We start from the raw sequence: 144,179 nt of genomic DNA, 5'->3' as shown, positions 1-144,179 counted from the left end.
CCCAGTCATTCGACCGACGTTAAGGAGGAATATTTGCATAGGAGAAACCATATGGTACCGTGGTGACTGTAGTTAAAGAAAATAAAACATCAGACCTGATTAAAAAAACCAGGGCGGGCCGTGGACCGGACACACCGTTGGAGAAAGTAATTTATCAGGTAAACATAAATTCTGTTTTCTCCAACATAGGTGTGTCCGGTCCACGGCGTCATCCTTACTTGTGGGAACCAATACCAAAGCTTTAGGACACGGATGAAGGGAGGGAGCAAATCAGGTCACCTAAATGGAAGGCACCACGGCTTGCAAAACCTTTCTCCCAAAAATAGCCTCAGAAGAAGCAAAAGTATCAAACTTGTAAAATTTGGTAAAAGTGTGCAGTGAAGACCAAGTCGCTGCCCTACATATCTGATCAACAGAAGCCTCGTTCTTGAAGGCCCATGTGGAAGCCACAGCCCTAGTGGAATGAGCTGTGATTCTTTCGGGAGGCTGCCGTCCGGCAGTCTCGTAAGCCAATCTGATGATGCTTTTAATCCAAAAAGAGAGAGAGGTAGAAGTTGCTTTTTGACCTCTCCTTTTACCGGAATAAACAACAAACAAGGAAGATGTTTGTCTAAAATCCTTTGTAGCATCTAAATAGAATTTTAGAGCGCGAACAACATCCAAATTGTGCAACAAACGTTCCTTCTTTGAAACTGGTTTCGGACACAGAGAAGCTACGATAATCTCCTGGTTAATGTTTTTGTTAGAAACAACTTTTGGAAGAAAACCAGGTTTAGTACGTAAAACCACCTTATCTGCATGGAACACCAGATAAGGAGGAGAACACTGCAGAGCAGATAATTCTGAAACTCTTCTAGCAGAAGAAATTGCAACTAAAAACAAAACTTTCCAAGATAATAACTTAATATCAACGGAATGTAAGGGTTCAAACGGAACCCCCTGAAGAACTGAAAGAACTAAATTGAGACTCCAAGGAGGAGTCAAAGGTTTGTAAACAGGCTTAATTCTAACCAGAGCCTGAACAAAGGCTTGAACCTCTGGCACAGCTGCCAGCTTTTTGTGAAGTAACACAGACAAGGCAGAAATCTGTCCCTTCAGGGAACTTGCAGATAATCCTTTTTCCAATCCTTCTTGAAGGAAGGATAAAATCTTAGGAATCTTAACCTTGTCCCAAGGGAATCCTTTAGATTCACACCAACAGATATATTTTTTCCAAATTTTGTGGTAAATCTTTCTAGTTACAGGCTTCCTGGCCTGAACAAGAGTATCGATAACAGAATCTGAGAACCCTCGCTTCGATAAGATCAAGCGTTCAATCTCCAAGCAGTCAGCTGGAGTGAAACCAGATTCGGATGTTCGAACGGACCCTGAACAAGAAGGTCTCGTCTCAAAGGTAGCTTCCAAGGTGGAGCCGATGACATATTCACCAGATCTGCATACCAAGTCCTGCGTGGCCACGCAGGAGCTATCAAGATCACCGACGCCCTCTCCTGATTGATCCTGGCTACCAGCCTGGGGATGAGAGGAAACGGCGGGAACACATAAGCTAGTTTGAAGGTCCAAGGTGCTACTAGTGCATCCACTAGAGCCGCCTTGGGATCCCTGGATCTGGACCCGTAGCAAGGAACTTTGAAGTTCTGACGAGAGGCCATCAGATCCATGTCTGGAATGCCCCACAGCTGAGTGACTTGGGCAAAGATTTCCGGATGGAGTTCCCACTCCCCCGGATGCAATGTCTGACGACTCAGAAAATCCGCTTCCCAATTTTCCACTCCTGGGATGTGGATAGCAGACAGGTGGCAGGAGTGAGACTCCGCCCATAGAATGATTTTGGTCACTTCTTCCATCGCTAGGGAACTCCTTGTTCCCCCCTGATGGTTGATGTACGCAACAGTTGTCATGTTGTCTGATTGAAACCGTATGAACTTGGCCCTCGCTAGCTGAGGCCAAGCCTTGAGAGCATTGAATATCGCTCTCAGTTCCAGAATATTTATCGGTAGAAGAGATTCTTCCCGAGACCAAAGACCCTGAGCTTTCAGGGATCCCCAGACCGCGCCCCAGCCCATCAGACTGGCGTCGGTCGTGACAATGACCCACTCTGGTCTGCGGAATGTCATCCCTTGTGACAGGTTGTCCAGGGACAGCCACCAACGGAGTGAGTCTCTGGTCCTCTGATTTACTTGTATCTTCGGAGACAAGTCTGTATAGTCCCCATTCCACTGACTGAGCATGCACAGTTGTAATGGTCTTAGATGAATGCGCGCAAAAGGAACTATGTCCATTGCCGCTACCATCAACCCGATCACTTCCATGCACTGAGCTATGGAAGGAAGAGGAACGGAATGAAGTATCCGACAAGAGTCTAGAAGTTTTGTTTTTCTGGCCTCTGTCAGAAAAATCCTCATTTCTAAGGAGTCTATTATTGTTCCCAAGAAGGGAACCCTTGTTGACGGAGATAGAGAACTCTTTTCCACGTTCACTTTCCATCCGTGAGATCTGAGAAAGGCCAGGACAATGTCCGTGTGAGCCTTTGCTTGAGGAAGGGACGACGCTTGAATCAGAATGTCGTCCAAGTAAGGTACTACAGAAATGCCCCTTGGTCTTAGCACAGCTAGAAGGGACCCTAGTACCTTTGTGAAAATCCTTGGAGCAGTGGCTAATCCGAAAGGAAGCGCCACGAACTGGTAATGCTTGTCCAGGAATGCGAACCTTAGGAACCGATGATGTTCCTTGTGGATAGGAATATGTAGATACGCATCCTTTAAATCCACCGTGGTCATGAATTGACCTTCCTGGATGGAAGGAAGAATAGTTCGAATGGTTTCCATCTTGAACGATGGAATCTTGAGAAACTTGTTTAAGATCTTTAGATCTAAGATTGGTCTGAACGTTCCCTCTTTTTTGGGAACTATGAACAGATTGGAGTAGAACCCCATCCCTTGTTCTCTTAATGGAACAGGATGAATCACTCCCATTTTTAACAGGTCTTCTACACAATGTAAGAATGCCTGTCTTTTTATGTGGTCTGAAGACAACTGAGACCTGTGGAACCTCCCCCTTGGGGGAAGTCCCTTGAATTCCAGAAGATAACCTTGGGAGACTATTTCTAGCGCCCAAGGATCCAGAACATCTCTTGCCCAAGCCTGAGCGAAGAGAGAGAGTCTGCCCCCCACCAGATCCGGTCCCGGATCGGGGGCCAACATTTCATGCTGTCTTGGTAGCAGTGGCAGGTTTCTTGGCCTGCTTTCCCTTGTTCCAGCCTTGCATTGGTCTCCAAGCTGGCTTGGCTTGAGAAGTATTACCCTCTTGCTTAGAGGACGTAGCACTTTGGGCTGGTCCGTTTCTACGAAAGGGACGAAAATTAGGTTTATTTTTTGCCTTGAAAGGCCGATCCTGAGGAAGGGCGTGGCCCTTACCCCCAGTGATATCAGAGATAATCTCTTTCAAGTCAGGGCCAAACAGCGTTTTCCCCTTGAAAGGAATGTTAAGTAGCTTGTTCTTGGAAGACGCATCAGCCGACCAAGATTTCAACCAAAGCGCTCTGCGCGCCACAATAGCAAACCCAGAATTCTTAGCCGCTAACCTAGCCAATTGCAAAGTGGCATCTAGGGTGAAAGAATTAGCCAATTTGAGAGCATTGATTCTGTCCATAATCTCCTCATAAGGAGGAGAATCACTATCGACCGCCTTTATCAGCTCATCGAACCAGAAACATGCGGCTGTAGCGACAGGGACAATGCATGAAATTGGTTGTAGAAGGTAACCCTGCTGAACAAACATCTTTTTAAGCAAACCTTCTAATTTTTTATCCATAGGATCTTTGAAAGCACAACTATCCTCTATGGGTATAGTGGTGCGTTTGTTTAAAGTAGAAACCGCTCCCTCGACCTTGGGGACTGTCTGCCATAAGTCCTTTCTGGGGTCGACCATAGGAAACAATTTTTTAAATATGGGGGGAGGGACGAAAGGAATACCGGGCCTTTCCCATTCTTTATTAACAATGTCCGCCACCCGCTTGGGTATAGGAAAAGCTTCTGGGAGCCCCGGCACCTCTAGGAACTTGTCCATTTTACATAGTTTCTCTGGGATGACCAACTTGTCACAATCATCCAGAGTGGATAATACCTCCTTAAGCAGAATGCGGAGATGTTCCAATTTAAATTTAAATGTAATCACATCAGGTTCAGCTTGTTGAGAAATGTTCCCTGAATCAGTAATTTCTCCCTCAGACAAAACCTCCCTGGCCCCATCAGACTGGGTTAGGGGCCCTTCAGAAATATTATTATCAGCGTCGTCATGCTCTTCAGTATCTAAAACAGAGCAGTCGCGCTTACGCTGATAAGTGTTCATTTTGGCTAAAATGTTTTTGACAGAATTATCCATTACAGCCGTTAATTGTTGCATAGTAAGGAGTATTGGCGCACTAGATGTACTAGGGGCCTCCTGAGTGGGCAAGACTCGTGTAGACGAAGGAGGGAATGATGCAGTACCATGCTTACTCCCCTCACTTGAGGAATCATCTTGGGCATCATTGTCATTGTCACATAAATCACATTTATTTAAATGAATAGGAATTCTGGCTTCCCCACATTCAGAACACAGTCTATCTGGTAGTTCAGACATGTTAAACAGGCATAAACTTGATAACAAAGTACAAAAAACGTTTTAAAATAAAACCGTTACTGTCACTTTAAATTTTAAACTGAACACACTTTATTACTGCAATTGCGAAAAAACATGAAGGAATTGTTCAAAATTCACCAAATTTTCACCACAGTGTCTTAAAGCCTTAAAAGTATTGCACACCAAATTTGGAAGCTTTAACCCTTAAAATAACGGAACCGGAGCCGTTTTGAACTTTAACCCCTTTACAGTCCCTGGTATCTGCTTTGCTGAGACCCAACCAAGCCCAGGGGGAATACGATACCAAATGACGCCTTCAGAAAGTCCTTTCTAAGTATCAGAGCTCCTCTCACATGCGACTGCATGCCATGCCTCTCAAAAACAAGTGCGCAACACCGGCGCGAAAATGAGGCTCTGCCTATGCTTTGGGAAAGCCCCTAAAGAATAAGGTGTCTAAAACAGTGCCTGCCGATATTATAATATCAAAATACCCAGATAAAATGATTCCTCAAGGCTAAATATGTGTTAATAATGAATCGATTTAGCCCAGAAAAAGTCTACAGTCTTAATAAGCCCTTGTGAAGCCCTTATTTACGATCGTAATAAACATGGCTTACCGGATCCCATAGGGAAAATGACAGCTTCCAGCATTACATCGTCTTGTTAGAATGTGTCATACCTCAAGCAGCAAGAGACTGCTCACTGTTCCCCCAACTGAAGTTAATTGCTCTCAACAGTCCTGTGTGGAACAGCCATGGATTTTAGTGACGGTTGCTAAAATCATTTTCCTCATACAAACAGAAATCTTCATCACTTTTCTGTTTCTGAGTAAATAGTACATACCAGCACTATTTGAAAATAACAAACTCTTGATTGAATAATAAAAACTACAGTTAAACACTAAAAAACTCTAAGCCATCTCCGTGGAGATGTTGCCTGTACAACGGCAAAGAGAATGACTGGGGTAGGCGGAGCCTAGGAGGGATCATGTGACCAGCTTTGCTGGGCTCTTTGCCATTTCCTGTTGGGGAAGAGAATATCCCACAAGTAAGGATGACGCCGTGGACCGGACACACCTATGTTGGAGAAATAGACGTTTTTTACCAGTCACAACAAACTGCCACAGCTCTGCTGTGGCCCTACCTTGCCATACAAACGACTTTGGAAAGCCTAAAAAACCCTTCAGAGAGGTCCTATAGCATTCAGGGGACTCCTTCAGGGAAGCTGGATGTCTCAGTCTGCAAAAGTTAATGCGCACTTAGGCGCGAAATTAGGCCCCTCCCACTCATGTCTACACAGTGAGAGGCCTAACAAAACTGTTTCTAGGCAAATTTAAGCCAGCCATGTAGAAAAACTGGGCCCCAATAAAGTTTTATCACCAAAAAAAGCATATAAAAACCATTTAAGCACTCCCAGCAAACGTTTTATATGTCAGGATTTGAAAAATAATAAGAGTATTACCTCTAATAGTAAGCATGATACAAGTCGCTATTAAATCACTGTAATCAGGCTTACCTTAAATAAATCTTGTATCAACAGCATTTTCTAGCATTTACTTCCCTCTAGAATTTTTTTTACTGCACATACCTCATAGCAGGATAACCTGCACGCCATTCCCCAGCTGAAGTTACCTCTCTCTTCAGTTATGTGTGAGAACAGCAATGGATCTTAGTTACAACCTGCTAAGATCATTAGAGAGCACAGGCAGATTCTTCTTCTATTTTCTGCCTGGGACTGAAATAGTACAACTCCGGTACCATTTAAAAATAACACACTCTTGATTTGAAGAAAAAACAACTACATTTCACCACATCTCTCTCACTGCTTCCATGCTTGTCGAGAGTTGCAAGAGAATCACTGGAGGTGGCAGTTAGGGGAGGAGCTATATAGACAGCTCTGCTGTGGGTGATCCTCTTGCAACTTCCTGTTGGGAAGGAGAATATCCCACAAGTAATGGATGATCCGTGAACTGGATACACCTTACAAGAGAAAAGCAAACTTGAAAACAGAAGTAAATTGGAACTGTTTTCTTTTAAAAACCTTTTGATCCAACCTCCCAAACCAACTACCGCCCTTTTTCCCTACTCCCTCTCGCCTCAAAGCTTCTTGAAAAGCTAGTATATGCACATCTATCCCATTTCCTTACATTAAACTCCCTCCTTGACCCACTGCAATGTGGATTCCCCCCTACACTCCACAGAGACAGCAATTGTTAAGGTTACCAACCCAAAACCCAAAGGCCACTTCTCTCTGCTTATCCTCCTTGATCTTTCTGCAGCCTTTGATACTGTTGACCACCCTCTTTTGCTCCAAACCCTCCAATTCCTTCGGCATCTGTGACACAGCTCTCTCATGGTTCTCTTCCTATCTGTCTAACCATACCTTTAGTGTAGCCTTATCTGGGGCATCATATGCCCCATTGCCTCTTTCTGTTGGGGTTACAGGGTACCGCAAGGTTCTGTCCTCAGGCCCCTTCTCTTCTCAATCTAAACGTCATCATAAGGTTCCTTAACCCCTTAATGACCACAGCATTTTTCCATTTGCTCTCCGTTTGGGACCAAGGCTATTTTTACATTTCTGCAGTGTTTGTGTTTAGCTGTATTTTTTATCTTACTCATTTACTGTACCCACACATATTATATACCGTTTTTCTCACCATTAAAATGGACTTTCTAAAGATACCATTATATTCATCATATCTTATAATTTACTATAAATAAATTATAAAATGATGAAAAAATGGAAAAAAAACCCCACACTTTTTCTAATTTTGACCCCCAAAATCTATTACACATCTACAACCACCAAAAACAACCATGCTAAATAGTTTCTAAATTTTGTCCTGATTTTAGAAATACCCACGGCTAAATTTAGAGTTTTGTCGGTAAGGACCCGCGTAGCTAACGCTGGCTTTTTTCTGGCCGCACCATAAAAATAACTCTGGTATTGAGAGTCCACATAAAGGCTGCGTTAGGCTCCAAAAAAGGAGCGTAGAGCATATTTAACGCAGCTTCAACTCTCGATACCAGAGTTGCTCACGGACGCGGCCAGCCTCAAAAACGTGCTCGTGCACGATTCCCCCATAGGAAACAATGGGGCTGTTTGAGCTGAAAAAAACCCCTGCAAAAAAGCCGCGTTCAGCTCCTAACGCAGCCCCATTGTTTGCTATGGGGAAACACTTCCTACGTCTGCACCTAACACCCTAACATGTACCCCGAGTCTAAACTCCCCTAGCCTTACACTTATTAACCCCTAATCTGCCGCCCCCGCTATTGCTGACCCCTGCATATTATTTTTAACCCCTAATCTGCCGCTCCGTAAACCGCCGCTACTTACATTATCCTTATGTACCCCTAATCTGCTGCCCCTAACACCGCCGACCCCTATATTATATTTATTAACCCCTAATCTGCCCCCCACAACGTCGCCTCCACCTGCCTACACTTATTAACCCCTATCCTGCCGTGCGGACGGCACCGCTATCATAATAAAGTTATTAACCCCTAATCCGCCTCACTAACCCTATAATAAATAGTATTAACCCCTAATCTGCCCTCCCTAACATCGCCGACACCTAACTTCAATTATTAGCCCCTAATCTGCCGACCGGAGCTCACCGCTATTCTAATAAATGTATTAACCCCTAAAGCTAAGTCTAACCCTAACACTAACACCCCCCTAACTTAAATATAATTTAAATCTAACGAAATTAATTAACTCTTATTAAATAAATTATTCCTATTTAAAGCTAAATACTTACCTGTAAAATAAATCCTAATATAGCTATAATATAAATTATATTATAGCTATTTTAGGATTAATATTTATTTTACAGGTAACTTTGTATTTATTTTAACCAGGTACAATAGCTATTAAATAGTTAAGAACTATTTAATAGCTAAAATAGTTAAAATAATTACAAAATTACCTGTAAAATAAATCCTAACCTAAGTTACAATTAAACCTAACACTATACTATCATTAAATTAATTAAATAAAATACCTACAATTACCTACAATTAAACCTAACACTACACTATCAATACATTAATTAAATACAATACCTACAAATAACTACAATGAAATAAACTAACTAAAGTACAAAAAATAAAAAAGAACTAAGTTATAAAAAATAAAAAAATATTTACAAACATAAGAAAAATATTACAACAATTTTAAACTAATTACACCTACTCTAAGCCCCCTAATAAAATAACAAAGACCCCAAAAATAAAAAATGCCCTACCCTATTCTAAATTACTAAAGTTCAAAGCTCTTTTACCTTACCAGCCCTGAACAGGGCCCTTTGCGGGGCATGCCCCAAGAAATACAGCTCTTTTGCCTGTAAAGAAAAACATACAATACCCCCCCTCCCAACATTACAACCCACCACCCACATACCCCTAATCTAACCCAAGCCCCCCTTAAATAAACCTAACACTAAGCCCCTGAAGATCATCCTACCTTGTCTTCACCTCACCGGGTATCACCGATCGGTCCTGGCTCCAAAATCTTCATCCAACCCAAGCGGGGGCTGGCGATCCATCATCCGGTGGCTGAAGAGGTCCAGAAGAGGCTCCAAAGTCTTCATCCTATCCGGGAAGAAGAGTAGATCCGGACCGGCAACCATCATCTTCCAAGCGGCATCTTCTATCTTCATCCGATGAGGACCGGCTCCATCCTGAAGACCTCCACCGCGGACCCATCTTCATCCGGCAACGTCCAACTGAAGAATGACGGTTCCTTTAAGGGACGTCATCCAAGATGGCGTCCCTCGAATTCCGATTGGCTGATAGGATTCTATCAGCCAATCGGAATTAAGGTAGGAATATTCTGATTAGCTGATGGAATCAGCCAATCAGAATCAAGATCAATCCGATTGGCTGATCCAATCAGCCAATCAGATTGAGCTTGCATTCTATTGGCTGATCGGAACAGCCAATAGAATGCGAGCTCAATCTGATTGAATATTAAGCAGCTTAGACTTTGAAGTAACGTCAGCTGACCATGATTTAAGCCATAGCGCCCTACGTGCCTGAATAGCAAAACATTTTCTCAAGGTAACCCTCTAACTTTTTATCCATTGGATCTAAAAAAGCACAACTGTCCTCGACAGGGACAGTAGTATGCTTAGCTAGGGTAGAAACTGCTCCCTCCACCTTAGGGACCGTTTGCCATAAGTCCCGTGTGGCGGCATCTATTGGAAACATTTTCTTAAAAATAGGAGGGGGAGAGAACGGCACACCTGGTCTATCCCATTACTTAGTAATAATTTCTGTAAACTTTTTAGGTATTGGAAAAACATCAGTGTAAACAGGCACTGCATAGTATTTATCCAATCTGCACAATTTCTCTGGCACTGCAATTGTATCACAGTCATTCAGAGCAGCTAAAACCTCCCTGAGCAACACGCGGAGGTGTTCAAGCTTAAATTTAAATGTTGCCATATCAGAATCAGGTTGAATCCTCTTAGCTGAGTCAGAAACATCACCCACAGAAAGAAGCTCTCCTTCCTCAGCTTCTGCATATTGTGAGGGTGTATCAGACATAGCTACTAAAGCGTCAGTGTGCTCTGTATTTCTTCTAACTCCAGAGCTGTCTTGCTTTCCTCGTAACCCAGGTAGTCTGGATAATACCGCTGACAGTGTATTATCCATGACTGCCGCCATGTCTTGCAAAGTAAACTCCATGGGCGCACTAGTTGTACTTGGCGCCTCTTGAGCGTGAGTCATTTGAGCGGGATTCAAAGGTTCTGACATGTGGGGCGAGTTAGTCGGCATAACTTCCCCCTCGTCAGATTCCTCTGGTGATAAATTTTTTAAAGACAGAATATGGTCTTTATTACTTAAAGTGAAATCAGTACATTTGGTACACATTCTAAGAGGGGGTTCCACCATGGCTTCTAAACATAATGAACAAGGAGTTTCCTCTATGTCAGACATGTTTAAACAGACTAGCAATGAGACCAGCAAGCTTGGAAAACACTTTAAAGCAAGTTAACAAGCAAAATATAAAAACGGTACTGTGCCTTTAAGAAAAATAAAAAGGTCAGAATTTGAAAAACAGTGAAAAAAAGCAGTTATTCAAACGAAATTTTTACAGTGTGTATAATAAGCTAACATAGTATTGCACCCACTTGCAAATGGATGATTAACCCCTTAGTTTAAAAACGGATCAAAAAAACGAAATAGACGTTTTTTACCAGTCACAACAAACTGCCACAGCTCTGCTGTGGCCCTACCTTGCCATACAAACGACTTTGGAAAGCCTAAAAAACCCTTCAGAGAGGTCCTATAGCATTCAGGGGACTCCTTCAGGGAAGCTGGATGTCTCAGTCTGCAAAAGTTAATGCGCACTTAGGCGCGAAATTAGGCCCCTCCCACTCATGTCTACACAGTGAGAGGCCTAACAAAACTGTTTCTAGGCAAATTTAAGCCAGCCATGTGGAAAAACTGGGCCCCAATAAAGTTTTATCACCAAAAAAGCATATAAAAACCATTTAAGCACTCCCAGCAAATGTTTTATATGTCAGGATTTGAAAAATAATAAGAGTATTACCTCTAATAGTAAGCATGATACAAGTCGCTATTAAATCACTGTAATCAGGCTTACCTTAAATAAATCTTGTATCAACAGCATTTTCTAGCATTTACTTCCCTCTAGAAAATTTTTTACTGCACATACCTCATAGCAGGATAACCTGCACGCCATTCCCCAGCTGAAGTTACCTCTCTCTTCAGTTATGTGTGAGAACAGCAATGGATCTTAGTTACAACCTGCTAAGATCATTAGAGAGCACAGGCAGATTCTTCTTCTATTTTCTGCCTGGGACTGAAATAGTACAACTCCGGTACCATTTAAAAATAACACACTCTTGATTTGAAGAAAAAACAACTACATTTCACCACATCTCTCTCACTGCTTCCATGCTTGTCGAGAGTTGCAAGAGAATCACTGGAGGTGGCAGTTAGGGGAGGAGCTATATAGACAGCTCTGCTGTGGGTGATCCTCTTGCAACTTCCTGTTGGGAAGGAGAATATCCCACAAGTAATGGATGATCCGTGAACTGGATACACCTTACAAGAGAAAAGCAAACTTGAAAACAGAAGTAAATTGGAACCGTTTTCTTTTAAAAACCTTTTGATCCAACCTCCCAAACCAACTACCGCCCTTTTTCCCTACTCCCTCTCGCCTCAAAGCTTCTTGAAAAGCTAGTATATGCACATCTATCCCATTTCCTTACATTAAACTCCCCCCTTGACCCACTGCAATGTGGATTCCCCCCTACACTCCACAGAGACAGCGATTGTTAAGGTTACCAACCCAAAACCCAAAGGCCACTTCTCTCTGCTTATCCTCCTTGATCTTTCTGCAGCCTATGATACTGTTGACCACCCTCTTTTGCTCCAAACCCTCCAATTCCTTCGGCATCTGTGACACAGCTCTCTCATGGTTCTCTTCCTATCTGTCTAACCATACCTTTAGTGTAGCCTTATCTGGGGCATCATATGCCCCATTGCCTCTTTCTGTTGGGGTTACAGGGTACCGCAAGGTTCTGTCCTCAGGCCCCTTCTCTTCTCAATCTAAACGTCATCATAAGGTTCCTTAACCCCTTAATGACCACAGCACTTTTCCATTTGCTCTCCGTTTGGGACCAAGGCTATTTTTACATTTCTGCAGTGTTTGTGTTTAGCTGTATTTTTTATCTTACTCATTTACTGTACCCACACATATTATATACCGTTTTTCTCACCATTAAAATGGACTTTCTAAAGATACCATTATATTCATCATATCTTATAATTTACTATAAATAAATTATAAAATGATGAAATAATGGAAAAAAAAAAAACACACTTTTTCTAATTTTGACCCCCAAAATCTATTACACATCTACAAACACCAAAAACAACCATGCTAAATAGTTTCTAAATTTTGTCCTGATTTTAGAAATACCCACGGCTAGATTTAGAGTTTTGTCGGTAAGGACCCGCGTAGCTAACGCTGGCTTTTTTCTGGCCGCACCATAAAAATAACTCTGGTATTGAGAGTCCACATAAAGGCTGCGTTAGGCTCCAAAAAAGGAGCGTAGAGCATATTTAACGCAGCTTCAACTCTCGATACCAGAGTTGCTTACGGACACGGCCAGCCTCAAAAACGTGCTCGTGCACGATTCCCCCATAGGAAACAATGGGGCTGTTTGAGCTGAAAAAAACCCCTGCAAAAAAGCCGCGTTCAGCTCCTAACGCAGCCCCATTGTTTGCTATGGGGAAACACTTCCTACGTCTGCACCTAACACCCTAACATGTACCCCGAGTCTAAACTCCCCTAGCCTTACACTTATTAACCCCTAATCTGCCGCCCCCGCTATCGCTGACCCCTGCATATTATTTTTAACCCCTAATTTGCCGCTCCGTAAACCGCCGCTACTTACATTATCCTTATGTACCCCTAATCTGCTGCCCCTAACACCGCCGACCCCTATATTATATTTATTAACCCCTAATCTGCCCCCCACAACGTCGCCTCCACCTGCCTACACTTATTAACCCCTATCCTGCCGAGCGGACCGCACCGCTATCATAATAAAGTTATTAACCCCTAATCCGCCTCACTAACCCTATAATAAATAGTATTAACCCCTAATCTGCCCTCCCTAACATCGCCGACACCTAACTTCAATTATTAACCCCTAATCTGCCGACCGGAGCTCACCGCTATTCTAATAAATGTATTAACCCCTAAAGCTAAGTCTAACCCTAACACTAACACCCCCCTAACTTAAATATAATTTAAATCTAACGAAATTAATTAACTCTTATTAAATAAATTATTCCTATTTAAAGCTAAATACTTACCTGTAAAATAAATCCTAATATAGCTATAATATAAATTATATTATAGCTATTTTAGGATTAATATTTATTTTACAGGTAACTTTGTATTTATTTTAACCAGGTACAATAGCTATTAAATAGTTAAGAACTATTTAATAGCTAAAATCGTTAAAATAATTACAAAATTACCTGTAAAATAAATCCTAACCTAAGTTACAATTAAACCTAACACTATACTATCATTAAATTAATTAAATAAAATACCTACAATTACCTACAATTAAACCTAACACTACACTATCAATACATTAATTAAATACAATACCTACAAATAACTACAATGAAATAAACTAACTAAAGTACAAAAAATAAAAAAGAACTAAGTTATAAAAAAATAAAAAAATATTTACAAACATAAGAAAAATATTACAACAATTTTAAACTAATTACACCTACTCTAAGCCCCCTAATAAAATAACAAAGACCCCAAAAATAAAAAATGCCCTACCCTATTCTAAATTACTAAAGTTCAAAGCTCTTGAACTCTGACGAGGCCCATAGAAGGCCGAAACGATCGTCTGGGGTTGTTGCTTCCCTTGTTCAGAGAAGAATTGCCTGGTATTTCGGCGCTGGACTGTCATTGGGCAGGGTCAGACTGATATGCTTCAGGATATTTTTTCTCTGTGAAGGGGCGTAGTGTGCAAAAAGAACTGGCACCCTGAGGAATTCAATAAAAATGAACATGCATGGAAGTTATTCCAGCTTCTGTTCTATCTCATGGAGTGCCAATAGATCGGAACAGCCAATAGAATGCAAGCTCAATCTGATTGGCTGATTGGATCAGCCAATCGGATTGAACTTGATTCTGATTGGCTGATTCCATCAGCCAATCAGAATATTCCTACCTTAATTCCGATTAGCTGATAGAATCCTATCAGCCAATCGGAATTCGAGGGACGCCATCTTGGATGACGTCCCTTAAAGGAACCGTCATTCTTCAGTTGGACGTCGCCAGATGAAGATGGGTCCGCGGTGGAGGTCTTCAGGATGGAGCCGGTCCTCATCGGATGAAGATAGAAGATGCCGCTTGGAAGATGATGGTTGCCGGCCGGGATCTACTCTTCTTCCCGGATAGGATGAAGACTTTGGAGCCTCTTCTGGACCTCTTCAGCCACCGGATGATGGATCGCCAGCCCCCGCTTGGGTTGGATTAAGATTTTGGAGCCAGGACCGATCGGTGATACCCGGTGAGGTGAAGACAAGATAGGATGATCTTCAGGGGCTTAGTGTTAGGTTTATTTAAGGGGGTTTTGGGTTAGATTAGGGGTATGTGGGTGGTGGGTTGTAATGTTGGGGGGGTATTGTATGTTTTTTTTTACAGGCAAAAGAGCTGAACTTCTTGGGGCATGCCCCGCAAAGGGCCCTGTTTAGGGCTGGTAAGGTAAAAGAGCTTTGAACTTTAGTAATTTAGAATAGGGTAGGGCATTTTTTATTTTGGGGGTCTTTGTTATTTTATTAGGTGGCTTAGAGTAGGTGTAATTAATTTAAAATTGTTGTAATATTTTTCTTATGTTTGTAAATATTTTTTTATTTTTGTAACTTAGTTCTTTTTTATTTTTTGTACTTTAGTTAGTTTATTTCATTGTAGTTATTTGTAGGTATTGTATTTAATTAATGTATTGATAGTGTAGTGTTAGATTTAATTGTAGGTAATTGTAGGTATTTTATTTAATTAATTTAATGATAGTATAGTGTTAGGTTTAATTGTAACTTAGGTTAGGATTTATTTTACAGGTAATTTTGTAATTATTTTAACTATTTAATAGCTATTGTACCTGATTAAAATAAATACAAAGTTACCTGAAAAATAAATATTAATCCTAAAATAGCTATAATATAATTATAATTTATATTGTAGCTATATTAGGATTTATTTTACAGGTAAGTATTTAGCTTTAAATAGGAATAATTTATTTAATAAGAGTTAATTCATTTCGTTAGATTTAAATTATATTTAAGTTAGGGGGGTGTTAGTGTTAGGGTTAGACTTAGCTTTAGGGGTTAATACATTTATTAGAATAGCAGTGAGCTCCGGTCGGCAGATTAGGGGTTAATAATTGAAGTTAGGTGTCGGCGATGTTAGGGAGGGCAGATTAGGGGTTAATACTATTTATTATAGGGTTAGTGAGGCGGATTAGGGCTTAATAAGTGTAGGCAGGTGGAGGCGACGTTGAGGGGGGCAGATTAGGGGTTAATAAATATAATATAGGGGTCGGCGGTGTTAGGGGCAGCAGATTTGGGGTACATAAGGATAACGTAGGTGGCGGTCGGCAGATTAGGGGTTAAAAAAATTTAATTGAGTGGTGGCGATGTGGGGGGCCTCGGTTTAGGGGTACATAGGTAGTTTATGGGTGTTAGTGTACTTTAGAGTACAGTAGTTAAGAGGTTTATGAACCGGCGTTAGCCCAGAAAGCTCTTAACTACTGACTTTTTTCTGCGGCTGGAGTTTTGTCGTTAGATTTCTAACGCTCACTTCAGACACGACTCTAAATACCGGAGTTACAAAAATCCCATTGAAAAGATAGGATACGCAATTGACGTAAGGGGATCTGCGGTATGGAAAAGTCGCGGCTGAAAAGTGAGCGTTAGACCCTTTTTTGAGTGACTCCAAATACCGGAGGTAGCCTAAAACCAGCGTTAGGAGCCTCTAACGCTGGTTTTCACGGCTACCGCCAAACTCCAAATCTAGGCCCTAGTGTTTACATGTTCTTTGCTTTTTTTGCAAGTTATAGGGCAATAAATACAAGTAGCACTTTGCTATTTCCAAACCACTTTTTTTCAAAATTAGCGCTAGTTACATTGGAACACTGATATCTTTCAGGAGTCCCTGAATATCCCTTGACATGTATATATTTTTTTAGAAGACATCCCAAAGTATTGATCTAGGCCCATTTTGGTATATTTCATGTCACCATTTCACCGCCAAATGCGATTTAAAAAAAAAAAAATCTTTCACTTTTTCAGAAATTTTGTTTCTCACTAAAATTATTTACAAACAGATTGTGCAATTACAGCCCAAATGGTGGAAAATGCTTCTCTGTGATCCCCTTTGTTAAAAAATAGCAGACGTATATGGCTTTGGCGTTGCTTTTTGGTAATTAGAAGGCCGCTAAATGCCGCTGCGCACCACACGGGTATTATGCCCAGCAGTGAAGGGGTTAATTAGGGAGCTTGTAGGGTTAATTTTAGCTTTAGTGTAGTGTAGTAGACAACCCAAAGTATTTATCTAGGCCCATTTTGGTATATTTCATGCCACCATTTCACGCCAAATGCGATCAAATAAAAATAAAAAAAGTTCACTTTTTCACAAATTTTAGATTTCTCACTGAAATTATTGGTTGTATAAGCTTCTCTGGGATCCCCTTTGTTCAGAAATAACAGACTTATATGGCTTTGTCATTGCTTTTAGGTAATTAGAAGGCTGCTAAATGCCGCTGCGCACCACACGTGTATTATGTCCAGCAGTGAAGGGGTTAATTAGGTAGCTTGAAGGAAACTTGCAGGGTTAATTTTAGCTTTAGTGTAGAGATCAGCCTGCCACCTGAGACATCCCACCCCCTGATCCCTCCCAAACAGCTCTCTTCCTTCCCAAGCTCAGGTGAATGCGCACACCCACTTTATACTGTTGGGTAAACAGTAGCTTTCACAGGATATTTGAATAAAAGGATTTATTAAAACACAAATATAAAAAGCGTCACAAGAACTGCATATACACCATATATAATAGGATCAGGCAATACAATCTCAGTTATTGCTCTAGTGAGCTAAACACAGTGCTGAAAGTCAGTGGATAGGAGTGCAGAAACTTAACCACAGAACCTTCCACTTAATGACCAGCATAGGTTGCTCTCCCTTTAGGCGTGCAGATATTGGATATATTACTTCTTCTCTGCGTCTGCTCAAGTATCTGCATGCCTAAAGGGAGAGCAACCTATGCTGGTCATTAAGTGGAAGGTTCTGTGGTTAAGTTTCTGCACTCCTATCCACTGACTTTCAGCACTGTGTTTAGCTCACTAGAGCAATAACTGAGATTGTATTGCCTGATCCTATTATATATGGTGTATATGCAGTTCTTGTGACGCTTTTTATATTTGTGTTTTAATAAATCCTTTTATTCAAATATCCTGTGAAAGCAACTGTTTACCCAACAGTATAAAGTGGGTGTGCGCATTCACCTGAGCTTGGTTATACTCCAACCCATGTAAGTAACCATTTGTATACAAGTATTTTGCATTCTTTTGGACACTGTTACAGAGTTACGCTATGTGGCACAATTTTGTTTCCTTTCTATGAGAATGAAACAAGAAAGATCAGAAGATTGAAGATTCTAAGGAAGAACCTACATATCCTTAAGTGAACTTTATACACATTCCTTTTTTTATTTTATTATCACATTTATTTGTTTTGTGATACCTTGGTATTTGTTATTATTAGCTCTCTTCCTTCCCCCACCGCACAATTGTCCCCGCTATCTTAAGTACTGTCAGAAAGTCTGCCAGTACTAAAAGCTCTCTAACTCTCCACTTCTACCTTATTGTGCACCATCTTGGGTACTGGCAGCTGTCTGCCAGTACCCAGTTTACAATAAAATATTTTTTTCTTCCATATTTTTCTGTAGTGTAGCTTCCCCCCCCCCACCCCCTTCCAGATCCCTTAGATCAAAAGTCCTCTCTCCCACTCTATGTTGGAAAAAGGTCTCGTCTTGTAGTGTTCCCACCTGCACCCGTGCCGGGTGACCCCGCCCACAATCCCACCCCCCTCTTACTCCTTCCTAACATCAATGGCCGGCCGCCGCCGCCCACCCACCAACGATCACGGCCATCGATGTCTGATGCAGAGAGGGCCACAGAGTGGCTCTCTCTGCTTTGAATGGCTAAAAACTGTTATTGCAGGATGCCTCAATATCGAGGCATCACTGCAATAACAGGAAAGCGTCTGGAAGCGATCAGGATCGCTTTCACCGCTTAAAGGAACCAACAACGGTACAGGGTACATCCTTGATCGTTAAGGACATTTTTTTTGTAGGACGTACCCTGTACGTCGTTGTTGTTCCTTAAAGGGGTTAATAAAGTCCCACTGGTTTCATTATCATTTGTATGCCAACGACACCCAAATCTACCTCTCTGCTCCGGAACTATCTCCTTCCTTGCTAACCCGTGTCACCAACTGTCTCTCTCATATCTCATCTTGGATGTCCTCTCACTACCTCAAGCTAAATCTCTCCAAAACTGAGCTCCTTATCCCCCCCCCCTTCTTCCAAAATCTCCACCCCCCATTTCTCTATAGCTGTTGATAACTCCATCATTACCCCAACCCTACATGCCCGATGTCTTCTGGTCACACTTGACTTAGATCTCTCACTCCTCACATTCAGTCCTTAACTAAAGTCTGCCGGTTCCACCTTAAAAACATCTCTAAAATTAGACATTTCCTTACACACGACACAACTAAGATTTTAATCCACTCTCTCATCCTTTTCCGCCTCGACTACTGCAACTCCATCCTCTCTGGTCTCCCTAGCTGCCGCCTAGCTCCCTTAAATCCATAATGAATGCCTCTGCCAGACTCATCTTCCTTACACCTCGCTCTTCATCTGCTGCACCTCTCTGCCAATTCCTTCACTGGCTTCCTCTTGCCTCCAGGATTAAACACAAAATTCTCACTCTAACACACAAAGCCCTTAACTGCACTGCTCTCCCCCTACATCTCAGACCTTGTCTCCAGATACTCTCCCTCCCGTCCCCTTCGCTCATAATCTCCTACTCTCGTTACCTCCTCAAATTCCTGTTTACAAGATTTTTTCAGACTGGCTCCCATCTTATGGAACTCTCTGCCTCGCTCCACAAGACTCTCCCCTAGTTTTGAAAGCTTCAAGCGCTACCTGAAGACGCTATTCAGGGATGCATTCAACCTACACTAACCTTCCTATCTACACTACTATCTCCTCAAACCCCATAGGATGTAAGCCTATGAGCCCAGCTGTTTGTAGTTCACATTCATAAGAGCTGACTACAAAAGTGCAGCTCTTGGCAGGGCCCTGCACCCACTTGACCCCTTAAATTTTATTTTGTATACCACCTATGTTCATAGCGCTGCAGAATCTGTTGGCGCTCTACAAATACCTGATAATAAAATGGTTTATCTCATGTCTGAATCACAAAAGAAAAGTTTTGGGTTTGATATGCCTTTAAATAGACAGCCTGCAAAAATAATAGACATGTTGCAACCCGATGCACAGCATACCGCCCTTATTTACGAAGTTTAGTTTTGGCAATAGTGAGACATTTGATATTGCCAGGACGACTCTCTGCGGTTAGCATATATGTAATGCTTGATCTTGCTCAAATCAGAAGTGATCTACCTGTGTGGACATGGCTCTACAACTGTTTGTAAAGAACTAGAGCACATCCTTGTAGTGTAGATCAGTGTATAGTGCATTGTACACTAATCTTGTTTTATTTGGGATTTAAGTTTTGAAATTAATAATAATAATAGATCACCCATCTACACGATTCAGCTATGGCTGAGCCATTATCAAGATCCAGAGCTGAAACATGAAGATGGTTGGTTTATTTAAAATTCAAAACTCTAAATCAACAGGGATCGATCTGTAACAGGAAATTTGAGCGTTCTATAACCTGCTGTAGTTTGTTTTTATTAAAAGGGACATGAAACACAAACAATTTCTTTCCAGATTCAGATAGAGAATATAATTTTAACCCATTAATGACCATGTACGTCGCCGGACGTTAAGGGTTTTCTTGTTACTAATAGTGTGGGTCTTGCTGCAAGCAACGAGACAGCGCTTTTATAACCAGCCTACTCCCTTCTGATCACCAGAAATAGCGTGGCCTCGCCGGCTATTAATTACACCAATTACGTACAGGGTACGTCGCTGGTCCTTAATGGATTAAACAACATTCCAAGTTACCTCTATTACCTAATTTGCTTAATTCTCTTGGTATCCTTTGTTGAAGAAGCAGCAATGAACAGCTGGGAGCTAGTTAAATGCATTGGGCAAGCTAATAACATGAATAATATAAATGTCCTTTTAAGTGATAAAGTTTATGTGGGATCATCAAAGACTGATACAAGTGTAGTCAAAACAGAACTAGCCCCATAGTATACTTCTCGCTGAGATAGAACTGATTGGCCGCAGGTGACACGTGACATTAGAAGTCAGACCGAAGGCAGGAGAACCTTGTCTACCTTAGTGGTAGTATACAGAGCTTGGAGCTGCATTGCTCAGTGGAGAATGATCCATTGTCAGTTTATCTTAAGCAGAAAAACTATGAGAGGTGCAGAAGTGTTTGACAAGCACACAGTATATATATATATATATATATATATATATATATATATATCCCCCAACTTTAATTTGATATCAAATGTGGCCTTCACCTTTTTCTGTCTTTATGGAGAATAAAATTTAATCCCATATTAGAAGTGACTGCAATGTAAAGAACTTGCTGTTCATGGAAGCACAAATTTTAACTCTTAGACGACTACAACATTATTTGATCCAAAGAGGTCAATAACAAATTATGCTTAGTTGATAATTTCCTTTTCTTCCGTTGGAAAGAGTCCACAGCTGCATTCATTACTTTTGGGAAATAAGAACCTGGCCACCAGGAGGAGGCAAATACTTAAATACCACTTCCCTCATCCCCCAGTCATTCTGCAGAGGAACAAGGAACAGTAGATGAAATACCAGGGTGAAAAGGTTCCAGAAGAATAAAAAAATATATGCCCCATGTAGCAAAAGGGTGGGGAGCTGTGGACTCTTTCCAACGGACGAAAAGGAAATTATCAGGTAAGCATAATTTATGTTTTTCTTCCTAATTGGAAAGAGTCCACAGCTGCAGTCATTACTTTTGGGAAACAATACTCAAGCTAAAGAGGACACTGAATGCCAAAACGGTAGGGTACAATAGGCAGCCCATTCTGAGGACACCAAGTCAGAAACCACTACCCAACAAAAAATGCTGCTTCGTCCGAAGCCGAGAAAACTTTGAAAAGGAAAGGCCCCAAGGGCACTGACCCACAGATAGTCCAGAAGCCTAGCGAGAGAACGCAAAATCGGACTCAACTGAGCCAACATTCCTTCAGGAGACACCGTCGCCCAACAGGCAGTTCTCACCAAGGGATAAGGCAAGAAGAACCGAAAGGTCTCCACAAAATCCATAAAAGGAAAACCCCCAATAGCGAGCCCAGCTAACAAAGACCCAAATGGGTCCTGACAGACAAGGGAAGGCTACACCCAGACCAAACAGAAACCAGAGGTTTAGAACCTGGCCTCGAAACAGAGAAACCTCTTTCTCAACATCGTGCAAAAGCACCGAAAGACAACTGAAGACGGAGTACTCACATCGTCAGCACTAAGAATACTATAGTATTCAGACAAAAAAAAAAGAATGTGTAACAGACCCAGACAAAATATCCTGAGTGAAGAACACGCAGCCATCATTAGGATGAAACAGAAGAATACTTGCTGAGAAGTAGAAAGCGTCCTGCAAGAGAACAGATTGCAAAAGGAGAACTCCCAGACAAAGGTCACACTTCCAGGCAATCATAGCCGCTAGACCTACACACCGGCTCCAAAAGGGGAAGCACATAACCTCAACATGATCCACTGCACCCCCACGAAAGAGGTTACACCCAGAACCCGAAGGTGAATAGTAATCCGGAACCCTCAGCTTGTAAACCCAGGGGGCTAGCTACAATGCCAACCTAGATCCTGAAGATGAACTTCTCATCTCAGAAACCACTCCTGATCAGGCCAGCCCAAGCATTGGTAGGTCTTGAAAACAGAACAGAAGAACCCCAACAACAGCTCAAAAACTAGCTGAATGGCCACAGCCATCCAAACAGAGCACGGGTACCAACCCGACTGCTTAGAAACAGACGACAAGGCCGTAGACCCAAAGGAATCTAACAAAAGGCCCACCATAGTCTCGACACAGAACCATCAAAACTCCAGATGGAACGTAACATCCCAGAGAACACCACCCCTCTCTGAAAGGTTAACTCTCAGTTCCAACCTCCTGAATCCAAGAGAATCCCTAGAAAAAGGACCACACCTCCATAAGAAGGAGAATAGGCCCCCCACCCTAAGAAAAGGGATGGGGCCAAAAAGGCAGAGCACCTGCCCACAAGACACAAAGCCACAGGAGAGATCAATTACCAACGCAGATAAACGTGGAAGGAATCTTCCTAAGGAATTAGCTTGCAAACACACATCCAATGTGCAGTAGCTGCAGCAGAGACACTGCAAACCCATTTGCCTGCACAGCAGTGAATCCATAACGTTACCACAGCAAGCTGACCAAAGGAACCCAACCATAAAGGCGTAAGTCCAGCCCAATGAGCATAAGCACTCAGACAACCTGGACAACCGTGACCAGGTAAATTAGTCCAAGTAAAAAGGACATAGCCCAAGTTCCCAGGAACTCAGGAACTCCGAACCAGCCCTAGAGCCAAAAAGTCCGGCAACAACTCCACAAAGGAAAACACTGAGCAAAGCCTCAGCAACCGGAAGCACCAGGGAGAAAACAAATAGAGTCCCCAATTGTTTAAACAAACAATATTCGAGAACTTAACACCCCATCTGATATAAAAAAAAAAACAGACTACAGGGAGATATCAATGCAATATCCAGATCAACCGAGATAACTCACAAGTCCTGACCCAAGGAAGAGACCACCCCTTGCCAAAGTCCAATGCTCCAAAGGAGCTAGGCGTTAAGTCGTACGACAACACTAGAGACCATAGACTCTCAAACAGCCGCAGGACAACAAGCAAGGAGATACCCTGAGGCCAAAATCACTCGAGCAAAGACTGGTCTCTGCATCACCTCCATACAATCAGAGGATCATAGAGAGAAAAGGACGCACAGCATCCCCAGCCCGAGCAGAGCCCAAGGAGACCACATCCAGTGCCCCTAACAGGGAATGGCCATATCCCGGAGGGGAACCTAGATCCCTAAAAGGAGACCCAACTCACATGGAGAAAACAGAGGAAAATCAAAAGGTATCATAAAAAACAGCTAGACAGTACACAGACAATGTGCAATAGCTGCAGCTGGTCACATTCTGCAACCCATCCGCTGCAAGGCAGCTAAACTACTCAATAAACGACTAGCTGCTGAGAACTAAGTACAGAAGGACAATTCCCAGGGCCTCAAAAGAAAAAAGGCCAAACTGCCCAACTCGGCGGCAAGAAGGCGCAAGCTCACCAACCCTCCACTACATGGGAAGGAGCTCTAGGGTCTGACAACCCCAGACACAAGAGAGAGATGCAGCGGAACTCCACTGACCCAGTCATCCAAATTGAAGGCTATAAGGACTGAGACAATCCTTCCTGCCTCTCGGACCCACAGGTCCTCTAGAATGCCTAGTTGAACACAGAGGATAACATGAGCATTCGGCACCTACCCAGGACCAGCCCAGCAGAGCGGCGCCATGTGTCCGAACAGCTACCAAACAGAACTGAACCCAACCAGGACCAGCGTGCAATCCGGGTCCTAACCATCAAGCCGCATAAATCCTCCTTCAGAGGGGAAGAAGGAAAACAGACAGGACACCCTATCAGATGAAATAAAATGCAAGGCAACCCGTAGGTTAACACCCAAAAAGAAACAGGCCTACCGCAGGACCAGCCAAAAGGAGCCCCGATCTTCCAAAAAAACTGGAAACGATCTCAATACATGGACAATCAGGAGATTACATGTTTCCCACATGTCTAATTAGGTGTGCCATTCGAAGAGCAGACTGAGTATTCCCGTATCAGATAAGGATAGGGTCGTTCAATAACTGAAAAAAAATAATTTATGCTTACCTGATGAATTTCTTTCTTTTGCGATGTACCGAGTCCACGGATTCATCCTAACTTGTGGGATATTGTCCTTCCTGAAAGGAAGTAGCAAAGAGAGCACCACAGCAGAGCTGTCTATATAGCTCCGACCCTTAACTCCACCCCCCAGTCATTCGACCGAAGGCCAAGGAAGAAAAGGAGAAACTATAAGGTGCAGAGGTGACTAAAGTTTACATAAAAAAAATACTATGTGTCTTCAATAGACAGGGCGGGCCGTGGACTCGGTACATCGCAAAAGAAAGAAATTTATCAGGTAAGCATAAATTTTGTATTCTTTTGCATGATGTACCGAGTCCACGGATTCATCCTAACTTGTGGGATACCAATACCAAAGCTTTAGGACATGGATGAAGGGAGGGACAAGTCAGGAACCTAAACGGGAGGCACCACTGCTTTGAAAAACCTCTCTCCCAAAAATAGCCTCCGAAGAAGCAAAAGTATCAAATTTATAAAATTTTGAAAAGGTATGAAGCGACGACCAAGTCGCAGCCTTACAAATCTGTTCAACAGAAGCATTTTTAAAAGCCCACGTGGAAGCTACCACTCTAGAAGAATGAGCTGTAATCCTTTCAGGAGGCTGCTGTACAACAGTCTCATAAGCCAAAAGGATGATGCTTTCAGCCAAAAAGGAAAGAGAAGTCGCCGTAGCCTTTTGACCCCTACGCTTTCCAGAATAGACAAAAAACAAAGAAGATGTTTGACGAAAACCTTTGGTTGCCTGCAAATAAAATTTCAAAGCACGAACCACGTCCAAGTTGTGCAACAGACGTTCCTTCTTACAAGAAGGATTAGGACACAGAGAAGGAACAACAATTTCTTGATTGATATTCCTGTTAGTAACAACCTTAGGTAGAAGCCCAGGCTTGGTACGCAAAACCACCTTATCAGCATGGAACACAAGATAAAGAGAGTCACGTTGTAATGCAGATAGTTCAGAAACTCTTCGAGCTGAAGAGATAGCAACTAGGAACAAAACTTTCCAAGATAAAAGCTTAATATCTATGGAATGCATGGGTTCAAACGGAACCCACTGAAGAACTCTAAGAACTAAATTTAGACTCCATGGCGGAGCAATAGGTTTAAACACAGGCTTAATTCTAACTAAAGTCTGACAAAAAGCCCAAACGTCTGGAACATCTGCCAGACGCTTGTGCAACAAATAGACAGAGCAGATATCTGTCCCTTTAGGGAACTAGCTGATAATCCTTTCTCCAATCCCTCTTGGACCAAAATCCTAGAATCCTAATTTTTCTCCAGGAGAAGCCTTTGGATTCGCACCAAAAAAGATATTTATGCCATATCTTATGATAAATTTTCCTGGTAACAGGCTTTCGAGCCTGAATTAAGGTATTTATGACTGACTCAGAGAAACCCCGCTTTGATAGAATCAAGCGTTCAATCTCCAAGCAGTCAGCTGCAGAGAAATTAGATTTGGATGCTTGAATGGACCTTGAATCAGAAGGTCCTGTCTCAATGGCAGAGACCATGGTGGAAGGGATGATATGTCCACCAGGTCTGCATACCAAGTCCTACGTGGCCACTCAGGCGCTATCAAAATCACCGATGCTCTCTCCTGTTTGATTCTGGCAATCAGACGTGGAAGGAGAGGGAAAGGTGGAAAAACATAAGCCAGGTTGAACGACCAGGGTACTGCTAGAGCATCTATCAGTACAGCCTGAGGATCCCTTGACCTGGAGCCGTAACGAGGAAGTTTGGCGTTCTGACGAGACGCCATCAGATCCAACTCTGGTGTGTCCCATAGCCGAATCAGCTCAGCAAACAGCTCCGGATGGAGTTCCCACTCCCCCGGATGAAAAGTCTGACGACTTAGAAAATCTGCCTCCCAGTTCTCTACACCTGGGATATAGATCGCTGACAGATGGCAAGAGTGAGACTCTGCCCATTGGATTATCCTTGAGACCTCTTTCATCGCTAAGGAACTCTTTGTTACACCCTGATGATTGATATAAGCCACAGTCGTGATGTTGTCCGACTTAAACCTGATGAATCTGGCCGAAGCCAGCTGAGGCCATGCCTGGAGAGCATTGAATATCGCTCTTAATTCCAGAATATTTATCGGTAGGAGAGCCTCCTCCCGAGTCCACAAACCCTGGGCTTTCAGGCAATTCCAGACTGCACCCCAGCCCAGAAGACTGGCGTCTGTCGTCACTATAACCCATTCTGGCCTGCGGAAACACATTCCCTGGGACAGATGATCCTGTGACAACCACCAAAGAAGAGAGTCTCTAGTCTCTTGATCCGGATTTATCTAAGGAGATAAATCCACATAATCCCCATTCCACTGATTGAGCATGCATAGTTGCAGTGGTCTGAGATGCAAGCGAGCAAACGGAACTAATGTCCATTGCCGCTACCTTTAGTCTGATTACCTCCATACACTGAGCCACTGACGGCCGAGGAATGGAATGAAGAACTCGACAGGTGGACAAAATCTTTGATTTCCTGACCTCCGTCAGAAATATTTTCATGTCCACCGAGTCTATCAGAGTCCCTAGAAATGAAACTCTTGTGAGGGGGGAAAGAGAACTCTTTTTTACGTTCACTTTCCACCCGTGAGATCTTAGAAACGCCAACACTAAGTCCGTGTGAGACTTGGCTAGCTGGAAGGTCGACGCTTGAATTAGAATGTCGTCTAGATAAAGCGCCACTGCTATGCCCCGTGGCCTTAGAACCGCCAGAAGGGACCTTCGTGAAGATTTGCGGCGCCGTGGCCAACCCGAAAGGAACAGCCACAAACTGATAATGCTTTAAGTCCACGGTGGTCATATATTGACCCTCCTGGATCAATGGTAAGATAGTCCGAATGGTCTCCATCTTGAAAGATGGAACTCTTAGGAATTGGTTTAGGATCTTGAGATCCAGAATTGGTCTGAAGGTTCCCTCCTTTTTTGGGAACTATAAACAGATTGGAGTAGAACCCCTGCCCCTGTTCTGCTTTTGGAACTGGGCAGATCACTCCCATGGTAAAAAGGTCTTCTACACAGCATAAGAACACCTCTCTTTTTGTAGGGTTTACAGACAATTGGAGGGGAATCCTTGGAGGGCAAGACCTTGGAGGGGAATCCTTGAAATCTAGAAGGTATCCCTGGGTTACAATTTTTACTGCCCATGAATCCTGAACGTCTCTTGCCCAGGCCTGAGCAAAGAGAGAGAGTCTGCCCCCTAATAGATCCGGTCCCGGATCGGGGGCTACCCCTTCATGCTGACTTAGTGGCAGCAGCATGCTTTTTGGCCTGTTTACCCTTGTTCCAAGCCTGATTAGGTCTCCAGGTTGGCTTGGATTGAGCAAAGTTCTCCTCTTGCTTTGCAGCAGGGGGAAGAGGTAGAGGGACCACTCTTGAAGTTTCGAAAGGAACGAAAATTATTTTGTTTGGTCCTTGTCTTATTTGACTTATCCTGAGGGAGGGTATGACCCTTCCCTCCAGTAATGTCTGAAATGATCTCTTTCAATGCAGGCCCGAATAGGGTCTTACCTTTGAAAGGGATGGACAAAAGCTTAGATTTAGATGACACATCAGCTGACCAGGACTTAAGCCATAACGCTCTACGTGCTAAAATGGCAAAACCTGAATTCTTAGCCGCTAATTTAGCAAGATGAAAAGCACCGTCTGTAATAAAAGAATTAGCCAACTTAAGAGCCTTAATTCTGTCCAAAATATCATCTAGTGGGGTCTCCATCTGAAGAGCCTCTTCTAGAGCCTCAAACCAAAAGGCAGCTGCAGTGGTTACAGGAACAATGCATGCTATAGGTTGAAGAAGAAAACCTTGATGAACAAAAATTTTCTTTAGGAGACCCTCTAATTTTTATCCATAGGATCAATGAAAGCACAACTGTTTTCAATAGGTATAGTTGTACGCTTAGTAAAAGGGGGGGTAAGGGAGGGCGCTCACAGGTAAAGATATCACCACTAAAAGTTATAATTTAAAATATTTATTTAGAATATCTATACAAGTTATCAATCTAATAGGGACGTCTCCCTGTACACGGTAATAGGTTAATAAACTGTTGTGCAATACAAATTAACCAAATGATGACGATCTGAAAGTTAACTGATTCACTATAAATAAGAAAGCTCAAGTCACAAAGCGTATGTTATTCTATAAGAAGTTACAATGTAGCTAATCGCTGTAAAAAATGCTTAAAACATATATATTAAAAAAGAGAAACAATGTCTCTAATTATGAAAGAGAACTGTATCAATATGTTGCTCCGTAAAAAAGGAGATTAAAAGTTCCTGTGGATAATATTGTCATGCAGTATCTAGAGCTCAAATCGTAAAAGTGCAGTCACATATATCCAAAATCAGTATTGAAAATGCCCATATGCATATAATACTGGCGTTTTTCTAGGGTGTCACATAGGTGCAGTATATTTTGCTCTTTTCCTCTTGTTAGAGATTATATGCTCCTTAAGGTTATACAGCACATTACCCTTATCTTCTGTCAACGAGGTACATTCACTCATAGCTCGGTATTTTCCTCGAGCAAGTCGGGTTGGAAAATCTTCCGGCGTCTGACGTCACCAAAAGACGTTCCGGTTAGGCAGAGAGCCGATCCATCCGCTGCTCACAGCCGTATGATAGAAATCCTCACAATGTGTTCTCACGATGAGCCCTGCACTTAGTACTGCCTACAGCAACAACATGCATAACTAAAATGACTGGACGCCAGTATATGTATATGTGCATTTTCAATACTGATTTTGGATATATACTGCACTTTTACGATTTGAGCTCTAGATACTGCATGACAATATTATCCACAGGAACTTTTAATCTCCTTTTTTACGGAGCAACATATTGATACAGTTCTCTTTCATAATTAGAGACATTGTTTCTCTTTTTTAATATATATGTTTTAAGCATTTTTTACAGTGATTAGCTACATTGTAACTTCTTATAGAATAACATACGCTTTGTGACTTGAGCTTTCTTATTTATAGTGAATCAGTTAACTTTCAGATCGTCATCATTTGGTTGATTTGTATTGCATAACAGTTTATTAACCTATTACCGTGTACAGGGAGAGGTCCCTATTAGATTGATAACTTGTATAGATATTCTAAATAAATATTTTAAATTATAACTTTTAGTGGTGATATCTTTAGCTGTGAGCACCCTCCCTTACCCCCCCCCCTTTTCTATTCTATTACTGTGCACTTTAGACAATAGTAGGGATATTGTCTATCAAGGGAGGTGTTTGATATACTCTGACTTAGCACACCTTACACTTACCATTTTTTAATAGTTGTACGCTTAGCCAGGGTAGAAATAGCTCCCTCCACCTTAGGGACCGTCTGCCATGAGTCCTTTATGGTGTCAGAAATGGGAAACATTTTCTTAAAAACAGGAGGGGGAGAAAATGGAATACCTGGTTTATCCCACTCCTTAGTAACAATGTCCAAAATCCTCTTAGGGACAGGAAACACAGTGTAAACAGGAACCTCTAAATATTTGTCCATTTTACACAATTTCTCTGGAACTACAATAGGGTCACAATCATCCAGAGTAGCTAAAACCTCCCTGAGCAATAAGCGGAGGTGCTCTAGCTTAAATTTAAATGCCGTCATATCTGAATCTGTCTGAGAGAACATCTTTCCTGAATCAGAAATCTCTCCCTCAGACAGCAAATCCCTCATCCCTACTTCAGAACATTGTGAGGGAATATCGGATACGGCTACTAAAGCGTCAGAAGGCTCAGCATTTGTTCTTAACCCAGAGCTACTGCACTTCCCTTGCAACCCAGGCAGCTTAGATAAAACCTCTGTGAGGGTAGTATTCATAACTGAAGCCATATCTTGCAAGGTGAAAGAATTAGACGCACTAGAAGTACTTGGCGTTGCTTGTGCGGGCGTTACTGGTTGTGACACTTGGGGAGAACTAGATGGCAAAACCTGATTTCCTTCTGTCTAAGAATCATCTAATGCCAAACTTTTATAAGTCAAAATATGCTGATTGCAATTTATAGAAATATCAGTACAAGTGGGACACAGGGGTTCCACAATGGCTTCTAAATAAATTGAACAATGAGTTTCCTCAGTGTCAGACATGTTTAACAGACTAGTAATAAAGCAAGCTAGCTTGGAAAACACTTTATTTAATGAAAAAAAAAACACAATTTGCAAAAACGGTACTGTGCTTTTAAGAGAAAAAAAAGGCATACACAAACTGCAAAACAGGTTAAAATTGCTTCAATTTTTCTGAAATTTTAACAGTGTACCCACTAAGCTTTAGAAGGATTGCACCACAAGATAATAAGCAATAAACCCCCAAATGAAAAAAACGGATTGAAATTTGTCTAAAAACCAGTTAAAACCCCTATTAGCACCTTGCCACAGCTCTGCTGTGGCCCTACCTGCCCTTAGGAAGCGATAATATGGGGTTTAAAGCTTAAATTAGACCCTCAGAAGACTATCAGGACCTCAGGAGAAGTTGCTTGCTGCTTGTAAATGCAGGCCCCGCCCACCTCACTCGATGTTGCTGGGGCCTACATAAAAGTAACAAACCCTGCCTGAAAGCCATGTGGGTTATAAACAACCCCAAAGAACCCTCAAGCAAATGTCCCATAAAACAGAAAACGTTACTCCCAGACACAAAAACGTTTGTCCCAAATTCACATAACAAACTGAGTGCCCACAAAAAAATCAACCCTTTATGCAAGCTAGTAAAAACCTCTGATAACACTAGGATTACAGCTTCCCCTTCCCCTAATGGGGACACTGTCAGCCTCTCTGAGTTAACACAGTCTCTGCAGAAAATATGACTGAACATACCTCATTGCTGTATAGCAAGAAACCGTTCCTCACACTGAAGTTTTCCTGTACTCCTCAGCTTCTGTGGGAACAGCAGTGGACCTTAGTTACAAATGCTAAGATCATCAACCTCCAGGCAGAAATCTTCATCTATGTCCTGCCTGAGAGTAAATAGTACAACACTGGTACCATTTAAAAATAACAAACACTTGATTGAAGATAAAATAAAACTAACAGTTTAACACCTCTTTTCTCTTTACTCTTCCTGCTTAGAGCCAGCAAAGAGAATGACTGGGGGGTGGAGTTAAGGGGGGAGCTATATAGACAGCTCTGCTGTGGTGCTCTCTTTGCTACTTCCTGTCAGGAAGGACAATATCCCACAAGTTAGGATGAATCTGTGGACTCTGTACATCATGCAAAAGAAAACTGAGTAACACACGAAGGCGCGCAATTCTGTAACGAAAGGCACAACACTCAGGGACAGTCACACCCTCAGGGAACTGTACAGTCCAAGGTGGCATACCCGGGACAACAGGAGCAGAGAAGGGAAGGCACCACCCTGTCCTCAAACTCTATTCAATTTAGGAAATAAAGGTTCATCAGGAAATATGACCTCTGGAACCCCTGAATTTGCCAAAAACTTTCTTTAGCACCTCACTGTACAACTCCTCAGAGGTGAATGGCTCCGTGGTATCAAACATGTTTGATATTATCACATTATCAAGGCATATGGAACATAATTGAGAGGGGGAACTAGGGCCTCCTCACCATATAAACAGGAATTACTCTTTAGGAATAGAGGGAGTGCCCTCTAAAGTAACAAAATCCTCCATCGCTAGTGCAATAACCGGATTACTAGAGAAATAAAAAACAGCACCCTTATACCCCAATGGCTGGGGCGCTCATCACCTCCTATGACTCAGACAGTACAGAGATTTATGACTCCTCTCTGATAGACACCCGGTCAGGAAAGAGGGAATGAATCACATGGTGCACAATGCAGGACTGACCCTGCTGAGAGAAAGCGTGCCAAGCTTGTGAACTGCATGGCTCTCAAAGCGAAAGTGAAACCTGTATATTCCATAACAGCCTATGAGCCCATAACATCACACATAAAGCAGCATAAAATCAAATAAACATATAAGATTATTCCCCCCTGTTCAATAATCCCCCTAAAGAGATATTAACCCTTGATTCTATAAAGATAAAGGCGCCACACTGTGACCCTGTCTTCTGTGTTAACATTAATAAAAAATTAAACTATCTTATCAGAATCTACGCTGTGGAACAGGAACACGGCCCTTCAAGTGTGACAGGTTAGTAGCATCGCTCCTGACATGGACTTGAGAAAAGAAGCAGTCTGCGAAACTCGGCAACGCTGATTGCTGTAGGAGCTGTTAATATGAGTCGGGATGGTGTCGCAAAGAGAAGCTCCCTCTGCATCTCCGGACTCTAACGTTCACCCAGGTCCTCAAGTTGAAAAGCTTATAGGGCTACTTAAAACTCCTGTCCCATTTGCGAAGAGTAGTACCCTCCATAAGAGACAAAACAAATGCTGACACTTCCCTGCCCACCTCCTGGGATGAAATGCAAAGAATGACTGAAGTGGGAGGAGTATTTAAGCCTTTGGCTGGGGTGTCTTTGCCTCCTCCTGGTGGCCAGGTTCTTATTTCCCAAAAGTAATGAATGCAGCTGTGGACTCTTTCTAATTAGAAAGAAAATATGTTATAAATCTTTTTACTGGTGGTATATTTAATATAACCTTTGGGGTGTATTGGTATTCTTTAAGTTGGTTGTATCAATCTGCTTTTTTAGCGCACTTTAACTTCATAATTAGTTGTTTAATAAGTTATTCTAATTTTGAGATTTCAGAGACAATCTGTTGCTAGACTGATACTACAACGTAATAGAATTGTTTATTTTTGCAACCGCCCATCTCCTGAGCCTTTCAACAAAGGATACCATGAGAACTAAGCAAATTAGATAACAGGAGTAAATTGGAAAATAGCTTAAAATTGTATGTTATACTGAATTCTAAAATAAAAAGGATGGGTTTCACGTCCCTCTATCAGGAAGAAGTAGAGTACCAGTAATCAGCTGTACACAGTAATGCATTTCTTGCTTCACCTGTGTTTTTTTTTCATCTTACACAGAAAAGGTAAAACACACATTATTAATTGCTGCCCTTTTCTATACATAAAATATTCATGTCCCTTTAAGTAAATGTTTGTTATTACGCATAAGATGACTTCATCATTAAAAAACATACCTAATCTCACAGCTTTATCCTTTATATAAAAGGTGGTTGGGAACTGGATGGTATATTTTATGAACATTATCTATATATGGGTTTCAGCGTGGTCATACCATAACCAAATAAGGCACTTGACCTGCAGACACGCAGTGAACAAGAAGATGGAGAGTGCCTGAGCTTCTGGTGACGACTAATGCCCCAAAGCATCATTTAACTCTACGGGTGGATTTACAATCTTTTGGTTTTGGGTGATACAGTAATTCAGCGCCCTCTTGTGGTTTTGTCATTTACCACATTTCAAACAACTAGAACATCTGACAAGAAAGAGCAGATCACAAACATCTATCATTTTTTTTTACCTTTGATTTTTTTTTATTTTTTTTTTGCATCATAAAGTGTCCGGTTCCCTGACAGTTATATGATAGATTAGTACTGCAGCTCATTACTATATATTAGATCCTGAGTTTGGGAATTACTTTGGATAAATTAATATACTTTTTATCTCTGTGATTACCCTGTATCTAAGCCTCTGCAGACTGCTCCTTATCTCAGTTATATTAATATACTTTTTACCTCTGTGATTACAGTATATCTAAGCCTCTGCAAACTGCCCCTTATCTGTTATATTAATATACTTTTTACCTCTGTGATTACAGTATATCTAAGCCTCTGCAAACTGCCCCTTATCTGTTATATTAATATACTTCTTACCTCTGCGATTACCTTGTATCTAAGTCTCTGCAGACTTCTCCTTATCTCAGTTATATTAATACACTTTTTACCTCTGTGATTACCCTTTATCTAAGCCTCTACAGACTGCTCCTTATCTCAGTTATATTAATACACTTTTTACCTCAGTGATTACCTTGTATCTAAGCCTCTGTAGACAGCCCCCTTGATCACACGACTTTTTCGTTATTATCTATTGACTTGCATTTTAGCCAATTAGTGCTGTGATGTGCTAACTCTTAAATAACTCCCCGGGCATGAACACGTTATCTGTATGGCTCACAAGAACTAGCTGTATGAAAGTAGAAAACAGGCGCAGCCAGACTCAAATGCAGATTATTTATTGCAGAGTAAGTAATATCACAAAATACATACTCGCAAGCATACATTTTACACTCTTGAAAAAGTCTGAGCGTACTCAGACTAAACGTATGTAGAGTTTTTTATTATAATACTGGCAGTGTCTTAATAGTCTCCGGCACTCTTCATCCAGACTTGGTATATTCCGACCGAGATGGTTGTTTTGGCTTAGGACATAAGAATAACACCAGAAGGATCGTTTTCCATTGAACTTGCTTTATGTATTTTTAAACGCTTGTGAGTATGTATTTTGTGATATTACTTACTCTGCAATAAATAATCTGCATTTGAATCTGGCTGCGCCTGTTTTCTACTTTCATACAGCCATCTTCTTCGATTGGTTGTAATTTGGAAGTACACAACCACCACTACGGGCAGCAGACCATCCTGTTGACATCACAGAGGACCCGGAACTACTTTCTGGATTTAATCATCAAACACTAAAAGTAAATGGGAAAGTTGTTTAAAAACATAATTTATGTAAGAACTTACCTGATAAATTCATTTCTTTCATATTAACAAGAGTCCATGAGCTAGGGACGTATGGGATATACATTCCTACCAGGAGGGGCAAAGTTTCCCAAACCTCAAAATGCCTATAAATACACCCCTCACCACACCCACAAATCAGTTTAACGAATAGCCAAGAAGTGGGGTGATAAGAAAAAAAGTGCGAAGCATATAAAATAAGGAATTGGAATAATTGTGCTTTATACAAAAAAATCATAACCACCACAAAAAAGGGTGGGCCTCATGGACTCTTGTTAATATGAAAGAAATGAATTTATCAGGTAAGTTCTTACATAAATTATGTTTTCTTTCATGTAATTAACAAGAGTCCATGAGCTAGTGACGTATGGGATAATGACTACCCAAGATGTGGATCTTTCCACACAAGAGTCACTAGAGAGGGAGGGATAAAATAAAGACAGCCAATTCCTGCTGAAAATAATCCACACCCAAAATAAAGTTTAACAAAAAACATAAGCAGAAGATTCAAACTGAAACCGCTGCCTGAAGAACTTTTCTACCAAAAACTGCTTCAGAAGAAGAAAATACATCAAAATGGTAGAATTTAGTAAAAGTATGCAAAGAGGACCAAGTTGCTGCTTTGCAGATCTGGTCAACCGAAGCTTCATTCCTAAACACCCAGGAAGTAGATACTGACCTAGTAGAATGAGCTGTAATTCTCTGAGGCGGAATTTTACCCGACTCAACATAGGCAAGATGAATTAAAGATTTCAACCAAGATGCAAAAGAAATGGCAGAAGCTTTCTGGCCTTTCCTAGAACCGGAAAAGATAACAAATAGACTAGAAGTCTTACAGAAAGATTTCGTAGCTTCAACATAATATTTCAAAGCTCTAACAACATCCAAAGAATGCAACGATTTCTCCTTAGAATTCTTAGGATTAGGACATAATGAAGGAACCACAATTTCTCTACCAATGTTGTTGGAATTCACAACTTTAGGTAAAAATTCAAAAGAAGTTCGCAACACCGCCTTATCCTGATGAAGAATCAGAAAAGGAGACTCACAAGAAAGAGCAGATAATTCAGAAACTCTTCTGGCAGAAGAGATGGCCAAAAGGAACAAAACTTTCCAAGAAAGTAATTTAATATCCAATGAATGCATAGGTTCAAATGGAGGAGCTTGAAGAGCCCCCAGAACCAAATTCAAACTCCAAGGAGGAGAAATTGACTTAATGACAGGCTTTATACGAACCAAAGCTTGTACAAAACAATGAATATCAGGAAGAATAGCAATCTTTCTGTGAAAAAGAACAGAAAGAGCAGAGATTTGACCTTTCAAGGAACTTGCGGACAAACCCTTATCTAAACCATCCTGAAGAAATTGTAATATTCTCGGTATTCTAAAAGAATGCCAAGAAAAATGATGAGAAAGACACCAAGAAATATAAGTCTTCCAGACTCTATAATATATCTCTCTGGATACAGATTTACGAGCCTGTAACATAGTATTAATCACAGAGTCAGAGAAACCTCTTTGACCAAGAATCAAGCGTTCAATCTCCATACCTTTAAATTTAAGGATTTCAGATCCTGATGGAAAAAAGGACCTTGAGACAAAAGGTCTGGTCTTAACGGAAGAGTCCACGGTTGGCAAGAGGCCATCCGGACAGGATCCGCATACCAAAACCTGTGAGGCCATGCCGGAGCTACCAGCAGAACAAACGAGCATTCCTTCAGAATCTTGGAGATTACTCTTGGAAGAAGAACTAGAGGCGGAAAGATATAGGCAGGATGATACTTCCAAGGAAGTGAAAATGCATCCACTGCCTCCGCCTGAGGATCCCGGGATCTGGACAGATACCTGGGAAGTTTCTTGTTTAGATGAGAAGCCATCAGATTTATTTCTGGAAGTTCCCACATTTGAACAATCTGAAGAAATACCTCTGGGTGAAGAGACCATTCGCCCGGATGCAACGTTTGGCGACTGAGATAATCCGCTTTCCAATAGTCCATACCTGGGATAAAAACCGCAGAGATTAGACAGGAGCTGGATTCCGCCCAAACCAAAATTCGAGATACTTCTTTCATAGCCAGAGGACTGTGAGTCCCTCCTTGATGATTGATGTATGCCACAGTTGTGACATTGTCTTATCTGAAAACAATGAACAACTCTCTCTTCGGAAGAGGCCAAGACTGAAGAGCTCTGAAAATTGCACGGAGTTCCAAAATATTGATCGGAAATCTCACCTCCTGAGATTCCCAAACCCCTTGTGCCGTCAGATACCCCCACACAGCTCCCCAACCTGTAAGACTTGTATCTGTTGAGATTATAGTCCAGGTCGGAAGAACAAAGAAGCCCCCTGAACTAAACGATGGTGATCTGTCCACCATGTCAGAGAGTGTCGTAAAATCGGTTTAAAGATATTAATTGAGATATCTTTGAGTAATCCCTGCACGATTGGTTCAGCATACAGAGCTGAAGAGGTCGCATGTGAAAACGAGCAAAGGAGATCGCATCTGATGCGGCAGTCCTAAGACCCAACATTTCCATGCATAAGGCTACCAAAGGGAATGATTGTGACTGAAGGTTTTGACAAGCTAATATCAATGTTAAACTTCTCTTGTCTGACAAGGACAGAGTCATAGACACTGAATTTATCTAGAAACCTAAAAAGGTTACCCTTGTCTGAGGAATCAATGAACTGATTGGTAAATTGATCCTCCAACCATGAACTTGAAGAAACAACACAAGTCGATTCGTATGAGATTCTTCGAAAATGAGAAGACTGAGCAAGTACCAAGATATCGTCCAAATAAGGAAATACCAAAACCCTATTCTCTGATTACAGAAAGAAGGGCACCGAGAACCTTTGAAAAAAATTCTTGGAACTGAGGCTAGGCCAAACAGTAGAGCCACAAAACTGGTAATGCTTGTCTAAAAAGAGAATCTCAGACACTAAAAGTGATCTGGATGAATCGGAATATGCAGATACACATCCTGTAAATCTATTGTAGACATATAATGCCCTTGCTAAACAAAAGGCAGGATAGTCCTACAGTAACCATCTTGAATGTTGGTATCCTAACATAACGATTCAATAATGATAGATCCAGAACTGGTCTGAAGGAATTGACCTTCTTAGGTACAATGAAGAGATAAAATAAAACCCCAGCCCCTGTTCCAGAACTGGAACTGGCATAAATACTCCAGCCAACTCTAGATCTGAAACACATTTCAGAAATGCTGAGCCTTGCCGTGTCAACTGGGACACGGGAAAGAAAAGAATCTCTTAGCAGGAGGCCTTAACTTGAAGCCAATTCTGTACCTTTCTGAAACAATGTTTCTGAAACCAGAGATTAAGAACGGAATTGATCCAAATTTCTTTGAAGAAAACGTAATCTGCCCCATACCAGCTGAGCTGGAATAAGGGCCGCACCTTCATAGATACTTAGGAGCTGGCTATAGGTTTCTATAAGGCTTGGATATATTCCAAACTGGAAATAGTTTCCAAACTGATACCGCTCCTGAGGATGAAGGATCAGGCTTTTGTTCCTTGTTGTGAGGAAAGGAACGAAATGATTATTTACCCTGGAAAGAAAGGGAAAGCAAAGTTGACTTAGAAGACATGTCAGCATTCCAAGTTTAATCCATAAAGCTTTTCTAGCTAAAATAGCTAGAGACATATACCTGACATCAACTCTAATGATATCAAAAGATGGTATCACCAATAAAATTATTAGCATGTTATAGAATAATAATAATGCTATAAAATTATGATCTGTTACTTGTTGCGCTAAAGCTTCTAACCAAAAAGTTGAAGCTGCAGCAACATCCGCTAAAAATATAGCAGGTCTAAGAAGATTACCTGAACATAAGTAAGCTTTTCTTAGAAAAGATTCAATTTTCCTATCTAAAGGATCCTTAAATGAAGTACTATCTGCCATAGGAATAGTAGTACATTAGCAGGAGTAGAGACAGCCCCATAACCTTAGGGATTTTTGTCCCAAAAAACTCTAATCTGTCAGATGGCACAGGATATAATTTGCTTAAACGTCTAGAAGGAGTAAATAAATTACCCAAATTATTCCATTCCCTGGAAATTACTTCAGAAATAGCATCAGGGAGATAAAACACTTCTGGAATAACTACAGGAGATTTAAAAACCTTATTTAAACGTTTACATTTAGTATCAAGAGGACCAGAATCCTCTATTTCTAATGCAAATAACACTTCTTTAAGTAAAGAACGAATAAATTCCATCTTGAACAAATACAAAGATTTATCAGCATCAACCTCTGAGACAGAAACCTCTGAACCAGAAGAACCATTATCAGTATCAGAATGATGATGTTCATTTAAAAATTCATCTGAAAAAAAGAGAAGTTTTAAAAGACTTTTATGTATACTAGAAGGAGAAATAACAGACATAGCCTTCTTAATGGATTTAAAAAATAAAATCTCTTATGTTATCAGGAACACTCTGAAAATTAGATGTTGACGGACAGCAACAGGTAATGTAACAGTACTAAAGGAAATTTTATCTGCATTAATAAGTTTGACATGACATGCAATACAAATAACAGCTGGAGAAAACAGATACCAAAAGTTTATAGCAGACTTAGCTTGGTAGCTCCAGCACTGTGCAGTGATTTTCCTGTAGTATCTTCTGACTCAGTTGCAACGTGGAACATCTTGCAATATGTAAAAGAAAAAAACAACATATAAAGCAAAATTGATCAAATTCCTTAAATGACAGTTTCAGGAATGGGAAAAAAATGCCAGTGAACAAGCTTCTAGCAACCAGAAGCAATAAATAATGAGACTTAAATAATGTGGAGACAAAAATGACGCCCATATTTTTTAGCGCCAAAAAAGACGCCCACATTATTTGGCACCTAAATGCTTTTGGCGCCAAAAATGACGCCACATCCGGAACGCCGACATCTTTGACGCAAAATAACGTCAAAAAATGACGCAACTTCCGGTGACACGTATGACGCCGGAAACGGAAAAGAATTTTTGCGCCAAAAAAGTCCGCGCCAAGAATGACGCAATAAAATGAAGCATTTTCAGCCCCCGCGAGCCTAACAGCCCACAGGGAAAAAAGTCAAATTTTTGAGGTAAGAAAAAATATGATAATTCAATGCATAATCCCAAATATGAAACTGACTGTCTGGAAATAAGGAAAGTTGAACATTCTGAGTCAAGGCAAATAAATGTTTGAATACATATATTTAGAACTTTATAAATAAAGTGCCCAACCATAGCTTAGAGTGTCACAGAAAATAAGACTTACTTACCCCAGGACACTCATCTACATGTTTGTAGAAAGCCAAACCAGTACTGAAACGAGAATCAGTAGAGGAAATGGTAAATATAAGAGTATATCGTCGATCTGAAAAGGGAGGTAAGAGATGAATCTCTACGACCGATAACAGAGAACCTTATGAAATAGACCCCGTAGAAGGAGATCACTGCATTCAATAGGCAATACTCTCTTCACATCCCTCTGACATTCACTGCACGCTGAGAGGAAAACCGGGCTCCAACTTGCTGCGGAGCGCATATCAACGTAGAATCTAGCACAAACTTACTTCACCACCTCCCTTGGAGGCAAAGTTTGTAAAACTGATTTGTGGGTGTGGTGAGGGGTGTATTTATAGGCATTTTGAGGTTTGGGAAACTTTGCCCCTCCTGGTAGGAATGTATATCCCATACGTCACTAGCTCATGGACTCTTGTTAATTACATGAAAGAAATGACATGCCCTATCTGAGACATGACATTTTAATTTTGACTAGAATGTCCCTTTAAAGGTATGAAAGTTACCTGTACCTTTTAAACAGGGCCGCAGCCTGACCGCACATTGTCTGGGTTTTCAGCACGACTGACATTTTTCATCATCCAATCACGGTGCAGCAATTGGAATATGTAAAATGAGATCATGTGTGTGCCTGCTCACAGAGCCCCTTTGCCTTTTGTTGCTATAAGTTACAGTAAACAAGAAAACGACGCAGCTATATCGCCAGACAATGCAGCTGTTCCCATTTGAGTAATGTGCTCAATGCTAGCAACATAAGAAATTGTATAGTTTATAACTAAATTCCAGTGTCTTTATTGATATCTGCAACATTTATAAACCCATCCCCTATATTTATATAATGCAGTGTATGAATGCACTTATTAGAGGAGGTCAGCAGTAGTATTTAATTTACTGACTGTCAATAATAAAATAATCTAATAGAAAACAAACAAACTAAGGAGCCCATTACGGTTTCATTGCACCAATTACTGCACATACAAATTGGTATAGCTTTATACTGCTGACACAGTTCACATCTCTTTGCTGCTTTTGACTACTTGCCAACTAATGCTGAGCACGATCTTCCTTCTATTTGTGCAGTATCTCCAGACTGGAAAAGGGGTTAAACAGACTGTAGAAAGACCCTTGTAGTATACATAAAAACTTAAAGGGACAGTTTACAAGCACCTTGTTTGGGACCGTTGTGCTGCGGGCACCCCACTCCATTCTGTGCCACCTCATGAAGGGCAAAAGAAAAAAAGTATTTTAAAAAATACCTTTGCAAATTTGGCCGTAATACGATGGCCTCCTCCCAGATAATCCGGTGGGCGTGTCTATTGTGAAGCAGCATCCAATAATCAGGCTCTTACTTGTAAAATTCATGATGCGCGCTGTAGTTTTGCGCATGCGCAATGTGTCTGCCCTAGTGTCTTAATGTTATTCAGTCCATTCACGCACACTGCTGGGTGCAATTTCAAACAAACACAAGAAGGAGGAAGGAGGAGTTTGGCGGCCATATTAGGGCTGCAGAATAAAGAAATTTTCCCAACAATACTGTAATTACTTTTGCCCTGCATGAGGTGGCACAGGAAAGAGTGGGGTGACCGCAGCACAACAATCCCCAAAAAAGTGCTTGCAATAGGAGTTAAAAAGAGATTACATGAAAAAAGGCAACATTAGCAGACCTCTACGGAAAACAACACTACAGGTAGCATCCTAAAAAAATAGAGGGAGAGAGAGGTGGGTAGAAGAAACATTTAATTCATGATTTGGATAGAACATATAAGGTTAAACAACTTTTAAATTGACTTGTATTATCAAATATGCTTCATTCTCTTGTTATCCTTTGCTGAAGAAATACTGGCAGCTAGCTGAACACATCTAGTTAGCCAATCACAAGAGAAAAAGTGTGCAGGCACCAATCAGCAGCTAGCTCCCACTAGTGTAGGATATGTGCATATTCTTTTTCAACAATAGACACCAAAAGAACAAAGTACATTTGAAAATAGACTGATTTTAAAAAGGGTCTTAAATTACATGCTCTAAATCTAAAGTTTAATTTTGACTTTCCAATGCAAGCAACACATATTTTCATATTTTAATTTCTAAAATTAATTAACACCCCTTTTACCTTAGGGAAGACGCAACCCTTTAACTGTCTAGACTAATCGTCTTCATGTGCTACCGTAATGATTGCAAAAAGGAATCTCTCTGTAAGGTCAACCAACAGATTGGCAAATTTAGACTTAGAAAGGTAATTTCAGATAATTGATTCCATTTTCATTAGTTTGGATATAAAATTGTGTAAAACAATACTGTACCTTAAGTATTGGTTCTGTCTTTTATTGAAAGTGATTGTGTATGTACAGTATGTGTGTATGTATGCTTATATGTATGTTTATATGTGTTTGTGTGCTTATAGGTTTGTGTATATATGATATATATGAGAGAGAGTGAGAGAGCACAAACACACAGACATGTAATTTAGTTGGAAATAACTGAAGAGCCATATTCAATGAAACTATTTTATTTAATATAAAGAGTGTGAAACAACGATAAAAAATACAGACTGTGTCAGAATTCCCATTATTTCTCTTTTCAAGCAGATTTAAGAACCTGTTCCATCCCTAGAATAAGCATTGTCAGTAAAACCAACTGCTGTTGCAAGTACAAAACCCTAGGAAAGGCAGCGGGTTGTATAGTTACCTCCTGCTGGGCAAAATGCCTGCCCTAAAACTATGCAACCTACTACCTCTTCCTACAGGTCTATTTGTATTCTTCTCTGGCACCTCTGTGCTGAAAGAAAAAAAAATTATGTTCAATATTTGATCACAACTTACCTAAATATTTAATGGAACTAAATATTAAAAAGGTACATGAAGACCAACATTTTTCTTTTGTGATTTGGATAGAACATATTTCATGTCCATTTAAGATTATGAGATCTATAATATCCATCTATATTTTCAGAACTACAGAGCAAAATAAGTTCTTTAATGGACCAGTAGAGGGAGCAAGTCCACAACAAAATGTCTCCTGAAACGGCAAAAGAAATCAGTTTACAACACATTCCTAGAAACAGTGGCAAATATATTATTGGTCTGTCGGTGTGGAAAGTTCACTGTGCAAGGAAGGTAACAGATTGTATAGTTATCTCCATAACAAGGTAAAAATCACTACCTTACAACTATACAATCTACTACCTCACCCTGACAAAGCAATTTGGAAGGAGAAATGAAATATCCGGTTGCCATAAACGATGACTTATTATAGGATTCAAGGTCACCATGACAACAGCAGAATATACTTTCTAGTAAAGGAATTTTTCAACCCTTTAATAATCCGTAAAGTATTTTAGCAGAGTGTTAAAATCTTTTTTCATAGGCCATATATCTACTTAGGTACAACATCGCAAGGCTTAACACTTCCAGGCGGCCACCTTTCAATTTATTTATTTTTAATTTTGCTTCTGGTGCAGTTTTCATGTACAGTATTTAGTGCATCTGCATTGATTTGCAAACTTGCAAAGACTGTTACTATACTTACATTTTCACAACCACTTAGAAGATATTAAATTATTAAAACAGTAGAAATGCAAAATCAACAAATGCATAATAAAAAGAAAGACAATTCAATGACACAGAATTTCAAATAAGTAGATTAATAGTCATCACAGTGTGCATTACCCAAGTGGATATATATATATATATATATATATATATATATATATACACACATACATACATACACACACACACACACATACAGGTAGTCCTCAGGTTACGCCGGGGTTAGTTTCCAGAAGGAATGGTTGTAAATCGAAACCGTTGTAAATTGAAACCCAGTTTATAATGTAAGTCAATGGGAAGTGAGGGCGTTAGGTTCCAGGCCCCTCTCAAAATTGTCATAAGTAACACCTAATACATTATTTTTAAAGCTTTGAAATGAACACTTTAAATGCTAAATAGCATTATAAACCTAATAAAATAATCACACAACACAGACTTCACTTGCATTTTTCTGCAAACAGTTCTTTCTATGCATTCCAATCTGGACTGATTAATAGACAGGAAGATCTTGTTCCTTTGCAAGCTGCTTGATAGCTCAGGTCTAGTTAAACTGATTAATTTCAGCTTGCTTGGCTTGCATATCTTTGCTGCAACACAAGCAGACAGCTCCACCTACTGGCTATTTTAATCAATGCACTGCTTCTCAATGCTTTTCAATAGCAGTCACATGACAAAACAAAAAAAAAGGTTGTTATTCTGAAATGGTGCAAATTGAACTGTTGTAAACCGAGGGCCACCTGTATACACAACATATAAAAACATAATTTATGCTTACCTGATAAATTCCTTTCTTCTGTAGTGTGATCAGTCCACGGGTCATCATTACTTCTGGGATATTAACTGCTCCCCTACAGGAAGTGCAAGAGGATTCACCCAGCAGAGCTGCATATAGCTCCTCCCCTCTACGTCACTCCCAGTCATTCGACCAAGGACCAACGAGAAAGGAAAAGCCAAGGGTGAAGTGGTGACTGGAGTATAAATTAAAAAATATTTACCTGCCTTAAAAAACAGGGCGGGCCGTGGACTGATCACACTACAGAAGAAAGGAATTTATCAGGTAAGCATAAATTATGTTTTCTTCTGTTAAGTGTGATCAGTCCACGGGTCATCATTACTTCTGGGATACCAATACCAAAGCAAAAGTACACGGATGACGGGAGGGATAGGCAGACTCTTTATACAGAAGGAACCACTGCCTGAAGAACCTTTCTCCCAAAAATAGCCTCCGATGAAGCAAAGGTGTCAAATTTGTAAAATTTGGAAAAAGTATGAAGCGAAGACCAAGTTGCAGCCTTGCAAATCTGTTCAACAGAGGCCTCATTCTTGAAGGCCCAAGTGGAAGCCACAGCTCTAGTAGAATGAGCTGTAATTCTTTCAGGGGGCTGCTGTCCAGCAGTCTCATAAGCTAAACGAATTATGCTACGAAGCCAAAAAGAAAGAGGTAGCGGAAGCTTTTTGACCTCTCCTCTGCCCAGAGTAAATGACAAACAGAGAAGACGTTTGTCGGAATTCCTTAGTTGCCTGCAAGTAAAATTTTAGAGCCCGGACTACATCCAGGTTGTGCAGTAGACGTTCCTTCTTTGAAGAAGGATTTGGGCATAAAGAAGGAACAACAATCTCTTGATTGATATTCCTGTTAGTAACTACCTTAGGTAAGAACCCAGGTTTAGTACGCAGGACTACCTTATCCGAATGAAAAATCAAATAAGGAGAATCACAATGTAAGGCTGATAATTCAGAGACTCTTCGAGCCGAGGAAATAGCCATTAAAAATAGAACTTTCCAAGATAACAACTTTATATCAATGGAATGAAGGGGTTCAAACGGAACGCCCTGTAAAACATTAAGAACAAGGTTTAAACTCCATGGTGGAGCAACAGTTTTAAACACAGGCTTAATCCTGGCCAAAGCCTGACAAAAAGCCTGGACGTCAGGAACTTCTGACAGACGTTTGTGTAACAGAATGGACAGAGCTGAGATCTGTCCCTTTAATGAACTAGCAGAAAAACCCTTTTCTAAACCTTCTTGTAGAAAAGACAATATCCTAGGAATCCTAACCTTACTCCAAGAGTAACCTTTGGATTCACACCAATGTAGGTATTTACGCCATATCTTATGGTAAATCTTTCTGGTAACAGGTTTCCTAGTCTGTATTAAGGTACTAATAACTGACTCAGAAAACCCACGTCTTGATAAAATTAAGCGTTCAATTTCCAAGCAGTCAGCTTCAGAGAAGTTAGATTTTGATGTTTGAAGGGACCCTGTATCAGAAGGTCCTGTTTCAGAGGTAGAGACCAAGGCGGACAGGATGACATGTCCACCAGGTCTGCATACCAAGTCCTGCGTGGCCACGCAGGTGCTATTAGAATCACTGATGCTCTCTCTTGTTTGATTCTGGCTATCAATCGAGGAAGCAACGGGAAGGGTGGAAACACGTAAGCCATCCTGAAGTCCCAAGGTGCTGTCAGAGCATCTATCAGGACTGCTCCTGGATCCCTGGATCTGGACCCGTAACGAGGAAGCTTGGCGTTCTGTCGAGACGCCATGAGATCTATCTCTGGTTTGCCCCAACGTCGAAGTATTTGGGCAAAGACCTCCGGATGAAGTTCCCACTCCCCCGGATGAAAAGTTTGACGACTTAAGAAATCCGCCTCCCAGTTCTCCACTCCCGGGATGTGGATTGCTGACAGGTGGCAAGAGTGAGACTCTGCCCAGCGAATTATCTTTGATACTTCCATCATAGCTAGGGAGCTTCTTGTCCCTCCCTGATGGTTGATGTAAGCTACAGTCGTGATGTTGTCCGACTGAAACCTGATGAACCCCCGAGTTGTCAACTGGGGCCAAGCCAGGAGGGCATTGAGAACTGCTCTCAATTCCAGAATGTTTATTGGCAGGAGACTCTCCTCCTGACTCCATAGTCCCTGAGCCTTCAGGGAATTCCAGACGGCACCCCAACCTAGAAGGCTGGCGTCTGTTGTTACAATTGTCCAGTCTGGTCTGCTGAATGGCATCCCCCTGGACAGGTGTGGCCGAGAAAGCCACCATAGAAGAGAATTTCTGGTCTCTTGATCCAGATTCAGAGAAGGGGATAAGTCTGAGTAATCCCCATTCCACTGACCTAGCATGCACAGTTGCAGTGGTCTGAGGTGTAAGCGTGCAAAGGGTACTATGTCCATTGCCGCTACCATTAAGCCGATTACCTCCATACATTGAGCCACTGACGGGTGTTGAATGGAATGAAGAGTGCGGCAAGCACTTTGAAGTCTTGATAGCCTGTCCTCTGTCAGGTAAATCTTCATTTCTACAGAATCTATAAGAGTCCCCAGGAAGGGAACTCTTGTGAGTGGAACGAGTGAACTTTTCTTTTCGTTCACCTTCCATCCATGTGACCTTAGAAATGCCAGCACTAACTCTGTATGAGATTTGGCAGTTTGAAAGCTTGAAGCTTGTATCAGAATGTCGTCTAGGTATGGAGCTACCGAGATTCCCCGCGGTCTCAGTACCGCCAGAAGAGCACCCAGAACCTTTGTGAAGATTCTTGGCGCTGTAGCCAATCCGAATGGAAGAGCCACAAACTGGTAATGCCTGTCTAGGAAGGCAAACCTTAGGTACCGGTAATGATCTTTGTGAATCGGTATGTGCAGGTAAGCATCTTTTAAATCTACAGTGGTCATGTACTGACCCTCTTGGATCATAGGTAAAATTGTCCGAATAGTCTCCATCTTGAACGATGGAACTCTTAGGAATTTGTTTAGGATCTTTAAGTCCAGGATTGGTCTGAAAGTTCCCTCTTTTTTGGGAACCACAAACAGATTTGAGTAAAACCCCTGTCCCTGTTCCGATCGTGGAACTGGATGGATTACTCCCATTAACAAGAGCTCTTGTACGCAGCGTAGAAAAGCCTCTTTCTTTGTCTGGATTGTTGACAATCTTGACAGATGAAATCTCTCTCTTGGAGGAGAGTATTTGAAGTCCAGAAGGTATCCCTGAGATATTATCTCTAGCGCCCAGGGATCCTGAACATCTCTTGCCCAAGCCTGGGCGAAGAGAGAAAGTCTGCCCCCCACTAGATCCGATCCCGGATCGGGGGCCCTCAATTCATGCTGTTTTGGGGGCAGCAGCAGGTTTCCTAGTCTGCTTGCCCTTGTTCCAGGACTGGTTAGGTTTCCAGCCTTGTCTGTAGCGAGCAACAGCTCCTTCCTGTTTTGGTGCAGAGGAAGTTGATGCTGCTCCTGCTTTGAAATTACGAAAGGAACGAAAACTAGACTGTCTAGTCTTGGCTTTGTCCTGAGGCAGGGCATGGCCTTTACCTCCTGTAATGTCAGCGATAATCTCTTTCAACCCGGGCCCGAATAAGGTCTGCCCTTTGAAAGGTATATTAAGCAATTTAGACTTAGAAGTAACATCAGCTGACCAGGATTTTAGCCACAGCGCCCTGCGTGCCTGAATGGCGAATCCTGAATTCTTCGCCGTAAGTTTAGTAAGATGTACTACGGCCTCCGAAATGAATGAATTAGCTAGTTTAAGGACTCTAAGCCTGTCCGTAATGTCGTCCAGAGTAGCTGAACCAATGTTCTCTTCCAGAGACTCAATCCAGAATGCCGCTGCAGCCGTGATCGGCACAATGCATGCAAGGGGTTGCAATATAAAACCTTGTTGAACAAACATTTTCTTAAGGTAACCCTCTAACTTTTTATCCATTGGATCTGAAAAAGCACAGCTATCCTCCACCGGGATAGTGGTACGCTTAGCTAAAGTAGAAACTGCTCCCTCCACCTTAGGGACCGTTTGCCATAAGTCCCTTGTGGTGGCGTCTATTGGAAACATTTTTCTAAATATCGGAGGGGGTGAGAACGGCACACCGGGTCTATCCCACTCCTTAGTAACAATTTCAGTAACTCTTAGGTATAGGAAAAACCTCAGTACTCGTCGGTACCGCAAAATATTTATCCAACCTACACATTTTCTCTGGTATTGCAACTGTGTTACAATCATTCAGAGCCGCTAACACCTCCCCTAGTAATACACGGAGGTTTTCCAGTTTAAATTTAAAATTTGAAATATCTGAATCCAGTCTGTTTGGATCAGAACCGTCACCCACAGAATGAAGTTCTCCGTCCTCATGTTCTGCCACCTGTGACGCAGTGTCTGACATGGCCCTAATATTATCAGCGCACTCTGTTCTCACCCCAGAGTGATCACGCTTACCTTTTAGTTCTGGTAATTTAGCCAAAACTTCAGTCATAACAGTAGCCATATCCTGTAATGTGATTTGTAATGGCCGCCCAGCTGTACTCGGCGCTACAATATCACGCACCTCCCTCTGAGCGGGAGATGTAGGTACTGACACGTGAGGCGAGTTAGTCGGCATAACTCTCCCCTCGTTGTTTGGTGAAATTTGTTCAATTTGTACAGATTGATTTTTATTTAAAGTAGCATCAATACAGTTAGTACATAAATTTCTATTGGGCTCCACTTTGGCATTGCAACAAATGACACAGGTATCATCTTCTGAATCAGACATGTTTAACACACTAGCAAATAAACTTGCAACTTGGAAATACAATTCAAATAGAATAATATTAAAACGTACTGTGCCTTTAAGAAGCACAGAAGATCTATGACAGTTAAAAATTAATAAATTGAAACAGTTATAGCCTCAATCCTTGTAAACAACACAACTTTAGCAAAGGTTTAATCCCATTAGCAAAGATAACAATTTCTGAAAGCAGGAAACAAATTACAGAATAAAAGTTTTTATTTCAGTCAAACTATAATTCTCACAGCTCTGCTGAGAGAAATTACCTCCCTCAAAATAAGTTTTGAAGACCCCTGAGCTCTGTAGAGATGAACCAGATCATGCAGGGAATACAATGAGTTGCTGACTGAAATATTTGATGCATAGTAAAAGCGCCCCTCCCCCACACACACAGCAGTGAGGGAGAACAGAAACTGACAGAAAAAACAGATTTAAGCAACTGCCAAGTGGAAAAATGGTGCCCAAACATTTATTCACTCAGTACCTCAGCAAATGAAAACGATTTTACATTCCAGCAAAAACGTTAAACATAATCTCTAGTTATTAAACAGCTTTATGTCCTTCTTACAGTGTAATTCTAGTGAAGTACCATTCTCCCAGAATACTGAAGTGTAAAGTATACATACATGACATTATATCGGTATGGCAGGATTTTCTCATCAATTCCATTGTCAGAAAATAAAAACTGCTACATACCTCTATGCAGATTCATCTGCCCGCTGTCCCCTGATCTGAAGTTTACCTCACTCCTCAGATGGCCGAGAACAGCAATATGATCTTAACTACTCCGGCTAAAATCATAGCAAAACTCTGGTAGATTCTTCCTCAAACTCTGCCAGAGAGGTAATAACACACTCCGGTGCTATTTTAAAATAACAAACTTTTGATTGAAGATATAAAACTAAGTATAATCACCATAGTCCTCTCACACGACCTATCTAGTTGCTGGGTGCAAGAGAATGACTGGGAGTGACGTAGAGGGGAGGAGCTATATGCAGCTCTGCTGGGTGAATCCTCTTGCACTTCCTGTAGGGGAGCAGTTAATATCCCAGAAGTAATGATGACCCGTGGACTGATCACACTTAACAGAAGAAATAATACCCTTCAAAATCAGAACAAAACCCTTTATTAAACTGATAAAAAAAATAGATTTCAGAATAGTTTGGATTTTGGAATAATTGCATCTGTAAAATGAGACAGCTTGGAGAGGGTATGGGACATAATATGATACAGCTCATACAGGTAGTTTTATATAATTTGTATTACTCAGATAGTGCAGTACTGTAATCAGAAAGGTAATCAGAAAGGTAAACATAGGTTAGCATTTTAGATAAAAACCAAACCAAAGACGCAGATGCAAGACAGGGACCTGGTGGGGACAAATTTTTACGTTTTTTCGAAATTTTACTTTTAAAATATTAAAGTCTGGATTTTGGAAAAATTCTGAATGCAGGGATTCTATCGGTATTATATTTAATAGGACACAAGTCACTATGATAAACAAATGGACAGTGGAATCCACCTATGTCTTGGCATTTTCAAACACTGAGGGCCGTAAGTGATTCTGAATTCAGAAGCTTTGACAGTTCTCAGAAGTGGAAAACCCACAATTTTTAAAGTTAAAAAGGGACATAAAACTCCTTTTTTATTAACATACCGCTAGATTTGGAGTTTTGTCGGTAACGACCCGAAAAACTAACGCCGGCTTTTTTCTGGCCGCACCATAAAAATAACTCTGGTATTGAGAGTCCACAGAATGGCTGCGTTAGGCTCCAAAAAAGGAGCGTAGAGCATTTTTATCGCAGCTTCAACTCTCGATACCAGAGTTGCTTACGCAAGCGGCCAGCCTCAAAAACGTGCTCGTGCACGATTCCCCCATAGGAAACAATGGGGCTGTTTGAGCTGAAAAAAACCTAACACCTGCAAAAAACATAATTTATGCTTACCTGATAAATTCCTTTCTCCTTTAGTGTAGTCAGTCCACGGGTCATCCATTACTTATGGAATATATATCTTCCTAACAGGAAACTGCAAGAGAATTACCCAGCAGAGCTGCTATATAGCTCCTCCCCTCACATATCATACTCAGTCATTCGACCAAAGCAGACGAGAAAGGAGGAACCATAGGGTACAGTGGTGACTGGAGTTTAATTAAAATTTAGACCTGCCGTAAAAACAGGGCGGGCCGTGGACTGACTACACTACAGGAGAAAGGAATTTATCAGGTAAGCATAAATTATGTTTTCTCCTGTTAAGTGTAGTCAGTCCACGGGTCATCCATTACTTATGGAATACCAATACCAAAGCTAAAGTACACGGATGAAGGGAGGGACAAGGCAGGAACATTAAACAGAAGGAACCACTGCCTGAAGTACCTTTCTCCCAAAAATAGCCTCCGACGAAGCACAAGTGTCAAATTTGTAAAATTTTGAAAAAGTGAGAAGCGAAGACCAAGTCGCAGCCTTGCAAATCTGTTCAACAGAGGCCTCATTTTTAAAGGCCCAGGTGGAAGCCACAGCTCTAGTAGAATGAGCTGTAATCCTTTCAGGAGGCTGCTGTCCAGCAGTCTCATAGGCTAAGCGTATTATGCTACGAAGCCAAAAAGAGAGAGAGGTAGCAGAAGCCTTTTGACCTCTCCTCTGTCCAGAGTAAACGACAAACAGGGAAGAAGTTTGACGAAAATCCTTAGTTGCCTGCAAATCAGAATTTCAGGGCTCGGACTACGTCCAGATTATGCAAAAGTCGTTCCTTCTTTGAAGAAGGGTTAGGACACAGAGATGGAACAACAATCTCTTGATTGATATTCCTGTTAGTAACTACCTTAGGTAAGAACCCAGGTTTAGTACGCAGGACTACCTTGTCTGAATGAAAAATCAGATAAGGAGAATCACAATGTAAGGCAGATAACTCAGAGGACTCTTCGAGCCGAGGAAATAGCCATCAAAAACAGAACTTTCCAAGATAACAGCTTGATATCAAATGGAATGAAGGGGTTCAAATGGAACGCCTTGAAGAACATTAAGAAACTAAGTTTAAGCTCCACGGCGGAGGCAACAGACTTAAACACAGGCTTAATCCTAGTTAAAGCCTGACAGAAAGCCTGAACGTCTGGAACTTCAGCCAGACGTTTGTGTAGAAGAATAGACAGAGCAGAAATCTGTCCCCTTTAACGAACTAGTAGAAAGCCCTTTTCTAAACCCCTCTTGTAGAAAGGACAATATCCTAGGAATCCTAACCTTACTCCATGAGTAACTCTTGGATTCGCACCAATGTAAATATTTACGCCATATCTTATGGTAAATTTTTCTAGGTAACAGGTCTTCCTAGCCTGTATTAAGGTATCAATAACCGACTCCGAGAAGCCACGCTTTGATAGAATCAAGCGTTCAATCTCCATGCAGTCAGCCTCAGAGAAATTAGATTTGGATGTTTGAAAGGACCCTGAATTAGAAGGTCCTGTCTCAGAGGCAGAGACCACGGTGGACAGGTACGACATGTCCACTAGGTCTGCATACCAGGTCCTGCGTGGCCACGCAGGCGCTATCAGAATCACCAAAGCTCTCTCCTGTTTGATCTTGGCAATCAAACGAGAGAAGCATCGGGAATGGTGGAAACACATAAGCCATGTTGAAGACCCAAGGGGCTGTCAGAGCATCTATCAGCACCGCTCCCCGGGTCCCTGGACCTGGATCCGTAACAAGGAAGCTTGGCGTTCTGACGAGACGCCATGAGATCCAGATCTGGTTTGCCCCAACGACGAATCAGTTGAGCAAAGACCTCCGGATGAAGCTCCCAACTCCCCCGGATGAAAAGTCTGGCGACTTAGAAAATCCGCCTCCCAGTTCTCCACACCTGGGATGTAGATCGCTGACAGGTGGCAAGAGTGAGACTCTGCCCAGCGAATTATCTTTGAGACTTCCAACATCGCTAGGGAACTTCTGGTTCCCCCTTGATGGTTGATGTAAGCCAGGTCGTGATGTTGTCCGACTGAATCTGATGAACCTCAGAGTTGCTAACTGAGGCACAAGCTAGGAGAGCATTGAATATTGCCTCTTAACCTCCAGAATATTTATTGGGAGGAGTTTCTCCTCCTGAGTCCATAATCCCTGAGCTTTCAGAAATTCCAGACTGCACCCCAACCTACAGGCTGGCATCTGTTGTTACAATCGTCCAATCTGGCCTGCAAAAGGACATAACCCCTTGGACAGATGGACCCGAGATAGCCATCAGAGAAGAGAATCTCTGTCTCTTGATCCTGATTTAGTAGAGGGGACAAATCTGAGTAATCCCCATTCCACTGACTTAGCATGCATAATTGCAGCGGTCTGAGATGCAGGCCGCGCAAATGGTACTATGTCCATTGCCGCTAACCATTAAGCCGATTACTTCCATGCACTGAGCTACTGACGGGTGTGGAATGGAGTGAAGGACACGGCAAGCATTAGAAGTTTTAATAACCTGGCCTCTGTCAGGTAAATTTTCATCTCTACAGAATCTATAAGAGTCCCTAGAAAGGGAACTCTTGTAAGTGGTAATAGAGAACTCTTTTCCACGTTCACCTTCCACCCATGCAACCTCAGAAATGCCTGAACTATCTCTGTATGAGACTTGGCAGTTTGAAAAACTTGACGCTTGTATCAGAATGTCGTCTAGGTACGGAGTCACCGCTATGCCTCGCGGTCTTAGTACCGCCAGAAGTGATCCTAGAATTTTTGTAAAGATTCTTGGAGCCGTAGCTAATCCGAAGGGAAGAGCTACAAACTGGTAATGCCTGTCTAGGAAGGCAAATCTCAGATACCGGTAATGGTCCCTTGTGAATCGGTATTTGAAGGTAGCATCCTTTAGGTCCACATGTGGTCATGTACTGACCCTCTTGGATCAGGGGAAGGATGGTTCGAATAGTTTCCATTTTGAATGATGGAACTCTTAGAAATTTGTTTAGGATTTTTAAGTCCAAGATTGGCCTGAAGGTTCCCTCTTTCTTGGGAACCACAAATAGGTTTGAATAGAATCCCTGCCCGTGTTCCGTCCGCGGAACTGGGTGGATTACCACCAATTAGTAAGAGGTCTTGTACACAGCGTAGAAACGCCTCCTTTCTTTATTTGGTTTGCTGATAACCTTGAAAGATGAAATCTCCCCCGTGGAGGAGAAGTTTTGAAGTCCAGGAGATATCTCCTGAGATATGATCTCCAACGCCCAGGATCCTGGACATCTCTTGCCCAAGCCTGGGCGAAGAGAGAAAGTCTGCCCCCCACTAGATCCGTTTCCGATAGGGGGCCCTCTCTTCATGCTGTTTTGGGGGCAGCAGCAGGTTTCTTGGCCTGCTTGCCCCTGTTCCAGGACTGGTTAACTTTCCAGCCCTGTCTGTAACGAGCAACAGCTCCTTCCTGTTTTGGAGCGGAGGAAGTTGATGCTGCTCCTGCCTTGAAGTTACGAAAGGCACGAAAATTAGACTGTTTGGCCTTTGATTTGGCCCTGTCCTGAGGTAGAGCATGGCCCTTACCTCCCGTAATGTCAGCAATAATTTCTTACAAGCCGGGCCCGAATAAGGTCTGCCCTTTGAAAGGAATATTAAGCAATTTAGATTTAGAAGTCACGTCAGCTGACCATGATTTAAGCCATAGCGCTCTGCGCGCTTGGATGGCGAATCCGGATTTCTTAGCCGTAAGTTTGGTTAAATGCACAACGGCATCAGAAACAAATGCGTTAGCTAGCTTAAGTGTCTTAAGCTTGTTGATTATTTCATCCAATGGAGCTGAGCGAATGGCCTCTTCCAGAGGACTCAAACCAGAATTGCTGCCGCAGCAGTGACAGGGCGCAATGCATGCGAGGGGCTGTAAAATAAAACCTTGTTGAACAAACATTTTCTTAAGGTAACCCTCTAATTTTTTTATCCATTGGATCTGAAAAGGCACAACTATCCTCCACCGGGATAGTGGTACGCTTAGCTAAAGTAGAAACTGCTCCCTCCACCTTAGGGACCGTCTGCCATAGTCTCGTGTGGTGCGTCAATAGGAAACATTTTCCTAAATATGGGAGGAGGGGTAAAAGGCACACCCGGTCTATCCCACTCCTTGCTAATAATCTCTGTAAGCCTTTTTGGGTATAGGAAATACGTCAGTACACAACTGGTACCGCATAGTATCTATCCAACCTACATAATTTCTCTGGAATTGCAACCGTGTTACAATCATTCAGAGCAGCGCTAATACCTCCCCTAGCAATGTGCGGAGGTTCTCTAGCTTAAATTTAAAATTGGAAATCTCTGAATCCAGTCTCCCTGGATCAGATCCGTCACCCACAGAATGAAGCTCTCCGTCCTCACGTTCTGCAAACTGTGACGCAGTATCTGACATGGCTCTCATCTCATCCGCGCGCTCTATCCTTAACCCAGAGCTATCGCGCTTGCCTCTTAATTCTGGCAACTTAGATAATACTTCTGTCATAACAGTAGCCATGTCTTGCAAAGTGATTTGTAAGGGCCTCCCTGATGTACTTGGCGCCACAAAATCACGCACCTCCTGAGCGGGAGGCGAAGGTACTGACACGTGAGGAGAGTTAGTCGGCATAACTTCCCCCTCGTCGTCTGGTGATAATTTCTTTACATGTAAAGATTGACTTTTATTTAAAGTAGCATCAATGCAATTAGTACACAAATTTCTATTGGGCTCCACATTGGCCTTTAAACATAGTGAGCAAAGAGATTCATCTGAGTCAGACATGTTTAAACAAACTAGCAATGAGACTAGCAAAACTTGGAAATACTTTTCAAATTAATTTACAAGCAATATAAAAAACGTTACTGTGCCTTTAAGAAGCACAGAAAAACTGACACAGTTGAAATAACAATGACCAAATAGTTATAGCAACCAAATTTTCACAGTAAATGTATTAAGTTAGCAAAGGATTGCACCCACCAGCAAATGGATGATTAACCCCTTAGTACCCAAAAACGGATAACAATTATATAATTAACGTTTTTCTCACAGTCAAATACACTGTCACAGGACTGCTGTGCCTGAATTACCTCCCTCAAACATGGATTTTGAAGACCCCTGAGCTCTCTAGAGACGATCTGGATCATGGAGGATGAAGTAGACAGATTGTGACTGAATTTTTACTGCGCAAAAAAGCGCTAAAAATAGGCCCCTCCCACTCATATTACAACAGTGGGGGAAGCTCAGAAACTGTTTCTATGCAAGAAAACAAAAATGGCCATGTGGGTAAAAATCATGCCCTAATAAGTTTTATCACCAAGTACCTCACAAAAACGATTAAACAAGCCAGTAAACGTTTTAAACATACATTTGAAAGTTATGTATTATTATTAATAAGCCTGCTACCAGTCGTTTTTACTGCAGTTAAGGCTCATACATTATTTTCAGTATTAACAGTATTTTCAGAGTCAATTCCATTCCCTAGAGAAATACATTTCAGTGTACACACAACACACACACACACATCAGCCTGATACCAGTCGCTATCCACTGCATTTAAGGCTGAACTTACTTTACAATGGTATCAGCAGTATTTTCTCAGTCAATTCCATTCCTCAGAAAATAAATTACTGCACATACCTCATTTGTTGCAGGGGAGCCCTGCATGCTATTCCCCTTCTCTGAAGTTACCTCACTCCTCAGATGAGAAACAGCCAGTGGATCTTAGTTACGTCTGCTAAGACCATAGAAAAAAAACCCAGGCAGATTCTTCTTCTAATGCTGCCTGAGAATAAACAGCACACTCCGGTGCCATTTAAAATAACAAACTTTTGATTGTAGAAATAAACTAAGTTAAAAAAACACCACAGATCTCTCACAGCTTTCTTTTTAGTTAGGCTGCAAGAGGAATGACTGAGTATGATATGTGAGGGTGAGGAGCTATATACAGCTCTGCTGGGTAATTCTCTTGCAGTTTCCTGTTAGGAAGAGATATATTCCATAAGTAATGGATGACCCCGTGGACTGACTACACTTAACAGGAGAAAAGCTGGCGTTCAGCTCCTAACGCACCCCATTGTTTGCTAAGCGGTAACCCTTCCTACGTCTGCACTTAACACTCTAACATGTACCCCCGAGTCTAAACAACCCCTAACCTTACACATTATTAATCCCTAATCTGCCGCCCCCCTCGCTATCGCTGACCCCTGCATATTATTATTAACCCCTAATCTGCCCGCTCCGTAAACCGCCGCTACTTTACATTATCCCTATAGTACCCCTATCTGCTTACCCTAACAACCGCCCGACCCCTGTATTATATTTATTAACCCCTAATCTGACCCCCTCAACGTCGCCTCCATCTGCCTACACTTATTAACCCCCTAATCTGCCGACCGCAAAGCACCCGCCACCTAACGTTATCCTTATGTACCCCTAATCTGCTGCCCCCCTAACACCGCCGACCCCTATATTAATATTTAATTAACACCCTAATTTCTGCCCCCCTCAACGTCGCCTCCATCTGCCTACACTTATTAACCCCTAATCTGCCGAGCGGACCTGAGCGCTACTATAATAAAGTATATTTATTAACCCCCTAATCCGCCTCACTAACCTATAATAAATAGTAATTAACCCCTAATCTGCCCCTCCTAACATCGCCGACACCTAACTACTATTAACCCCTAATCTGCCGACCGGAGGCTCACCGCTATTCTAATAAATGGATTAACCCCTAAAGCTAAGTCTAAAACCCTAACAACCCCCCTAACTTAAATATAATTTTAAGTCTAACGAAATCAATTAACTCTTATTAAATAAATTATTCCTATTTAAATCTAAATAATTACCTGTAAAATAAAACCCTAAATATAGCTACAATATAAATTATAATTACATTGTAGCTATTTTAGGATTAATATTTATTTTACAGGCAACTTTGTAATTATTTAACCAGGTACAAAAGCTATTAAATAGTTATGAACTATTTAATAGTTTACCCTAGTTAAAATAATTACAAACTTACCTGTAAAATAAATCTAACCTAAGTTACAATTAAACCTAACAACTATACTATCATTAAATTAATTAAATAAAATACCTACAATTAAAACCTAACATTACACTATCAATACATTAATTAAATACAATATCTACAAATAACTACAATGAAATAAACTAACTAAAGTACAAAAAAATAAAAAAGAACTAAGTTACAAAAAAATAAAAAAATATCTACAACATAAGAAAAATATTACAAACAATTTTAAACTAATTACACCTACTCTAAGCCCCCTAATAAAACAACAAAGCCCCCCAAAATAAAAAAATGCCCTACCCTATTCTAAATTACTAAAGTTAAAAGCTCTTTTACCTTACCAGCCCTGAACAGGGCCCTTTGCGGGGCATGCCCCAAGAGTTCAGCTCTTTTGCCTGTAAAAAAAAACATACAATACCCCCCCCCCCAACATTACAACCCACCACCCACATACCCCTAATCTAACCCAAACCCCGCTTAAATAAACCTAACACTAAGCCCCTGAAGATCACCCTACCTTGTCTTCACCTCACCAGGTATCACCGATCCGTCCTGGCTCCAAAATCTTCATCCAACCCAAGCGGGGGTTGGCGATCCATCATCCGGGTGGCTGAAGAGGTCCAGAAGAGGCTCCAAAGTCTTCATCCTATCCGGGAAGAAGAGGCGATCCGGACCGGCAACCATCTTGATCCAAGCGGCATCTTCTATCTTCATCCGATGACAACCGGCTCCATCCTGAAGACCTCCACCGCGGACCCATCCGGTCGTCATCGGATGAAGATAGAAGATGCCGCTTGGATCAAGATGGTTGCCGGTCCGGATCGCCTCTTCTTCCCGGATAGGATGAAGGACTTTGGAGCCTCTTCTGGGACCTCTTCAGCCACCGGATGATGGATCGCCAACCCCCACTTGGGTTGGATGAAGATTTTGGAGCCAGGACGGATCGGTGATACCTGGTGAGGTGAAGACAAGGTAGGATGATCTTCAGGGGCTTAGTGTTAGGTTTATTTAAGGGGGGTTTGGGTTAGATTAGGGGTATGTGGGTGGGTGGGTTGTAATGTTGGGGGGGGGGTTATTGTATGTTTTTTTTTTACAGGCAAAAGAGCTGAACTTCTTGGGGCATGCCCCGCAAAGGCCCTGTTCAGGGCTGGTAAGGTAAAAGAGCTTTTAACTTTAGTAATTTAGAATAGGGGTAGGGCATTTTTTATTTTGGGGGGCTTTGTTGTTTTATTAGGGGGCTTAGAGTAGGTGTAATTAGTTTAAAATTGTTGTAATATTTTTCTTATGTTTGTAGATATTTTTTTATTTTTGTAACTTAGTTCTTTTTTATTTTTTGTACTTTAGTTAGTTTATTTCATTGTAGTTATTTGTAGATATTGTATTTAATGTATTGATAGTGTAGTGTTAGGTTTAATTGTAGGTAATTGTAGGTAGTTTATTTAATTAATTTAATGATAGTATAGTGTTAGGTTTAATTGTAACTTAGGTTAGGATTTATTTTACAGGTAATTTTGTAATTATTTTAACTAGGTAACTATTAAATAGTTATTAACTATTTAATAGCTATTGTACATGGTTAAAATAATTACAAAGTTGCCTGTAAAATAAATATTAATCCTAAAATAGCTACAATGTAATTATAATTTATATTGTAGCTATATTAGGATTTATTTTACAGGTAAGTATTTAGATTTAAATAGGAATAATTTATTTAATAAGAGTTAATTTATTTCGTTAGATTAAAATATTTAATTTAGGGGGGGTGTTAGTGTTAGGGTTAGACTTAGCTTTAGGGGTTAATCCATTTATTAGAATAGCGGTGAGCTCCGGTCGGCAGATTAGGGGTTAATAATTGAAGTTAGGTGTCGGCGATGTTAGGGAGGGCAGATTAGGGGTTAATACTATTTATTATAGGGTTAGTGAGGCGGATTAGGGGTTAATAAGTGTAGGCAGATGGAGGCGACGTTGAGGGGGGCAGATTAGGGTTAATAAATATAATACAGGGGTCGACGGTGTTAGGGGCAGCAGATTAGGGGTACATAAGGATAACGTAGGTGGCGGCACTTTGCGGTCGGCAGATTAGGGGTTAATAAGTGTAGGCAGATGGAGGCGACGTTGAGGGGGGCAGATTAGGGGTTAATAAATATAATACAGAGGTCGGCAGTGTTAGGGGGAGCAGATTAGGGGTACATAAGGATAACGTAGGTGGCGGTCGGCAGATTAGGGTTAAAAAAATTTATTCAAGTGTCGGCGATGTGGGGGGACCTCGGTTTAGGGGTACATAGGTAGTTTATGGGTGTTAGTGTACTTTAGAGTACAGTAGTTAAGAGCTTTAGAAACCGGCGTTAGCCCAGAAAGCTCTTAACTACTGACTTTTTTCCTTGCGGCTGGAGTTTTGTCGTTAGATGTCTAACGCTCACTTCAGAAACGACTCTAAATACCGGAGTTAGAAAAATCCCATTGAAAAGATAGGATACGCAATTGACGTAAGGGGATCTGCGGTATGGAAAAGTCGCGGGCTGAAAAGTGAGCGGTTAGACCCTATTTTGAGTGACTCCAAATACCGGCGGTAGCCTAAAACCAGCGTTAGGAGCCTCTAACGCTGGTTTTCACGGCTAACGCCAAACTCCAAATCTAGGTCATATAATTTTAAACAACTTTCCAATTTACTTTTATTATCAAATTTGCTTTATTTTATGATTGGTTGAAAATCAGGGATGTAAGCTCAGAAGTGTGCACATATCTGCAGTACTATATGGCAGCAGTTTTGTAACAATGTTGTACAAAAGCAAGAGCACTAGATGGAAGTAGTTGTACAATGGTATATATTAGTAAGAGGCACTAGATGGCAGCAGATGTAGAATGGTATACATTAGCAAGAGCACTAGATGGCAGCATTTGTACAATGGTATACATTAGCAAGAGCACTAGATGACAGCAGTTGCACAGTGTTATACATTAGCAAGAGCACTAGATGGCAGCAGATGTACAATGGTATACATTAGCAAGAGCACTAGATGGCAGCAGATGTACAATGGTATACATTAGCAAGAGCACTAGATGGCAGCAGTTGCACAGTGTTATACATTAGCAAGAGCACTAGATGGCAGCAGTTGTGCAATGTTATACATTAGCAAGAGCACTAGATGGCATCAGTTGTACAGTGGTATACATTAGGAAGAGCACTAGATGGCAGCAGATGTACAATGGTATAAATTAGCAAGAGCACTAGATGGCAGCAGATGTACAATGGTATACATTAGCAAGAGCACTAGATGGCAGCAGATGTACAATGGTATACATTAGCAAGAGCACTAGATGGCAGCAGATGTACAATGTTATAAATTAGCAAGAGCACTAGATGGCAGCAGATGTACAATGGTATACATTAGCAAGAGCACTAGATGGCAGCAGTTGTGCAATGTTATACATTAGCAAGAGCACTAGATGGCAGCAGTTGTGCAATGTTATACATTAGCAAGAGCACTAGATGGCATCAGTTGAAGAGCACTAGATGGCAGCAGTTGTACAATGTTATACATTAGCAAGAGCACTAGATGGCAGCAGTTGTACAGTGTTATACATTAGCAAGAGCACTAGATGGCAGCAGTTGCACAGTGTTATACATTAGCAAGAGCACTAGATGGCAGCAGTTGTACAATGTTATACATTAGCAAGAGCACTAGATGGCAGCAGTTGTACAATGTTATACATTAGGAAGAGCACTAGATGGCAGCAGTTGCACAGTGTTATACATTAGCAAGAGCACTAGATGGCAGCAGTTGTACAATGTTATACATTAGCAAGAGCACTAGATGGCAGCAGTTGCACAATGTTATACATTAGCAAGAGCACTAGATGGCAGTTGGTTGTACAGTGGGATACATAGGAAGAGCACTAGATGGCAGCAGTTGCACAGTGTTTATACATTAGCAAGAGCACTAGATGGCAGCAGTTGTACAATGTTATAAATTAGCAAGAGCACTAGATGGCAGCAGTATTTCCTGTCATGTAGTGCTTCAGACGTGCACACTACCTATCTAGATATCTCTTCAACAAAGAATAAGAGAACAAACACATTTTCTAATAGAAGTTAATTGGAAACTTTTTTTAAATTGTATTCTCTATATGAATCTTGAAAGAAAAGTTTTGGGTTTCTTGTCCCTTTAAATTAAAGGAATGGAAATGGCAAAATAAATAATGAAAGCACATTACAAACCCTTTTGACCAATATAAAATGCCCATGTTTATTTAGGAGCTCAGTGTTTCATGTCCCTTTAAATGGACAGTGTACTCTAAACCGGTTATCCCCTTAAAGGGATAGTAAACACCAACAATGTTATTGTTTAAATAGATAATCCCTTTGATACTAATTCCCCAGTTTTGCATAACGAACACTGTTCTAGAAATATACTTTTTAGCTCTGTGATTACCTTGTATCTCAGCTTCTGCTGACGGCCTCCTTATCTCAGATCTTTTGACAGATTTGCATTTCAGGCAATTAGTGCAAACTCTTAAGGGGACACTGAACCCACATTTTTTCTTTCGTGATTCAGATAGAGCAGGCAATTTTAAGCAACTTTCTAATTTACTCCTATTATAATTTTTTCTTCATTCTCTTGCTATATTTATTTGAAAAAGAAGGCATCTAAGGTTTTTTATTCGGTTCAGAACTCTGGACAACACTTTGAGAATGAAGAGAATGAAGAAAATTTAATAAAAATTGCATGCTCTATCTGAATCACAAAAGAAAAAATTTGGGTTCAGTGTCCCTTTAAATACCTTCATGTGCGTGAGCACAATGTTATCTATATGAAACACATGAAATAACGCCCTCTAGCTGTAAAAAACTGTCAAATGCATTCAGTTAAGAGGCAGTCTTCAAGGGCTTAGAATTTAGCTTATGAACCTAGCTTTCAACTAAGAATAACAAGAGAACAAAGCAAAATTGATGATAAAAGTAAATTAGAAAGTTGTTTAAAATTCCATGTCCTATCTGAATCATAAAAGTTTAACTTGGACTTTGCTATCCCTTTAACTTGATTTAAATAATTTGTTACACCAGATGCAAAGTTTTAAATATATGCTCCCTTAGGTATATACAACCCAATCAAATTGTCAGAACTTCCAGGGAGAGCAAACCTCATTAGCCTATCTCTCTATACACAGTGAGAACGATACTTAGGGCCCAATAATCTAAAGCTCTCCATTCTTGCAAGATTATCTTACAAGCCTCATCAGTAATGTGAGGTGCCTCTAAAAAAATTTACAAAAGCAAAAATTAGCTTGAGAGCAATTTATCTAGAGCTGCCGGGTTCTGAATGTGAGGGAGACACATACATTGCAATATGATTCTCAAAAAAAAAAAAAAAAAAAGTATGAAAAGAGTTTGCCTAATTCCTCTCTATGCTCAATTAAGATGGGGATACATATTTGTAAACAGTTTAATACACAACCAGATAAAATAGATAATTAGGGGTATATTAAAAGGAGAGAAAAAAATCATAGTAACACTGTCCCTTTAAGTATTTGTCAACTGTTAAAAGTAAGGTGCATTCATTTTGATTCCCTTTAACATAATTGCGACTGAATGTAATAAACATGCAAGTAACAGATGCCCCTATGTCAATGTGTTACAAGAGTGAAGCTTTTAATAACCAAACAAAATAATGTACTGCAACAAGCGCTACATCTGTACGACCAGTGATATTAAAGGGACAGTAAATGTTACCTACAAGTTTGCATAATTCTTAAGATCATACTTCATTTATAGCAATAAACTGTTAACATTTGAGCAATACTTTCTTAAAAACATTTTATTTAAAACTATATTGTTCGATTTGGCTCCCCCATCTAGCCACCCACAACTTCTGAACGTTTTTTTCTTTTTTTAAGTCATTGCGCATTTTAACTAATCACCTCATCATTGTAATCATGGAAGGTGCGCTCTCAGAACAATTCTGAGCTGATGCACATGCTCAGAAAAGCGGAAGATCCAAAATACAGGAAGACTTCACAAGCGGCATCACTTTGCAGGCATCCCTTTGAAATATATAAATTGTACTAAATAAAACAGGTACTTTGGGCAATGTAAATAAAAATAATAAAATACGCTTTGTTCAACTGATGTAAACAGCAGATTGCTAATAACATTATAATTGTGATCCACTGTTTACATTTCTCTGTCCAGTTGCAGAACATGTGCTACAGCGCTATGACGATCTTCTGTGAGCGCGCTTTACTTGGAGAGGAGTGGGCGTATGCTGAATTAGCATAACCGCCCACTGTAGGTAGTAATTAAAAAAAAAAAAAAACAATTACAGCGAGTTTGGGCAGAGTATGGATAAGAAACAAATTTATAGGGTATTTATTTGGTATTCAAAGCATTTGCGATATATGCATTATAATTAAAAACATTTAAAATTAAATATATTTCCTTCCTAAAATAGGGAGAGTCCACAGCTTTATTACTTACTGTTGGGAAATACAACACCTGGCCACCAGGAGGAGGCAAACAAAGGCTTAAATATCCCTCCCACTTCCTCATTACCCCAGTCATTCTTTGCCTTTCGTCACGTTAGGAGGTGGCAGAGAAGTGTCAGAAGATTCCCTTCGAGATAGGACTAGAGTTTTAAGTAGTCATGTCAACCTCTCAGTGAGAATATTGATGAAAGTTAGAGTCTGGAGATGCAGGGAAAGTTTTTCTGCGAAACCATCCAGACTACTGCTAACAGCTCCTAAGTAATCAGTGTTGATGAGTTGTACTGTCTGCTTTCTCACTCAAGTCCATGTCAGGAGCACTGCTAAAAGACTGTCAACACTTGAGAGGCTGTGTTCTGTTCCACAGCATGGATCCTGGAGGTAAGATCATTTCAATTTTTACACATAAAACGCTATAACAGCGTCACAGTGTGGCTCCTTTATACCTTGATAGGATCCAGGGTTAATATTCTCTGAAGGGGGTTTATTGAACAGTTGGGGTTAATTAATCAGTGTATTATTTACATGCTGCTTTGTATGATTTTTTTTTTCCCCGGGCTGATAGACTGTTTTTGGCTGGAACAAACAGGATTAACTTTAAAGTTTCACTTTTGTTTTTGAAAGTATTGCACAGCTCCAATTACTTGCTGTACTTGTAATAACAAGGGAAGTACTGTCTTGCATGTGACCGGGTGTGGTCTATGTTCATTTCCTCCATTCTGGCTGAAACTTGAACCTGAGGAGAGCGTTTCCTCTGTAAACTGTCTGGGTCTAGGAAGTGGTGAGTGCCCCAGCCATTGGGAGTATAAAGGTGCAGATTTCTATAATGGAAAATGCTTTTATTTGTGTCCTTCTGTGGGTATAACCGGAGCTATTGAGGACTCTGACATGTTAGAAGGTACTCCTCCTTTACTAAATCATACCCGTTTATATTGAGGAGGCCGTGGTTTCCCCGCCCACTCAATTATGTTCCACATGCCTTAACACCGTTATAAAGTCTAAGAAGGGAGACAAGCCTGCTAAGGCTCTTAGTCCCTCTGAGCCATCTACCTCTCAGGACTTGGCATCCCTTGAGATTACTACCCTTGCTACATTATCCACTCCACATGCAGTTCCCCGTAGCACATCTAATCCTCCCACAACTGTGATGATTGATCTCTAGGCCAATCATGTATCCTGTCTCGCCACCATATCACCATTAGTTATGCTCCTTAAACGTTACTACACCTCTTCACCTGACCTTTAATATTATTAGTCAGGTACTTCTTTTGTCACCAATTTCATACACCCTCTTAGGGGTTACACAATCTCTCGCAACTTTTCGACACAATACGTACTTAAACATCACTGATTCCTATATAATAATATTATTTCCAATAATGCCCATATCACTTTTGTGCTAAACGAGTGTTGTATCATTGTATTACACCGGCTATTTTATATTTACCATTATTTTATATTTGGGTCCGTTTAAACCTCGCCCTCTACTATGATGTTTTGACTCTTTTGGCCAATCATGCAAGGTCAATAGTTGCCACACATCAATTACGTCATATTACCCTCCTACTGTACGAAAGTATCGAGAATCTGGCTACAGCGTTAGATAGAAACATTAATACATCAATGTATAAGCTAAGATCGGCTTGACAAGTTGGGAGGCGGATTTTCTCAGCAGGCAATCCTTCAATCCAGGGGAATGGTCTCTCCATGCCGATGTGTTTGCAGAGATATGCAGCAAGTGGGGGACGCCGGAAATAGATCTCATAGCGTCCCTTCTCAATACCAAGCTACCCAGGTACGGGTCGAGGGAACCCCAAGCGGATCTAATAGATGCACTAGCAGTGCGCTGGAGGTTCAAACTCATATCTTTTTCTTCCATTACCGCTTCTTCCTCGAGTGGTGGCCCATATCAAGCAGGAGCAGGTATTAGTAATCCTAATTGATCCAACGTGGTCGCAAAGGACGTGGTTCGCGGATCTAGTGGGGATGTCCTCTCCTCCGTGGAAGTTACCTTGTTGCAGAGACCTGCTGATGCAAGGTTCATTTGTTCATCAAAATCTAGATTCTCTGAGGCTGACTGCGGGGAGATTGAACGCTTAGTCTTAGAGAGGTTTCTCTGAGAGTGTCATTGAAGCTCGTAATCAGTTACTTGGCGTATCTACCACAAGGTGTGGAGGACCTACATTGTGAAGAGCGTGGTTTTTCCTGGCACAGAGTTAAGGTTGCCAGGATCTTATCTTTTTGTCCAGGATGGGCTGGAGAAGGGCCTTTCTGCTACTTCCCTGAGGGGACAGATTTTGTCCCTGTCGGTTTTATTGCACAAGAGACTGGCTGACCTTCCAGACGTGCAGTCCTTTGTTAAGCCTCCGATTTGGATCAGACCTGTGTTTATATCTGGGGCTCTTCTTTAGAGCCTAAATCTTGTTCTTCGAGTTTTGCAACAGGTTTCGTTTGAGCCTCTGCATTCCGTTGACATTAAATTGTTATCTTGGAAGTTTCTCTTTTTAGTGGCTATTGCCTCTGCGTGCAGAGTTTCTGTGATCTCTGCTTTGCAATGTGAGCCCCCTTATCTGTTTTTTTCAGGCAGAGAAGGCAGTTTTACGTACTAAATAAGGATTTCTTCCTAAGGTTGTGTCAGATCGCAACATAAATCAGGAGACTGTGGTGCCTTCCTTGTGTCCTAATACTTCTTCATCGAAGGAACACTTGATTCACAATTTGGATGTGGTTCGCGCCTTGAAGTTCTATCTTCAGGCTACTAAGGAGTTTAGACAATCTTCCTCTTTGTTGTCTATTCTGGGAAGCGTAAGGGGCAGAAAGCTAGTTCGGCTTCCCTATCTTTTTGGTTAAGGAGTGTCATCCGCTTAGCTTACAAGACAGCGGGACATTGTCCTCCTGAGAGGATAACGGCTCATTCCACTAGAGCAGTGGCTTCCTCTTGGGCCTTTAAGAACGAGGCCTCTATAGATCAGATTTGTAAGGCGGCTACCTGGTCCTCCTTACATACTTTTTAAAATTTTTACAAGTTTGATGTTTTTGCTTTGGCTGAAGCAGCCTTTGGGAGAAAAGTTTTGCAGGCTGTGGTGCCCTCAGAATAGGGTCCGCTTCTTCCTTTTAGTTCCCTCCCGTTATTCAGTGTCCTCTGGAGTTTGGGTATAGTTTTCCCAACTGTAAGGAATAAAGCCGTGGACTCTCCCTATCTTAGGAAGGAAAACATCATTTCTGCTTACCAGATAAATTCCTTTCCTTCCGGATAGGGAGAGTCCACGGCCCCTGCACATTTTTTCTTGTCTATGGACGGTCCTCTATTATTTATTTTATTCTTGTGGCATCATTTATACCTTAATGTTTCTCCTATTTTTCCTTGTTCCCTCAGCAGAATGACTTGAGTGTCTTTGCCTCCTCCTGGTGGCCAGGTGTTGTATTTCCCAACAGTAAGGAATGAAGCCATGGACTCTCCCTACCCGAAAGTAAAGGAATTTATCTGGTAAGCATAAATTATGTTTTTACTATATATGCATGCAAAATCATTGTTTACTGTCCCTTTAAATGAGCAAACAACATATACAGCTTATTATAGTAAAACAGAAGAGGGTTCAGAGTTCCTAAATGTTTTAAATGCAAAGTCTGGAACGTTAAAAATTGTTCAATTACATTTAGATAGAGATATATATTTATTTATATATCTAAATTAAAAGAGGCCTTTAATTTATTTTATGTTAAGGTAAGATACAGGTGTGTAAGAGCAGCCAATTATTGGCTTCTTTTGGTGAATTGTGCACAATAAAATGACTACTGATGACAAGTATTAAAAACTTGTGAGTCATCAGAATACTGAAGAACCAACCAGGATTTGGGAAATTATCTCATATAGGATGAAGCGAGGATAAGGATCTGCAAACCGTTCCATGATGTTAGGGAGCTGTCAATCACCTGACCACAGAATGTACACAACTGAATAGGTCGACTTTTTTTTTTAATAAAAAAAACATGGAATCCTGGGGATTTTTAAAGCTATCTTTGTGAAATAAACATTCTCTACATTTTAATCTACACAAGCTGCATGTCCCTTTAAATTGGAAGAATTACAAGAGGAAAACAATTTGCAAATCAAATAAACAACACAAAATATTGCATTAGTCACTGAAGGGTTTATAGAGCCGAAGATCTGTACAAACCATGTTGATGACTTCCTGAAACTTTAGGAAAGACAGTAGATTGTATAGTTATCTCCCATCAATGGGTGTGACCCTAAAACTAAACAACCTACTACCTCATCCCACAGTACAGGGGTCTTCTTCAGAGCAGGAAAGAGAAACCATCATGTGATACCATATAGAAATCTCCATCTGTAACATTCATGTTAATGTTAAAATACATTTAATTAGTAAAGCTTAAAACATGCACATGCCATGGTTCCTCCTTGCAAATTATCTACCGTTAATAAATGTATAAAATATGCAAGTCCAAGCGGCATCTTACATTGGTTCAATCTGAAAAACCTTTCAAATGAATGCAAGAGGCAGTCTTCTTCTCAGCATGCCAGGGCTTCAGCTTATGTCACTCAAGCAACCATGAAATCAAATGCCATTTATCTCCTCTTGGATACATTTTTCCCATTGAGCAAACAACAACATTTGACAATATGTTTTGCTTGAAATGAGAATATCTATGCAGTATTTAAAATGCAATTGCTATGCTCTTCAGATAAAAAGTAATTTTACATAAACTATATGCAGGATAGCTGTAAAATTGCACAAATACATACAAGTTATATTAAAATATTAAAATGTCTGTAAATGAAACATACAATAGAATATATCATGCATATACAAGTATACTTACATTATAAACTTGCCACTATAGAAAAAAAACTGAAGCCTCCACAATTAGAATGGCTGTTCCTAGAAATAAAAAAAATGTAAAATTAAAATGTATATATGGTCTTAAAAAATAAAAGCCATAATATATATATATGTATATTTTAAATCAAATGTCCTCCGTATAACTGTATAAGGACAGTAGCTCTAAACAAAGCCTTCATAGACAGCAGAGGTTTCTAATGAATGTTAATGCACTAACAAACAAAAAAATAAACACCCTGTGGTCAATATTATTACAAAGGAGAATGACGTAATTTCATAAGCAGAAAACATTTCAGAAAAATAAACAAAATTACTGACCAAATCCGTTACTGCACTACCTGCTTTTAACTCAAAGTATCTTCTTTAATAAAGATAGCGTCTATTGACAATGCATTTTACTGAATCGCTCATTTAGTATTCTGCCAACGCTTGGCATATATCCCAGACTTGCTTTCACTAGCCTGTATGCCTATCATCAGAACCTAATCTAATGCATTAATAAAGTATTCCAGCACACAGATGGGTACAAGCAGTTGGTCCAAAATGCCCAAAACACAGATAAAACTGAAACAAGATGGCATTGGGACAAAAATCTGAAGCCGCTTAAAGCCGCTGGCACAGGGCCTTCATAGATCACAAGCTCCGGTCGAGGCCGAGAAATATTCAGCAGGAAAAAAAAATGCTATCCAAAAATTCAGTTGGCTTTTTCTTGCCTTTAACAGGAAATTTTTACCAGCTGAGTCATAAAAAAAATAAATATATATATATATATATATATATATATATATATAAATTAAAAAAATACAAGCCTACCGTCTGGAGAGCTTTCAGGAGAGCTGGCTGATGCTAGATCACTCCAATGAGTCAATGTACGTCACACACTGAGCAAAGCAGCAACAGCACCATACACATAGCAATCTGTCACAGCAATGGCTACTGATTTCTTTATTATCTCAACTCCTTACTATGTGTCCATCAATTTAAATCATTGTATTTAAACACAACAAAAGTCACCATTGTTCACTAGGCCATGTGCGAACACATTTTATATTAAACCGGAAAATGGTATAAAAATAGTGTTTGTTGTGTAGGGTGCTGGAAAAGATAGATAGATCTATCTATATATATATATATATTTTTTTTTTAATTATTATTTTTTTTAAACTAACACCAATAGGTTAAAAGATTAATTTATTTTAACTTTTCAGGAAAATAAAAAACACTCATTCTTCAGAAAATATTTGTTAGAAAAAAAAAAAATAATAATTCTAACAAAAAAACATACATATAAAACACACATAAAAACACAGACACACGCACACATATAAATACAATTTTAGCCAATTTAAGCTAAAAAATTATTTATTAAAAATGTTCCATCTTTATTGCACAAATTATTAAATACATGTATGTTAAATTATGCAATTAATTTGTGCTTTGGGTTGCAGAAAATGATATATTAAAAAAAATATTACACTGCCCCCACCTGGCTACTTCATAATGCTACGCGGCTGGCAAAATTTTCAGTGGAGAACACTGCACATACATATACAGTAAACAATCTTTTTAGGTGGCACTTTTTATTTTGGGACACATGCTCACTATTCAGATCACATTTTGATATACCCGAGTACTGTATAGACAATGATCACATATAATGAATACAATCATATTGACAGTTTGAAGCTGAATAAATTACATAATTATCCCTCATCACCAAAGTATGTTTTATGCTGCAGAAATAGTGCAGTCACACTGCGAAATTCATTTACAAAATGGAATCCGTATCACACGGACATACAAGTATATATAAAGAATATATATAAGAAAGAATAATAATACTAGAATGACTTGCAAACTGGATGCACTAGGAAATAAATACAGACAGGATCGTCATAAGCACAGAGCAGGATTCCTCAAGTCTAATATTTGAGTACTGATGAGACATTTTATCACTAGAGCACAGAGCATTAGAACACCGGGCAACAAAACACAACAAACTGTAATCCCAAATTCTTATTTATGAAAAGAGAACATTATTTTGTATACTTTTGCAGAATACCTCAAACTTTTGTGCTTTCCCGCCCTACCCTGAGAAGCTGGAAAGCACACTGCATACTTAAAAAGGGACAGTTATATTTTTTAGTTTTTTTGGGGGGGGTATATGAAATAGCTAGTTTACACTTTGAAACTGCAACCTATTAAAATGGGTTGAGCCTGCAGGTAAAATCTGATCTCATTTTATCACTTCATGCACAAACACATGCTTCCTTATCTTATATCTGTCTAAACTAAAGCTCAATATTTAGAGAGAACACTGGAAAATTAACATTTTATTAGTTACCTCTTCTACACCCCATTAGTAGCGTAATTTATTCAGATGGCTGTTACATTGCTTGTCAATAGCCTGTACTTAAAGGGACACTGAACCCAATATTTTTTTCTTTCGTGATTCAGCTAGAGCATGCAATTTTAAGCAACTTTCTAATTTACTTCTATTATCAATTTTTCTTCATTATCTTGGTATCTTTATTTGAAAAGAAAGAATGTAAGTTTAGATGCCAGCCCATTTTTGGTGAATAACCTGGGTTGTTTGTGCTCATTGGTGGATAAATTCATCCACCAATAAACAAGTACTGTCCAGGGTTCTAAACCAAAAATTGTCTGGCTCCTTAGCTTAGATGCCTTCTTTTTCAAATAAAGATAGCCAGTGAACAAAGAAAAATTAATAGGAGTAAATTAGAAATTTGCTTAAAAATTGTATGCTCTATCTGAATAACGAAAGAAAAAAATTGGGTTCAATGTCCCTTTAAGTATGGAAATTTCAGTGTAGTTAGGGATACCATAGGCTAAATCAGCTATTTCAAATGCCGAAACAAGGGTAAATGAGCTACTTGTAAACAATTTAATACACTTCAGCAGGTAAAATGGATCACAGGGAACAAAGCAAAGGGGAGAACATTTTGGGAAAACTGTACCTTAAAAAACTGTGTATAGTTTTACTTATTTTTTTTTAATAAGTTGTGCTGATTTTCAGACTCCTAACCAAGCCCCACATACTGGCTCCTGTTTGTGTAATCTGTCTTTTCATATGCAGGGAACGGGGGAGGGGGGTGTCTGCCCTTAATTGTTTTACCAGCCCCTTTCACTAGGTGTCCCAGCCTAACCTCATCAACAGTGCTAAACTGGGTGCTTCCAAGTACATTTTTAAATGTACCTGATAAATGTATTTCTTTTTTGACACGATGAGTCCACGGATCATCTTAATTACTAATGGGAATTCAATACCAAAGCTAGAGTATACAGATGATACGGGAGGGACAAGACAGGGAAACTAAACGGAAGGCACCACTGCTTGAAGAACCTTTCTCCCAAAAAACAGCTAAGCCGAGGCAAATGTGTCAAATTTTTAAAACTTTGAAAAAGTGTGAAGAGAGGACCAAGTTGCAGCCTTGCAAATCTGTTAAGCTTCATTTTTGAATGCCCATGAGGAAGAAACAGCCCTTGTGGAATGAGCCGTAATTCTCTCTGGCGGCTGCTGTCCAGCAGTCTCATATGCAAAGCGTATGATGCTCCTCTGCCAAAAAGAAAGAGAAGTAGCCATAGCTTTCGTTCCCTTGCATTTTCCTGAGAAAACCACAAAGAAGAAGACTGACGAAAGTCTTTAGTCGCCTGCAGGTAAAACTTTAAAGCACGGACCACATCCGAATTGTGCAAGAGTCTTTCCTTCTTAGAAGAAGGATTAGGACACAAGGAGGGAACATGATCTCCTGATTAATACTTCGATCAGAAACGACCTTAGGAAGAAATCCTAATTTTGTACGTAAAACTACCTTATCTTCATGGAAAATAAGATAAGGAGACTCACACTGCAAAACAGAGAGTTCTAACACACTCTGAGCAGAAGAAATAGCAACAAGAAACAAAACCTTCCAAGATAACAACTTAATATCTAAGGAATGCATAGGCTCAAACTGAACCCCTTGAAGAACCTTGAGAACTAAATTAAGACTCCAAGGAGGAGTAACTGGTCTGAACACAGGCCTGATCCTGACTAAGGCCTGACAAAAAGATTGTACATGCAGAACATCGGCCAGACGTTTGTGCAACAAAATACCCTTTGACCCTTTAGGAAACTCGTGGATAAACCCTTTTCCAAACCCTCCTGGAGAAAAGACAAAATCCTGGGAATCCTAACTCTACTCCAAGAGTAGCCTTTGGATTCACACCACTAAAGATATTTACGCCAAATCTTATAATAAATCTTTCTAGTTACAGGTTTACGAGCCTGAATCATGGTTTTCTATAACCAAACCAAAAAACCCCCGCTTGGATAAAATCAAGCGTTCAATCTCAAAGCAGTCAACTTCAGAGAAACTAGATTTGGGTGGAGGAAGGGCCCCTGAATCAGAAGGTCTTTTCTCAATGGAAGTCTCCAAGGTGGTAGAGATGTCATTTCCACTAGGTCTGCATACTAAATCCTGCGAGGCCAGGCCGGAGCTATGAAGATCACCGAGGCCTTCTCCTGTTTGATTCAAGCGATTACTCAAGGAAGAAAAGCAAATGGAGGAAACAAGTATGCTAGATTGAAATCCCAAGGAGCCACCAGAGCATCTGTCAGCTCCGCCTGGGGATCTTGACCCGTATATATCGGGAGCTTGGCATTCATGATGCCATGAGATCTACTTCCGGCTGACCCCACTTGAGAATCAGGTTTAAAAACACAGTTTGCACTCCCCCCGGGTGAAAGGTCTGCCTGCTCAGGAAATCCGCCTCCTAGTTGTCTACCCCTGGGATGTGGATTGCCGATAGGCTACAAGAGTGGGCTTCCGCCCACTGGATGATTTTGGTTACCTCTGTCATCGCTAAGGAACTCCTCGTTCCTCCCTGATGATTGATGTAGGCCACTGACGTTATGTTGTCCGACTGGAAGCTGATAAACTGTTCCGAGGCTAACAGGGGCCAGGCCAGAAGAGCACTGTAGATCGCTCTTAGTTCCAGAATGTTTATGGGTAAAGCAGACTCTGACTGAATCCATATTCCCTGAGCCTTTAGAAATCCCCAGACTGCTCCCCACCCTAGAAAGCTGGCATCTGTTGTCACAATCACCCAAGACGGTCTGCGAGAGCATGTTCCCTGGGAGATAATCCAGAGACAACAACCATTGTAGAGAGTCCCTTGTCTCCTGCTCCAGAAGACGAGGGGACAAGTCAGAATAATCTCTGTTCCACTGTCTCAGCATGTTCAGCTGCAGAGCTCTGAGATGGAAGCGAGCAAAAGGTATGATGTCCATTGCAGCTACCATCAACCCGATTAACTCCATGCATTGAGCCACTGATGGCCGAAGAGTGGACTGAAGGTCTAGACAAGTATAGATAATCTTTAATTTTCTGACCTCTGTCAGAAAAATCTTCATAGACAGAGTCTATAATGGTTCCTAGAAAAGTTACCCTTGTGTTTGGAACTAAGGAACTCTTTCCCAAATTTACCTTCCAACCATGGGATCTTATGAAAGACAACACCAAATCAGTGTGTGATTCAGCTTGCTAGCTGAAAGGATGGCGCCTGAACTAGGATGTCGTCCAGATAAGGGGCCACTGCAATGCCTTTTGATCGAAAAACCGCCAACAGAGATCCCAGAACCATTGTGAAGATTCTGGGGGCTTTGGCAAGACCGAAAGGAAGAGCCACAAACTGGTAGTGTTTGTCCAGAAAGGCAAACCTTAAGAACTTGTAATGATCCCTGTGAATGGGAACATGTAGATACACGTCCTTTAAATCCACTGTGGTCATAAATTGACCCTCCTGGATCAATGGAAGAATGGAACGAATAGTTTCCATCTTGAAGGACGGTACCCTGAGAAACTTGTTTAGACTTTTGAGGTCTAGAATTGGTCTGAAGGTCCCCTCTTTTTTGGGAACCACGAACAGATTGGAATAAAACCCCAATCCCTGTTCCTGAATTGGAACGGGAGCAATCACTCCCAGAACGGAGAGGTCTCATACACAGTGTAAGAACGCCTCTCTCTTTGTCTGGTCTGCAGATAATCTTGAAAGCAGAAATCTGCCTCTGTCAGAACAAATCTTGAACTCCAGTTTGTATCCCTGAGGCACTATTTTCTATTTCCCAGGGATCCTGGACATCCCGAACCCAGGCTTGAAAGAAAAAGGAAAGTCTGCCCCCCACCAGATCCTGTCCCGGATCGGGGGCATGCCCTTCATGCTGTCTTGGAATCACTAACCGGCTTCTTGGACGGTTTTCCTTTGTTCCAAGACTGGCTGGGTCTCCATGCAGGTTTAGACTGTTCCTGCATAGAAGAGGAAGAGTTTCCTTTGAAGTTTCGAAAGGAACGAAAATTACTTTGTCTCCCTCTTTGTTTATTCCTCTTGTCTTGCGGGAGATGACCCTTACCTCCCGTGATATCAGAAATAATCTCCTTCAGATCAGGTCCGAACAAAGTCTTCCCTTTGTAAGGAATAGCTAGAAGTTTAGACTTGGATAATACATCCGCAGACCAAGGTTTTAACCATAAGGCTCTGTGGGCCAAAACAGAGAAATTCGATAACTTGAAGGGAAGAATCCTAAATAAAAGCATTAGCTAGTTTAAGAGCTTTTATCCTATCCTGGATCTCATCCAAAGAAGTCTCAGTCCAGATGGCCTCAGACAGAGCATCAAACCAATATGCTGCCGCACTAGTGACTGTGGCAATGCACACAGCTGGTCGCCACTGCAGACCCTGGTGTACATAAATATTCTTGAGGAACCCCTCCAACTTCTTATCCCTTGGATCTTTGAAAGCACAACTATCCTCTATGGGAATAGTAGTCCTTTTAGCTAAGGTAGAAACGGCTCCTTCCACCTTAGGAACTGTTTGCCAAGCCTTCTTAACCGAATCGGCTATTGGAAACATTTTCTTGAAAATAGGAGAGGGAGAAAAAGGGATCCCCGGTCTCTCCCACTCCTTAGCAACGATTTCAGTAGCTCTTTTAGGAACTGGAAATACATCTGTATAGGAAGGAACTTCGAAATATCTGTCAAGTTTACTAGATTTTTGAGGGACAACTACCACTGTGGAGACACTATCGTCCAAAGTAATCAAAACCTCCCTGAGTAACAGTAAATCTGAAAAATGCCACCTGAGTCTGTCAGAGGCAACAAATCCTCTGAATCTGAAATTTCTCCTTCAGAAACTACTGCAGAACCCTCCTCTTCGTGTTGCTGAGAGGATAATTCTGAATCTGCAACAATTGCGTCTCGACGCCTCGCTTACAGAATGCCTGGCTTTTCTCTTACGTTTGCTCTGCAACATTGGAAAAGCAGACAGAGCATCAGAAATAGTTGAAGACATAACAGAAGCTATGTCTTTTAACGAAATCCCCGCTGGGACTATAGCTGAAGCGCAAGGTACTGCTTGAGAGGGCAGTAAAATTTGGGACGCTTGGGGAGAAAGCTGCGGCATAACGACCATCCTCATTAGACTCCTGGACAACATCTGCCTTAGAAGAGACTGGCTCTGAAAAAATATTATCCCTATAACTCAAAGTCCTTTGAACACATGAGGACAGAAAGGGATTGGTGGTTCCACATTAGCATCAAAACAAAGCACAGGTGACATCTTGCAAGTCCTCTTGATCCATACTTGCACACAAGTTACAAATTAACAAAAAACGTTACTGTCACTTTGAATAAAAAGAAAAAGAATGGTTTTATATTTAAACTGCAGTTTAGATAACGATTACTTTATGTTGCCAAACAATACAAAATCTAACCTCTGCACCTCATCACTCTGCTGAAGTGGTCCTACCTTACTGCAGATAGTTATGATGACTCGTTTAACCTGTAGCGATCTCAGAAAACGACAACAACAGCTGATATAACAGTAGAAGACCGTGTCTGTACTAGCAACGCATGTTTACCATGCGACTCCTGAACAGACTGGTCAAATTCTTGTACTGATTTTTAAATGCGCACTTCCCTCTGCTACACTACTGACTGAAGCGCTACGGAAAGGCGCGCAAAAACCGGAAGGACCGCTCATCGTGGGCGTGACCTATACCGCTCTTATTATCACCAAGTGAAACCACCATAGCCATAAAAAAGTACATTTATGCTTACCTGATAAATTAAATTAATTTCTTCTATGGTACGACGAGTCCACGGATTCATCCTTTACTTGTGGGATATTATCCTCCTGCTAACAGGAAGTGGCAAAATGCACCACAGCAGAGCTGTCTATATAGCTCCTCCCTTAGCTCCACCCCCCAGTCATTTGACCGAAGGTACAGGAAGAAAAAGGAGAAACTACAAGGTGCAGAGGTGACAAGTTTAAAATAAAAAAAAAATATATAATCTGTCTTAAAATGACAGGGCGGGCCGTGGACTCGTCGTACCATAGAAGAAATTAATTTATCAGGTAAGCATAAATTTACTTTTCTTCTATAAGGTACGACGAGTCCACGGATTCATCCTTTACTTGTGGGATACAATACCAAAGCTACAGGACATGGATGAACGGGAGGATAAGACAGATGGTTAAACAGAAGGCACCACTGCTTGAAGAACTTTTCTCCCAAAAATAGCCTCCGAAGAAGCAAAAGTATCAAATTTGTAAAATTTGTAAAAGGTATGAAGCGAAGACCAAGTCACAGCCTTACAAATCTGTTCAACAGAAGCATCATTTTTAAAAGCCCAAGTGGAAGCCACCGCTCTAGTAGAGTGAGCTGTAATCCTTTCAGGAGGTTGCTGTCCAGCAGTCTCGTATGCCAAACGGATGATGCTTTTCAGCCAAAGAGAAAGAGAGATAGCCGTAGCTTTTTGACCTCTACATTTTCCAGATAGACAACAAACAAAGAAGATGTTTGACGGAAATCTTTGGTTGCTTGCAAGTAAAACTTCAAAGCACGTACCACGTCCAACAGACACTCCTTCTTAGAGGAAGGATTAGGACACAGAGAAGGAACAACAATTTCCTGATTGATATTCCTATTAGTAACAACCTTAGGAAGGAATCCAGGTTTGGTACGCAAAACCACCTTATCAGTATGAAAAACAAGATAAGGCGAGTCGCATTGCAATGCAGATAGTTCAGAAACTCTTCGAGCCGAAGAGATAGCAACTAAAAACAGAACTTTCCAAGATAGAAGCTTAATATCTATGGAATGCATAGGTTCAAACGGAACCCCTTGAAGAACTTTAAGAACTAAATTCAAACTCCATGGCGGAGCAACAGGTTTAAACACAGGCTTAATTCTAACTAAAGTCTGACAAAAAGCCTGAACGTCTGGAACATCTGTCAGACGCTTGTGCAACAAAATAGACAGAGCAGATATCTGTCCCTTTAGGGCAGTGTTTTTCAACCAGTGCGCCGTGGTACACTAGTGTGCCGTGAGAGATCCTCAGGTGTGCCACGGCAGACTGACAACAGTGTGACATATTTTTTAAACTTTGCTTGTTTTTTACTCCCAGTGCAGGGGTAGTTTGTAGGAGGCATGGCATAAAAGCACAATACATACAGTATGTGTGTGTTTGTGTGTATGTGTATATATATATGCTGTATTAGGCTACAATGTGTGATTTTTTTTAAATTTTGGGATGGTGGTGTGCCACAGGATTTTTTAATGTAAAAAAGTGTGCTACAGCAAAAAAAAAGGTTAAAAATCACTGCTTTAGGGAACTAGCTGATAATCCTTTCTCCAATCCCTCTTGGAGAAAAGACAAAATCCTAGGAATCCTGATTTTACGCCAGGAGAAGCGTTTGGATTCGCACCAATAAAGATATTTACGCCATATCTTATGATAAATTTTCCTAGTGACAGGCTTTCGAGCCTGAATCAAGGTATCTATGACCGACTCAGAGAATCCCCGCTTGGATAAAATCAAGCGTTCAATCTCCAGGCAGTCAGCCGCAGAGAAACTAGATTTGGATGCTGGAACGGACCTTGAATCAGAAGGTCCTGTCTCAGTGGCAGAGTCCATGGTGGAAGAGATGACATGTCCACCAGGTCTGCATACCAAGTCCTGCGTGGCCACGCAGGTGCTATCAAAATCACTGAAGCTCTCTCCGGTTTGATTCTGGCAATCAAACGAGGAAGGAGAGGAAATGGTGGAAACACATAAGCCAGGTTGAACGACCAGGGTACTGCTAGAGCATCTATCAGTACTGCCTGAGGATCCCTTGACCTGGACCCGTAACAAGGAAGTGTGGCGTTCTGACGAGACGCCATCAGATCCAATTCTGGTGTGCCCCATTGCTGAATCAATTGTGCAAACACCTCCGGATGGAGTTCCCACTCCCCCGGATGAAAAGTCCGACAACTTAGAAAATCCGCTTCCTAGTTCTCCACTCCTGGGATACAGATTGCTGATAGATGGCAAGAGTGAGTCTCTGCCCATCGAATAATTTTGGTAACCTCTATCATCGCTAGAAAACTCTTTGTTCCCCACTGATGATTGATATATGCTACAGTCGTGATATTGCCCGACTGGAATCTTATGAATCTGGCCAGCTGAGGCCACACCTGAAGCGCATTGAATATCGCTCTCAGTTTTAGAATATCGGGAGGAGAGCCTCCTCCTGAGTCCACAAACCCTGTGCTTTCAGGGAATTCCAGACTGCACCCCAATAGGCTGGCGTCCGTTGTCACTATGACCCATGCTGGCCTGCGGAAACACATTCTCCTGGGACAGATGATCCTGTGACAACTACCAAAGAAGAAAGAGTCTCTGGTCTCTTGATCCAGATTTATCTGAGGAGATAAATCTGCATAATCCCCATTCCACTGTTTGAGCATGCATAGTTGCAGTGGTCTGAGATGCAAGCGAGCAAACGGAACTATGTCCATTGCCGCTACCATTAGTCCGATTACCTCCATACACTGAGCCACTGACGGCCGAGGAATGGAATGAAGAGCTCGGCAGGTGGTTAAAATCTTTGATTTCATGTCCACCGAATCTATCAGAGTTCCCAGGAATGGAACTCTTGTGAGATGGATAAGTGAACTCTTTTTTACGTTCACCTTCCACCCGTGAGATCTTAGAAAAGGCAACACGATGTCCGTGTGAGACTTGGCTAGTTGGTAAGTCGACGCCTGAATTAAGATATCGTCCAGATAAGGCGCCACTGCTATGCCCGCGGCCTTAGAACCGCCAGAAGGGACCCTAGCACCTTTGTGAAAATTCTGGGAGCTGTGGCCAACCCGAATGGGAAGAGCCACAAACTGGTAATGCTTGTCCAGAAAGGCGAACCTGAGGAACTGGTGAAGATCTTTGTGGATAGGGATGTGTAGAAACGCATCCTTTAAGTCCACGGTGGTCATATATTGACCCTCCTGGATCATTGGTAAAATAGTCTGAATGGTCTCCATCTTGAAGGATGGGAGTCTGAGGAATTTGTTTAGGATCTTGAGATCTAAAATTGGTCTGAAGGTTCCCACTTTGTTGGGAACCACAAACAGATTGGAGTAGAACCCCTGCCCCTGTTCTGTTTTCAGAAATGGGCAGATCACTCCCATGGTATATAGGTCTTCTACACAGCGTAAGAACGCCTCTCTTTTTGTCTGGTTTACAGACAATTGAGAAAGATGGAATCTCCCCCTTGGAGGAGAATCTTTGAAATCTAGAAGATACCCCCTGGGTTACGATTTCTAAAGCCCAGGAGTCCTGAATGTCTCTTGCCCAAGCCTTAGCAAAGAGAGAAAGTCTGCCCTCTACTAGATCCGGACTACCTCTTCATGCTGTCTTGGTGGCAGCAGCAGGCTTCTTGGCCTGTTTACCCTTGTTCCAAGTCTGGTTAGGTTTCCAGACTGACTTGGATTGAGCAAAATTCCCCTCTTGCGTTGCAGCAGGGGAAGAGGTAGAGGGACCACCTTTGAAATTTTGAAAGGAACGAAAATTATTTTGTTTGGTCCTCATCTTATTTGTCTTATCCTGAGGAAGGGCATGGCCTTTCCCTCCAGTGATGTCTGAAAGGATCTCTTTCAGTTCAGGCCTGAATAGGGTCTTACCCTTGAAAGGGATGGCTAAAAGCTTAGATTTTGATGACACATCAGCAGACCAGGACTTAAGCCATAACGCTCTATGCGCTAAAATGGCAAAACCTGAATTCTTTGCCGCTAATTTAGCCAGTTGAAAAGCGGTATCTGTAATGAAAGAATTAGCTAGCTTGAGAGCCCTAATTCTATCCAGAATATAATCTAATGGGGTCTCAACCTGAAGAGCCTCCTCCAGAGCCTCGACCAAAAAGCAGCTGCAGTAGTTACAGGAACAATGCACGCTATAGGTTGGAGAAGAAAACCCTGATGAACAAATATTTTCTTTAGGAGACCCTCTAATTTTTTATCCATAGGATCTTTGAAAGCACAACTGTCCTCAATAGGTATAGTTGTACGCTTAGATAGGGTAGAATTAGCTCCCTCCACCTTAGGGACCGTCTGCCACCAGTCCCGCATGGTGTCTGATATGGGAAACATTTTCTTAAAAGTAGGAGGGGGAGCGAACGGAATACCTGGTCTATCCCACTCCTTAGTAACAATGTCCGAAATCCTCTTAGGGACCGGAAAAACATCAGTGTAGGCAGGAACCTCTAGAAATCTGTCCATTTTACACAATTTCTCTGGAACTACAATAAGGTCACAATCATCCAGAGTCGCTAAAACCTCCCTGAGCAATAAGCGGAGGTGTTCTAGTTTAAATTTAAAAGCCGTCATATCTGAGTCTGTCTGAGGGAACATCTTTCCGGAATCAGAAATCTCTCCCTCAGACAGCAAATCCCTCACCCCCAACTCATTGTGAGGGTACATCGGATATGGCTAATAAAGCGTCAGAGGGCTCAGCATTTGTTCTCACACCAGACCTACTGCGCTTCCCCTGCAACCCAGGCAGCTTAGATAAAACCTCTGTGAGGGTAGTATTCATAACTGCGGCCATATCTTGCAGGGTGAAAGAATTAGACGCACTAGAAGTACTTGGCGTCGCTTGTGCGGGCGTTAATGGTTGTGACACTTGGGGAGAATTAGGTGGCATAACCTGATTCCCTTCTGACTGAGAATCATCCTGCGACATACTTTTAGTAGCTAAAATATGTTCTTTGCAATATATTGACCTTTCAGTGCATGAGGGACACATTCTAAGTGGGGGTTCCACAATGGCTTCTAAGCATATTGAACAATGACTTTCCTCAATGTCAGACATGTTGAACAGGCTAGTAATGACTACAAACAAGCATGAAAACACTTTATTTAGTGAAAAAAATAATCTTAAAAAATGGTACTGCGCCTTTAAGAGAAAAAAAGCATACACGTTCTACAAAACTGCTTTAAAATGCACCAAATTTTTAATTTTTTTTACAGCAGACTTAATATATGTAGTTAAATTTACCCCACAAGGAAATTTAACATTTAACACTTTAATGTGCAAACCGGATTGAACAAGGCCTAAATCCGGAAAAAACACCCCCAGCACCTTGCCACAGCCCTGCTGTGGCACCTACCTGTCCTCAGGGATGGTAAATATGAGGTTAAAGCTTTGATTTGGCCCAAAACATCCACAAGGGCTCTCAGGAGTTGGAGCTTGCTGCTTGCTGAGTGAAAACAACTGCGCATCTGAGGCATGAAAATAGGCCCCGCCCATCTCACTCGATGTCTATACAGCCTCAAAGAACCGCACCAGAGCGGTTTTAAACTAGCCATGTGGGTTCTGAGACCCAAAAATAAGCCAAGTGTACCCTCAAAGTTTGCCCAAAAAACGTTAACAGCACTCCCAGTTCATAAAAACGTTTGCCCACAAGCATTCAAAACTTAGTGTCAACCATTTTTTAATTAGCCCCTTATGCAAGCTTAGTAATGCCTTTCTATAGCTCTTAGGATTACTGCTTACCCTTACCCTCATGGGGATACTGTCAGCCTTTCTGAAATACACAGTCTCTCCAGAAAAAATGACTGAACATACCTCACTGCTATAAAGCATGAAAACGTTCATCACACTGAAGTTTCCTGTACTCCTCAGCCTCTGTGGGAACAGCACTGGATCTTAGTTACAAATGCTAAGATCATCATCCTCCAGGCAGAACTCTTTATCCATCTGCTGCCTGAGAGTAAATGGTACACACCGGTACCATTTAAAACAAAAAAACATAATTTATGTAAGAACTTACCTGATAAATTCATTTCTTTCATATTAACAAGAGTCCATGAGCTAGTGACGTATGGGATATACATTCCTACCAGGAGGGGCAAAGTTTCCCAAACCTTAAAATGCCTATAAATACACCCCTCACCACACCCACAAATCAGTTTAACGAATAGCCAAGAAGTGGGGTGATAAGAAAAAAGTGCGAAGCATATAAAATAAGGAATTGGAATAATTGTGCTTTATACAAAAAAATCATAACCACCACAAAAAAGGGTGGGCCTCATGGACTCTTGTTAATATGAAAGAAATGAATTTATCAGGTAAGTTCTTACATAAATTATGTTTTCTTTCATGTAATTAACAAGAGTCCATGAGCTAGTGACGTATGGGATAATGACTACCCAAGATGTGGATCTTTCCACACAAGAGTCACTAGAGAGGGAGGGATAAAATAAAGACAGCCAATTCCTGCTGAAAATAATCCACACCCAAAATAAAGTTTAACAAAAAACATAAGCAGAAGATTCAAACTGAAACCGCTGCCTGAAGAACTTTTCTACCAAAAACTGCTTCAGAAGAAGAAAATACATCAAAATGGTAGAATTTAGTAAAAGTATGCAAAGAGGACCAAGTTGCTGCTTTGCAGATCTGGTCAACCGAAGCTTCATTCCTAAACGCCCAGGAAGTAGAAACTGACCTAGTAGAATGAGCTGTAATTCTTTGAGGCGGAATTTTACCCGACTCAACATAGGCAAGATGAATTAAAGATTCCAACCAAGATGCCAAAGAAATGGCAGAAGCTTTCTGGCCTTTCCTAGAACCGGAAAAGATAACAAATAGACTAGAAGTCTTACGGAAAGATTTCGTAGCTTCAACATAATATTTCAAAGCTCTAACAACATCCAAAGAATGCAATGATTTCTCCTTAGAATTCTTAGGATTAGGACATAATGAAGGAACCACAATTTCTCTACTAATGTTGTTGGAATTCACAACTTTAGGTAAAAATTCAAAAGAAGTTCGCAACACCGCCTTATCCTGATGAAAAATCAGAAAAGGAGACTCACACGAAAGAGCAGATAATTCAGAAACTCTTCTAGCAGAAGAGATGGCCAAAAGGAACAAAACTTTCCAAGAAAGTAATTTAATGTCCAATGAATGCATAGGTTCAAACGGAGGAGCTTGAAGAGCTCCCAAAACCAAATTCAAACTCCATGGAGGAGAAATTGACTTAATGACAGGTTTTATACGAACCAAAGCTTGTACAAAACAATGAATATCAGGAAGAATAGCAATCTTTCTGTGAAAAAGAACAGAAAGAGCGGAGATTTGTCCTTTCAAAGAACTCGCGGACAAACCCTTATCTAAACCATCCTGAAGAAACTGTAAAATTCTCGGTATTCTAAAAGAATGCCAAGAAAAATGATGAGAAAGACACCAAGAAATATAAGTCTTCCAGACTCTATAATATATCTCTCGAGATACAGATTTACGAGCCTGTAACATAGTATTAATCACGGAGTCAGAGAAACCTCTATGACCAAGAATCAAGCGTTCAATCTCCATACCTTTAAATTTAAGGATTTCAGATCCGGATGGAAAAAAGGACCTTGAGACAGAAGGTCTGGTCTTAACGGAAGAGTCCATGGTTGGCAAGATGCCATCCGGACAAGATCCGCATACCAAAACCTGTGAGGCCATGCCGGAGCTATTAGCAGAACAAACGAGCATTCCCTCAGAATCTTGGAGATTACTCTTGGAAGAAGAACTAGAGGCGGAAAGATATAGGCAGGATGATACTTCCAAGGAAGTGATAATGCATCCACTGCCTCCGCCTGAGGATCCCGGGATCTGGACAGATACCTGGGAAGTTTCTTGTTTAGATGAGAGGCCATCAGATCTATCTCTGGGAGCCCCCACATTTGAACAATCTGAAGAAATACCTCTGGGTGAAGAGACCATTCGCCCGGATGCAACGTTTGGCGACTGAGATAATCCGCTTCCCAATTGTCTACACCTGGGATATGAACCGCAGAGATTAGACAGGAGCTGGATTCCGCCCAAACCAAAATTCGAGATACTTCTTTCATAGCCAGAGGACTGTGAGTCCCTCCTTGATGATTGATGTATGCCACAGTTGTGACATTGTCTGTCTGAAAACAAATGAACGATTCTCTCTTCAGAAGAGGCCAAAACTGAAGAGCTCTGAAAACTGCACGGAGTTCCAAGATATTGATCGGTAATCTCACCTCCTGAGATTCCCAAACTCCTTGTGCCGTCAGAGATCCCCACACAGCTCCCCAACCTGTGAGACTTGCATCTGTTGAAATTACAGTCCAGGTCGGAAGAACAAAAGAAGCCCCCTGAATTAAACGATGGTGATCTGTCCACCACGTTAGAGAGTGCCGAACAATCGGTTTTAAAGATATTAATTGATATATCTTCGTGTAATCCCTGCACCATTGGTTCAGCATACAGAGCTGAAGAGGTCGCATGTGAAAACGAGCAAAGGGGATCGCGTCCGATGCAGCAGTCATAAGACCTAGAATTTCCATGCATAAGGCTACCGAAGGGAATGATTGAGACTGAAGGTTTCGACAGGCTGTAATCAATTTTAGACATCTCTTGTCTGTTAAAGACAAAGTCATGGACACTGAATCTATCTGGAAACCCAGAAAGGTTACCCTTGTTTGAGGAATCAAAGAACTTTTTGGTAAATTGATCCTCCAACCATGATCTTGAAGAAACAACACAAGTCGATTCGTATGAGACTCTGCTAAATGTAAAGACGGAGCAAGTACCAAGATATCGTCCAAATAAGGAAATACCACAATACCCTGTTCTCTGATTACAGACAGAAGGGCACCGAGAATCTTTGTGAAAATTCTTGGAGCTGTAGCAAGGCCAAACGGTAGAGCCACAAATTGGTAATGCTTGTCTAGAAAAGAGAATCTCAGGAACTGATAATGATCTGGATGAATCGGAATATGCAGATATGCATCCTGTAAATCTATTGTGGACATATAATTCCCTTGCTGAACAAAAGGCAATATAGTCCTTACAGTTACCATCTTGAACGTTGGTATCCTTACATAACGATTCAATAATTTTAGATCCAGAACTGGTCTGAAGGAATTCTCCTTCTTTGGTACAATGAAGAGATTTGAATAAAACCCCATCCCCTGTTCCGGAACTGGAACTGGCATAATTACTCCAGCCAACTCTAGATCTGAAACACAATTCAGAAATGCTTGAGCTTTCACTGGATTTACTGGGACATGGGAAAGAAAAAATCTCTTTGCAGGAGGTCTCATCTTGAAACCAATCCTGTACCCTTCTGAAACAATGTTCTGAATCCAAAGATTGTGAACAGAACTGATCCAAATTTCTTTGAAAAAACGTAACCTGCCCCCTACCAGCTGAACTGGAATGAGGGCCGTACCTTCATGTGAACTTAGAAGCAGGCTTTGCCTTTCTAGCAGGCTTGGATTTATTCCAGACTGGAGATGGTTTCCAAACTGAAACTGCTCCTGAGGACGAAGGATCAGGCTTTTGTTCTTTGTTGAAACGAAAGGAACGAAAACGATTGTTAGCCCTGTTTTTACCTTTAGACTTTTTATCCTGTGGTAAAAAAAGTTCCTTTCCCACCAGTAACAGTTGAAATAATAGAATCCAACTGAGAACCAAATAATTTGTTTCCCTGGAAAGAAATGGAAAGTAGAGTTGATTTAGAAGCCATATCAGCATTCCAAGTCTTAAGCCATAAAGCTCTTCTGGCTAAGATAGCCAGAGACATAAATCTAACATCAACTCTAATAATATCAAAAATGGCATCACAGATGAAATTATTAGCATGCTGGAGAAGAATAATAATATCATGAGAATCACGATTTGTTACTTGTTGCGCTAGAGTTTCCAACCAAAAAGTTGAAGCTGCAGCAACATCAGCCAATGATATAGCAGGTCTAAGAAGATTACCTGAACATAGATAAGCTTTTCTTAGAAAAGATTCAATTTTTCTATCTAAAGGATCCTTAAACGAGGTACCATCTGATGTAGGAATGGTAGTACGTTTAGCAAGGGTAGAAATAGCCCCATCAACTTTAGGGATTTTGTCCCAAAATTCTAATCTGTCAGGCGGAACAGGATATAATTGCTTAAAACGTTTAGAAGGAGTAAATGAATTACCCAATCTATCCCATTCCTTAGCAATTACTGCAGAAATAGCATTAGGAACAGGAAAGACTTCTGGAATAACCGCAGGAGCTTTAAAAACCTTATCCAAACGTATAGAATTAGTATCAAGAGGACTAGAATCCTCTATTTCTAAAGCAATTAGTACTTCTTTAAGTAAAGAGCGAATAAATTCCATCTTAAATAAATATGAAGATTTATCAGCATCAATCTCTGAGACAGAATCCTCTGAACCAGAAGAGTCCAAAGAATCAGAATGATGGTGTTCATTTAAAAATTCATCTGTAGAGAGAGAAGATTTAAAAGACTTTTTACGTTTACTAGAAGGAGAAATAACAGACAAAGCCTTCTTTATGGATTCAGAAACAAAATCTCTTATGTTATCAGGAACATTCTGCACCTTAGATGTTGAGGGAACTGCAACAGGCAATGGTACATCACTAAAGGAAATATTATCTGCATTAACAAGTTTGTCATGACATTTAATACAAACAACAGCTGGAGGAATAGCTACCAAAAGTTTACAGCAGATACACTTAGCTTTGGTAGATCCAGCAGGCAGAGGTTTTCCTGTAGTATCTTCTGGCTCAGATGCAACGTGAGACATCTTGCAATATGTAAGAGAAAAAACAACATATAAAGCAAAATAGATCAAATTCCTTATAAGACAGTTTCAGGAATGGGAAAAAAATGCCAAACATCAAGCTTCTAGCAACCAGAAGCAAATGAAAAATGAGACTGAAATAATGTGGAGACAAAAACGACGCCCATATTTTTTGGCGCCAAATAAGACGCCCACATTATTTGGCGCCTAAATGCTTTTGGCGCCAAAAATGACGCCACATCCGGAACGCCGACATTTTTGGCGCAAAATAACGTCAAAAAAATGACGCAACTTCCGGCGACACGTATGACGCCGGAAATGAAATGAATTTTTGCGCCAAAAAAGTCCGCGCCAAGAATGACGCAATAAAATGAAGCATTTTCAGCCCCCGCGAGCCTAACAGCCCACAGGGAAAAAGTCAAATTTTTGAGGTAAGAAAAATATGATAATTAAAGCATAATCCCAAATATGAAACTGACTGTCTGGAAATAAGGAAAGTTGAACATTCTGAGTCAAGGCAAATAAATGTTTGAATACATATATTTAGAACTTTATAAATAAAGTGCCCAACCATAGCTTAGAGTGTCACAGAAAATAAGACTTACTTACCCCAGGACACTCATCTACATGTTTGTAGAAAGCCAAACCAGTACTGAAACGAGAATCAGTAGAGGAAATGGTAAATATAAGAGTATATCGTCGATCTGAAAAGGGAGGTAAGAGATGAATCTCTACGACCGATAACAGAGAACCTTATGAAATAGACCCCGTAGAAGGAGATCACTGCATTCAATAGGCAATACTCTCCTCACATCCCTCTGACATTCACTGCACGCTGAGAGGAAAACCGGGCTCCAACTTGCTGCGGAGCGCATATCAACGTAGAATCTAGCACAAACTTACTTCACCACCTCCCTTGGAGGCAAAGTTTGTAAAACAGATGATAAACTGATTTGTGGGTGTGGTGAGGGGTGTATTTATAGGCATTTTAAGGTTTGGGAAACTTTGCCCCTCCTGGTAGGAATGTATATCCCATACGTCACTAGCTCATGGACTCTTGTTAATTACATGAAAGAAACTCTTGCTTGAAGAAATTAAAAACTAATATTTTATCACCTCTTTCCCTTTATCCTTCCTAGTACTTAGAGTAGGCAAGGAGAATGACTGGGGGGTGGAGCTATATAGACAGCTCTGCTGTGGTGCTCTTTGCCACTTCCTGTTAGCAGGAGGATAATATCCCACAAGTAAAGGATGAATCCGTGGACTCGTCGTACCTTATAGAAGAAAAGCAGCTTAACCCCTAAAGCCCCAGTGCCTTGTCATGTAACACTGCCCAAACAGATTTTTCCACTTGAGAAAAATGTTTAATGTCCCAACATAAAGCAGCACATTAACAAAGAGCCCCTTCTGTTAATAAATATTCAAAGTGCTTAAAAAAACTTCTGAGTCCTTTTCCCAGGAAAAGTAAAGTAGCACTTACCTTAACTTCTGCCTGGCAGCAAGGCAGCTCTCAGGCTTGAGAGGTCCTATCCCTCACATTTACCTGAGGAGAATAAGATGCTGAGTTAATGATTACCTCAGACTGAAGGATATAGGGCAGCAAGAAATATGGAAGGCGCAGTGAGAATTATGCCCCACAAGTTCCCTTTGCTCTAAATCCACCAAAGCTCTCCTGTAGAGACTGATATGAACTACAGCTACACCCTAGAACAAAGCAACACACTGACACTACTTAAAAAATATTAAACTCTTGACTGAAGAATCTATACTAACAACTCGCTTTACCTCTTACTATCACTATCGTAGGCAAAGAGAATGACTGGAGTAGGAGGGACCTATTTAACAGCTCTGCTGTGGTGCTCTTTTCCTCCCTCCTGCTGACCAGGAGGTGAATATTCAATTAGTAATTAAGATGATCCGTGGACTCATTGTGTTTTAAAAAAAGAAACACAGGCTTACAAAGAATGTGCATACAGTTAGGTGGCATTTTGCAAGGCAGGACCCATAACAAAAGTAATAGGTTGCTCATGAGACAGTCAAGAGCACTGGTCACTTTCAGCGGTGGAATTTGGTGGGGTGAACCATTTATTTCAAATCATTTATTTCAAATGGATATTGTAACGCAAACATAAAACACTCAGTTATAGCACTAGAGTCCCCTGCTAGCTATGTATTTAAATCCTGCAAGCTATGTATTTAAATCCTGCAAACAGGATGAACACATACTCAAGTCCCGCTAGTGGTCCAAATAGTGTCACTTTAAAAGGGGGATATTTTTTTTTAAATGTATTATACAGTACATTTATCTTCCTCCTTAGCAACAACTGCATGTCTAATTCACAAACTTCTGAAAATGATTTTGCTGCAATAAGTGTAGTGGTTTAGTAACCGTTGCGGATTGGTGGCTGCACATGTACATTCGCCTTGTCCTTGGCTCACCTGTTGTGTTCAGCAAGTTTCCAGTAGAGCATTGCTGCTTTTTCAACAAAGAGTACCAAAAGAATGAAGCAAATTGGAAAATAGAAGTAAATTGGAAAGTAGTTTAAAATTGTATGATCTATCTGAACCGTGAAAGAAAATTGGGTTTCATGTCCTTTTCATTTGGAGAATATATATATTTATTTTCACCTCCCTCTAATCATGGATTCCGCCAAATTGAAATGTAGGTTTCACTACATTCCAGAGGTTGTAGAACATTAAAAACATAATTTATGTAAGAACTTACCTGTTAAATTCATTTCTTTCATATTAGTAAGAGTCCATGAGCTAGTGACGTATGGGATATACATTCCTACCAGGAGGGGCAAAGTTTCCCAAACCTCAAAATGCCTATAAATACACCCCTCACCACACCCACAAATCAGTTTAACGAATAGCCAAGAAGTGGGGTGATAAAAAAAGTGCGAAAGCATATAAAATAAGGAATTGGAATAGTTGTGCTTTATACAAAAAAATCATAACCACCAAAAAGGGTGGGCCTCATGGACTCTTGCTAATATGAAAGAAATGAATTTATCAGGTAAGTTCTTACATAAATTATGTTTTCTTTCATGTAATTAGCAAGAGTCCATGAGCTAGTGACGTATGGGATAATGACTACCCAAGATGTGGATCTTTCCACGCAAGAGTCACTAGAGAGGGAGGGATAAAATAAAGACAGCCAATTCCTGCTGAAAATAATCCACACCCAAAATAAAGTTTAATGAAAACATAAGCAGAAGATTCAAACTGAAACCGCTGCCTAAAGTACTTTTCTACCAAAAACTGCTTCAGAAGAAGAAAACACATCAAAATGGTAGAATTTAGTAAAAGTATGCAAAGAAGACCAAGTTGCTGCTTTGCAAATCTGATCAACCGAAGCCTCATTCCTAAACACCCAGGAAGTAGAAACTGACCTAGTAGAATGAGCTGTAATCCTTTGAGGCGGAGTTTTACCCGACTCGACATAAGCATGGTGAATTAAGGATTTCAACCAAGATGCCAAAGAAATGGCAGAAGCTTTCTGACCTTTTCTAGAACCGGAAAAGATGACAAATAGACTAGAAGTCTTTCGGAAAGACTTAGTAGCCTCAACATAATATTTCAAAGCTCTAACAACATCCAAAGAATGCAATGATCTCTCCTTAGAATTCTTAGGATTAGGACATAATGAAGGAACCACAATTTCTCTACTAATGTTGTTGGAATTCACAACCTTAGGTAAAAATTCAAAAGAAGTTCGCTATCCTGATGAAAAATCAGAAAAGGAGACTCACAAGAAAGAGCAGATAATTCAGAGACTCTTCTGGCAGAAGAGATGGCCAAAAGGAACAAAACTTTCCAAGAAAGTAATTTAATGTCCAATGAATGCATGGGTTCAAAAGGAGGAGCTTGAAGAGCCCTCAGAACCAAATTCAAACTCCAAGGAGGAGAAATAGACTTAATGACAGGTTTTATACAAACCAAAGCTTGTACAAAACAATGAATATCAGGAAGATTAGCAATCTTTCTGTGAAAAAGAACAGAAAGAGCAGAGGTTTGTCCTTTCAAGGAACTTGCGGACAAACCTTTATCTAAACCATCCTGAAGAAACTGTAAAATTCCCGGAATTCTAAAAGAATGCCAGGAAAAATTATGAGAAAGACACCAAGAAATATAAGTCTTCCAGACTCTATAATATATCTCTCTAGATACAGATTTACGAGCCTGTAACATAGTATTAATCACAGAGTCAGAGAAACCTCTTTGACCAAGAATCAAGCGTTCAATCTCCATACCTTTAAATTTAAGGATTTGAGATCCTGATGAAAGAAAAGACCTTGCGACAGAAGGTCTGGTCTTAACGGAAGAGTCCACGGCTGGCAAGAGGCCATCCGGACAAGATCCGCATACCAAAACCTGTGAGGCCATGCTGGAGCTACCAGCAGAACAAACGAGCATTCCTTCAGAATCTTGGAGATTACTCTTGGAAGAACTAGAGGCGGAAAGATATAGGCAGGATGATACTTCCAAGGAAGTGATAATGCATCCACTGCCTCCGCCTGAGGATCCCGGGATTTGGACAGATACCTGGGAAGTTTCTTGTTTAGATGAGAAGCCATCAGATCTATTTCTGGGAGTTCCCACATTTGAACAATCTGAAGAAATACCTCTGGGTGAAGAGACCATTCGCCCGGATGCAACGTTTGGCGACTGAGATAATCCGCTTCCCAATTGTCTATACCTGGGATATGAACCGCAGAGATTAGACAGGAGCTGGATTCCGCCCAAACCAGAATTCGAGATACTTCTTTCATAGCCAGAGGACTGAGTCCCTCCTTGATGATTGATGTATGCCACAGTTGTGACATTGTCTGTCTGAAAACAAATGAACGACTCTCTCTTCAGAAGAGGCCAAGACTGAAGAGCTCTGAAAATTGCAGAGTTGAGTTCCAAAATATTGATCGGTAATCTCACCTCCTGAGATTCCCAAACCCCTTGTGCCATCAGAGACCCCCACACAGCTCCCCAACCTGTAAGACTGGCATCTGTTGGGATTATAGTCCAGGTCGGAAGAACAAAAGAAGCCCCCTGAATTAAACGATGGTGATCTGTCCACCACAACAGAGAATGTGGGACAATCGGTTTTAAAGATATTAATTGAGATATCTTTGTGTAATCCCTGCACCATTGGTTCAGCATACAGAGCTGAAGAGGTCGCATGTGAAAACGAGAAAAGGGGATCGCGTCCGATGCAGCAGTCATAAGACCTAGAATTTCCATGCATAAGGCTACCGAAGGGAATGATTGTGACTGAAGGTTTCGACAAGCTGAAATCAATTTTAGACGTCTCTTGTCTGTCAAAGATAGAGTCATGGACACTGAATCTATCTGGAAACCTAAAAAGGTTACCCTTGTCTGAGGAATCAATGAACTTTTTAGTGAATTGATCCTCCAACCATGATCTTGAAGAAACAACACAAGTCGATTCGTATGAGATTCTGCTAAATGTGAAGACTGAGCAAGTACCAAATAAGGAAATACCACAATACCCTGTTCTCTGATTACAGACAGAAGGGCACCGAGAACCTTTGAAAAAATTCTTGGAGCTGTAGCTAGGCCAAACGGCAGAGCCACAAACTGGTAATGCTTGTCCAGGAAAGAGAATCTCAGGAACTGATAGTGAGCTGGATGAATCGGAATATGCAGATATGCATCCTGTAAATCTATTGTAGACATATAATGCCCTTGCTGAACAAAAGGCAAGATAGTCCTTACAGTTACCATTTTGAATGTTGGTATCCTTACATAACGATTCAATATTTTTAGATCCAGAACTGGTCTGAAGGAATTCTCCTTCTTGGGTACAATGAAGAGATTCGAATAAAACCCCAGCCCCTGTTCCAAAACTGGAACTGGCATAATTACTCCAGCCAACTCTAGATCTGAAACACATTTCAGAAATGCTTGAGCTTTCACTGGGTTTACTGGGACACAGGAAAGAAAAAATCTCTTTGCAGGAGGTCTTATCTTAAAACCAATTCTGTACCCTTCTGAAACAATGTTCTGAATCCAAAGATTGTGAACAGAATTGATCCAAATTTCTTTGAAAAAACTTAATCTGCCCCCTACCAGCTGAGCTGGAATGAGGGCCGCACCTTCATGTGGACTTAGAAGCTGGCTTTGCTTTTCTAGAAGGCTTGGATTTATTCCAGACTGGAGATGGTTTCCAAACTGAAACTGCTCCTGAGGATGAAGGATCAGGCTTTTGTTCTTTGTTGAAACGAAAGGAACGAAAACGATTATTAGCCCTGTTTTTACCTTTAGATTTTTATCCTGTGGTAAAAAAGTTCCTTTCCCACCAGTAACAGTTGAGATAATAGAATCCAACTGAGAACCAAATAATTGATTACCCTGGAAAGAAGGGAAAGTAGAGTCGATTTAGAAGACATATCAGCATTCCAAGTTTTAAGCCATAAAGCTCTTCTAGCTAAAATAGCTAGAGACATAAACCTGACATCAACTCTGATAATATCAAAAATGGCATCACAGATAAAATTATTAGCATGTTGAAGAAGAATAATAATATTATGAGAATCATGATCTGTTACTTGTTGCGCTAAAGTTTCCAACCAAAAAGTTGAAGCTGCAGCAACATCAGCCAATGATATAGCAGGTCTAAGAAGATTACCTGAACACAGATAAGCTTTTCTTAGAAAGGATTCAATTTTCCTATCTAAAGGATCCTTAAAGGAAGTACCATCTGCCGTAGGAATAGTAGTACGTTTAGCAAGGGTAGAAATAGCCCCATCAACTTTAGGGATTTTGTCCCAAAACTCTAATCTGTCGGACGGTACAGGATATAATTGCTTAAAACGTTTAGAAGGAGTAAATGAATTACCCAAATTATTCCATTCTCTGGAAATTACTTCAGAAATAGCACCAGGAACAGGAAAAACTTCTGGAATAACCACAGGAGATCTAAAGACCTTGTCTAAACGTTTAGATTTAGTATCAAGAGGACCAGAATCCTCAATTTCTAATGCAATTAGGACTTCTTTAAGTAAAGAACGGATAAATTCCATTTTAAATAAATATGACGATTTATCAGCATCAACCTCTGAGACAGAATCCTCTGTATCAGAAGAATCATTAGAATCAGAATGATGATGTTCATTTAAAAATTCATCTGTATAAAGAGAAGTTTTAAAAGACTTGTTATGTTTACCAGGAGGAATAACAGACATAGCCTTCTTAATGGATTCAGAAACAAAATCTCTTATGTTATCAGGAACACTCTGAACATTAGATGTTGATGGAACTGCAACAGGTAATGGTACTTTACTAAAGGAAATATTTTCTGCATTAACAAGTTTGTAATGACATTTAATACAAACAACAGCTGGAGGAACAACTACCAAAAGTTTACAGCAGATATACTTAGCTTTGGTAGTTCCAGCACCAGGCAGCGATTTTCCAGTAGTATCTTCTGACTCAGTTGCAAAGTGGGACATCTTGCAATATGTAATAGAAAAAACAACATATAAAGCAAAATTGATCAAATTCCTTAAATGACAGTTTCAGGAATGGGAAAAAATGCCAGTGAACAAGCTTCTAGCAACCAGAAGCAACAAATAATGAGACTTAAATAAGTGGAGACAAAATTGACGCCCACATTATTTGGCGCTTAAATGCTATTAGCGCCAAAAAATGACGCCACATCCGGAACGCCGACATTTTTGGCGCGAAAAACGTCAAAAATGACGCAACTTCCGGCGACACGTATGATGCCGGAAATAGAAAAAAAAATTTGCGCCAAGAAAGTCCGCGCCAAGAATGACGCAATAAAATGAAGCATTTTCAGCCCCCGCGAGCCTAACAGCCCACAGGGAAAAAGTCAAATTTAAGGTAAGATAAAAATGATTTATTCAAATGCATTATCCCAAATATGAAACTGACTGTCTGAAATAAGGAAATGTTGAACATCCTGAGTCAAGGCAAATAAATGTTTGAATACATATATTTAGAACTTTATAAAAAAGTGCCCAACCATAGCTTTAGAGTGTCACAGAAAATAAGACTTACTTACCCCAGGACACTCATCTACATGTTGTAGAAAGCCAAACCAGTACTGAAACGAAAATCAGCAGAGGTAATGGTATAAATATAAGATTATATCGTCGATCTGAAAAGGGAGGTAAGAGATGAATCTCTACGACCGATAACAGAGAACCCATGAAATAGACCCCATAGAAGGAGATCATTGAATTCAAACAGGCAATACTCTCCTCACATCCCTCTGACATTCACTGCACGCCGAGAGGAAAACCGGGCTCCAACCTGCTGCGGAGCGCATATCAACGTAGTATCTAGCACAAACTTACTTCACCACCTCCATAGGAGGCAAAGTTTGTAAAACTGATTTGTGGGTGTGGTGAGGGGTGTATTTATAGGCATTTTGAGGTTTGGGAAACTTTGCCCCTCCTGGTAGGAATGTATATCCCATACGTCACTAGCTCATGGACTCTTGCTAATTACATGAAAGAAAATAATTTTCATTGATAATTACAATGGATTCTGTATAATTTGTGAATGGAATTTTATTAGAACCAAATAATAAACTGATATTAAGGAGGCAAACCTTAAATGAAAAATATAACAAGTTGAAGTTAAAGGGATACTAACCCTTAGGCATGCTTTACATTTCTAGTTTTCAAATAAAGATATCAAGTAAATGAAGAAAAATTGATAATAGGAGTAAATTAGAAAGTTGCTTAAAAATGTATGTTCTTTCTGAATCATTAAAGAAAACATTTGGGTTTAGGTTTAGTATCCCTTTAACCCCTTAATGATCACAGAACTTTTCAATTTTCTGTCCGTTTGGGACCAAGGCTATTTTTACATTTTTGCGGTGTTTGTGTTTAGCTGTAATTTTCCTCTTACTCGTTTACTGTACCCACACATATTATATACCGTTTTTCTCACCATTAAATGGCCTTTCTAACAATACCATTATTTTCATCATATCTTATAATTTGCTATAAAAAAAAAATTACAAAATAAGGGAAAAAAATAAATAAAAACACTTTCTCTAATTTTGACCCCCAAAATCTGTTACACATCTACAACCACCAAAAAACACCCATGCTAAATAGTTTCTAAATTGTGTTCTGAGTTTAGAAATACCCAATGTTTACATGTTCTTTGCTTTTTTTGCAAGTTATAGGGCAATAAATACAAGTAGCACTTTGTTATTTCCAAACCACTTTTTTTTTTCAAAATTAGCGCTAGTTACATTGGGACACCGATATCTTTCAGGAATCCCTGAATATCCCTGGACATGTATATATTTTTTTAGAAGACATCCCAAAGTATTGAACTAGGCCCATTTTGGTATATGTCATGCCACCATTTCACCGCCAAATGCAATCAAATAAAGAAAATCGTTCACTTTTTCAAAAAAAAAAATTCACAATCTTTAGCTTTCTCACTGAAAGTATTTACAAACAACTTGTGCAATTATGGCACAAATGGTTGTAAATGCTTCTCTGGGATCCCCTTTGTTCAGAAATAGCAGACATATATGGCTTTGGCGTTGTTTTTGGTAATTAGAAGGCCGCTAAAGGCCACTGCGCACCATACGTGTATTCTGCCCAGCAGTGGAGGGGTTAATTAGGGAGCTTCTAGGGTTCATTTTAGCTTTAGTGTAGTAAGTAGACAACCCCAAGTATTGATCTAGGCCCATCTTGGTAAATTTCATGCCACCATTTTACCGCCAAATGCGATCAAATAAACAAAAAACGTAAAAATGTTCACAATTTTAGGTTTCCCACTAAAATTATTTACAAACAACTTGTGCAATTATGGCACAAATGGTTGTAAATGCTTCTCTAGGATCGCTTTTGTTCAGAAATAGCAGACATATATGGTTTTGGTGTCACTTTTTGGTAATTAGAAGACTGCTAAATGCCGCTGCTCACCACACGTGTATTATGGCTAGCAGTGAAGGGGTTAATTAGGTAGCTTGTAGGGAGCTTGCAAGGTTAATTTTAGCTTTAGTGTAGAGTAATAGACAACCCAAAGTATTGATCGAGGCCTATTTTGCATATTTCATGCAACCATTTCACCACCAAATGCGATCAAATAATAAAAAAATAAAAAAAAGTTCACTTTTTCACAAACTTTAGGTTTCTCACTGAAATTATTTACAAACAGCTTCTGCAATTATGGCATTAATGGTTGTAAATTCTTCTCTGGGATCCCCTTTGTTCAGAAATAGCAGACATATATGGCTTTGGCGTTGCTTTTTGGCAATTAGAAGGCCACTAAATGCTGCTGCGCATCACACGTGTATTATGGCCAACAGTGAAGGGGTTAATTAGGTAGCTTGTAGGGTTAATTTTAGCTTTAGTGTAGAGATCAGCCTTCCACCTGACACATCATACCCCCTGATCCCTCCCAAACAGCTCCCTTCCCGCCATCTTAACTACTGGCAGAAAGTCTGCCAGTACTAAAATAAAAGCTATCTATCTTAAATTTTTTTGGCATATTTACATATGCTGCTGTGTAGGATCCCCCCTTAGCCCCTAACCTCCCTGATCCCGACCCCCCCAAAAAGCTCTCTAACCCTCCCCCGCTAACTTATTATGAGCCATCTTGGGTACTGGCAACTGTCTTCCAGTACCCAGTTTACAAAAAAAAGAAAAATGTATGCTTTCCTGATAAATTTGTTTCTTTTTAGACACGATGAGTCCACAGATCATCTTCATTACTTATGGGATATTCACCTCCTGGTCAGCAGGAGGGGGCAAAGAGCACCACAGCAGAGCTGTTAAATAGCTCCTCTCTTCCACCCCACTCCAGTCATTCGACCAAAGTTAGGAAGAGAAAGGAACAGTCAAGGTGTCTGAAGTTTACAATAAACCACAACCTGGCTAAAAAAACAGGGCGGGCCGTGGACTCATCGTGTCTAAAACTAAACAAATTTATCAGGTAAGCATAAATTTTCTTTTTTTTTTTTTTTTTTTTTTTAAAGACACAAGTCCACGGATCATCTTTATTACTTATGGGATACAATACCCAAGCTAGAATACACAGATGATATGAGAGGGACAAGACAGGGAACCTAAACGGAAGGCACCACTGCTTGAAGAACCTTTCTCCCAAAAGCGGCAAGTGTCAAATTTATAGAATTTCGAAAAAGTGTGAAGAAAGGACCAAGTTACAGCCTTGCAAATCTGTTCCACAGAAGCTTCATTTTTGAATGCCAATGAGGAAGCAACAGACCTAGTGGAATGAGCCGTAACCCTCTCAGGAGGCTGCTGTCCAGCAGTCTCATATGCAAAACGGATTATACTCCTCAGCCAAAAAAAAAAGAAGAGGTAGCCATAGTTTTCTGACCTCTACGTTTACCAGAAAAAAATTACAAAGAAGAGGACTGACGAAAGTCCTTAGTCGCTTGTAAGTAAACTTTTAAAGCACGGACGACGTCCAAATTGTACAGAAGACGTTCTAAGAAAGAAGGATTAGGACACAAGGAAGGAACAACAATCTCCTGATTAACGTTCTTGTCTGAAACAACCTTAGGAAGAAAAACAAGTTTAGTACGTAAAACTAAATTATCTGAATGGAAAATAAGGTTAAGCGAAGTGTATTTCAACTCCGAGAGCTCAGACACTCTACGAGCTGAAGAAATAAAACTTTCCAAGATAACAACTTAATATCTAAGGAATGCATAGGCTCAAACGGAGCCCCTTGAAGAACTTTGATAACTAACTTCAGGCTCCATGGAGGAGTAAATGAACACAGGCCTGATCCTAACTAAGGCCTGACAAAATGATTGTACATCTGGGACCTTTGCCAGACGTTTGTGTAACAAAACAGATAAGGCAGAGATTTGACCCTTTAGGGAACTTGTCGATAAACCCTTCTCCAAACCTTCTTGGAAAAAAGACAAAATTCTGGGAATCCTGACTCTACTCCATGAGTAGCCCTCGGATTCACACCAATAGAGATATTTACGCCATATCTTATGGTAAATCCTTCTAGTTACAGGATTACAAGCCTGAATCATGGTCTCTATGACCGAATCAGAAAAACCCCGCTTGGATAAGATTAAGCGTTCAATCTCCAAGCAGTCAGCTTAAGAAACTAGATTTGGGTGAAGGAAGGGCCCTTGAATGAGAAGTTCCTTCCTCAATGGAAGTCTCAAAGGTGGCAGAGATGACATGTCCACCAGATCGGCATACCAAATCCTGCGAGGTCGAGCAAGTGCAATGAGGATCACCGATGCCCTCTCCTGCTTGATTTGAGCAATGACCCGAGGAAGAAGCGCAAACGGGGGAAATAGGTATGCAAAGCTGAAGGACCAAGGAACCGCCAGAGCACCTATCAGTTCCGCCTGGGGATCCCTGGACCTCAACCCGTATCTCGGGAGCTTGGCATTCTGACGAGATGCATGCGGCCGACCCCATTTGAGAATCAGGTTGGAGAACACTTCCGGATGGAGTTCCCACTCTCCTGGATGAAAAGTCTGTCTGCTCAGAAAGTCAGCCTCCCAGTTGTCCACCCCTGGGATATGGATCGCTGACAGATGACAAGAATGGCCCTCCTCCCACCGGATTATGTTGGCTACCTCGGTCATCGCTAAGGAACTCCTCGTTCCTCCCTGATGATTGATGTAAGCCACTGACGTTATGTTGTCCGACTGGAATCTGATAAACTGGGCCGAAGCCAACTGGGGCCAGGTCAGAAGAGCATTGAAGATCGCTCTTAGTTCCAGGATGTTAAAAGGAAGAACAGACTCTGAGTCCATACTCCCTGAGCCTTTAGGGAACCCCAGACAGCTCCCCACCCTAGAAGGCTGGCTGGCGTCTGTTGTCACAATCACCCAGGAAGGTCTGCGAAAGCAGGTTCGCTGGCATAGATGATCCAGAGACAACCACCATTGAAGAGAGTCCCTCGTCTCCTGTTCCAGGGTTATTTGAGGAGACAAGTCTGCATAATCTCCATTCCACTGCCTGAGCATGTTTAATTGCAGAGGTCTGAGGTGGAACCGAGCAAATGGGATGATGTCCATTGCCGCCACCATCCGTCCGATTACTTCCATGCACTGAGCCACTGACGGCCGGGGAATGGACTGAAGGGCTCGACAGGTATCTAGAATATTTGATTTCCTGACCTCTGTCAGAGAAATCCTCATCGATATAGAATTGATTAGAGTTCCCAAGAAAGTCACCCTTGTCTTCGGGATTAAGGAACTCTTTGACAGATTTACCTTCCACCTGTGAGTTCTCAGGAAGGATAGCACAACGTCGGTATGAGATCTTGCTTGTTGACAAGATGGCGCCTGGATTAGAATGTCGTCCAGATAAGGCGCCACCGCAATGCCCTGCGGTCTTAGAACCGCCAGCAGAGACCCCAGAACCTTTGTGAAAATTCTGGGTGCCGTGGCCAGACCGAAAGGATGAGCCAAGAACTGAAAGTTCTTGTCCAGAAAAGCAAACCTCAGGAACTTGTGATGATCTCTGTGGATAGGAACATGTAGATAGGCATCCTTTAAATCCACTGTCATAAACTGACCCTCCTGGATCAATGGAAGAATGGTACAAATAGTTTCCATCTTGAATGACGGAACTCTGAGAAAATTGTTTAGACTCTTGAGATCTAAGATAGGTCTGAAGATTCCCTCCTTTTTGGGAACTACAAACAGATTTGAATAAAAACCCTGCCCCTGTTCCTGTACTAGAACGGGAATAATCACTCCCAGTGATGATCGGTCTCTTACACAATGTAAGAACGCCTTTTTTTTATCTGGTTTGCAGATAATCTTGAAAAAATAAATCTTCCTCGGGGAGGAAGATTTTTTAACTCCAGTTTGTATCCCTGTGACACTATTTCTATTGCCCAGGGATCCTGAACGTCCTGAACCCAAGCCTGAACGAAGAAGGAAAGCCTGCCCCCTACCAGATCTGGTCCCGGATCTGGGGCATGTCCTTCATGCTGTTTTGGCTTTAACAGCAGGTTTCTTGGATTGTTTACCCTTGTTCCAAGACTGGTTGGGTCTCCAAGTAGGCTTAGATTGTTCTGGTTTAGAGGAGGAAGAGAAAGAATTTCCCTTGACATTTCAAAAGGAACGAAAATTACTCTGTCATCCTTTCTGTTTGTTTCTCTTATCCTGAGAAAGGAGATGACCCTTACCTCCCGTGATATCAGAAATAATTTCCGTCAGGCCAGGTCAAAAAAAGGTCTTCCCCTTGTAAGGAATCGCTAGAAGCTTAGTCTTCGATGACACGTCCGCAGACCAAGGTTTTACCATAAGGCTCTGCGGGCTAGGATAGAAAACCCTGAACTCTTAGCTGCTAATTTAGTAATTTGCAGAGAAGCGTCTGTAATAAAAGCATTAGCTAACTTCAGAGCTTTAATCCTATATTTAATCCTATCTCTAAGGAAGCCTCAGTCTTCAGAGACTCGGACAGAGCATCAAACCAATAAACTGCTGCACTAGTGACAGTAGCAATGCACGCAGCTGGCTGCAATAGCAGACCCTAGTGAACATAATTCTTTTTAAGTAGACCCTACAACATCTTGTATATAGGATCTTTAAAAGCACAACTATCCTTAATGGGAATAGTAGTTCGCTTGGCTAAGGTGGAAATAGCCCCTTCCACCTTAGGAACAGTTTGCCAAGCTTCCCTGACAGCGTCAGCTATAGGAAACATCTTTTTAAAAATAGGAAATGGAGAAAAGGGAATACCTGGTCTCTCTCATTCCTTGAAAACAATCTCCGAAGCTCGCTTTGGCACTGGAAAAACGTCTGAGTAAGAGGGAACTTCAAAATATCTGTCCAATTTACTCGACTTCGCAGGAGCGACCACTACTGTAGAATTACAGCCGTCTAAAGTAACCAAAACCTCCCTGAGTAACAGGCGGAGGTGTTCTAGTGTAAACCTGAAAGATACAACCTCTGAATCAGTCAAAGGTAATGAACTTTTGTCTTCTGATAGAACCTCAATACCCTCCATCTCAGTTCCCTGGGAGGGTACATCCGAGATTGCCACCATTACATCAGAAACCTCACTGACAACATGGTTGTCTTTCCTCTTACGTTTGCCTTGTAGCATAGGAAAAGCAGACAACGCATCAGAAATTGTGGAAGATATAAGCGCAGCTATGTCTTTTAAGGTAACTCCAGCAGGTGCTAGAGTAGAAGTACAGGGCACTGCTTGCGCAAGCGTTAAAGCTTGGGACGCTTGGGGAGAAAGCTGTGGCATACTCTGACTCTCATCAGACTCCTGAGAAGCATCCGCACTTGAGAAATTTTGCTCATTAAAAATATTTTCCCTATAACTTAAAGCCCTCTCAATACATGAGGGACAGAAAGGAATTGGTGGTTCCACATTTGCATTCAAACACATGGCGCAAGTAACATTTTGCACGGCTCCTATGTCCATACTGAAGCACAATAAAAAAACAATGTAATCTTTTTTTTTTTTTTTTTTTTAAATAAACCGTTACTGTCTCTTTCAAAATTAACAAGGTAACCTTTTCTACTACATGAGAAATATGTGCTCAAAAAAGGGTCAAAATATAATTAAATTACTCTATATTCCCAAAAATTTTGATGACAGAAAAAAAAGTTACTGTGTCTTTAAATTTTAAAAAGATAACTTTTTTTACTGTAATAGTGAAAAACGTATCCCAGCAGCTAAACAGAGCAAAATTCAGACACCCTTACACCTTAGCAACTCTGCTCAGGTGCCTACCTGCCAAATGGACTCACTACCTGGTCTCAACTTTTTTAGAGCTGGAACGATCCGGATGTTCAAGAGCCCACCAATAGCGCTATAACCGCTTGCTTAATTTGTAAGGAAACCATGCGGTTTTAGAGCCACAATGTGCAGACGCTTTCCACCAAATAAGAAAGATTGATGTCCCAACATAAGGATCTCTTTGTCTGAGCCTTATGTAATATGAAATAAAATTAGAGTGCCAAATTTCCTCTGAGATTACTGTTCCCAGAACAAAGTTAGCACTCAGCAGGTTTAGGAGGCCCTCTTCCTCCCATAGCCCTGTGGAATAAGATAAGCCTGTGTGCTTAGGCTATCAGGAGAAGGGCAGCATAAATGTTTAGGAGGCGCAGTGAGAATTATGTCCCACCAGTTCCTATTGCTCTAAAGCCACCAAAAGCTCTACTGAAGAGACTGATATGGACTACGGCTACACCCTAGAACAAAGCAGCACAATCTTGCACTACCTTAAAAATAATAAACTCTTGATTGAAGAATAATTTCTAACACCTAACTTTACCTCTTCCTAGCACTAACGTAGGCAAAGAGAATGACTGGGGTAGGAGGGAAGGGAGGAGCTATTTTACAGCTCTGCTGTGATGCTCTTTGCCTCCTCCTGCTGACCAGGAGGTGAATATTCCATAAGTAATGATGATCTGTGGACTCATCGTGTCTTTAAAAAAAAAAAATCTGTAGTGTAGCTTCCCCCCCAAAGACCAAACCCCCCACCCCTCCCAGATCCCTTAGATTACTTTTATTTCCGTCCTCCTCTCTCCCACTTTTCTGAGAAACATTTTCTGTAGTGAAACGGTTCCCAACCGTTCCCCGCCCAGTGCGCATCCCCGGCTATCCCGCCCACTGTCCCGCCCCCTCTGCGTCACACAAGCCATTGATGGCCGCCCCACCCACCAATACTGGCCATCGATGTCTCGTGCAGAGAGGGCCACAGAGTGTATCTCTCTGCATCGGATGGCCAAGGAGAGATATTGCAGGATGCCTCGATATCGAGGCATCACTGCAATAAACGGAAAGCGACTGGAAGCGATCCGCTTTCCAAGACTGACGACGTGCAGGGTACGTCCTCGGTCGTTAAGGGAATTTTAAAGTTGGTCGTAAAGGGGTATTGAACAAAATTTTATTCCCCATAAAATATTAATTATGCATAGTTTAAAAGCTTTGCACTGCACTTCTAAAAATTATTTTGCATGCTTTTACTGGAATTTAAATTCTAAAATATGTAGTGTTTCCACCTCCCATAGAGTCTGGTGTGCATTCCTTGACACTCCTAGATGCTGCGCAACAATTGGTTGATATGTAAAAGAGCTTGTTTAGATTTCTCCCTGATTGGCCACAGCAAAGAAAGTATGACAAACAACATTCAAGAGGCGTGTCCAAGGATTGCAAACCAATGTGTTATTTTCTAACAAAATGACAGTTTTAAACCATTTACTTTCCATGCAGTGAATAATTTCTGATGGATAAATTTTTCCCCAGAATGCCTCTTTAAACAAAAGTAAAACATTCACAGAATCTACTGTGTGAGCAGCATAAGCAGCAACCTGACTGCATAACTCATGACACAAGAATGTCTGTGGTTCTGAAATCAGATGTCTTTTTTTTTTACTTAATACACTCAGACGCATACCTCTTAGAGATTAAATGTCATACAATATTTAGTGCTGACAGCAGCTAATGCAGAAGAGAGCAGAGAGTTGACAGACTAAGTGCAAACTTTTATAGAAGGAGATTATTAATTAAATAAACAAGGCCATAACATGAAGTAAAATAACCAGGCTCTGATTTATGGAGTGCACTGGAATGGTGATTTTAATGTGTGCGTAATGAAAGCCCTCTCAAACATTATGGCTGTTTAAAATTTAAAAAAAATAATTGTGTGTGTGTGTATTTTTTTTATATTAAAAAAAATGGAGTGCAGCTTCTTTTAGCCGAGTAGATGCTTTTCACAGAGAACTTTCCTGTAGTATATCAGTCTGATCCCGCCTATTACGGTCAGTCCAGCACCGAAATACCAGGCAAATTCCTCTCTGAACAAGGACAGCAACCTCAGACAATCGTTTCGGCCTTCATTGGGCCTCGTCAGTGAGGTGTAGCCATATTCCTCTAAGCACACTGAGCATAGTCCACGTCTGGTTGCCCCTTTTTCCCATAGGGAAACTAAATACATAGAGAGAGAAGCACACTCACAGGAATGAACAACTGTCTCAATACCATTGTTAGCCTGTTCTATGGCGATTTACCACCTGGGTGCAGCTTCTTTTAGCCCTGTAATACTTTTCACAGAGTAGAACTTTCCTGTAGTATATCAGTCTGATTCCGCCTATTACGGTCAGTCCAGCGCCAAAATACCAGGCAATTCCTCTCTGAACAAGGGGGGGGGGGGGAATAAAAATAAAATAATATATATATGTGTGTGTGTGTGTTTAAAGAGCCAATAAAATGGCTCATAAATCTTAACATCCTACCAATTATTTAGTCTTCATATATTTTGCATTGATGGTTTTACAATGTCTAGAGGGAGACAAAATGTGCTCAACTTTTTCTATTAAACACTAAACACATTTAATAAGCTTAGTTAGTATTCAGGTTATTCCCCGCCTCCCTCTAGTCATGATTGCCGCCATGTTGAAATCTTTCACCACATTCAAAGGCTGATGTGTTTGCACATGTGCAGCCACTCTCCTTCAGATACGGCAGTGTAACCTAGGTTGTTCAGAGGTAAATTAAATGTATTTAGTGTCCCTTTAACCCCATAACAACCAATGCACCAGGTCCTCCACGGTTGTTAAAGGACCAGTCAATACAGTAGATTTGCATAATTAACAAATGCATGATAAGAAGACAATGCAATAGCACTTAGTCTGAACTTCAAATGAGTAGTAGTTCTGTCTATTTCCACTCCCCCTGTATCATGTGACAGCCAACAGCCAATCACAAATGCATATACGTATATGCTGTGAACTCATGCACATGCTCAGTAGGAGTTGGTGACTCAAAAAATGTAAACATAAAAAGACTGTGCACATTTTGTTAATGGAAGTAAATTGGAAAGTTGTTTAAAATTGCTGCTTTATCTGAATCATGAAGTTTAATTTTGACTTGAGTGTCCCTTTAAGGGTTTTACTAGCGCAGCTTCGCCATGTAGATATAGCACAGACTTGCGTACATCAGCAAGACCTGTCCTATTTCAGGCGCATGTATGGGGGTATGTGAATGACAAACAACTTTGCAATTTACTTTTATTGGCAGACTTCATTTTTCAATAGCCAAACGCCATCCACCACTTGCCGCCTTTGGATAATCTGTTCTTGTTACACAGGTAGCCGCTGTATTTTTATTTTATTTTTTTTAGCAACTGCTACATTGTTTTGCAGTTAAATCATCGCACCATCCATGCTAAAGTCAATTACAGACAGTTACGGTGCAGGGTTTGGCTTATGAAGAATTATTCAAATCACATGACATTTAGGCTCCAAAGCCCCCAATTCCACCTACTGTAGCACTGTTGGGTTGTGTTAAATACAGAAATAAAACTAATACACACAAGACAACGAGGACCAAAAGGGCAATGGGAACAATACACAAGCACTGCTTGCCCACATGTAACCCGTGGACAAGACATGCATTAGCCAGATCTGGTGCTTTAATTATTTGAATAAACTTAACATAAATTTCCAAAACTTACGATTTCAAAAGCATGCTCTTGAATTAGAGACTGCACGGACACACGGTAGATTAGCAAACGTTCCAATGAATTACTGAGATAAGGGGAAATGCATTTAAATACATCAGGTTTTATCCCAACGTTCTTCATTTGACAGCTGCAGCACTTGCGCTTTACGATTAGAGTTCAGCGTTCGTTTAGGTTGTACGTACGGTAATACTAATCTCCTGCAGCAAGTCAGACAGTTATTTCACGCCTCGTTAGAGCAACTTACCCCATTCAGTGTCCCATAAGTGATTTGTAATGACTATCGTAGAAATAGGTATATTTAAATGGACTCCTTTGGTTTCAGGCAGGAAGGTTATAAAATTACCTCAACTCCAAAATATATTTTGTGCTTCATGTTTTCAGATACGATTGTGTGGATACAGGACAAACTCTTACCGACACTTAAGTAAATAGCGGAGCACTAGCCATCTTATTATGCTTTCCCTGCACCATTAATTATTCAACATCCTAAGCATTTACATTAGAAAAAGAACCCCAGTAAAAAAGCAGTGTTGGGTTTGTAGGAATCTGGACACAAGTTCCCGCTATCTGCAGTTCAAGGCAAGCCTTTTTAGAAGGGTAACTGGTTCCTAGAATAGGTTTGTTTCTGTAAGTTGGCTACTCGGTATATGATCATTCGTTTTATTTTCCGTAAGAGAATACTGTACCTTGACGAGAAAAATCCCTCGCTGCAGATTTCATCTTTATATTTATTACTCTTCTTCCATTTCCCAGATTTATCCGTCTGCAGAATGCAAAATAAGTTTTAATTAAATTGTAAGAAAAAGGCACTTTGAAGACAACATAATTTAGAAACATAAGACTCCTAGTGATTAACAGGGCAATTAAATATTTTATGCACCTCCCTCTAATCATGATGTCATTATGAAACCTTGAGTACACTGCAGGTATCAGAAGGGAAAGGTGCTGCAAACAGGTCAGTACTGGAATGTAGCGAAAGCAAAATATCAACATGAAGGATCCCATGAATAGTGGGAGGCAGCGAATTATCTCAACACGGTGCTTATAAAATGTAGCTAGTGTTTAAGGTCATACAATTATTTAAGTATCATTTTGTTAGCACAATTTACAAGGTTTTGTAAATCAAGAGCAGCCAATCACTGCGTAGAATGTTCAAGGCTTGGGTAAATGTAATCACACTTTCACAGCAGTAAGGTCAAAATTAAAAGCTTTCATAATTCAGATAAAGCATAAAGTTTAACTTTCCAATTTACTTCTATCAAATTTACTTTGTTTCTCTTGGTATCCATTGCTGAAGAGTAAACCTAGGTAGGCTCAGCAGAAGCAATACCCAACTGGGAGCTAGCTGGTGATTAGGGGCTGCACACATGGCTTTTTGTCAGATAAGTAAATTAGACAGCCGTTTACAACTGCATGCTCTATTTTAACTTTTTTTTTTTAATGCACACACAGTTTGAAATAGACGATGGCCTTCCAAAAGGTGGGTATTGGGGGTTTCTAGGGCTTAAGGGAGTTGATATTACAGGGTCACGCGGCCACTTCATATCCACAAAACAGCTCAGACACTCTTCTCAACGGATGACAACACATGGTCATCATCCGCAATTAATGGTTAATGCCTCAATATACTTTACTGTCAATCTTAGCATAAGATCAGTTTATCCCTTCAACAAATACATTTTACCACAATCAAGTTGGGCATCCTTCCAACACGTTTTTAAGCATTAGTACTTATAAATATATGATAATATAGTCATGTCCCACATCAACAAGAGAGAGAGGTGTACATATACAATTAGTGAGTATGTGTACGAACATATAGCTCATATCACCTGGCTGCAGATGAACCACACACAATGGTATTTATTATAATGTACAAACAGAAAGGGAGTCCTACATGCCATTATCTCAAGTAATAAGGTAAAATATATTAAAATTGTTTTAATTACAGTGACTACGTGTTTAGGAAACTAGAAGATAAGCATATAATGCCCTATTCTTTATTTAGTTTACCTTTTGGTCTAGAACCCTTTGGAAATATTTCTCCCTCTAATGGCACTGATACCGGACATTTGTTTTGAGTACTATGACAGTAGCAGCTATTAACGTACAGCATTAGAGATTTGTTAAAGGATAGGTTTCCCTTAAAGGGCCATGATACCCAAATGTTGAAACACTTGAAAGTGATGCAGCATAGCTGTAAAAAGCTGACTAGAAAATATCACCTGAACATCTCTATGTAAAATAGAAGGATATTTTACCTAAAAAAATCCTCAGTAGCCACATCCCATTGTAAAGGACTTTAAAGGGACACTCAATCAAAATTAAACTTTCATTATTCAGATAGAGAATGCTATTTTAAACAACTTTCCAATTTACTTCTATTAACAAAATGTGCACAGTATTTTTATATTTAAACGTGTATGCATTTGTGATTGGCTGATGGCTGTCACATGGTACAGGGGGAGTGGAAAAAGACATAACTTAAAATTGTCAGAAAAAATTCTACTACTCATTTGAAGTTCAGACTAAGTGGTATTGCATTGTTGATTATGCAAATCTACTGTGTTGACTGGTCCAAATCAGTGTGTCTGTTATTTTTTTTATTTTTACCTGCAGCTGAGCAGCAGCTGAGTATAACTTTTTACACAGAACTTACTCTGCTCAGCTGAGGAGATTGTGAGGTAAAATATCTTCCTTTTTTACATAGAGATGCTCAGGTGATATTTTCCTGTCAGCTTTTTACAGTTATAATGCATCAGTTTCAAGTGATTTAGCATATGAGTATTATGTCCCTTTAAATGTATTTCCAATTACTTTTTCTACAAGCAGCATGGTATAAAATAAATGGGAAATTGTTCTTTGGGTATATTTTGCATATGAAATAGCTACCTCTACTAAATGAAACCTCATTAGCTTTTCTCTATATTTATACAAAATCTTCCTTTTCTTATTTGTCTATACACAGTAGTAAGACCAATACTAGAGAGAACAAATGAATATAACAAGGGGGTGGAGTTTGGATATTGAAAATCAATTGCAGCAAACATTCTGCTCATTTTTAGACTTGTTCAACGTTAATCTATAGAAAGACAACAGACATGTCTTGTGAATTACGCAGGGGCATTCGGATGCTTTGTTAGAATCCAAATGTGGAAGAAGGTGGCCGCTCGCGTCTTCGGCTATTTCTGGAGCCGGGTTACTTCTTGTGAAAGTACCCACAGTGTTCTGGATTTGCACAGGTGTCTATTGTAAATTCAAAGTGTTTATTACAATAAAATGTCTAAAGTTAGGCAGATGTTAAAGTGAAAGCTATAAGGTTAACCCCACTACCCGCAGTTAGCAGTAGTTTTACAGCACTACAGAATCAGCTTTTATTACATCCTACTACCCAAATGAGATATGCCCATAAAACAGGTACTGCTGAAAATACTGCATGCGTCAAACCTTTACAGAAACCGTGCTTCCAAAATCACCAGCTTAGACCTGAAAGGGACGGTCTACTCAAGAATTGCTGTTATTTAAAAAGATAGTTAAACCCTTTATTACCCATTCCCCAGTTTTGCATAACCAACACAGTTATAGTAAAGTGTCAGTAAACCTAAAAAATAATGTTATATAATTCTGCACATAGTGCAGAATTATATAACATTATATTAGTGTTATCGTTATAAAACTTAATATTCCCTTTTAATTTTTTTAAAATATGGCTGTTTTTCAGACCCGCTCTCTGTGCTCTTCTGAGCGGGTCTGTTTTTATTACACAGCGCATCGGGCCAGCTGTAGTCACAGCCCGGCCCGACCGCGCCATTACACTAAGTGCTGCTCGCTCCTGTCCTGCTCTGTCAGACAGAGCAGGAGCGAGCTGCACTTAGTGTTATGGCGCGGTCGGGCCGGGCTGTGACTACAGCTAGCCCGATGCGCTGTGTAATAAAAACAGACCCGCTCAGAAGAGCACAGAGAGCGGGTCTGAAAAACAGCCATATTTTAAAAAAATTCAAAGGGAATATTAAGTTTTATAACGATAACACTAATATAATGTTATATAATTCTGCACTATGTACAGAATTATATAACATTATTTTTTAGGTTTACTGGCCCTTTAATATACTTTTTACCTCTGTGATTACCTTGCATCTAACCCTCTTCAGACTGCCCCCTTATTTCAGTTATATTAATATACTTTTTACCTCTGCGATTACCTTGTATCTAAGCCTCTGCAGACTTCTCCTTATCTCGGTTTTAATAATATACTATTTACCTCTGTGATTACCTTGTATCTAACCCTCTTCAGACTGCCCCCTTATTTCAGTTATATTAATATACTTTTTACCTCTGCGATTACCTTGTATCTAAGCCTCTGCAGACTTCTCCTTATCTCAGTTATATTAATATACGTTTTACCTCTGTGATTACCTTGTATCTAACCCTCTGCAGACTGCCCCCTTATCTCAGTTATATTAATATACTTTTTACCTCTGTGATTACCTTGTATCTAACCCTCTGCAGACGGCCCCCTTATTTCAGTTATATTAATATACTTTTTACCTCTGCGATTACCTTGTATCTAAGCCTCTGCAGACTGCTCCTTATCTCAGTTATATTAATATACTTTTTACCTCTGTGATTACCTTGTATCTAAGCCTCTGCAGACTGCTCCTTATCTCAGTTATATTAATATACTTTTTACCTCTGTGATTGCCTTGTATCTAAGCCTCTGCAGACTGCCCCTTATTTCAGTTCTTTTGACAGACTTGCATTTTAGCCAACCAGTGCTGACTCAGAAATAACTCCACTGGAGTGAGCACAATGTTATCTATATGGCACGAGTGTACTAGCGCTGTCTAGCTGTGAAAATCCGCCAAATGCACTGAGATAAAAGATGGCCTTTAAGCGCTTAGAAATTAGCATATGAGCCTTCCTAGGTTTAGCTTTCAACGAAGAATACCAAGAGAACAAAGCAAATTTTATGATAAAAGTAAACTGGAAAGTTGTTTTTTTTTTTAATGGCATGCCCTATCTGAGTCACGAAATTTTAATTTTGACTAGACTGTCCCTTGAAGTTAAAGGGCCATGAAACCCACATTTTTTCTTTCATGATTTAGAAAGAGAATGCAATTTTAAACATCTTTCTAATGTACTTCTATTATCTAATTTGTTTTATTCTCTTGATATTCTTTGCTGAAAAGCATATCTAGATATGCTCAGTAGCTGCTGATTGGTTGCTGCACATAGAAGTCTTGTGTGATTGGCTAACCATGTGCATTGCTTTTTCTTCAACTAAGGATATCTAAAAAATGAAGCAAAATAAATAATAGAAGTAAATTGTAATGTTGTTTAAATTTGTATTCTCTATCTGAATCATGAAAGAAAGATTTTGGGTTTAGTGGCCCTTTAAGGATTTAACATTGTAGGAGTATCCCTTGCATGTATCACATACCTGCGACAAACTTCGGATCAACCATAGAAATGGAAAAAAATCTCTATATGATCAGCCCTTATACACCTGTGACAGATGCCCACTGGCTCAGTCCAACCCCCCGTGTCAGTAAAAGACCCCCACCGGCTCATAGCACCCCCACACCCGTGACAGATCGCCACCAGCTCAAAGTACTCCCACGCCAGTGACAGATACTCCGGCTCATAGCACCCCCCCATGCCAGTGAGAAATCACCAGCGGGACAGCCAACCCCCACGCAGTGAAAGATCAACACAACTCCCACGCCAATGAAAGCTCCCCACCAGCTGATAGCAGAGACCACAACAGTGGCAGATCCCCACCGGCTCATAGCACCCCCACCTCCTATGCCAGATTCCCTCAAGCTCAGACCCCCTCATGCTAGTGACAGATCCCCACCAGCTCAGCACACCACCCCACCCCAGTGACAGATCCCCACCAACTCAGCCCACCACCCCACGCCAGTGACAGATCCCCAACCAGCTCATAGCACACCCCCGCCAGTGACAAGGCCCCCACGAAGCTCAGACCTCCTACACCCCCCCACACCAGTGATAGATCCCCACCGGCTCATAGCACAGACCCATGCCAGTGACAGTTCCCCTCCAGCTCATAGCACCCCCACCCCCACCTCCCATGCCAGATTCCCTTAAGCTCAGACCCTCTCATGCTAGTGACAGATCCCCACCAGCTCATAGCACCCCCCCCCCACCGAATAGCACCCCCCCCTTCACTAGTGATAGATCCCCATCAGCTCATAGCACCCCCACCTCCCATGCCAGATCCCACCAGCTCAGACCCCCTCCACCCCACCATGCTAGTAACAGATCCCCACCGGCTCAGCACTCTCCTATGCCAAGTGACAGATCCCCACCGGTTCAGCCAAGCCATGCCAGTGACAGATCCCTGCAGGATCGGCCCACTCATGTCAGTGACAGATGCCTGCAGGTTCACCACACTTATCCCAGTAACAGATGCCTACATGCTCACCTCATGCAAACCTTGTACACACTTTACATATGTGACAAATCTCTATAGGATATCCAATACACAATTCACATGGCTATAACAAATCTACAGACACACTGTACAAACACTTCACAAATATGTACCAGATGCACACTTTACATGCCTGTGACAGATCACCCCATATCACCATATACACACTTCAAGTCAGTAACAGCTGTCTATAGAATTACCCCATACACGCTTCACATGCCAGTAACAGATCTCTATAGGATCACCTCATACACACTTTACATGCCAGTAACAGATCTCTATATAAACACCCCATATATACAGGATCACCTTATAGAAACTTCACGTCAGTTACATATATCTATATAACACCCTATATCTAGAGGATCACCTTATAGACATTTCACGTGTCAGTAACAGATCTCTAAAGGATCTCCTTACAGACACGTCACGTATCAGTTACATATCTTTATATAACACCCCATATCTACAGAATGACATTATAGTCACGTGTCAGTTACATGTCTCTATATAACACCCCATATCTATAGGATCACCTTATAGTCATGTCACGTCAGTTACATACAGTATCTCTAATTAACACCCCATATCTATAGAATGACATAGTCACGTCACATGTCAGTAACAGATCTCTATGTAACACCCCATATATACAGGATCACTTTATACTCACGTCACTTATCTCTATATAACACCATATATCTATAGAATGACATTATAGTCATGTCATGTGTCAGTTACTTATCTCTATATAACACCCCATATATGCAGGATCACCTTATAGACACTTCACATGTCAGTTACATATCTCTATATAACACCCCATATATACAGGATCCCCTTATAGTCACGTCACGTGTCAGTTACAGATCTCTATGTAACACCCATATATACAGGATCACTTTATACTCACGTCACATGTCACTTATCTCTATATAACACCATATATCTATAGAATTACATTATAGTCATGTCATGTGTCAGTTACTTATCTCTATATAACACCCCATATATGCAGGATCACCTTATAGACACTTCACATGTCAGTTACATATCTCTATATAACACCCCATATATACAGGATCCCCTTATAGTCACGTCACGTGTCAGTTACAGATCTCTATGTAACACCCATATATACAGGATCACTTTATACTCACGTCACTTATCTCTATATAACACCATATATCTATAGAATGACATTATAGTCATGTCATGTGTCAGTTACTTATCTCTATATAACACCCCATATATACAGGATCCCCTTATAGTCACGTCACGTGTCAGTTACAGATCTCTATAGAACAACCCATATATACAGGATCACTTTATAGTCACGTCACATGTCACTTATCTCTATATAACACCCCATATCTATAGAATGACATTATAGTCACGTCACATGTCAGTTACATATCTCTAAATAACACCCCATATATGCAGGATCACCTTATAGACACTTCACATGTCAGTTACATATCTCTATATAACACCCCATATATACAGGAACACCTTATATACACTTCACATGTCAGTTAGATATCTCTATTAACACCCCATATATACAGGATCCCCTTATAGACACTTCACATGTCAGTTACATATCTCTATATAACACCCCATATCTATAGAATCACCTTATAGTCACCTCACATGTCAGTTACTTATCTCTATATAACACCCCATATATATATAGATCACCTTATATTCATGTCACATGCCAGTTGCATATCTCTATATAACACCCCATATATACAGGATCCCCTTATATACACACTTCACATATCAGTTACATATCTCTATATAACACCCTATATCTACAGGATTACCTTATAGACACTTCACATAGTTACATATCTCTATATAACACCCCATATCTACAGGATCCCCTTATATACACTTCACATAGTTACATATCTCTATATAACACCCCATATCTACAGGATCCCCTTATATACACTTCACATGTCAGTTACATATCTCTATTAACACCCCATATATACAGGATAACCTTATAGACACTTCACATGTCAGTTACATATCTCTATAGGATCACCTTATAGTCACGTCACGTGTCAGTTACAGATCTCTATATAACACCCCATATCTATAGGATCACCTTATAGTCACGTCACGTGTCAGTTACAGATCTCTATATAACACCCCATACACACAGTATCACCCCTTGCACATGTGACACACGCCTGGGGTCACCCAGCACTTCACACGGGGTCCCCGCGTCAGACACGCACCAGGCCGCCATGGCAGCCTTACCACACGGGGTCACCTTCCTGCCCAGCCGTTGCCTAAGGAGCCGCAGTGACTGCCTCACGCCCCGTGCCCCTCAGAGGCTCCCCCCGCCGTCACTTACCTCACATCCTGCCCCCTGTCAGCCCCACGTGCTGCCGCTCCATCCATGTGCTACCGACCCCCGTCTGTCGGACCCCAGTCTGAACTCACCCCCAACCCGCTGAAATGTACATGACAAGCGGCCTGGGCGCACTCCCCGGACCAGGACCCCACCGGCCTCACCTGGAGCTGCGTCGCCGCCCAGTAACCCGGAGCTGGAAGGACCCGGATGGAGGGGCCTCCCGCCTGTGCTGGAATCCTCCCTCAGAGGAGGAGTGGCCGCCATGTCGCGCCCAGCACGGGCCTGGAGGTTCCCTCATACTCCGTGATGGCAGCCGGGGGCTCTGTGCTGTTTGTTTTCTCTCTGTGCTCTGGAAAATCAGTTTGATACTGAAATAAAAATGTCAAACTCGGTCCTGCTAAATCTAATAGACATTTTATTTATCACACTTCTTACAATCTAGTGTGAAATAAAACCATTATCCTTTTCACGGGATCAAATGACAAAATGAGATGCCCATATGTGAGAGCTCAATAAAGGTGTCATGGAGACTTACAGGGACAAAACCCCAAATTTGTCTTTCATGATTCAGAAAGGTACAATTATTATTATTATATTTTTTAAAAAAAGAACTTTCTAATTTGCTTCATTCACTTGTTATTCTTTGGTGAAAAGATATCTAGATAGGTAGCGTGCACATGTCTTGAGTACATGACAGCAAATAGCGCTGTCATCCAGTGCACTTGCTGATGTATAGTATTGTTGCTGTAGTACTGCAATCACGTGCACGCTCCTGAACATACGTTCCTGCTTTTCAACAAAGGATAACTAGAAATCTAAGCATATTTGATAATAGACGTAGATAGGAAAGGTATTTAATATTGTGTGTTCTATCTGAAACACAAAATAACAATTTATGGGTTTTATGTTAAGACAAATCTTATAGATATTTGGCACATGTGCTCCACAAGTACAGCAGCATATTCTAACATAGACCTATGAAATGACAATGGCTTAATGTTTTAAAATCAGGTCCAGAATCCAATAGATATTTTACAGGAACTTTAAAACTGATCACTTCTAATGAAGATGCCCTGTAACTTACTTTAACATCAAGCCGTGCAATTGTAATACCCCACGCTCCGGCCGCCCACTTCAAAATGTATATTTCTTGTGAACTAACAGTTTTAACTGTTTTCCAATTGGTGCTCTAGCTACAAAAAAAAAATTGCTGTACAGCTAGATCACCTATTGGAGATCAGTTCAAACCGTTAGCTCACAAAAAAAAGAGTTTTGAAGTGAGTGGTCGGAGCGAGGGTATTAGAATGTCACGGCTAGATTATAAAGTAAGTTACAGCGCATCTTCATTAGAGGCAATCTATTAAAGTCTCTCAAATATCGCTTAGATTCCGGACCCCGATTTTAAAATTACTTTAATGGAAAGGAAACAAAACTAAAGCCATAATATACTGTATTGGGCACTATTTATAAATATGCAGAAGAACCAGGTTCCCAGTTAGGGAACCTGTCTTGTGATTTTTGATGCATCTTTAATTACACAAGCAGCCGTTTATACAACGCCTCCCCCTGATCTCAGACAACCAATGGTGTGAGAAGAGGGACATCAGATTAGTCTGGGTGACATTAAATCTCCAGTTAAGCTGTGATGAGACCGCTGGCTTCAGGCTTGCTCATGTGAGCCTGCACCGCAGGAGCTCCAAGGCTGCATTTGCAAGTATTTGGCACAGGTGCTTCCCCATGTATAGTAGCTGGTACTAACAATGAAAATAAAGTAACAGTCTACGTGTTTTTATTGTTTAAAAAGATAGATTGCACCTTTACTACCCATTCCATAGTTCTGCACAACCAACATTGTTATATTAATATACTTTATAACCTTTAAATCTCTAAATTTCTGACTGTTTGTAAACCTCTGCAAGCTGCCTCTTTTCTCAGTGCATTTTATAAGCTTTTCACAGCCAGACCGTGCTCGTTCATGTGTGCCCTATAGCTAACATTGTGTTCTGAATCCCGTGGAGTTATTTGTGAAGCAGCACTGATTGGCTAAAATGCAAGTTTGTAAATAGCACTTAGTCTGAAGAGGCTTAGGTACAAGGTAATCACAAAGGTAAAAAGTATATTAATATAACTATGTTGGTTATGCAAGACTGGGGAATGGGAAATAAAGGGATTATCTATCTTTTTGAACAATAAAAATATTTGGATAGACTCTTTCTTTAAAGGGACAGTCTAGGCCAAAATAAACTTTCATGATTCAGATAGAGCATGTAATTTTAAACAATTTTCCAATTTACTTTTATCACCAATTTTGCTTTGTTCTCTTGGTATTATTAGCTGAAAGCTTAACCTAGGAGGTTCATATGCTAATTTCTTAGACCCTGAAGGCCACCTCTTTTCAGAATGCATTTTAACAGTTTTTCACCACTAGAGGGTGTTAGTTCATGTGTTTCATATAGATAACACTGTGCTCGTGAAGTTATCTGGGAGCAGGCACTGATTGGCTAAACTGCAAGTCTGTCAAAAGAACTGAAATAAAGGGGCAGTTTGCAGAGGCTTAGATACAAGATAATCACAGAGGTTAAAAGTATATTAAAGGGACATTAAACACTTTGAGATGGTAATATAAAATGATAAATTGTATATATAAAACAACTCTGCAATATACTTTCATTATTTATTTTGTCCTCTTTGCCTGTAATTCCATTCTGAAATTGTGAGCTTTTCAGTTCCTGTCAGAAATGGAAGTGCAGAACACTGTTAAATCCAGCACAACCATTGGCTGCACACTCTAGTGACCTATTTATAACTGTCCCTAATTGGCCACAGCAGAGAAGGTAACACAAGTTACAACATGGCAGCTCCCAGTGTTTTATAGACACTAAAACTTTACACTTATTTTGTCACTTTTTAAACAACTAATGAAACTTTAAAAAATACATCTACATGTTAGTCATGGACTAATCTTTTCTTTGAATGCATCATTCTATCTAGCATGTATTTAGTGTTTAATGTCCCTTTAATATAACTGTGTTGGCTATGCAAAACTGGGGAATGGGTAATAAAGGGATTATCTATCTTTTAAAACAATAAAAATTCTGGCGTAGACTGTCCCTTTAAGTGAGGTTATAGCCCTGTTCTATGGAAGGACAAGCATGAATAACTAAATGGAATGCACTTTTTAATAGGAGAAAAAATAAAAATGGCAAGGAACAAAACGGAGGCATATCACATGCATGTCTGAAATGGGTTCTCCCCGCATACAGTAACGTTTTAAGAGTGATATTAAGTGGGGTTATAGCCATGTTTTATGGAATAACCAGGGTAAATGACAGATTGGAATACCCATTTATATTAATAGTAGGGGAAATTAAAGGGACAGTCAACAACAGAATTGTTATTGTTTTAAAAGATAATCCCTTAATTACATATTCCCCAGTTTTGCATAACCATAGTTATATTAATACACATTTTACCTCTGTAATAAGCTTGTATCTAAGCCTCTGCAGACTGCCCCCTTATTTCAGTTCTTTTGACTGCCAATCAGTGCTCACTCCTCGGTAAATTCATGTGCATGAGCTCAATGTTATCTATATGAAATACATTAACTAATGCCCTCTAGTGGTGAAAAACTGTCAAAATGAATTTAGATTAGAGGCGGCCTTCGAGGTCTAAGAAATTAGCATATGAACCTCCTAGGTTTAGCTTTCAACTTAAAACTCCAAGAGAACAAAGCAGAATTGGTGATAAAAGTAAATTGGAAAGTTGTTTAAAATTGCTGCTCTATCTGAATAATGAAAGCTTAATTTTGATTGAGTGTCCCTTTCATTATAGATTGTAAAGGAGCTAGGGCGGCAGCTGGGGAGACCAGAGAGGATGGAGTTGCAATAGTTGAGGCGGGAAAGGATGAGAGAGTGGATTAAAATCTTAGTTGTGTCTTGTGTAAGGAAATGTCTAATTTTAGATATGTTTTTAAGGTGCAAGCAGCAGGATTAGCTAAGGCCGGAATGTGAGGAGTAAAAGAAAGATCTGAGTCAAATATGACCGCAGGACCTATTAGTCCTATTAAAGTATATGGGAATCCAATTAGTAATATCCATGCTGCTTTTAATTGTTCCACTAAATTCCATGTCATCCAGCGCTACAAAATTTGGCGGCGCTATACAAATAAATGATAATAATTTATGCTTGTCATTCCCAGAGCATAGCTAAAATCACCCTTAAAGGGACAGTCTACTCCAGAATTGTTATTTTGAATAATGATATAAAATCCCATTATTGCCCATTCCATAGTTTTGCATAACCAACACAGTTATATTAATACACGTTTTACCTTTGTGATTACCTTGTATCTAAGCCTCTGCAGACTGCCCCCTTATTCCAGTTCTTTTTACAGACTTGCATTTTAGCTAATCAGTGCTGCTCATAAATAGCTCCATGGGAGTGAGCACAATGTTATCTATGGCACACATGAACCTAACGTTGTGTAGCTGTAAAAAAACTGTCAAATGCTTTGAGATAAGAGGAGGCCTTCAAGTGCTTAGAAATTAGCATAAGAGCATACCTGGGTCTAGCTTACAACAAAGAATACCAAGAGAACAAAGCAAATTTGATGATAAAAGTACATTGAAAAGTTGTTTAAAATTACATGCCCTATCTGAATCATGAAATTTTCAATTTTATTAGACTGTCCCTTTAATATACTATTTCCCTGTGTGATTACCTTGTAGCTAAGCCTCGGCAGACTGTCCCCTTATCTCAGTTCTTTTGACTGACTTGCCTTCTAGCCAATCAGTGCTGACTCCTAAATAACTCCACAGGAGTGAGCACAATGTTAGCTATATTTCACATATTAATTAGCACTGTCTAGCTGTGAAAAGAGGCAGCCTTCAAGGGCTTAGTGAAACAAAAATGTTGACAAATTCTGAACGCTTATTTGTTGAGAGCCAGTTGATGTTTGGATAATTAGACCTGTCAGTGTCCATATGCCTCTCAGTGGCATTTATGTTTGGCAAGCAGGATGTTTTCATGAAGTAAACAGTTTTACTGCCATAATGTTGTGCAGGAGAACTGGGATTTAGAAAGAGAGGATGCATAATGTCAGCGTTTTCTGTACAACGCTAGATCTGCCGAGGTCGGTAGACAAGGTGTTAGATAAGGATCACTAGGTCACACCGATCAGATGAAGAGGTTGAACACCAGCCAGGTGGTACAATTTCACATTGGGGAAGTTTTTGTACATTGTATTTCTATCCTCTACAGCAACATAAAGCTGTTGCCCCTGGACTTATGTTTACATTTTACTTCGTTTTGTTGGGCTGGAAAACTGATTTTACAACTTTTTAAAATTGCAATTAAATATTTTCATAATTCACAGCTACATATATGTAGAATAAGCTTATCTGTGTGTTGCAGATGGGGGATATATAGCCAAATACCCAGAAATCAAAGACTATTAAAGGGATATGAAACTCAAATATTTTATTTTGTGATTCAGACAGAGCATAACATTTTAGTAAAGTTTCCAACTGACTTCTATTATCGAATTTGCTTAGTTCCCATGATATTCTGTGTTGAAGAGATACCTAGGTAGCATCTGGATCACTACATGGTAGGGAAGAGTGCTGCCCTCTAGTGCTCTTGCAAAACTGCTGCCATATAGTGCTCCAGACACGTGCACGCTCCTGAGCCTACGTCTCTGATTTTTAGCAAAAGATACCAAGATAATTAAGAAAAATTGATAATGAAGTAAATTAGACAGTTTAAAATTGCTGCTCTATCTGAATCATGAAAGAAACATTTTTGGGTTTCATGTCCCTTTAAATGAAGCAGCTGTAGTGTTAGTGAAGGGCAGGAACATCAAATGCTGTGATTTCCTCACCCTGAAATACTAGGTTGTCGGCCGCCCTCCATAAAAATACTGGACTCAATGCCCCCCAAAAGCTCTACCTTCGCGCCCACTCTTGATCACACACGTATGTTTTTTCACAACTAAGCAGTAATTTTACCCCTTGGCTGCCAACAACACACAAACAGAAGTGATTTGACCCCTTGACTGCCACCACTTATTTCTGCTCCATATTTGTAATGCATTGAGGCATAGAAGGCCATTTGGCTAACACTCAAGTGTTCAGTATTCTTGAACACTTGAGTGTTAGCCGTTGAATACGGGACACCTTGCAAGTTACAACCCTACTAAAATATGCTGCTGGATATGATGAAACGTGCAAATTGTGTTGTTTGCTTTATTAATTTAATGAATAAATACATTTAAAAAATCACAAAGCCAAGTAAGGCAAAGAAAATTGTGACACGTCAAAATATAACTTTATTGATTTGTAAAAGAACATACAGCAAACTACATAAAAACACATATCAATTTCTCATTTGTAGGCCGGTAACAGATACTATATACTTCATTATTTATTATATAGCTCTAAAATCATTCATAATTAATTTACTATTTTAGGAACAATCCTCATTATTATATTTATTAATCATTGTTATAATATCTCTGTTATTCTTACAGTTGTGCACATATTTTAATTTTAAACACAGATTTAACAATAATATATAACCTAGATTAAAAGGGTATACGTACAGTACAACATTTATACAGAAAGGGAGTGAAATACAATTTATTTGAAAAGATTTGGCCACACAAATAAATACGTCTGTAAACATTTGACGGATAAAACGCTAATTTCTGTATGCTCTGACTGTAAACCACAGGTATATTCAGTGCCACAGAAATATCATGGTAGCGTAGTTTAAACAATATTAAATAACACAAACAGTTTAAAGGAAAACTCCTGTATCCATTAAATATATCTGCTATGGTTTGGGAAATTAATAAATTACAAAATCCTTTTGATTCTACATACAGACCTAAATATAAAGAAAAATGCAAAACAATAAATCAAAATGTAAATAACAGATACAAATTTAAATATAATAACGTGTTATCCCTCAACAAGAAGAATGTCTGAAACCTTTCAACTATTTAATAAAATTGGAGCTGCATATAAAAGTGATTACAGTAATATTTACTTTCACGTACATTTTTTTTTACCCTATCCTTAGATTTCTTTAGGTCATACAAGCTTTGTAAAGGAAACGTGACACTAAAGGGATATTCTAGTGCAAACATTGCATGTTCAAACAAAGTACTAACTGTACGGTAAACACATTGGTAAAGCCATGCTTGAAGCAGTGCTACAGAGCTGAACACAGCAGATGAGAAGAGATGTAGCTGCTCAGATGAACACACCCAGCCAGTGATTTGCGGGCTTGATCAACTGACGCAAGTGAAAATATCTTTCTGTTTGGCTACCTATCTTTTGCTTCTATGAAGGTCTGAAAACCCTCTTTAAAAGTCCATCAAACAGCCATTTCTTATAGTTTTTAATGTGTTTTTTTTTTTGTTACATTACATACCTCATTCAAACTGTTTTTCTAATTCAAATGTCGCAGTTTTAATGGATTGACATGGTTTAGGAAAACAATTATAGAAATGAATTAGTAAATACTTAATTATATAGCCTACATTTTAAACAATTTTACATCTAAATAATTCATTTTCACCCAGCATGCCAAACAACATTAAAACCATGATCTTTGTGATCTTGTTGGGCTGGGGGCTGTTTAATGTTTTATAAAGAGAAACAAACAAAACTTAAAGGGACAATAAACCCAAAATTTTTCTTTCATGATTCAGACAGAGAATATAATTTTAAACAACATTCCAATTTACTTCTATTATCTAATTTACTTCATTGTTTAGATATCCTTGGTTAACGAAATAGCAATGCACATGGGTGAGCCAGTCACATGAGGCAAATATGTGCAGCCACCAATCAGAAGTTTCTGAGTCTATCTAGATATGCTTTTCAGGAAAGAATATCAAGAGAATGAAGCAAATTAGATAATAGAAGTAAATTAGAAAGATGTTTAAAATGGCATCTATCTGATTCATGAAATAAAAAAATTGGGTTTAATGTCCCTTTAAGGATGGAGATAAAACAGAAAGGACCTTCCAGTTCAGGACTGTACTAAAAATACAATTAGCCACAAGTTCCTCTCATCCCTGGCTGTCCTTAGGGAAATGTTAGGTATAAAACTGCTGGACAAACAGGAAGCATGCCTTCTGTGTATTACAGCTCTCAGATGAGGTTGTCACACAGTGTTGAAATTGAGATTAAAAAAATACCACAAATCCATCTAATATGCATAGAACCTTGTCATTTAGTGACATATACTGTGTATAATTGTCCAAATATACTTCTTAATTCACAGTATTTTCATTTTATATTATTATATGTTATATAGGTGATGCAAGCATATAAAGGAAATATCAGGGGTGTGACAAGGGTAACTCAGAGCAAAAAAAAAAACACTTTGCAAATACATTCTCCAAATAAAATAATACTGAGATATTAAATTTCATTAAAAGGGACACTAAACCCCATTTTTTTTCTTTCATGATTCAGATAAAGCAGCAATTTTAAGCGACTTTCTAATTTACTCCTATTATCAATTTCCTTTGTTCTCTTTCTATCTTTAGTTAAAAAGCAGGAATTCTAAGTTTAGGAGCCGGCCCCTTTTAGGTTCAGCACCATGGATAGCGCTTGGTTATTGGTGGCTACATTTAGCAAACCAATAAGCAAGCATAACCCAGGTTCTGAACCAAAATCGGGCCGGCTATTAAGCTTTACATTACTGTTTTTTAAATAAAGATAGCAAGAGAACAAATAAAAAAATGATAATAGGAGTAAATTAGAAAGTTGCTTAAAATTGCTGCTTTATCTTAATCATGAATGAAAAAATGTGGGTTTAGTGTCCCTTTAAGGAACATTACTATAAGGGATTACAAATAGAGAACTATGTAAGTATGAAATTATTTCTTTAGATACTGAACCTTTTTAGTGCTTTACAAATGAAATATAATATTCTAGACATTCATTTATCTAAAATGCAGGTAAAGCTGACATGATTAAAAAAGAAATGTAAATGAACATTAGAAGCACAAATATAATGCTTTAGTCTGCTTTTTATTGACTATTATACTAAAGCTATAGTCACATAAAATATAGATGTTATTTGTTATCCTGTTTATGCTTTATCTTCCTACAGTGCAGGACTATTTTCTTTACAGCAGGAGGTGCAGTAAATCACCTGTGCATGCTGCAAATTTAAACAATTTAAACTGCATTTACATTACAAAATTATTATTTTTTTTTATGTTTTAAGACACAATGCTTATATGTATGATGCAAAATATAGTCTATGTTCATTTAATTGTTAGTTATTTTATATATATATATATATATATTATATATATATATATATATATTTCATCTATCTCTCAATATCTTTCTATACATTGGTGTAGACTTGTCTGCTACACAATCAGCAACTCTCTATCCTCCAAGACTCACACTAAGACTATACACAAGGTGGCGATCTCTGGGTTGAATAAACATTCTGTAGAGTCAAAGTCCTGCATTTTTTTATTACATATATACATAAACCAATGGGCTAAAAGACGGCTAAAGAAGCCTTTAAAATGGTATTTGAAAGTTTCATAAAGCAGTATGCTTTTCTGTTTATGTCAAATAATCAGATGTAAAGTATAATTTTCCCTGATTATTGCTATGTATTCTGAACACGCTGTATACCACATGCTGTGCACTGTATCATGTATATACCAACACGCTGTATACCACATGCTGTGCACTGTATCATGTATATACCACATTCTGTATACCACATGCTGTGCACTGTATCATGTATATACCACACGCTGTATACCATATGCCTGTGCACTGTATCATGTACTACCACACGCTGTGCACTGTATCATGTATACCTCATGCTGTGCACTGTATCATGTATACCGCATGCTGTGCACTGTATCATGTATACCACACGCTGTGCACTGTATCATGCATACCTCATGCTGTGCACTGTATCATGTATACCACACGTTGTACCCTGTATCATGTATATACACACGCTGTATACCACATGCTGTGCACTGTATCATGTATATACCACACGCTGTATACCACATGCTGTGCACTGTATCATGTATATACCACATTCTGTATACCGCCAGGCTGTGCACTGTATCATGTATATAACCACACGCTGTATACCATATGCTGTGCACTGTATCATGTATACCGCACGCTGTGCACTGTACTCATGTATACCTCATGCTGTGCACTGTATCATGTATACGCATGCTGTGCACTGTATCATGTATACCACACGCTGTGCACTGTATCATGCATACCTCATGCTGTGCACTGTATTATGTATACCTCATATTGTGCACTGTATCATGTATACCACATGCTGTGCACTGTATTATGTATACCTCAGCTGTGCCTGTATTATGTTACTCTGCTGTGCACTGTATCATGTATACCACACGTACACTGTATCATGTATACCTCATGCTGTGCACTGTATCATGTATACCACACGTTGTACACTGTATCATGTATACCTCATGCTGTGCACTGTATTATGTATACCTCATGCTGTGCACTGTATCATGTATACCACACGTTGTACACTGTATCATGTATACCTCATGCTGTGCACTGTATCATGTATACCACACGTTGTACACTGTATCATGTATACCACACGTTGTACACTGTATCATGTATACCGCATGCTGGTGCACTGTATCATGTATACCTCATGCTGTGCACTGTATTATTTATACCTCATGCTGTGCACTGTATCATGTATACCTCATTCTGTGCACTGTATTATGTATACCTCATGCTGTGCACTGTATCATGTATACCACACGTTGTACACTGTATCATGTATACCACAAGTTGTACACTGTATCATGTATACCGCATGCTGTGCACTGTATCATGTATACCTCATGCTGTGCACTGTATCATTTATACCACATGCTGTGCACTGTATCATGTATACCACACGCTGTGCACTGTATCATGTATACCACACGCTGTGCACTGTATCATGTATACCACATGCTATGCACTGTATCATATATACCACACGTTGTGCCCTGTATCATATATACCACACGTTGTGCCCTGTATCATGTATACCATACGCCGTGCACTGTTTCATGTATACCACACGTTGTGCCCTGTATCATGTATACCACACGCTGTGCCCTGTATCATGGATATCACACGCTGTACACTGTATCATATATACCTCATGCTGTACACTGTATCATGTATACCACACGCTGTGCCCTGTATCATGTATACCACACATTGTGCCCTGTATCATGTATACCACACGATGTGCCCTGTATCATGGATATCACACGCTGTACACTATATCATGTATACCTCATGCTGTGCCCTGTATCATGTATACCACACGTTTGTGCCCTGTATCATGTATACCCAATTTGCAGACATACATGATTACTCTCCCTTTATTAGTAAGTTTTGAGATTTTGACTGGCTGTGCTGATGTTACATATGTACTGGCACAGGTTGATATATGTATATATCATTTGTATTAGTTTGCTGATAGAATATATTTTATTTAATTAAAGGCTAGAACCCTTTCTTTCTTTATTCATATTTACATGCCCAACAAGGCCATTAGACCAGTAAAGTAAGTGTGCAGTGTTCGCTCATCAGCTAAAACTTTGCATATTTACCTCTAAAATGAGTTTCACAATGTTTTTAATTAAGTTTAGGCAATACAGTTATCCAGGAGATGTGGGAATCGTGGCTGCTGAATGCTTAGTTGTACAATGATGAACAAGTTCTGAACTGTTTAAAACAAACCTAACTTGTTTTGGCAGGAATCATTTAATCCGGCACTTCCTTAACATCTCTGTCCGCAAACACGTGCACTGTAAATCTGTGTAGCAAAGCAAGAGGATCAAAACCGTATGCGTCATTTTCATGTCACTAACTAGAAAGCTTGGTAGCAGTGCGTGCAGTGTCCAGATGTCATTTGGGGAATGGTCCTGATCTGGCACCCCCCTATTTATATCTAACAGTTTCACTCATTGACACCTGAGACCCACCTCATCCTACCCACACCACCTTCAGACCATCTACCATATCCCTGCTCTGTGCAGATTATGGCCATAATCCTGACGACCAATATGTCATCTCCCGGCATTTGTGGTCCCAGATTAAGAACATTAAATATTTGGTAGTATGGTGTATACTGAATTATTCTATGGATAATAACAGTATTATTGTACTGTTGCTGGCATATAACTATGCGTTTAACCCCTGAAAAGGGATTAAACACAATGGAAGTGAGCTCCAGAACATACTACTGGGAGCTAGATGAACACATCTAGTGAGCCAATCACAAAAAGGCATATGTGTGTAACCACCACCAATCACCAGCTAACTCCCAGTAGTGTAGGATATGTATGTACAAAAAAGAGAGAGAAGTTTGACAGTACCCAGCACTCACAAAACACTATATAGTAACAGTATGCATTGAAAACCGGATTGTGTCAAGAACTGGTTATTAAAACGTAACTTTTACTAATGATAGAATAAAAAATGTGGTAAATAGTACCAAATGTATAACATAAATATGTGAGACATACATTTAAAACTTAGATTAAGAAACAGATCAGGACTGTGTGTGTATATAGTTCAAATACACCGTAACCCTCAGGGCTCAGAGAATACACGGATTGCTCTAAAGCTAATCTAAAAAGTGGATTGACCCCAACAACATTACCTAATCTGAGCAATACTGGTATCTAGAGCAGGAGAGGAAACGGTTTGTAAATGACTGATTAAGGAAGGCAATTGCCACATCAATATGAGCTTAGAGAGGTCCCAGGTAAACACAAATTAGCAAGGTCTCATGCACACAGACAATGCCTGATGTACATTTCGCCGCTAGCACGAAATGTACATGTAGGATATGTATATATGCTTTTCAACAAAGAATGCTAAGCGAACAAAGTAAATTTGTTAACAGAAGTGAATTTAAAAGCGTCTTAAAATCTATAATCATGCAAGTATAAAGGGGACACTAAAATCAAGATTAAACTTTAATGATCCAGATAGAGCCGCAGTTGTAAGAGAACATCCAAATTAGTCCTATTATCAATATGAACACACTTTCTGAGGCACCAGCTACTACTGAGAATGTGCAAGAGTTCACAGTGTATACTAGTCTTTAATTGGCTGATGGCTGTCACATGATACATGGGGCCACAAATTGAAGTATATTTTGAAATCTACTGCTCATTTTAAATTAGAAGTGAATGGATTGTCTTTTTATTATGCACTTCTACTGTAATTATGGTTCTTTAATTGTGACTTTCCTATCCTTTTAGACATGTTAAATATTTATGGTTTTGTTTTTATTCAACAAGCCACGTACTGTAATGCATTCTGTAATATTCTCTTTTAGAGGAAACTAAGGAGATTTTAAGCTACCATGTCTTTATAATGTCAGTGGACTGTATTTGTAGTAATCTGTTTTTATTAACAATAAAAGTCCTTAGTGTATCTTTTTCACAGTGTTGATTTGTCATATAAATAAAGCATTTCCCCCAAACATTTCTGTGTTATAAAAAAATAAAAAAAAACATTTTATTAAAAAAGTGCAATTAAAATGATTTGTTTTTGAGAAATAGTCTTTGAAAAGTAACTAACCATTACTAAGAATAGATTTACTTTACTTAAAATTTACATTTCAAAATTAAACCTGTACTTTACAAAATAAATGTACTGAGTATAGTGATAAACAGTATCGCTAGTTTTTTAATATCAAAACTATTAGAGGTGTGCGCAGCACAGGGGACAAATCTTTTGTAATGAATATTCAAAATACTTTGTTTTTTCTAATATTTGTTGCCCATTCTACAGTATTTGGTATTCATTTTGTTTTAAACTAAACAAATACTAAATATACGTGGAACATTTACATAAGTTGTTGTTAAACAAATGTAAACGTAGCGTTAAATACGTACCGGTAGCGTTCAGGAGAGCCGCACTAATCTCTAGACTACTTCACAAAGACAGGGGGAGCACTATTAGAAGGCTTAGTGTAGTGGGGCCTGCACTAAAAGACCATTTAGCGCAGGCCCCTGGAATCCGCCACCTTAAGCCTTTTATTAGTGCGCCATGGGGCTCTGTGAAGAAGGATCATGATAAGCGCGGCTCTCCTGCACGCTACATGTAGTATTTTAACCCCCTGAAGTAATTTAAAGAAAAAAATGAACTGCCGATCTTTGTCAGTATTTATTCATTTTCTTTAAACTTTGTTGTGCATTTGTTTGGATATATTTTTTTTTTAAAACAACACAAATATCTTTGTTTCGTTAACGACTTTGCATTTGTAACAAAATGAATGCACATCTCTAAAAACTATATTTTTGTAATAAATAGATCAGCCCTTTAAGTTTGTACAGATAATTTACCATTTTCATGTAAAACACGACATACACACACATTTGTTTAACACTAATTTGATGCCAGAGAAATCGGTAACACTTTTTTTAGATCACATACAGTCAAAGGGTTAACATGAAGGTAGATTCTTTACTTTTTGTTTCTAGATTATATTAAAAGTAATGTTTGAAAATAATTCTTTTTAATTCACATTCGTTAACAAATGTATGAATACGTACATAACCTTGGCAAATGTCAAGTATTCAGTGCTCATGTTCTGTGTAAAATGATCATGTTTTCCAGTTTTTAAAAATAAAATTCAACCGTAAATCAAATTAAAAAAACCACTGTTGACCAGTTTTCCTACAGGGATAATATATGAGATTTGGAATTTATATAGTTATGAACTAGAAATATTTAAAGGACCATTATAGTCATAAAATGACATGGCTTGCGCAGCTAGTGCTGCTAATTAGATTGGCGTCTGTTTCTGCTCGGAACCATCCGTGACCGTGACGTTCAGGTTTTGTGCATTACTTTATGTGTTTAAGCCTAGGTTATATTAGTGTGAAAGTGCAACACACAAAGATCTGTGCACGTTCAAACTAATTCATCTGGCTGTGCATATACAGTAGCTGCTGCCTGCTGTCATATTCCGCATTTATTTAGTAAACAAGAGTCAAATTACAAATTTTCACCCATGCCTATGTAACCAATTTGCGATGGTTAAAGGGATATGAAACCCAGATATTTTCTTTCATGATTCAGATAGAGCATGACATGTTAAATAACTTTCTAATGAACTTCTATTATCAAGTTTTTTTTTGTTCGCTTGGTATCTTTTGTTGAAAAGCAGGGACATCAGCTCAGGAGCGTGCACGTGTCTGGAACACTATATGGCAGGAGTTTTGCAAGAATGTTATATATTTGCAAGAGCGCTAGAGGGCAGCACTATTTACAGTCATGTAGCGCTCCAGTCCCCTACCTAGGTATATCTTTAACACAGAATAACATGGGAACAAAGCAAATTTAATAATTGAAGTACATTGAAAACAAATTGTATCTCTGTCTGAATCACAAAAGAATACGTAGTGACAAATTACTATAATTGCCCGTTACACATATTTCTGGAAAATAAACCTAATGAATCTTAATCATCTATTTTTTTAGAAAGTTCATAGTCACTTTTTCATTTTAATGAATAACCTGTTGACTTCTAGATTGCAAGTTCCCACGGAAATTCCGTCTGTATTTGTTTGATACATTTTGTCTAAAATGATTGTATTAGTGTTCTACTTTTATACCCATGGATAGCGCTGCAGAATTTGTTGGAGCTTTTAAAAAAAATAATAATAAAATATTTACATCTTCTATGCTCCAATACCCGTGAGTTTTATATGTGAAACTTAAAAGGACAGTCAAGTCCCAAAAAAACTTTCATGATTTAAATAGGGAATTTAATTTTAAACAACTTTCCAATTTACTTTTATCACCAATTTTGCTTTGTCCTCTTGATATTCTTAGTTGAAAGCTAAACCTAGAAGGTTCATATGCTAATTTTCTTAGACCTTGAAGACTGCCTCTAATCTAAATGGATTTTGACCACTAGGTGCATTAGTTCATGTGTTTCATATAGATAACATTGAGCTCATGCACGTGAAGTTATTCTGGAGTGAGAACTGATTGGGCTAAATGCAAGTCTGTCAAAAGAACTGAAATAAGGTGGCAGATAGTGTTGGTTATCCAAAACTGAGGAATGGGTAATAAAGGGATTATCTTTCTTTTTTTAAACAACAACAATTCTGGTGTTGACTGTCCCTTTAATATTCAAAAATATTTTTTGTTAGAACTCATAACTCATGTTTTTTGTTATATAATCAGCTGGGGTGTCCAGAGCTGAGGTGCTTCCCCCCTGGAATTCTGCTGCTTATACCTAAGCATAAGCACCTAGTTGAATTATTCTTTTTAATTCTAGTTATTAACAATGTTTAAAAGGATGTACAGCACAAATATTCTACAAACAAATCTCACACGTGTAGCCACTGATGTTATGTTTGGGGCATTTTACTTTGTTCATCCCCCTCCCACTCAGTGCAAAATCTCCCTAATGCTTCTGGTTGCATCCCCATTGTTCTAAGGAACAGGATCATAATTAGACCTGCCCATTCGTTAGCTGCTGAATGCAGAAGAAGCAGCCGTTCACAGCCTTCAGCTCTTTTTGGAGCCGGAATTCTTGTGAAAGTGAAACTAATACACTAATATTTGAAAATGCACGTGTTGCACTTTCACAACTAGAAATCTGGCTCCGCAAAGAGGGAAAGGCCACAAGCAGCCGCCCTCTTCCGTAATCAGATGCTAATGAAGCGGCATAATCATAATAGCCTCTGCTTCTTCCTGCCTCTCTCACCACTAAGTGTCCACTAATGCCACTGACCACCCAACACTGCAAACAGACCAACCATGACCCCAACCACAATGACCACCACAACAATGCCCTTATGCCTTTCTGACATTGGATAAGAATTAATCCCCCCCCCCATTAAACGGTTGCTGGAACTGCTACTACCCCTAGCTGGAAAACGTTCTACTGATAAATTTGATAGTCAGAATACTATTTAATACTTTATAAAATTCTAACCCTACATCACTGTTATAAAGAGCTGATATCTAATGGTGCAGGGCAGACATTGTGTGTAGGTGCTTAGCTGACTGTGGATGACGACATATTTCTAACTAGGGATGGGTGAATGTTCAAGCTCATTCCTTTAAAATAAAGAAAGCTTTCCCTGTGTGCTCGCCTCAAAACGAATGTTAGCAGAACATTGCACCCACAATCTAAGTAGTCTATGTAAGCAACTATTCCAAACATCTGAATATCAAATTCTAAACTTTATAAACTTTAGAAGAGTAAAAATATCATGAGGAACATTTATTTTATCATTCTGATGTTCACAAACAGCCTTTCACCCATTTCTACTTCCAGCATCAGACCAGAAACATATATCTATATAATATAAATATTATTGCTATTTTGGATATTGAATTAACATTTTATCATTTCCAATCTGATTAGAATGAATTCAGTAGTCTGTATATTCCATATTTTGGCTGCCAAAGAGGGCTGTGACACAGTGTTATGCCCCGCAACACCAATGTATTGTACCGCTGTTTACAGTTTCACCCTGCTCATATGCAAATTTAATAAACTGCAAACAAATATGATTCTAATGAGGTCTATGAAGCCACAGAATAAACCTTTAATTGTGAGAATTAGATGGTACAAGGCCCCAACTTATTACTGAAGTGCCAACATAATCATGTCAGTATTCAAGATACTGGCAAAAATTTGCCACCTATTTAAATGTTATGTTGGCAGGTATGGAACTTAACGGATATTAAGCACAACCATTTATCATGCTTATAAAAGAGCACTTACAAAATTTGTGCATGAAAAAGTTTGGTATGTAAATTATTTGGAAATACATGTTTGTGAATAATTTGTACTCAAGGATCAGTTGTTCAATGGCTTATAAGGTGACCCCCCTACAGCTCTGTTGCTAGTCAGGAACACAAGTTTCACGTCGGCCTGTAGACACGTTCATCTTTAGATTTCTATCAAATACCAATGAATGCCGTGTTCCTGCCGTGGCTCACACAGGAGTTTGAATACTACTATAGTGCTGGGAAGCAAAATAGTTTGTTTTTGTTTTTTTGGTCAAAATCTGATAAGCATTTACTTAGATGAGTGGTTAGCCAGAATTTTATGTTTGTGTGTGTACCTTTTATACTGTAGAAAAAAAAGTTTATTTTTTGGAACAAACATACCAGTCATAGTATTATCATAATTATTTATATAACTGTCAGTGACTATATGGGAACTAGAGATGCTAATATTGATCTAAACTCAAAGCATCTTTCAATGTGGATTCCATAAGCCGCAGGAGAAATAACAGATAAAACAAGACCCACACCCTCTCTGTATGGGGATGGGTGAATATTTTAGGACATTTATTAAAATAATGAGCACCAGCCACAAGTGTTTGTTTTTAATGATTGGCAAATTTTTACTAAGCAATCAACATTCACTTTTTTGTTTTTGCAAATTAATCTTAACTTTCCCCATATCTAATATGACATTTAAATATAAAGTTTGTTTATAAAATTATTCAAATAGTAGAACAAATGTCAAGTGGAACTTTTGCTCTATCTTTTACCTTTTTTTTCTTATTGGTACTTTGCTGTCGAGTGGGTGTTTTTGTTTTTAACTTGGGGCTACACAGGATTAAGTAAAGAAACTAATGCAAAACTAGAGCCTCCTGTCTTGTAATAATATCAGCCAAACATTCACCCATTTCTATTCTATATTACAAATAATCAGTGGTGTATTTTAATCTGTGTCAACTAGGCCTGTGTTTAGGGTAGCAGGAGTATTCGGGGTAGGTCTATGGCATGCTACCTTCCCTCTCCTTTGCTCTCCAAATATTTCATGTTATTTTTATTACGAATTGAATATCCCTGGCTTCTTAGTTGGGGTGGCCCCTCCATGCATCCTTCCTGTGGTTGTAAAATATGTGAGAGGCAAATATGGAGCATGGAAAATTAAGGGGTGGGGGGAGAAGATTTCACTGTGCTTAAGGCAGCACAAAAATAAAATAGACCACGGCAAACACTGGTTAAATTTTTTTAAATATTAACAATGCCAAAAATAGACAGAAGTGTAGCGACCTAAGGTATCACAAGATGATGCTACATAAGAATAGGTACTTAATGTCCGGCCTTCTTATGGCTGCTGACAACCAGGATTGAAAAAGCCAGTAGACATATTGAATACCATTAAATGGACACAATTTATTCATATATCTGCTTGGACGCTTGTTGGTTAATTTGTGCCTTAATCTTTTTATTGATCCATATCTTCTCTAATAGAAAAATGTTAAACTATTGAAACAAAGATCAACTAGTTAAACATTGTTTTCCTTTTACACATGATTTACATATCTTGTATCTAGTAAACAATACACTAGATGTGAGTGACAGTCTTTCAAGCAAATGAACGGTATAAAACAGAAATTACTTTACAGCTGAAAATCCCTAAGGAGTTCTCAATATGAAGACGAAATTAACAAACAGAAACATCAATTAGAAGTCACATGAAATGTTCTATAGTTGTCAAAATGGCCGATTAAATCAATAATAAACATGGCCTCTGTAGATAACCTTTTTCACCATATTTATTTTTGTATTTGGTTTCATAAACCATAGCATTTGTAAGAACAGTCTTATCATTTTCATGGAGTGAATAAAACATTTCCAGTATCCAGTTTATTTCACCATAAGATGAAAAAGACGGACACTAAAAATATAGGGTATTAAAAAGCACAACATGTCCTTTATGAAGTATGGCTTCATAGATCATAAAAAGATATCACGTACTTCAGATCCAGTATGGCAATTTGTTAGGATGCGTTTTGTAGCGTTTATCAAGATATGGCTCTATTCACCTAGAAGGTTAATTTATTGCAATCCAGCAACCAAAACTGCATTTAATAAACTTGATCATGTAGAAAGGAAGTAACCAGTAAAGAACACTATAATCTAAGAGTGAGTTTTCAGGTCTTATAAAGACATGGATTTTACTCACACAAATTCTGCACATTATAACAAAGACTACATTTAGAATTAAAGAATTATGTGATTAATGTTATGCAGCTATTGTTGACTTTTCAGAGAACAAAATCTGTCAGTAATTACCATAACCAATTAGCATAACTAAAACTAAACATATATAAAATAATTAAAATATATTTTAAATGAGATTCCCACACGTTGTAATAATAACCGGGCCCTACTTTGTCTATTTATCCTTTATTAACAAAACTAATTTCAAGTACTAGCCACGTCAGCAAAATACCATAGGTGGCTTCCCTATTACTGCACCTATACTGCACCAGCCAATCCGACCAAAACAACTCTACCGAAAGGCCAATTTGACAAACCTGTAGGGTATCACAAGACCACATTAAACCTGAACTCCTTAATCTGAGGAAAAATTTTTGTCAGAAATTGACTCACAAAATTACTTCACTCAATCACTCTTTATGGAAGGTTCTAAGATTCCAACCAATTGGACATCCAAGTCAATGACCAGTGCACGTTGATGTTGTGGTCATAGATCCTGATTGTTTTAGCCAGCGGCTAGTTATACAGATCTAATAAGAAAGGAAGAATATAATTATGTTCTATGTCTTTTCCTCTCTAGAACCACCTATAATTCAACAGTTTATTTACAGAGAATTTATACTGTCAACAACTTGTGAACAGAGACCAGAAAACGGACCAACACGTACTAACCATGCCATACTTCTCTGCTTGATTTCTATAAACTTACCTCCTTTCTACATGACAGTCATATTATACATTTGATTGATACTTTAATTACCAATCAGTTCAATAAACATTTCACAGTGCAGAGTCTGGGAATTTTACATAATTTACGAATAATATGCCTGCATGGCAATATAATAAATAAAACTTTTCAATACCTTATAAGCAGTTTCTTAACAAAGATATAATAGCAATGAAGTAGAAAGATACTGCTTGGATTAGGGAACACACACACACACACATATATATATATATATATATATATATATATCTCCAACGCTAGTCACAAAATAGCTTATAAAGCATTAAGTCACATACAGGTAATTGTACATTCACAACGGTAGTTTTTGAGCCCTTTTTTTACAACCTTAATGTTAACACAAACCTCACCAAAGAGAAACACAAATGTTTGGTGAAATAAATGTGATATGAGATATTCAAGGCCTAGCTTGCGTAAGTCAGGAATTCTCCAGTTTCTTCAGAGAACACTTCTGCATACTGCACAGGATATGCTTAAAGATCGGACTTAGAGTATTGTAAACCAACAGCCAATTCTTTGACTCTTGCATAACCTTAGGGGAAAAAAAGATATGTTAATGTCATAGATTATGGAAACCATGACAAAAGATCATGGGACTGAAAGCATTTTAAGGACAATTTTAAGGAGAAAAAAAAAAACAATAAACCCTTATTTGCTTTTTGCTTTAGTTTTACTTTAAAAGTTAAAAACATAATTTATTATTTTCTTTCGGAATGATGATGGTCCACAGTCCTCCATAACATATGGGATATTTCTCACCACTAGGGGGAGGTCAAGAACCCATACATGTGCTTTAAATCCCTCCCACCTCTCTCTAGTTTTATGTATAGCCAAGTAGAGAATAGGAAAGAAAAGATTAGGAAAGATAAAGCAGGGTCTACAGAGGTGTCATTAGAACAGTCGTCCAAAAAAAATGGATGGGGCCTGTGGACCATCATCATTGTGTACACTGATAGACTAGAAGATATAAAACCTTGCATATCTACAAAGGCAGAAGTTTTGGTCTATGTAAAAAAATGTTATCTGTGATTGATTATCTTACATTCCACAGAGCATAAAAATGTACAACAGTATATAAAATGCATCTGTTTACATCCCCTGGCAATGAAGGGATAGTTATAATAAAGGATAATATCACCATATGACAATATGTTTAGTAGAATACATAATTGTACATATTATATAAAATTGGGTACACTGCAGATCGCATAAAAGTGTGCATAAGTGTACAGGTGCCTAAAGGTCTCTGCAAAAAACACCTGTATAGAGGATTATATCAAAACTGAACACTTAAAAGTGATACCCCTCTACAAGTATTCTACTTCATGTATTTAAATATAAGTATTACAAGCATACTGCATTGTTTACTTAAATAAAACAAAGGTGATTATGTAGTAAATACAAATTAAACACATATAACCTGCAATAAAAGGTAAGCATTAGCAGACATTCACACAGTAAATACTAAAACATTGTTAACCCCTTATGAAAAGAAGTAGCCTTTAAAACAGGCAAAATCACATAGGTAGTGTACCCTGTCTACACAGGATAGATTTACAATGTCTGTATTGTAAATGAGAGCCCTATTAGGACTCTATGAAATAAATCAGAGCGTTTCACTACTTTAAAATTATCGAAAAGTGTTAGCAGTAAAAGCAAAAAAACCCCCATCTGTTCATTGAGTTGCCCCATAGTGTACTACCCAGAAAGTTCCAACGAAAAAAACTGGGAGCCGGTGTCACAGCACCGTATTATAAAGTGTTCATTTATAAAATAAAAAAAATCACTTGGAAAAAAACATCAGTAATATACTGATAGCAATTTCCATGCAGGCATCACGTGCTAAAGCCAAGCAGGCTTAGTTCTAACAGCTCGCGACACCGCAGGTCATTCGTAGTGCCTAAACATAGTGGACTGAATTTACAAGGTCCAGAGCTCCTTTACAAGCCCCGAAGAACAGCTGCTGTACAGAGAGAGGAATGACACGAAAACAATCTGTCATGGCGAATGCCGCTGAGCTATGAAGTACACCCACCATGACCGGACTTCCCCCGCAACCAACTCTAATAAATGATTTCCTCAGGAGCATTTAAGGGCATGGTTCCTTCACATAACATGTGTAGACTGTAACAGTCAGGAGCTCTCTGTTTAGTCAGCAAGGCACAGCAAATATGAGGGCAGAACTGACTCATTACCACCCTAAAAAAAGCAACTGAAAGACTCATAGTCACACACTGTTAAGCCATAACCGGTACTGTGATAAAAAAATAAAATTGTGTGCTATTTACAGTATATAAATACAATTATGTGTCCTCTGACTATATTATACATAAAAGTATATGTACAAATATCTTGTGGGCTATATGAGTGTTTAGCACTTACCTGGCAAACACCCCTCCACTGAAAGTTACCAGCTGCTAAAACTAGTGCATGGAGCGTATGTGAGGGGAACGTCATAAGGGAGGGGCTGCTGGGAGAGAACAAAGGGTGATCTAGGTGTGCCAGGTGGGGGGGTAGAGGCATGAGATAAGGAGAGCAGACATTGGTCAGGAGTAGGGACAGGGGTGGAACTGGAGGTAAAGGTGTTATAAGGAAGGGGAGTGCAGGAGGGAGTCACTAACCTTTTTTCTTTGTTTGGGAAAGAACTTTGGATGTTGAAAGCTCAATCATTGCTAAATTGCTGCTGGTAACGTATAAAATTGTACTACTGCTTAAGCTTTCTTTATAGCAATAGCATAGCCGAAGCTGTGATTTAAATGTGTATTGTTATGTCTATAAATTTATATTAATATATTAGTGTATCCTATATAATAATTATCCTAGCATTGTGAATTTATCACTGTGGAAAAAGTTTTTTTTTGTATTTTATAGCATAAGTTAATTTTTAGTTACTGGTAATGTTTTTAAAATTGTATTGTGGCTTGATCTGACTTATTAGGCTGTATTGGTTGATACATTTATCTGTTAGTAAGGTATACATTGCTCTGATTGATTATTTAAGTCATGTAAGACTATTTTGGTTAGATAGCTATATTATACCGCCAGGAATTCTATTCGGTTTGGACATTTGCTAGCTAAATGTTGTTAAATAAGCCATATGCCGAATTGGTTATTGTTACTGGCTAATTATAATTGTTATATCTAGTAGCATTAAATTGTGATATTTATAGTTTATTAGTTTTATTTATGGTTCTGGGGACGCTGGGCCCGGGTTTTTTCTTTTGTGATTCGGATGGGGCATGAGATTTTGGCAGGCTTCTCTGGTTCGCTCCTATAGTAGGGTTTTCTTTGTTCTCTTGGTATCTTTGTGTGAAATGCAAGAATGTAAGTTTAGATGCCGGCCCATTGTTGGTGAACAACCTGGGTTGTCCTTGCTGATTGGTGATAATTCTTCCACCAATAAAAAGTGCTGTTCAAAGTTCTGAATTATAAATAAAGAAATAAAATAAGCTTAGATGCCTTCTTTTTTGGATAGGGATAGCAGGAGGGCGTGAGCATTTAATGGGGGGAGTAGATTAGGGGGTTGCTTGGGGTTGCATGCTCTGTCTAAGTCACGGGGGAGGGGGTTTGAGTTCGGTGTCCCTTTAATTCCTAATAATATGGTGACCATATCCAGGATACAGGCGATTTCATTGAATATTAATTAATATTAATATTTCTATACCTTGCTTTATATTATAATTTTAATATGGTAAAAATCAATTAATATGTATCTGGTCATAATCAATATTATATTTACTGCATAAATATAATCACTGTGTTTATAAAATAAAAAAATAACCTGTTCAGAAATTAGGAAATATTTTATTTGGGTTTAAATATTAATATTTGATAATAATCGTATTGTCATTAATTGCTAGATATCTCAATAGTATTATTTTGGAGTGCGCTACTGAGATTATATAACAATTTTCTGGTGTGCACTGCTAAGATTCTACTATATGAATTGGAGGTATTGCTGACAAAAAATGTATTATTGTAATTAATTATTGATATTTATAATCCATAAATAATCTCATTAGGAGGGCACTCCTAAATTGTACTAATATTTATTGAATACACCTCCAAGATATTCTAATGAACAAAATATCTAATGGAGGGGAGGAGAACGCCAAACTTTTTGTGTCGGTCTTTATTATTATTAATTAAAGAAAAGTCAGTCGGGAGAAGGGGAAGGTTATAAATTAATGGGATAGCCAGGGAATGAAAAACTAAAGTTTAAATTCCTTAGTACAGTGTACTGACAGAATACTAAGGAACAGCTTAAGGAGGTTACCTTTGTTAGCAACGGGAGAGTAAGGGGTGGATTGTTGTTTTAAGCATTGTTTAGAAGCTAGATAAGCCAGGTTTACAGTTCTAGATGGTCATGCTTCTCCTGGATTGATTAATTAATATGCGTAATGTCCTAGGAGGAAGGGTTGCATAGGGGATATAAGCTGATAAACCACTGACCATGCAATGGCAGAAAAATAATTTTGTCCTTTACCATAAGAGGTGTGATAGGAGGGAATTCCTGTAAATATAGGCATGTGTGTAGATATTGTAACGGAAGTCACTCTGGTGTGGATTGTAAAAAGGGGCAACTGGAATAGGCCCAGGTATTCCTTTCAAGGGCAGGGGTATACCATTAGTGGAGTTGGATTGGGGGTTGGCCAAACACCACTGAAGATAGATAGGTTGTTACAGGAACTACTGGCATATGAGAAACATAGAGGATAGAAAATTTCTAGAGCATAGTTTGTCTGAGGGTTTTGTTGGGGTACCAGTTTCCTGCAAGAGAAATTGGACAAGGAGGTAAACTTAGGGAGGATGGCAGGCACATTTAAAGAAAAAAACGATTGAGGATTTAGTAGGGCAAGATACAGGATGATCCAACACCTATCTTACCCCAGGGGAGGGTCAGTAAATGATGCAATAGCTAAAAATGATTCATTTGTTGAATACCAGGTCTTTGACAGGGCAGTGCATATGGTCAGGCTTTGGGTAAGGGAGCTTTGTTATTAAAAATTGACATAGATTCAGCATTTCGTTTGTTGCCCCTTAACCCAGAGAGTTTTAAATTAAGGGGTTGGCAAGTTTTAATGGCAACTATTATGTTGATAAAAGTTTACCCATAGGTGTTCAATTTCGTTTAGTTCCTTTTTTGCATTGGTTAAGCATTCAGAAGTCTGGTATGGGCAATGTTGTTCACTATTTAGATGAATTTTTTTTTGTGGATGGGCCTTAGCGGGAGCTAACGATTGCGAAAGGTTAAAGGTGAATTAATTTGCAAAATGTTGGAAAATCTTGGGGAGTACCGGGTAGCTATGGAGAAGACAGAGGGGCCTTGTACCAAGCTAGTCTTAGATAGGTATAGTCCATAGATTCCGTGAAGGCCCCAATGCGAGTTTACCAGAGGAGAAGGGGGAAAAAGGCCAGGGATCTGATAAGGGAAACTTGTAGGGAGTAGAAAAATATCGCTCAGCGGAAATGGAGAAAGTCCTAGGAATTTTTTGAACTTTGCGTGTAAGTTATACGAGTGGGCAGAGTATTTAAGAGAAGATTGGAGTTGAGTACCTGTGGAATAAAGAAGCCCAGAACATAAAATCAGAATCACCAAATAATTGAAGGAAGATCTCAAAGTGTGGGATTCATTCTTGATCCAGTTTAATGGGGTGAGGATTTTGGGAGGAAGGAAATTCTATCGGAGGAGCTTGAGTTTTTTATGGAAAGGGCGAAAGTGGTGCGCAGGAGGGTGACAGAAAGATGGAAGGAAATGGATTGGGTTAGGAACTTGGAACTGCTGGAGCTATTCCCCTTAGTGGTAGCAATAGACTTATGGGGCGAGGAGTTGGCAAATAGAAATGTAATCTGTTGGTACGGACAACAGGGGAGTGGTAGAGGTCATCAACCTTCTATCGGCATCATCGCTACCAGTAATTAGGTACCTAAGGTATTTGGGTCTCGAAATGTTTAAAGCATAACATCTGTATCAGGGCCAAACAATATTCCGGGTTTCAGAAATGTTAGTGGCGGACCACGCTATCCCGTTTTAAATGGGAGAAGTTTAGGGCTAGCCCCCAATGCCAGACAAGAAGGTGAATGTTGCCCTGGACTTCTTTGGCAGATTGGCAACGGATAGACGAATCAAGGAACTCGTCGAAGGGCCCTTGCACCAAGTAAATGGGCGGTTTTACAGAAAATATGGGGAACTATGGTGCAAGTATAGGAAGGGGACACGAGAAGGGGAGGAGAGGAAGATTCCTAGAAAGGTTGATGAGCTAAGGAGGAGAAGGGGTTTAAAAAAAGAGCGGTTAGGATCAGTGCTAGCGGGGATAGCATATTGCACGCTAGCTATATGGTGGAATAGATTGGACTAAGAAGTTCATAGTGAAAAAGATTGTGGGGGCCATGGGGGAGAGATGAGGATAAGGTAACAGATAGGAGGGAACCAGTAA

At 39.9% G+C, this 144,179-nt stretch overlaps 1 protein-coding gene and 1 long non-coding RNA gene across 3 annotated transcripts in view; both read right to left on the bottom strand.

The window, feature by feature from the left end:
• Nucleotides 1–42,793: 42,793 nt before the first annotated feature.
• On the bottom strand, nt 42,794–117,239 carry LOC128666231 (uncharacterized). Of its 2 annotated transcripts, none has more exons than XR_008403222.1 (4): nt 116,926–117,239; nt 108,784–108,860; nt 69,693–69,751; nt 42,794–43,078 (listed from the first exon to the last, which is right to left on the bottom strand). It is a non-coding gene; the product is annotated as an uncharacterized LOC128666231 (long non-coding RNA). The 2 variants fall into 2 exon arrangements; XR_008403223.1 differs by lacking the exon at nt 116,926–117,239 and adding an exon at nt 116,729–116,886.
• Nucleotides 117,240–137,151: 19,912 nt separating this feature from the next.
• The window catches only part of PTPDC1 (protein tyrosine phosphatase domain containing 1), a 136,298-nt gene continuing 129,270 nt past the window's right edge, over nt 137,152–144,179 (bottom strand). The window contains exon 10 of the mRNA XM_053720700.1: nt 137,152–138,274. Within this exon, the coding sequence (XP_053576675.1) occupies nt 138,161–138,274 (114 nt within the window). The 3' untranslated portion in view covers nt 137,152–138,160. The remainder of the gene's footprint in view (nt 138,275–144,179) is intronic.

Source organism: Bombina bombina, chromosome 7, assembly GCF_027579735.1.
Source record: "Bombina bombina isolate aBomBom1 chromosome 7, aBomBom1.pri, whole genome shotgun sequence".
Lineage (NCBI taxonomy): Eukaryota > Metazoa > Chordata > Amphibia > Anura > Bombinatoridae > Bombina > Bombina bombina.
Note: the sequence above shows the minus strand (reverse complement) of the source record. Positions and strands in the feature narration are given on the sequence as shown.